The sequence below is a fragment of the Haliotis rufescens genome, unplaced genomic scaffold (genome assembly GCF_023055435.1).
Source record: "Haliotis rufescens isolate VD_foot unplaced genomic scaffold, xgHalRufe1.0.p SCAF_23, whole genome shotgun sequence".
NCBI lineage: Eukaryota > Metazoa > Mollusca > Gastropoda > Lepetellida > Haliotidae > Haliotis > Haliotis rufescens.
The window spans coordinates 8616186-8723304 of NW_025963924.1; the positions used below are offsets into that span (position 1 = coordinate 8616186).

The 107119-nt window shown below is 40.4% G+C and overlaps 6 protein-coding genes across 6 annotated transcripts; 4 read left to right on the forward strand and 2 right to left on the reverse strand.

Moving 5' to 3' along the window:
• Positions 1–24537: 24537 nt before the first annotated feature.
• Positions 24538–44869, reverse strand: LOC124151815 (universal stress protein Sll1388-like). The gene is made up of 4 exons (XM_046524455.2): positions 44637–44869; positions 38494–38574; positions 26812–26921; positions 24538–25527 (listed from the first exon to the last, which is right to left on the reverse strand). The coding sequence occupies exons 1-4, from the start codon at positions 44785–44787 to the stop codon at positions 25297–25299; spliced, it is 573 nt and encodes a 190-aa protein (XP_046380411.2). The 5' UTR covers positions 44788–44869; the 3' UTR covers positions 24538–25296.
• Positions 44870–55546: 10677 nt separating this feature from the next.
• Positions 55547–61866, reverse strand: LOC124151816 (universal stress protein Sll1388-like). The gene is made up of 4 exons (XM_046524456.2): positions 61710–61866; positions 60680–60760; positions 58588–58694; positions 55547–57380 (listed from the first exon to the last, which is right to left on the reverse strand). Exons 1-4 carry the CDS (start codon positions 61777–61779, stop codon positions 57183–57185), a joined length of 456 nt encoding a protein of 151 aa, XP_046380412.2. The 5' UTR covers positions 61780–61866; the 3' UTR covers positions 55547–57182.
• Positions 61867–65275: 3409 nt separating this feature from the next.
• On the forward strand, positions 65276–69557 carry LOC124151811 (toll-like receptor 4). The gene is made up of 2 exons (XM_046524451.2): positions 65276–65311; positions 66627–69557. The coding sequence occupies exon 2, from the start codon at positions 66699–66701 to the stop codon at positions 69180–69182; it is 2484 nt and encodes an 827-aa protein (XP_046380407.1). The 5' UTR covers positions 65276–65311; positions 66627–66698; the 3' UTR covers positions 69183–69557.
• A 4095-nt stretch (positions 69558–73652) lies between these two features.
• Positions 73653–77868, forward strand: LOC124151809 (toll-like receptor 4). The gene is made up of 2 exons (XM_046524449.2): positions 73653–73709; positions 74900–77868. The coding sequence occupies exon 2, from the start codon at positions 74986–74988 to the stop codon at positions 77467–77469; it is 2484 nt and encodes an 827-aa protein (XP_046380405.1). The 5' UTR covers positions 73653–73709; positions 74900–74985; the 3' UTR covers positions 77470–77868.
• Positions 77869–84945: 7077 nt separating this feature from the next.
• Positions 84946–89089, forward strand: LOC124151813 (toll-like receptor 4). Its single transcript, XM_046524454.2, has 2 exons — positions 84946–84986; positions 86164–89089. Exon 2 carries the CDS (start codon positions 86250–86252, stop codon positions 88701–88703), a length of 2454 nt encoding a protein of 817 aa, XP_046380410.2. The 5' UTR covers positions 84946–84986; positions 86164–86249; the 3' UTR covers positions 88704–89089.
• A 6389-nt stretch (positions 89090–95478) lies between these two features.
• Positions 95479–99418, forward strand: LOC124151812 (toll-like receptor 4). The gene is made up of 2 exons (XM_046524452.2): positions 95479–95508; positions 96477–99418. Exon 2 carries the CDS (start codon positions 96563–96565, stop codon positions 99044–99046), a length of 2484 nt encoding a protein of 827 aa, XP_046380408.1. The 5' UTR covers positions 95479–95508; positions 96477–96562; the 3' UTR covers positions 99047–99418.
• The last annotated feature ends 7701 nt before the right edge of the window (positions 99419–107119 follow it).

Genomic DNA, 107119 nt, shown 5'->3' on the forward strand with positions numbered 1-107119 from the left:
CCGATATATGCATACAGTTGTCGTTTGAGAGGCCCATCATCTTTATGTTTAGCCATTCGAAATATTTGGAATTAACTCCACTGTTAATTTCACTGTCTGTAGTACATTTGTCGAGAAATAAACACTCTTCAAAAAAAGAAACGCACAGATCGTAAGTAGTTTATTGAACCTGACTACACATAAAATCCTGTATATAAATTGGATATATGTTATTTAAAATGTTGGTGGCCCGATATTCGACAAACGGTGCGTAAAAACGCAGCCATTGTCGATTTGCAACGTCTTAAACGGCATTGTTTTCACACATGTTAAAAATGGCATGGAGGAAAACAGTAAAGCAAAATGCACGTGCAAGTTATGGCATTCGTAACTCTGGTAGTGGCTATAGAAAGGCAAGCAAAAGCCAATAATCTGTCATTCAATTGTCAACATTTATAAGTTAATGCCGAGACTCAGCGCTGCCTATCGGAACATCACCATAGGACGTATCCAAATAGGAGATTCGCAGTCTTCTGTTGCACGCCACCTCAACGTCCACCACAGCACAATTTGCCGCCTTTTGGGCCAATACACACAGTTCAATTCCACTGCAGACCGTCCGAGAACCGGCCGACCAAGAGTAACCACCCCTGCATAGGATCTCCACATTCGACTGTTTCACCTACGTCATTGCAATGCCACAGCTACGGAGACTGCAGGGCCCATCCCTGGTTTGAGGAGGATATCGGACCAGACTGTCAGGAACCATCTTCGCGAGGCTGGAATCCGACCCAGAAGACCAGTTATCGTCCCTGTTTTGCAACAGATCCATTGACAGCGACGCTTGCGTTGGTGCCATACCTCACAGCTTTGGATTTTGAGAAACTGGAGACGAGTGTGGTTTAACGATGAATCACGATTTCTTTTTCCCCAGCGAGATGGAGGACAACGTGTTTATCGTCGTCGAAATTAGCATTTTTCCCCACATTGTGTACATGAATTCGACTATTTCGGTGGCGGTAGTTGCATGGTGAGCGGGGCCATATCCTACACCACGAGATCTGATTTGTTTGTGGTTTAGGGAAATTTGACAGCAAATCGCTACATGAATCAAATTCTTAACTCTCACCTTCTTCCAATCATTGACCGCCAGGGGGAGCTGTTTCGACAGGACAACGTTCCACCGCACATAGCTCGTGTCACGGTATACTACCTTCATAATGCCAACATCCACGCCTTGCCCTGGCCATCGAGAACTCCTGATCTCAACCCAATCGAACACCTCTGGGATGAACTCGATCGACGTCTATGTCAACGTCAGAACACGCCGCAGACACTCCCACAACTGGCAAACGCGTTACAAGCAGAATGGCACAGAATTCCGCAGGACAGAATTCGTACACTTATCCAGTCAGTGCCGAGGAGATGCAAAGCCGTGATTGCAGCCCGGGGTGGTCACACGAGATACTGATCACGAGTTCAGCGCAACCTTGTGGCCTGATGTGACATGACAATAAACAGTTTTCAATGCCTTTGTACAACGACAACATTTGACTATCGAGCTCCAAAATTTCATATTTGTATCTATGATATTAAATTAAATATATCGACTTTATTACTAGGTACAATACATTTACTAAAAATCTACCTGTGTGTTTCTTTTTTTTAAAGTATAACGGACGTAATGGAGCAAGAATCTCTCACTGGACAAAAGGCTTAAACTTCTCCAGAACAAGGTCTAAGCGAAACCCTCTCGTTAGCATTTTCAAAACTCCTTAAGAGGCGTGTTTTATTCTCTTCATGAATCTGTGCTTTTGTAACCCCGCCTGTCTTACAACGTCCAACGACCAAGAACATCATGATCACTATCATCAGCACAGTGGATGTTCTTCTGTTGACCAGGACTGTTCTGTTGAACGGAAGCTCTACTGTAAGGCCTTCCTATCAGTTACTTGGTTTAAGGCTTTTTGATAAGAACAACGGTGATCGAAATGGAAAAATCTACAATACAATTCTGAAAAGATTTTGCGGAATTTTTAATGATCGCTAAAAATATTGTTTGTTAACAAGCAAAGAAAAGTTAAAACGAAAGATAAAGGGGTTTTAGGATTAGCAAATCAACGGGTTTCGAAAAACATAGTTTTTTTAATCGATCCCTTATGATTAAATAGAAGAAATAAAGGAAAAGTAAACTGAATGATAAAATGTTTTCCAGAATAACACATCAAAGGGTCACCTCCTGTGTGTGTGAAGTTCACGTTTGGTGTCCTCCGCCGTGATACTGCTGGAATAATTAAGATATGCATTATTAGTGGTTAATTCCATCCACCAAACCCTTTCACTATGATGACAAGAGCTTAAATTTATTGTTTTGGCCGATTTTCGTCACCTTTGGATACATACACACCATGAGCCATTTCGAGAAAACGCTGCACCTCACAAGAGTCTATCATATCAAAGTGTCTCACTGGTAGTCTAAGCTACGTGAAATATATGAGGGCTGGTCAAAAAGTTCTAAGCCTGAGTAACTTTCAACTATCGGCCATAACAAAGTACTATCGGCCATAACAAAGTATGCTTGTCGTAAAAGGCGACTAATGGGATCGGGTGGTCAGGATCGCTGACTTGGTTGATGCATTTCATCGATCCCAATTGCGTGGATCGATGCTCATGATGTCAATCACTGGATTGTCTGGTCCAGACCCGATTATTTACAGACCGCCGTCATATAGCTGGAATATTGCTGAGTGTGGCGTTAAACAACAAACCAAACCAAACCATAACAAAGTGAACTAATCAATGTAGTACATTGTTTGAGTAGTTCATTGCAAGTGTATTTGGTCTATTCAGGCCGTTTGTATATACGTTGCAGCCAGTTGAACGTAATAGGGGCCCAAATGGACTCAGAATTGGAAAAGAACGAGTACCGAGCAGTCATCCTGTATTTGACTTCAGAGAAAAGTACGCCACAAGAAATTCATGACCGCATGTTACAAGTGTTTTGGGATAAGTGCCCCAGCTATTTCACTGTTAAATGTTTGGCAGCTACGTTTAAGGCTCGGAGAACAAGCTTTGATGATGACCCTAGGTTGGGACGTTCCTCAACTTCCATCAATGAAGATTTGAACTTATACTGTCAGATAGATGTATTACCATTGCCTAATTTGAGGCAGAAACAGGTCCAAGCCATGGATCCATTGAAACTATTATTCATGAACATTAACAGATGAATAAGATGTCTGCTTGTAGGATGCCAAAGTTTAAAAATTCTTATCTTAAGTAAAAAAGAACTGATAAACTTTAGAGCTAATTGAGGAGGATTTCGTCAAATTCAAAGCGAGATTAGAAACAGTTGATGAAACATGGGTCTACCACTATGATGCCGAGTCACAACGTCAATCCATGGAATGGCACCATTCCTTTTGTCCGGCACCAAAGACATTCAAGTCTTCAAAATAAGTGAAGAATGTTTAGGGCCACTGTATTCTGGGATGCAAAGGCTGTGATCCTTGTAGATTACTTTGAAAGTCAGAAGACGATTACCGGTGCCTACTATGCTGATTTGCTTAATCGCCTGAGAGATTCGAGCAAAGAAATGCTGACTGCTGGAGTTCTACTTTTTCATGACAATGCCTCTTCTCACACCTCTCGACTTGCAAAGGCTGATGTGCGACAATGTGTGTTCGAAGAGCTTCCTCACCCTTCAAACTCCCCATACCTTGCTACCAGTGATTTCCCCCTATTTTTTAACTGAAAGAACACCTTCGGTGAAAGCGCTATGTCGACAATGACGACTTCAAAGCTGCCGTAAATTGGTTTTTCAGGGTGGCTTCAGAAAACTTCTTCCTGACTGGAATTGAAAAAGCTTCACTACCGATATGAGAAGTGTATTGAAAAGCAGGGAGATTATGTTAAAAAATAAAATTAAAAACACTTTCACAATTGTTGGTTTTGTTTGTTAGGCTCAGAACTTTTTAAAAGCCAACTTGTACTACTGACCCTCAGTGGCCTTCAGACTAAAAGTTGTGTAAAATCCACCCACTCCATCTAATGTCCACCACAACCGCACGTGCATCGTGTTATTTGTGTGTGTGTGTGTGTGTGTGTGTGTGTGTGTGTGTGTGTGTGTGCGTGTGTGTGTGTGTGTGTGTGTGTGTGTGTGTGTGTGTGTCTGTTCGTGTGTCTGTTCGTGTGTCTGTTCGTGTGTGTGCGTGTGATTATGTCGTTTAACGCCGCACTCAGCAATATTCCCGCTATATGACGGTCGTTATTTATGACAATTTGGAACTTCAATCCATTCTCGATTATCCAGTGACCAAATACTCTGTACCAATTCACTACTATAGCTTTGTTTTGAACCCTATTCGAATGACACGACGCTAAAAGTAGCCGTCCGATCAAATATCACCGATGAGCGAGATGTTTTTGTGCTAAGTAAGTGATAAGAGGAATTGAGAGAGTGACGTCACTTCCGCAACGAACAGGTCCAGGGTATTTATCATGACACAAAGGAGATATAACGTACACTGGATAATTAAGGGTGGATGCAGACGGACCCCACAATGCTGCTGATGGTTTCCGAGATAAAAAGACGCAGACTTTATTATGGATTCTGTATTGATCGGACGTGAATGTTGGATGCTTTTTCCGCCATTGTCTCGTGGCTGACAGTGATTGGTTCACAGACAGGCAGTTATCTGTCTGCGATCAAGCTTGGGTATTGACGACGATCGTTGTAGTAAAGTAAATCACTTTGAATGAAGTGTCATGAAATATATTATATTCTGTATATTGTTTTTAAGAACTATACACTTTCTTCTTACATTGTACTTTGTACGTTCAATTCTTTGGTTTTCTCGTCATCAAAACAGCCAGCCTTTACACCACAACATTACCCTGACATGCTCTTAACTTCCAGGAGTATTGTTCAAATCGACGTTATAACCTGCTCACTCAATCATTTCCCGATTTTGCTTCAGAGCTTCATCATAATAACTACTAAATAGCATCCTTATCGTCGTCATCATCATCATCATCATCATCATCATCATTATCAGATTGATTTTCAACATTTTCGTTATCATCCCCACCATCATCACAATCAACAAAGTAATCTTCGCCATCGTCCTATATTTGGACCTAGGGGCGGTCGGGTAGCCTAGTGGTCAAAGCGTTCGCTTGTCACGCCGAAAACCCGGGTTCGATTCCCGACATTGGTACAATGTGTGAAGTCCAATTCTGGTGTCCCCCGTCGTGATATTGCTGGAATATTGCTAAAAGCGGCGTAAAACCATATTCACTCACGCACTCACGCATGTGGACCTACCATCAGCAGGTGTACAGCAAAACCACGACCACCTGTACAAAACTCGAACCTGGACCAGACATGCAGTAAAACGATCCATGCAATCAGAGTCCGGTGACGCTTAAACCTCGTCACCATCACTTGCATCTGATAACTCGTAACAACCCTTGTGGCGATTCCGTGACAGATAAGTATCGAGTACCACAGTGGCCTAATAATGGGGATCGGATGGACAGTCTCTGTGGCTTTGAGTTAGACGTTGCTCATGCTATCAACCACGGGTTTTCCTGACTAAGGTTATCGCGATATTGCTGCAACATTGTTGACCAAAAAACACAAAACAACGAGAAGAATGTCAACAACAATCTCTTTCTATACTTTACAGGTATTTTAAAATATATTTGTAATTAACAATTTAAAAAATCTACTTTACTCAAAAAATAGACGATGACATCAACATAATTTGTAATGGCCTGTATATCCTTTGATGTCAAATCGATGTTTTGAGTCAGTATACTGTATTTGAGTGGGGTATTCATGTTAAACTGCGGCATGGTATCTCAGTGGGCTAGCTCTATAAATCGGCATCAGTCCGGACTAGTACAAGCAGCCACATACACACACACACACACACACACACACACACACACACACACACACACACACACACACACACACACACACACACACACACACACACGTACATGCATGTCGGTATATAAGACTTAGTGTATTAATCTTGGACGCGACGTTAAACCCCAATTCACCTCACCTCAGCTCCATCAGTTGACGTGTAAATACACGGAGTCACAAATGGATGTTTACATATCGTGATGGAGAGGCTAATCGTGTATCTTTGTCGTTCAGGAGTCAATGTTTTCAGTTTGTGTTTTAGTCTGTTATGTGGAATAGTTCCATTCATTGTTTGCCGCACTCAAAACTGTCTTCACTGACCATGTGGACCAACCCATACATAACTTCCATCAGACTCGCGTGACCCGAATAACGTGTAAATGCGTTTCGCTGTCATCAAAGGCTTCAGAAGCATCAAATCTGTAATGACATCTTTCATGCTATGGACATTCACCTGTGCTTTTAAAACCTCCGTCCCATCGTATGTTTGCACTCAAACAATGACCCGATATGAACAACGATGGGTCGATGTCTGTAATTGTCCATTGTCGTGACTTCAGACTGCATTCGTGACCAACTCGTGTTATTCCGGGACAAGCCGAATAGCGACTCGTGCCCCTCTCGTGGCCATTTTTGCGACCGGGTTCCGTCTTAGCGCAAACGGGCATACCTAAAACAATTGTCTACTCGTTGTGTAATGGTTCACATATATTTCCCCATATATTATATATACTTCAGATGCAATTTAAAGCACATCGGTATATGCGGAATTATACAGTATGACTGAACACATTTAACTGTGTCTTGGGTATATTTTTACATGTAGATGCAAGACATATGTAAAATTAAAAAATATTTCTGAGGGATTCTTTGACGAAGAACTTGAAATCATACGCGCATTCTGATTGGTTTGTCGTATTTTCGCACATCACATTCATCGATAGGGGGACGAGTCTTCTTGCAGGTTACGGAAAGGGGCGAGTGGTGACGAATGTTCAGACTGAAGATAGGATTTCTGACATTACTGGGGTAATGGGTCTGTTTGTCGTAAGAACCGACTAATGAGGATCGGTTGTTTTCCGTGTGTGTTGAGGGGCACTGTCTGACTGTGTGTCATTTTCCCCCGACGGCACTGATGGTTGCTCATGCTCTCAACCACGGTTTGCCTGACCTAGGCTTGATTATTTTCAGACTGTCGTGGTGTAACTGGAATATTGTACAGTTCAAACAAATATATTAAATTATTTCAACTTTCTGAACATGGAGTCACATGGCTCAGTGAAGCCCAAGATGAAAACCGGCATGTATAGCACGTTTATCCTGGCAGCACAGTATTCTTTCATCGTGACATCTTGGTATCCAGCATCATGCTAAGGTTACTATTGCCGTCAGTGCTGCAAAACCTTTGATCGGGACGAACCGACTCTGGGGGAGGATCTAATCTGACTGCTAAAAGAAACTTTACCATAGTTTTAAATCACTCTAGTTTAAAAAGCATAAAAGATAGATGCGTAAAGTAAAATGCATTGAAACGATCAAAATCTCAACGAAATCAACATTTAAAATGACGGCCATACAGCATCCGATATTGGCATCGCAGTTACCCGAAATGAGGTGGGGACGCAAAATCAAGCTATGAACGTAAGGGACAAAGGGCAATTACATCGACAATCGCTCAAGTTCAATGACACGTCACATTGATAGCGTGTATGATCACCCCCTGCTACAACACACACAAACTCTCCGGCGCACAGAAAAAGTCAGTCGTCTGATGACGTCACGTAGGAGGGCATGGATTGGTTCTTGTCGGTAAGCTGGAGGATGTGGTCGCTGTCGAACACGACGATCTGTGACATATCAGAGATGTTTATGGGAGACATGTCTGGGGATCGTGCAGGCAACACTTTGACGTTGTTAGCGGCAAGGAAGTTCTGTATGATGCGGGCTGTTTGACGTCTGGCGTTGTCATGCTGATAAAGGACGTGGAAGCTGTTGTAGAAATGGTGGGACAATCGGACGAAGAATGTCATCCATGTCACGCTGAGCTGTCAAATTTTCGTTAACGATCGATGGCCAGTGGTGTTCTCTCCTGGCCACAAATTGCTCCCAGCACTATAACACCCCTCCACCATACAGCACGATCGAACGTGCCACCGTTCGTTCTCCCCTTCGGCGGTAAGCACCCTTTCTTTCATCAGCTCTGAACTGACATAAACCGGCTTTAATCAGAGAAGACGGCCCTCCGCCAGTCATGCCGTTGCCAACGACATGCATTCCGGGCCCATGTCAATCTCTGACGATGATGTCGCGCTGTCAATAACTGTCCTCTGTAAGATCTGTAAGCCGTAACTCCTTGAGCCCTGAGTCGCCTGGCCACTGTCTGTCGACAAACAATATGCCCTAAGACATTCGTCGCTGATGACGTCACTGTAAGGAATCCAATCCGGAGGTGCCAAGTACGCAAGTACCGGTCTTATTGGGTGTAGTTACCCTGGGTCTGCTTGTTCTTGGCCTGCCTGGTGTCAGGTTAGTGACAGCAACCAAACGTTCTGTGTGTATCATACCCAGAGCCCGCTCGCCTTGTTCGGGTGTCAGTCGTGGCATTTTTGTGGTGTGTGGTTTTATTTATCAATGTGAGTGTCTGACATGCCGTCCATACCATTTATATACCCGTATTGCACGAGTAGTTTCGGCTGCCCAAACAGCACTTGTTTTTCACTGTTTCCGTTTCTACAAACAATACGTGCCGTGGACGTTTTTCACTTTCTACATATAGCTTTGTTGTGTTTGGACGATGTATTTTGTATTGATTTAGTTTGTGTTTCTTGTGTTTTTAACTTTTGCAATATCATTTTTTAATAATTTGGGCAGGGTTTATGCCCTCGCGTTGAACAATATTCCCACTAAATCACGGCGTGTCAGCATAATGTGGGAATAATGCCCGAAGTAATGCAGGTCACAGGCATTAACCACTTCGGTGAAAGCCACGAGCACGGGTATGGACTTTTTTAAAGACAAAATTAACAAATTCAATGTACACAAAAGTTGATGGACATAGAGCATCGGTATCAACCATCTCATTATCCTTATTAAAAGATGAACAGAAAGTGTTTGCAGTAAAACAACTGCGCCTGTAACGTTCATACGCGGAACTAGAGAGAGGTGCAAGAGTGCGCATCGACCCATCCCCACCTCCCTCCCCCACCACCCACACATACATCGCTTTATCTCTGAAGCATACTAAAATGTCAACGCATACAAAACATGAACTAAATTATTTTGGTGATAGGTTTTCCACAACAATACTCATATCAACGAAACACAAATTGTTTCGTATTTTCTCTTTCTAGTATACTTGCATGTTTTATATACGTGCACCACCCAACGCCCCTTTCCAAAAAAGCTATTTCCTGCTTACCTTCTCCTTCCAACAACGTAAAGGTGCCTATCTCATTCAGCCTGATGGCAAAGCCAGATTCGTCCACCATCGTATGCTCAGAAGATTGCTAGGGAAGTAAACCATGCTAGCTCTGGTAAAAGGCTGGCAAGATGTAATGAACCAGCACTGACTAAATTCCGAAATCTCCAACAAGACTTGTTTTGAATAAATAGAAATGGCAAACTATTTACTTGAAATAGTGATTCTCCCCACCTTGTCATCTCATACATATTCCAAATCGATAGTCGAGCGTTGTATCGGTGTAAACTGAAGACCAACTCCATTTGAACGCACCTCCGCTTTTTGGGCGATAATTGTTGGTAAGTATGTCATTTAATATGCCTTGTACATGTAGGTACTGCTGTTTCTTAAGTGTGGAAAAGTTGATTTTGCTTAAAAAGGCCCGTCCGGTTTAACGAATAACAAAAAGAATATTATTGACAGATCGTTCAATCTTGACATCCCTCCTCCAGTGTAATTTGGTACTGGTGACTGGCTGTCTCTCAGGGAGCTAAAGCAGTGTGTGCTCTATAGCACAGATTTCGAAATCACTCCTGACCAGTTGAGACAGTAATGAGACCAGGTGTTCGTGAAATGGCTGAGGGTCATTACCACTGACCAGTGCCACATTGACCGAGGGTCACTCTACAACGCTCCCACCCCCCGGGACCTCCCTAAAGGTTGTACATCCTCTGGGATCATGCTTCCGTGACTTGCCAATGTTGAGTCAAATATCAATCCTTCAACTTCCATCTTCATTATGGAAATATAACTTAAAGGTAGTACAATGCAAATGTGGATTATCCATCATTTCTGTAATAGTGTGTGAAAAGAGAATTTGGGCTTAGCGCCGCTTTGAACATATATCACAGCGACCAATGATCGGCTTAATGTGTGAGGAGAGCCATTGGCGACTCCAATTTAGGAATAACACTCCAGGTATCATAATCAATGCAAACTGAGAATCGTACTAATCACCAGAGGATCCTGGCATCTAAGGGACGCAACTCTGCATATTTAATTACATCTTTGAACATTTGGCCACCAGTTCCCACGTATAACAGTAACTGGGGTAAAAAAATACACGTATGTCATGTTCAAGTTACCAAGGTGTAGAGATGCCTTAATGTTTTTTTCTACTATAACCCTGGTATGTATGTTATTATTTCAACTAAAGTTTATTGATGAGGAGGATATCCTCAGGCTTCGCAAACTGTTTTTTTTATAATCGTCATCGAATGTTTACCTGATCAATAACAGAAATACTCGTAGTAGGAAGTGAGGCGTGGTAATGGGGAATACTTAAGAGTACCCATTAATGATTTTCTCACTTTGAAAGTGTGCAGTGTGAATGTTTGTTTGATATCGATCTCAACAAAACTAGGAATTAAATAACGAGGTACGAATCATTAAAACACTCTTCTGTTCTCTTCATTTTGATTTATCGTGTCCTTGGTTACATGAAGTGAGGGGACACAGACGGGATGGGTGACACATTTGGTGTGAATTTATAATTGTCATTAATAATTTTATTTAACCTGTAAACACCGAGGGGAAGAAAAGGTCTTCAGCAACCCATGATTGCCGTAAAAGGCGACTATGCTTGTCGTTAAAGGCGACTGACGGGATTGGGTGGTCAGGCTCGCTGACTTGGTTGATACATGTCATCGATCCCAATTGCGTGGATCGATGTTCATGATGTAAATCACTGGATAGCTGGTCCAGACTCGATTATTTACAGACTACCGTAATATAGCTGGGATATTGCTGAGTGCGGCTAAAACAACAAACCAAACCAAACAATGAGGGAGTATACTCCCCTCCAAAAAGGAAACTATTAGTCGAAAACATGTGAATGATGGGCTGGAGTGGTAACAGCACATCACACTCCTGCTTTAAACAGAATATCGGACAACAAAATGTAAACAAGATTTGTTTGTTTTTAATTATTAGAAAGTAATACCGTGACCACGCCGTTAAAGGAACAGCCAACTTAACTGTTGAGGTAACATCCTTGTGCAAGGTACAATGCACATATTTTTAAGCCGCAGTCCTTATGACATGTAGATCTTATAGCATGTAGTCATTATGGCATAAATTCCTTTATGGTATTAAATTCTTAAAGCGTATAGTCCTTATGGCCTGAGCCCTTATGGCATGTAGCCCTTGTGTCATAAAGCCCTTATGACAGGTAGTCTTTGTGGCATTACATTCTTATGGCATGTAGCCCTTATGGCATAGAGGCTTTATGGCATGTAGTCCTAATGGCATGTAGTCCTTATGAGATGTAGTCCTAATGGCATGTAGTCCTTATGGCATGTCGCCCTTATGACATGTAGCCCTTATGGCATGTAGTCCTTATGGCATGTAGTCCTTATGAGATGTCGTCCTTATGGCATGTAGTCCTAATGGCATGTAGCCCTTATGAAATGTAGTCCTTATGACATGTAGTCATTATGACATGTAGTCCTTATGACATGTAGTCCTTTTGACATGTAGTCCTTATGGCATGTAGTCATTATGGCATGTAGTCCTAATGGCATGTAGCCCTTATGACATGTAGTCCTTTTGACATGTAGTCCTTATGGCATGTAGCCCTTATGAGATGTGGTCCTTATGACATGTAGTCCTTATGGCATGTAGTCCTAATGGCATGTAGCCCTTATGGAATGTAGTCCTTATGGAATGTAGTCCATATGGCATGTAGTCCTAATGGCATGTAGTCCTTATGGAATATAGTCCTTATATCATGTAGTCCTTGTGACATGTAGTCCTTATGGCATAAAGTCCTTATGACATGTTTTTATGGCATTAAGTCCTTATGACATGTATTCCTTATGGTATGAGGTATTTATGGCATGTAGCTCTTGTGGTTCTCTCCTTCTGCTCCACTGGGTGAGCACGTGCGGTTTATCTTAAAAGACATACTCAACAACATACCAATGTGAGTCAGCAATCCTAATAACCGGTCATAATTTGCACCGATGTCCATAGTGCTGCCACAGTGTGTTTACGACATCCAGTGTTCCCGACATTGTTGCCTACAGCCCGCGTCCTACCAAAAACCGTTAAAAGATCGTACTCGTTGTTACCATGTCTGCGTCCGTTTGTCGTGTTTAACGCCGCACTCAGCAATATTCCAGCTATATGACGATGGTCTGTAAACAATCGAGTCTGGACCAGACAATCCAGTGATTGACATTATGAGCATCGATCAACCCAAATGGGATACATTGACATTCATCAACCAAGTTCCCTAGCCTGACCACCAGTCCCGTTAGTCACCTCTTACCACAAGCATGGATTGCTGACTACCAATTCTTACTCGGATATTCACGGCTCTATAGTGTGTCTGATTAGGGTATCAGGGTTAAACAGTGGTATTTCAGTGAGCCTGCACTATAAGATTATTTTACACGACGTTAAACCTCACCTCACCTCACCTCACCTCACCTCACCTCACCTCACCTCACCTTGTATAAGCGACACCCGTTTGAGTTTACAGTGTCCTGCCAAGTTTATCTTCATTGAGTATGCAACATTCGAGGTTGCTACCAATATTGTGTATACGATATCCAAGGTTACCTGTGTATACTATATCCAAGGTTACGTACATTCTACGATACTTTGTGTGGGTGTTTCTGTATATACAAGAAGACATTCGTCCATTTCAGTAGGTCATCAAACAAAGTACTTCTGAGTGTACAGTGTACACAGCATGTCATCATTAGGGATACCTTTAGATTGCAGTGTAAACATGCGTGTTTTTATATGAATAGTCGTAATGGGTAATTGGTCTTCCATCGATATGTGGAACTCAAGTTTCACTGAACGTGCCACTATCAAGGTAAAGCAGCTGTCCGTTATGAAACTAGATAAAGCGCAAAACAAATATTATTATTTAAAAACCAAGCTGCTTCAAAAACTCTCAATCTCACCAAAAATATAAAACGTACCAATAAAATAATTTCAGGACAGAACATGATATTAGCTTGTGTTTGTTAAAATATCTTCAATACCTCGGGGCCCAGTCGCCTGAAGGTTGCATACAACCAAATGTTTTCCCATAGACTTCTATAGTAACGTTATATTTTTGTAATAATTGAGCATTCAACAGCTATAACCTGTACGTGTGTGCACAGTTTGGCCTCAGAGCAGCAATAAAAACAAAAAAATGGCTAGCTTAGCCATCTCCTCACACCACCCACTGTCACCCACACCCAAATGTCACCTACTTGAAAATATATGTAGTCACATTCAGCATAAGTCATCATGTTAAAAAAGACAGTTCTAAATATAGAAAAACATGGTTAGCTTTAATTACTGGATGGGTGTACATTTAAAAGACATTAAATTCTTACACAATATCATCCAATCACAGCCTGCAGATATTTCTCGATCTGCACTGAAGACCGTACGAAAACGGCACAGTCACAACTGGTTCTGATTCAGTGTAGTAGAATATAAAGCGCCGCAATTTACTCTGCAGAGTTGTGTCCTTGAGCACGCCAGAAACCCTTGATCCACTCGTGACAAACTCGTGTTAATCCGGGACAATCCGAATAGCGACTTGTGCCCCTCTAGTGGCCAATTTTGCGACTGGGTTCCGTCCAAGCGCAAACGGGCATAGCTAAAAGAACTGTTAACTTGTTGCGTAATGATTTGCGTATATATCCCCCATGTCATATATATTCCAGATGCTATTTAAAATACATCGGGACTTGCGGTATTTATACAGTATGATTGAACATATTTAACTGTATCCAGGGAAATACTTTTGCATACAAGACATATCTCAAATCAAAATTTATTCCTGAGGGATTCTTTGAAGTACTTGAAGTCTGATTGGTTTGTCGTATTTGCGGAAATGACATTCATCTTTAAGGAGGACGAGTCTTCTTGCTGGCTGCGGAAAGGGGCGAGTTGTGACGAATGAGCCTTGGTCTAGGGAATCCCGGTTCGCCCCGATTAGGTTTCTATTTTTGTCTATACAAAGACGGACTAATCCTCCCTTTATCTACAATATGTAGTCAGGGAGACCCCCTGGTAACATATTCGAAAGTCTGTGGCGTCACAATAGGCAAGAGACCCTTTATTAGAAGGAGAGTTATGGTTAGTTTCACCACATGCTGGTATGTCAGCATTATGTGAGAGGAAGGTCCAAAGTGACCTGGATGTAGGTCTTAGACGTTTATAAATTTGTCGAAGCTCACAACTACATCTATGCTGCTGAAGAGGACGTTATCAGGACGAATCTAGAAGTCGGTGAAAGCCAAATCCAAATGTTCAAAATTTTGATACCACCTATTGATATTCTGGACAGAGTGTCCGTTGATCCCACAATGAGTGAGTGAGTTAAGTCTTACGCCGCTTTCAATGCGTGTCAGGTTAATAGGGGAGGACTGTCCAATGTGATTCATGCCTTTGCCGATTTCTACTCAGACGAAATCCCCATGATGTCAATCACTGGATTGTCGGGTCCAGACTCGATTATTTACAGATCGCCGTCATTTAGCTGGAATATTGCTGAGTGCGGCGTTAAACAACAACAAACAAACAGACGAAACCCACCAAAACCGGAATAATGGAACAATGACAACCATAGTTTTTTATTAATCAGAGCGAATCCACGATTATCGGACCCTTGCACGCCAAAGGGACGCAACTGCACAGCGAATTTGGCGTCTTATATGATTTGGTCCTCCGTGCATGCCATTGAGTTCAGAATTCTGTGAATAATCCCAAGGAGGGCTATATTCATTCTTTGAGTTATAAATATAACAGAGACAAAGCTAAATGGAGACAGGCAAAAGCATACCTTCAGGCATATTCTAGGATATCACCTACCGACGGCTTTCATCACCCAGAATAGCATGTGTCTCAGATCTGTCACAAGTCCGTATCTGGTGAATAGTCAGGAAATTTAGGTGACTGTCCCATTAACCAGCCATTATTATCATATTATTATTGTTGTTGGTATTATTATTATTATTTTTATTATTATTATTATTATTATTATTGTGGTGGTGGTGTAATACAAAACAATATCATAGCCATATTGATATAGTGCTTTAAATAAACTCAACGGCTTCAAACAAATTTCACTATAAAAATATATATCGCACACAAACCCAGCAACGCATTCTCAATATTATCGTCAACTGTCCAATGGATTACGACAACTATGTGTCTATCATAATAAAATGGAGATTTGATACACTGGAATTCTTTCCTGAAGCAACCGTAGTAAAATACGTTAAAACAATGTACCCATGAAAAGCCTGCAATACATATTCTTTCTTTTGGACATTTTCCTCCTAAACATTGACAGGCACATACAATTGTATATACCCTTAGTGTGCTTGCGAATCTGTCTCACTATGGACTATAGACCCGTGAAGATCCGGGATCGATGCTCATGATATTAATCACTGGATTGTCTGGTCCAGACTCGATTATTTACAGGTCGCCCTCATGTAGCTGGAATATTGCTGAGTGCGGCGTTAAACAAAAAAAACAAAACTACTATGGACTATATGTTTTCAGTACATTTTGTTGAGCAGGTTTTGCATATTTAGGATTTGTCACCTTCACATATGAAGTATGTTATGGCAGTTGAGACATCTGGGCAGTTTAAATCCCATGTCACAAACAGTACAACAGCTTTCTGCCTTGCTCAAACATTTGACAACGTTCAATGAAGTACTGTTTGCAAATGTGATCTAATTTGCGTGATGCCACAATCCCACTTTTAAGAAATACATGTATTGAAGAATGGCGATGCTTAATCGACTCGACTACTGTTATTTATGTTGAAAAATGCATGTACTTATATAATGTTGTTATCATCATACGATGTCATGATTATACAGTAACATGAATAAATTTATATTGATGCGCAAGTGTAGATATTACAAATGATTCGCTTTTATTTCTTATATAAATTAATGTCATTACTGAACATGCACGATTATTTTCTGTTGTCTGGGGGATGAGTCAGATGGTAAAAATGGCGGACTGGATGTGTCGAACTCTGGATAAGTCGAACTATTTCTCTTATCCCAGAAGTTAGCGATAATGAGGTTCGACTGTATTTAACAGCTTGATATCACACCGAAACCCAACTTTGTAAAATACATCATGCAAGTAGGTCCTTATCGTCGTGAAGCCTTTTATTGTGAAGAAAACACCTTCTTCTTTTAAGACTGGTGCTCATAATAAAGTTCGTGAAATGTAATAACGCAGAACTGAACAATGATCTGGCGTGGTCAGTTTATTATCTTAACGCCGCTTTGAACAACATTTGTTATATCACAGCGTTTCAGCTTGATATGGGTGGAAAGTCCAAAGTAATGCAGGTCTCAGAGTCTTACCTCTTTGTGAAACCAATAACCATGGGTATGGTGCTGACAAACCTAGAAACACAATCATTGCGAACCGGGATTCGAACTAACGATCCTGGTACGACTGAGAGACGGAGTATAGGGAAATAGTATTTTCTGTTCACAAATGTATCGAGATTTTACCCTTCCAAAGGTACCTTTCTAAAATGGTTGCAAGCTTACTGGTAAAAATAAGGATGTACCTACAGTGCATACATAACACCGAATGACCACATAGCATTGTGCCAATTTGTGTGGGTATTTACTACCAATGATGATATATCTGCGATAAGTGGAAATCGTATGGACGTCCTCATAACAGAAAAGAAGATTAATTTAAGGGTAATTGTCTTTGATGACAAAGATACAGATTAACCATCGCTGATTGGCAACACTCGTCTGAACAACGCCACCATTTGTGTTTCATCAGCCGCTGTAAACACCCTGTCTGCTGTGGTCGATAAGACAAGCCAAGATAATTAGCGCAAGGACTCGCCTCAAGTGTTAGGTATGATCTTCAACAGCCTGAAAGAACGCCTGTAGCTGAGATCCTTCGATCAGTCTGTGATTGATTTTTACCAGCATCCGTAATTACGTTTTCTACAGGTGGAAATAGGATGAGATTCCAGCGTATGGTTACGAAGTCCCTCTGATGGTGTACCCACAAGGGTATTGATTTTTTGTTTTATAACTATCGCAGATAACCTACCAATGTCTATATTATGTGTTTCTGAAATGTGAGGCAACGAATCGGCGTGCTTTCAATATCTGAAAGATAATGTATTACAATTTAACTTTAATTTGCAGTGGTATGAAGTGTGTAATCTCTGATATATACACATGGAAACACGTTAGGCATCACTGTATGTTCCTTCTTATGGTAACAAGGACTGGGCCATACCATATTATGCTAAGAATTGCAATTGACAGGTTAATCAAATGTAATGTAATAGTTATAAAGTATAACCTTACGTAATCGATTTCTGTATTTCAATAGAATCCGGGTCTTCAAATTGTCGGCCCAAGGCTACCCAAGACCAAACAATTTTCTTTATTTTGTTAATATATCCGTTACTTCCGTGTATCGTAGAGAAATATCTACATTGTCATTGATCTCATATCGATGAATGTCCAAGATACCACCGATATATGCTGAAACGTTTGTACAAGAACGTTGTATATTTCCCTGCAAGTTTTGTTTGTTTGTTTTTGTTTAACGCCACACTCAGCAATATTCCAACTATATGACGGCTGTATGTAAATAATCAAGTTTGGATCAGACAATCCAGTGACTGACATCATGAGCATCGATCCACGCAATTGGGATACGATGACATGCATTAACCAAGGCAGCGAGTCTGACCACCTGATCCCGTTTGTCGCCTCTAACGACAAGCATCGTTGCTTTTTACGGCAAGCATGGGTTGCTGAAGACCTTTTCTACCCCGGATCTTCACGGGTCCCCTGCAAGTACTAAGGCTTGTCATGTGATGTAAAGAAACAGTGGAAGTCAATGAAAGGGTAGTACGTAACTACTGCCAAGGAACTGTCACAAAATGTGTCATTACTTACTCGGTTTCGGTTTGTGTATTTCAATATGAGTATGTTCCTTTGTAAACAAAAACAAATGAGCTTCATCAGCGAAAAAATACAGGATACGATTTTAAAGAATGGCTAGTGTATATATTATTAGAGTATGGCTAAAATATTGCACCTCTGTTGGAGTGTTTGTGTTGTGATTGTACCACTGATTCATTGGTGAATTCTTACAGCGTTATTGCAGTATTATAGCCAAGCCATTGGAGTGTAATGGTCAGCATTTCAACATGGTTATGGAAGTAAAGATTTTAGGCAGCAGCGTTGCACCGTTGCGTTGCACTCTTGCGTCATTTTTGCATCTTTATTGCAACGTTGTAACAGTGTTTCATCTTTTATGTATCATTGCAACTATGTTGCAGTACTATTGCAACTTTTTGCAGCCTTACGACGACGCTGTTGCAGCGTTATGGCAGCTTTCTTGCACCATTGTTGTAGCGTCATTTAAGTATGCTTTTACGTTATGGTAGCAGTATTTTCGGGCATTAAGATTGTAGATTTGCTCTGTTATAACTACAGCATTGTTTCAGCGTATTTCCCTCAACGTTGCATGTGTCAGATTTGATTATGAACGATCAGTTTAATGTTTATTGTTTGATAGGGATTCCTAAGAAGGAAACGAATTACAATGAAGACACAATTTATGGCTGAAAACTTCTTTAGAATACTATAATAGCTTCCTCATCATGTGTTCTCTGTCCATCGTGTTACAACAGTATCCTTCTGATGCTATTTTCCAACCCACTCATGTTAATCTGTCTCATGTATGCAGATTGACGTTACTGTTAATCCATCATCTCCCATATATAGTCCTGTACCATGTTCACATTATTCAGTCTTGTTTGACAACCGTATAAGGATGTATACCGAAACGTCGCTATTATAGTGTGTTGAAGAAGTTGTTATCCATATAATATGTCTACATTGTCAGTCGAATGTTCACCATAAGCTGAAGATCAATCTGACTAGGTGTATGGTTATCTTGTACTTATCAATGTCATTTATGAATTGAAAAATATAAGACACATTGTCTCCAACCAAAACACCTGGTCGTGGACCCTCTCGTACAAATTTTATGCTTGGGTATACTATTCTTGTCACTTGGGTTTTGTTGAGCTACAATGTTTTGTTTGTTTGTTTGATTTTAGCGCCGCCCTAAGCTATATTACAGTTATATGACGGCGGTCTGTAAATAATCGGGTCTGGACCAGACAATCCAGTGATTGATATCATGATCATCGATCCACGCAACTGGGATTTTAATCAACCAAGTCACATTCAACCAAATCAACCAAATCACATTCATCACAAAAATTATTTTGTCTTTGTGCCTAGTATTTTAAGACAAATACGACTTAATTCAGATATTGTTCCTTTTCTTTCCACAAAGATGATATCCAAATTTGTTGAATGCATTTGTCGTCTTTGTTCTGAAGTACAACTTTTGTCATGACTCTGGAAGAACTTAGCATGAAATCCTAAAAAAAACTAAACCTTTCCATTGAAACAAATCCAGAGATACATTTAGCAACTTTGATGATTTAACAAAGCGAGTGAGTGGGTTTTGGTTAATGTGGGAGGAAAACCCGATGTGATGAAGGTCTCAGACGTTTACCACTTTGTTGAAACCCACGAGCACGGGTATGACGCGGACAAACCTAGAAACATATTCTGGCGTGCCTAAGGGACGCAACTCTGCACAGCGAATTGCGGCGCCTCAGACGACTGGGCCACCTTTGTTCCCTTTTCAACATAGGAATACTTCAACACATCCAAATGTGATAAGATGGAACGTGTAAACGATATGATTAATGTGAGTGAGTGAAGAAAGGAAGGAAGGAAGGAAGGAAGAAGGAAGGAATCAGGGTACAGTACGCCACGCAATCTGTCCAGCTTCAGAACCTCACTCCGGCTATACCCGATCCAATGAGCTCAGGCATGAGAAACTCGGGACATATTCTTTCCGGGGATGAACATTGAAAATGTTTCAAAGATGAATGTAGTAATGGCATGTGCACATATGTTGAAGTGCTGTCTAAAAAACATCCTGTGAAATAGCAAGGAGGTGTTATTAGGACGAACACATAATCGATGAGCATGAATGTAGCTGCCCCTAGGACACACATGGAACATCATTTATAAATCTCTTTTCTTTATAACGAATTCCTCTGCTGGTATGCACATTGCTATCACTCAGGCCACAGTTGTGAAGTCATCTATTTTCGAGAGGACCTAGAGCTATTTCATCTCTCTAGTCTGAGATATTTCATGTAATCAGCTGATGAAGAGTGTTGTACGTAGTGATGTTCTTGACGCAAGAAGCAGGTAACATATTCTAGATCCCGTGTTGGATACTAATGTCGTAGCATTAAACAGTACACAGGTTCATAAACACTATGTTCCCCATTACCCCTTTGAATACATACTAACTAGTCCGATGTTAATACACACGGCATTGTGGTCCGTGAATATATGCGGCCAAGCCTGCCGTTAATACATGCGGCATGGTGGTCCGTGAATACATGCGGCCTAGCCTGCCGTTAATACATGCGGCATGGTGGTCCGTGAATACATGCGGCCTAGCCTGCCGTTAATACATGCGGCATGGTGGTCCGTGAATACATGCGGCCTGGTGATCCGTGAATACATGCGGCATGGTGGTCCGTGAATACATGCAGCATGTTGGTCCGTGAATACATGCGGCCTGGTGGTCCGTGAATACATGCGGCCTGATGATCCATGAAGACATGCGGCCTGGTGGTCCGTGATTACATGCGGCCTGGTGGTCCGTGAATATATGCGGCCTGGTGGTCCGTGATTACATGCGGCCTGGTGGTCCGTGAATACATGCGGCCTGGTGGTCCGTGATTACATGCGGCATGGTGGTCCGTGAATACATGCGGCCTGGTGGTCCGTGATTACATGCTGCCTGGTGGTCCATGAATACATGCAGCCTGGTCGTCCGTGAATACATGCGGCCTGGTGATCCATGAATACGTGCGGCCTGGTGGTCCGTGATTACATGCGGCCTGGTGGTCCATGAATACATACGGCCTGGTGGTCCGTGAATACAAGCGGCCTGGTTGTCTGTGAATACATGCGGCCTGGTGGTCCGTGAATACATGCGGCCTGGTGGTCCGTGATTACATGCGGCCTGGTGGTCCGTGAATATATGCGGCCTGGTGGTCCGTGATTACATGCGGCCTGGTGGTCCGTGAATACATGCGGCCTGGTGGTCCGTGATTACATGCGGCCTGGTGGTCCGTGATTACATGCGGCCTGGTGGTCCGTGAATACATGCGGCCTGGTGGTCCGTGATTACATGCGGCCTGGTGGTCCATGAATACATGCAGCCTGGTCGTCCGTGAATACATGCGGCCTGGTGGTCCATGATTACGTGCGGCCTGGTGGTCCGTGATTACATGCGGCCTGGTGGTCCATGAATACATACGGCCTGGTGGTCCGTGAATACAAGCGGCCTGGTTGTCTGTGAATACATGCGGCCTGGTGGTCCGTGAATACAAGCGGCCTGGTTGTCCGTGAATACATGCGGTCTGGTGGTCCGTGAATACATGAGGCCTTCTAGTCCGTGAATACATGCGGCATGGTGGTCTTTGAATACAAGCGACCTGGTGGTCCGTGAATACATGCGGCCTGGTGGTCCGTGAATACATGCGGCCTGGTGGTCCGTGAATACATGAGGCCTTCTAGTCCGTGAATACCTGCGGCATGGTGGTCTTTGAATACAAGCGACCTGGTGGTCCGTGAATACATGCGGCCTGGTGGTCCGTGAATACATGCGGCCTGGTGGTCCGTGAATACATGCGGCCTGGTGGTCCGTGAATACATGCGGCCTGGTCGTCCGTGAATACATGCGGCCTGATGATCCATGAAGACATGCGGCCTGGTGGTCCGTGAATACATGCGGCCTGGTTACACGGGAATACATACTGCATTTCGGATATAAGGAGCACATTTTGCACACTCCTTGGTATACGAAGGACCTGGCTATAAATAACATTAGATTCACGAGGATATGATGGTTATGTGGGGATTCCGGTTTAAAAATTATCCCTAACAACCCATATGCTGCCGTAAAAAGCGACTTACTGGTTGAGGGGGTCTGACTCGGTGCCTTGGCTGATTGTGTGTCATCGAACTCTAATGGCGTTGATCGATGTTCATGATATCACTCAATGGTTTGTCTCGTACAGACTCGATTATTTACACTCAGCCGTAAATACATGCGGCCTAGCCTGCCGTTAATACATGCGGCATGGTGGTACACGGACCACCATGCCGCATACAATAACGGCAGGCTAGGCCGCATGTATTGACGGACCACCATGCCGCATGTATTAACGGCAGGCTAGGTCGCATGTATTCACGGACCACCATGCCGCATGTTTTAACGGCAGGCTAGGTCGCATGTATTCACGGACCACCATGCCGCATGTATTAACGGCAGGCTAGGCCGCATGTATTCACGGACCACCATGCCGCATGTATTAACGGCAGGCTAGGCCGCATGTATTCACGGACCACCATGCCGCATGTATTAACGGCAGGCTTGGCCGCATATATTCACGGATCACCAGGCCGCATGTATTCACGGACCACCATGCCGCATGTATTAACGGCAGGCTAGGCCGCATGTATTCACGGACAACCAGGCCGCATGTATTAACGGCAGGCTTGGCCGCATATATTTACGGACCACAATGCCGTGTGTATTAACGGCAGGCTAGGCCGCATATATTCACGGATCACCAGGCCGCATGTATTCACGGACCACCATGCCGCATGTATTAACGGCAGGCTAGGCCGCATGTATTCACGGACCACCATGCCGCATGTATTAACGGCAGGCTAGGCCGCATGTATTCACGGACCACCATGCCGTGTGTATTAACGGCAGGCTAGGCCGCATGTATTTACGGACCACCATGCCGCATGTATTAACGGCAGGCTAGGCCGCATGTATTCACGGACCACCATGCCGCATGTATTAACGGCAGGCTTGGCCGCATATATTCACGGACCACAATGCCGTGTGTATTAAAGGCAGGCTAGGCCGCATATATTTACGGATCACCAGGCCGCATGTATTCACGGACCACCATGCCGCATGTATTAACGGCAGGCTAGGCCGCATGTATTCACGGACCACCATGCCGCATGTATTAACGGCAGGCTAGGCCGCATGTATTCACGGACCACCATGCCGCATGTATTAACGGCAGGCTAGGCCGCATGTATTCACGGACCACCATGCCGCATGTATGCGGCGTTAAACAACAAACAAACAACACAAGAGCGGCTCCGGTGTATTTATGGACTGTACCGTCACTTATCATCAACATCAGTCCATCTTAATCCAATAACAAAGCTTTTACAAATGTGATACCTCAGAAAAAGGGTCTATATTTAAAGTGTGGTCGGTCGGTTGTGTAAGGGATGATACACATGTGTGTACTTAATCGACTTAAGTCAGCTAAAGACGATGGAACATCCGTTTTGAGAAAAACTATATTTATTTTGACGTTTTTGCACAAAGCAGTGGCTCTACTTTGCTAATCAAAGTAACAGTTTCAATCCAAAAGCACAACATTCCGGCATCGTTTAAGTTAATCTTTTCATTGATTTGCCCCTAAAGAAAGGCGTGAATGATTATACTGGAACTACATTTTTCCCCAATGGCGTTGTTCAGAGACATTACTGCATGATAATTACACAGCAATAATTCTTCTTGAAATCACGAATGCACACTCATTGATATTGGGGAAGCAAGCTCCTTTCGGGGAGTTAAAAATATGTTTTAAAGCACATCCTGAAGAAATATTGTCTCAAACAAAAATCCGAGCACTCTTTTTTTCTGTCCAAGTTCGGACAGATAGGGCGTGACTACCATTTTATGAATAGGGGAAGCAGATTGGCGACAAGGAACTATTGGTAGGAGAGTGATTTCAATCAGGAACACATTATGACCTGACTGGGCTCTCCCTGATCACATTGAAATTAGAATCGTGTATACAGGTCATTCGTGACCAACTGGTGTTATTCCGGGACAAGCTGAATAGCGACTCGTGCCCCTCCCATGGCCATTTTTGCGACCGGGTTCCGTCTTAGCGCAAACGGGCATCCCTAAAACAGTTGTTAACTCGTTGCGTAATGGTTCACATATATTTCCCCATATATTATATATATTTCAGATGCAGTTAAGCACAAAGGGACATGCGGAATTATACAGTATGATTGAACACATTTAACTGTGTCTTGGGTATATTTTTAGATGCAAGACATACGTAAAATCAAAAATTATTTCTTAGGGATTCTTTGAAGAACTTGAAATCGTACGCGCGTTCTGATTGGTTTGTCGTATTTTTGCACATAACATTCATCGATATGGGGACGAGTCTTCTTGCAGGTTACGGAAAGGGGCGAGTGGTGACGAATGGTATACAGGTATGACCTGACTGATCTAGAGTTATCTCCCCTGATGGTTTAGTGTGGGGATACGAACTAAGTATTAGGTAACTACCTGTAAAGTGTCTATATTCTGAATCAAACCTCGGTTATCCAGTGAAATACATCTCCATTTTTATTTAGATAACTATCCTTGACCCATTCACCAACATACCACCACTTAAGCTATGTTTAACGCCACTTTGAACAGAATGTCAGTTATATCACGGCGTGTCAGCTTAAAGTATGAGGAAAACCCGAAGTGATGCAGGTCTCGGACGCCAGCTTCTCCATCTTTTCCTGCATCTCTCGCTCGTGAGGGTAATTCGATCAGAAGGCTACTTTAAACTTTAGCGTCATGTAATTGGAATCAGGGGCAAAACGAAAATGCGGTTATGAACGGAGCTAGGACATTTATCGTAGAATGACTGAGATATAGTACCCTAGATAATCGAGGATGTGTAAGCGTAAGCGCTGGGTATTTGGTCCTCTACGTGTTACTGTCCGCTATGTGAGCCGTGGTGTTTGTGGTGGTCCTTGTGACGACAGACGATGACGGGGACGTGACTGTGGTGCAGGACGTAGTCGCTGATGCTGCCGACAAATGTCCTCCTCACTTTGCCGAGGCCCCGTGTGCCGGTGATGATCATGCAAGCCTTCTCTTCATCGGCCACTTTGCAAATTACCTCCCCTGGTTTCCCTCCGATGCTCCGGACTTTGCCCCGAAGCTGTAATAAGAAAAGTATTTTGTCCTCAAACAGTGACAAGAAATGTGTGTACGTGTATGATCGATATATCCTTCATGTTCGTATAAGTCTAAATATATCCTACATGTGCGCGGAGGTATAAGGCTATCCTACATGTTCGTATAAGTCTAAGTATATCCTACATGTGCGCGGAGGTATAAGGCTATCCTACATGTTCGTGTTTGTCTAAGTATATCCTACATGTTCGTATAAGTCTAAATATATCCTACATGTGCGCGGAGGTATAAGGCTATCCTACATGTTCGTGTTTGTCTAAGTATATCCTACATGTTCGTGTATGTCTAAGTATATCCTACATGTGCGCGGATATAGGCTATCCTACATGTTCGTGTTTGTCTAAGTATATCTTACATGTTCGTGTATGTCTAAGTATATCCTACATGTGCGCGGAGGTATAAGGCTATCCTACATGTACGTGTATGATCGATATATCCTTCATGTTCGTATAAGTCTAAATATATCATACATATGCGTGGAGGTATAAGTATATCCTGCATGTGGGTGTGGATGTCTAAGTATATGCTACAAGAGTGTGTATGTCAAAGGCTATCCTCCATGTTCGTGAATGTCTGAGTATATCCTACATGTGACTATGCATGTCTAAGCATATCCTACATATGGCTGTGTATGTTAAGTACATCTTACAAGAGCCTGTATGTCTAAGTACATCCTACATGTGTGCATGTCTAAGTATATCCTGCATGTGGGTGTGGATGTCTAAGTATATGCTACAAGAGTGTGTATGTCAAAGGCTATCCTCCATGCTCGTGTATGTCTGAGTATATCCTACATGTGACTGTGCATGTCTAAGCATATCCTACATATGGCTGTGTATGTTCAGTACATCTTACAAGAGCGTGTATGTCTAAGTACATCCTACATGTGTGCATGTCTAAGTATATGCTACATGTGGGTGTCTATGTCTAGGTATATCCTACATATGGCTGTGTATGTCTAAGTACATCTTACAAGAGCGTGTATATCTAATTATATCCTACATGTGTCTGTGCATGTCTACGTATATCCTACATATGTGTGTATGTCCAGGTATATCCTTCATGTGGGGGTGCATGTCTAAGTCTATTCTACATGGGGCTGTGTATGTCTAAGTATATGCTTCATGTGGTTGTGCATGTGTAAGTTTATCCTTCATGTGGGTGAGTCTCCGAGAAAGCCCACGCGAAACTTTGTCCCCAGGTAGATAACATGGACACTGGCCCCGCCTTGGGAGATAATTAAACTTACCCCATTGTCTTTCAACTTCTGTCCGAAAGTGTCCACCATCTCCCTGGCCCGCCCCTCTTCCTCGTGGATCATCTGCGTGATGAGGCTCACGTCACTCATGACAGGAGCCTCTGGAATAGAGAGTGGCTGATCTGAGTGGGTTGGTGTGTTTGAGAAGATTTAGGGTTCTGTGGCGCTTTCAGAATTTGGTCACCCGATGTACACTATGTTTGTTTGTTGTTTAACGCCGCACTCAGCAATGTTTCAGCTATATGACAGCGGTCTGTAAATAATCGAGTATGGATCAGACAATCCAGTGATTGACACTATGAGCATCGATCCACGCCACTGGGATCGACGACATGCATCAACCAAGTCTCCGAGCCTGACCACCCGATCCCGTTAGTCGCCTCTTATGACGACAAGCATGGGTTGCTGAAGACCTATTCTATCCCGGATCTTCACGGTGTGGATTCACTGTCATGAACATGAATACATGAAACAATATTGTACCCTGACTGCATAAATAAAATATCAACCACTGGTTTGTCTGGTACTGACTCGATCACTTACAGGCTGTCTTTTTCTGGACGTCATACTTATACTCACAATGAGGAAGAAAAACGCCAAGTTATCTGAATCTAATTCAATGTATATTTGCACACATAGTCCACACTTTCTAACGATCAGCGAAAGAAGCAGAACTCGGGTAGTAGGTCAGAATAGAATTATAGAACTGATTTTCCAATGAGAAATGTGTCCACAATATAAAGTCACACTCTACTACCGCGGTATCGCGTGCCAACACACCTCCACGAACCTCATCATTGCGTGCGTCGCCAACTCCTAGGCGTGATCATACAGTTAGCGTTATAATAAGCGTATCATTACCATATTTCAAACATCGTAGGTTGCAGTCAACACTGCTAAGTAGGCCATAACGTGAACATCATTACCATTGTACAATCCAAAGCGGCCACAATCTTCAGCCTCTGCGTCCTGACCCACTGACCACTGATTCACCACATTGTGTTGGCATCTACCATAACGTTATTCTCCAACTATTTCTCCAAGGTCAAATAATAATTCGTCCGGGAACGAAAACAGTAAATTATGCCAGATAGCATCATCTTGGCTGCTGACTCGGAAGAAATAGCCATCTTGGTGTGGCCATCGTTTAAGTCCCTAGTCCCAGTGGTACTGCTACTCCAAGCTGAATCGGATGTGGAAGATAAGATCGACTGTTTACTGAACTTTGGGAGACGGGAAGTCTACTGGTGAAAGCATAAAAAGATGTGACTGCGTATTCCCACATTGGAACAGACCCGTGACGATCCGGGGTAGAATAGGTGACCCATGCTTGCCGTAAAAGGCGACTATGCTTGTCGTAAGAGGCGACTAACGGGATCGGGTGGTCAGGCTCGCTGACTTGGTTGATGAATGTCATCGATCCCAATTGCGTAGATCGATGCTCATGATGTCAATCACTGGATTGTCTTGTCCAGACTGGATTATTTACAGACCGCCGTCATATAGCTGAGATATTGCTGTGCGGCGTTAAACAACAAACCAAACCAAAACATAGGAACATTTTGTCCATTTCTGTCCCCAATGTAACAATGATCCAATGCAACCTGAACACTCGGTCACATAATCTGTCATTGGATCCTGGATGTAACAATGCAAGTTTCATGAAACATCAAAGAAATTGTGAACACACAATACCATTTAGAAAGTGGCCATATGTAACAAATGTTATATTTGGGATAACACTGTCTTAGTAAAGTACAGATTCTGGTCCTTTTTTTGGGTTGAGTCCTGTCCAAAAATCTGTACTTTACTAAGAAAGTGTTATCCCAAATATAACATTTGTTACATCAAAGAAACTATTGCTCATACCGTATTGTCTGACATAATCGCCATTAAAACTTTTAATCCCTAAGGTCAATTTGATATTGTCTATTTTAGGGTTTAAAACCATTTCAAAATATAATCAATCAAATGACGGTTGCCCTAATTACTACGTATCCTTATGCCAACACTACGGAATACACTTACATATTGGGGGCGGTCGGGTAGCCTAGTGGTTAAAGCGTTCGCTCGTCACGCCGAAAACCCGGGTTCGATTCTCGTCATGGGTACAATGTGTGAAGCCAATTCTGGTGTCCCCCGCCGTGATATTGCTGGAATATTGCTAAAAGCGGCGTTAAACCATACTCACTCACTCACTCCTTCTCGTGCAAGTGTTACGCATTGTTTCCTCTTTCTAACAGATTCTGTTCCTGAAGAGTACAGTGACATATGTAACTGTCAACAATGCTGCTTTAACCAAAGTGGAAACGTCTGAGGTCTGAATCACTTCCGGCTTTCCTCCAACATTAAGCTGACTCGTACTTACATGTATATACCTGGAATACTTTTCAAAGCCGCGTTAAACCCAAGTCACTCACTCATTCGGTCAATAAGGTTGCCTAGTTACCTAACTGCCTCTTCTTTCTACGTATCACCCATATGACTACAAGTCCAAGTATGTGGCTCAACACTGAAGTAAGCAATGATGCTGTTATGTTTTGTTGTTTTTAGGAAAGCACTGTTTATTGTTTTTACGGAAATGCTCTACTCAGCGCTAAAACGTAGTGCCAGTTGGTGTTTGCTTGGATGAAGGTAAAGATATGTATCATTCCACTGGGAATGGGGGTGGGGGGTGGGGGGTGGGGGTGGGGGGTCGCATTGATATTGAGTAGCATTTATGGCTCATTTGGAGGCAGCAGTCGTATTAATTTGGAGACGCATTAATTTCAAGATTTACAGTATTTATCCTTTATTTGCAATGGTTGTACGGTTCCATTTGCAGTCATCGAAACCCTACAGATAGCTACCGAAGCGGTCATTTTGATGTGTAAAGATATATTGTCATTCTCCACAGTTTCATTTGTAGTAGCATATCTTTATAATTTTGCAAAACAATACGTAAATCGCACTGTATGTCTTCCACTAGGCCGAACTGTTCTGACACCAGACTAACCACGTTTGTTAACAAACAATGGAGTAAGTGAGTATGGTTTTACGCCGCTTTTAGCAATATTCCAGCAATCTCATGCGGGGGACACCCGAAATGGGCATCACACATTGTACCCATATCGGGAATCGAACCCGGGTATTCGGCGTGACGAGCGAACGCTTTAACCATTAGGCTACCCTTTTAACAAACAAGAAAAAAGCTCCTGGCACTTGATATGCAAATTAGTCTGAGTAATATATGTCATCACAGCGCCGGAGTGTGAATTTGAATGTTAAGGTGATGTCAGCGATATCATTCCTATGAACCTGATTCTAATTTCAAGGTCACTAGGGGGAGATAATTCAGAATCATACTGAAAAGTTCAGAGTGTGGTCACCTGATACTCATGTCAGACTTCTGCGAGAACAGTTTGGTCCAAACTGACGGCCAAAAGAGAAGTAAACACTTAAAAAATGAATTTGACCAACACATTAAAACGTTATTAAAATGTTACTAGCTTGAAACAAATCGCTGGAACACTGCAAACATAAGGTTCAAAACTAAAAAATGATACCCGTATCATCCACATCAACATCGAATGACCAAAGCGGACACATTTTATGGAAAACAACAACTTCTTTAATATTTTAAAGGCGACGTTTCGGTATAGATTGCTTGACAACGGTATAAGGATCTATACCGAAACGTCGCCTTTACAATATTAAAGAAGTTGTTATCCTTAAATTGTGTCTACTTTGTCATCCGTCAACTTCTAAGTAATGCCTATCAAACAATTCATCGAATAACCATCCGTTCTTGGTTTTATTACTAGCCACTATCAAACATAGATGTACACTTTCTTTTACCCGGCAGTATACTATAGCTATGATCAAGGACAAGCCATAACAGATCGATAATGTATGAATTGATATAGCAAAATTAATCTCCTCCCGATATGACTACTTGTGTTTTTGTTGCGACACATTGTCTAAAGATAATAACTCGAGGTGGTCTGTCTAGTATCAGTTGTTTCGTTTTTTTGTTAGTAGTAAACTCTGCAAAAACTGTCTCATAAATGATTGAGTCCGGGCCAGGCAGACCGTGACCAACCTCCCACGATAAAATCAGCCGAGTCACAGATCGCGATCCGGTGATCCCCATTTTATTTAGCTTTTACGACAAGCATGAATCCCCACGAGACAAAAAACACTTCACTGACAGATCCTACGCAACGTTTCGTTATTTCAGTTGCTTTTTATTGGTGACACGTCTAACTGCACATAGCTACTCGTGCTTTTCCCCGCGCTCTGGCCCTTTCGGAAGTTTACGCAAGTTGAAGAGTGTTTACAAACAAAACCTAAAAACGGTAAATGTCGTAAAATAACACACCAAGTGATATTTTGAGCCAACTAAGCATGTTATGTTAACAGGAAGAATGTGTTGACAGTATAAGGGCGAAATTAACTATTTATTATGTTTGAAAATATCGTACAAAAACAACGGAAGTTGTCAATGAGATGTCGTAATTGCAGGGGAAATAGAATTACGATGCGCAGATACATGAAGCTGCATAGATTCGGTCATTAAAATACCCCGAAAGGTAGAAGATATGTCCTATCCATTCTATGGATATATCTCAGATATGTATTTTGGAGCGAATAGGTAAGTGATTGTTGTTTACAGGTGCAGTGTATTATTCAAGCTATATAACGACCGCCTGTTGATAATAAAGTCTGAACCAGGGATTGATATTATGAACAACATTGTCGGGGCGCAACAACAAATTCTAAAATTAAAACCATGTAGAAGTATTCTTTGAGTGCTGAGTAAGCTCCAGTAGAGTTCATTTTTATATGATAGCGCTAACATTACTTAAAAATCAAACATATGATAAAAACAACGAAGAGGTATAATTTCTTTTGCCCACTGGTTTCTCTTCTCAATGTAAAATGTTCAGTACGCTGCAAGACTAGCTGGGGGCACGGGTGGCCCAGTCGTCTAAGGCGCCGCAATTCGCTGTGCAGAATTGCGTCCCTTAGGCACGCCAGAAACCTATGATTGTGGGTTCGAATCCCGGTTCGCCCCGATTATGTTCCTAGGTTTGTCAGCACCACACCCGTGCTCGTGGGTGTCACCGAAGTGGTAAACGTCTGAGACCTGCATCACTTCGGGCTTTCCTCCCACATTAAGCTGACACGCCGCGATATAACTGGAATACTGTTAAAAGCGGCGTTAAACCCAACTCACTCACTCACTCACTCACTATAAGATTGGCTAGGAGTCGGCGGCTCTGAACTCACCGTCTGGATTCGCGTATACAGGTCACACATCGCAACAGCCCTGACTTAATTCAATGTAGTTGGTTCTTACGTCAAGCATTAAGAACATGTGGTCTAAACCGCCCCGAACTTCCAAAGTGAAGACACGCATTCTACCCAGTGTCATCGGGAAGTGCAATGATAAAGGGCCCATGTCCCATTTGAGCATTAGGACATGATGATCTATTGTCAACATGGTCGCTGACAGGCTTAATAAAGTACAGCTTAATTCCTCTTGGTAAACACTATGATCGACTAGAACATCTTCTCTGTCACAATACGGCTCGTGGAAACATTCAGGCTTCATTAATCTGAAAGTCAGTATTGAATTGATGACAAAATTAATCACATCGATTGCGCATCGCCTGCTGCAGTCCTTAGCATACACTGGCGCCTGGAACTAAATTGAGGGATCGCCCAGTGTCATTAAAAGAACCAACAAGCTACCACGAATTCATTTTTGTTAATTCCCTCAAGGCCACATAAAAATGTTTTGTTTCTCATATATTCTTTTTTAATTGGAATCTTAATTTCATCGGGGTTTTTTTCCTGTTTTTTATTACCCACCCCCGTGGCCTAGTGGACAGATCGTGTGCCAGGAGAGCGGAAGGTCTGTGGTTCGATCCCCTGGCCGCGTCATTCCACAAGAAGGTATTTAATACCCTGCCAGGCGCACGACATTAAATTTGCACACAACCAAATGTTATCACGTATACTTCTATGTTGACGTTATGTTTTATTTTTTAAATTATCAGGCATTCAACAGCTATCACATGTGCATGTTTGCACAGTCTGGCGTTAAAGCTGCAATAAAATCAGAAATTTTGACTAGCTTAGCCTGCTCCATTTCCGAGTACAGGAAGTTAAACACACCAACCCCAGTTCTGCACCAAACGTCAGCTGATTGGAAAATCTGTGGTCACATTTAGTATAACTCATCATGCTAAAAAGGACAGCGCTGAATATTGCAAAAGATTCTAAGTTTCAATTATATTCTGGATGGATGTAGATTCAAAAAACAAAGCTTACGGAATATCATCCATCTGGAGCTGCCCGTTCTTTCTCAGGACGCTCTATCTTAACTAGGAAAGTGATACTAATTTTGTGTAGTAGAGCCGAAGCCAAGGACTGGTTGGCTCGGAAAGAGTATAATGTGTCTGAGTTGGGTATCTATGTTAAAACTGCGTCATGATATGGTTTCTCAGTCTTTACTTGTACAAGCAGCAACGCACGCACATGCACGTCGCAATATACGGAAACAATCTTGAACTCGACTTTAAACGACATTTCACCCCAACTTATTTGGATTCCCAAACACTAAAGCCTAAACATAGCATTGTACTAACTGTCATCAAACAGTTCCTGATGTGCATCTAACGATGTGCAGTGATGCTCTCAGGGCGGACTACATCAGAAAGAGATGAGGTGAGGTGAAATGAGGGTTAACGTCGCTTCCAAGATTATTGCACTTATATAGCGACGTGCATGCACGTGTGTGTAGGACTGCTTGTTCTGGTCGTACTAATGCCGATTTTACAGTGCAAGCACACTGAGATACCAGCCGCAATTTAACGTGAATACCCCACTCAGACACAATGCTGAGTACATGTTTTAGCCCCTTAATGCCGAGCGCCAAACAGGGTAACAACATGTACCATTAACGTCTTTTGGTATGACGCAGACGGGGATCGAACCTGCGACCTTCCGCTCTCCGGGCAGACGCTCTCCCACTAGATCACGGAGGCGGTCGCATCAGAAGGGGCAACTTCGGAATGGATATTAACTCACCAGAACCGAATTTAAGACGTAAAACAATTAAAACTTAAGGCTCGTTCGGTGACGAAAAACAAGATTATTAAAGTGGCCTGACCGTGCGCCCAACACACAGTCAACTGGACCCTTCCCCTGTGTAAGAACACTGTTTCCGGACACCTTAGCAGCAGGCAGTTTTGGTTTTCTTGGAATGACAATGAATAGCGCTCAGTCGCAACGATCCCCCCGGAAGAAGTGATGCAGTCCTTGACGGACGCTACTGCAGATGTTGCAATGCCCATACGTGGTATCTCAGAAGCTTGTCCCAGTCGAGCAGACAAGACAGACAACAGTGTTGATTAACGACTGCAAACAGTGAATAACCATTCCAATGAGGTTCCATGACTTGAATAACTTTACCTTCATTATCAGAATGCCGCGTTGATCGCATTAGCTGTGACTGGGTCAGTGAGTTGGTGTGTTTGTGGGTGGGTGGGTGGGTAGATGGGTGTGTATGTGGATGGGTGGGTGTGTACGTGCGTGGAATGTGTGGGTGGGTGTGATTTGGGTGGGTTTGTATGTGGGTGGGTGGGTGTGTATGTGGTTGGTGGGTGTGTTTGTGGGTGGGTGGGTAGATGGGTGTGTGTAGGTGTACGGGTGTGTGGGTGGGTGTCTCAATCGCTTGGGGTATTGGATTTGAATCATTTTAACAAATTTAAATGTTTCTTCAACGTACAACATGGTCTTTCGTGTCGATTAGTTTTGTTACAATTTAATTAATAAGATTCCATAAACTGACGGGTTTCTAGGTTCCAAATGGGAGGTAATTGAATCATTGATTGGTATAGAGAGAGAAAGGATACTTTAAAGTGAGGCAGGGTTCCTGTAATTATTCACCAATGTCTGTATAGGTGCCTTGGGCCTCCTTACACAAAGTGTAGTCTCAGCGCTACGATTATTCTGGTTTTCTTAGCGTATAGACGCTGATATGATCTTTGAGCTTAGAATACTTTGTGCATAGACTTAGTGCCTTCTCACACCATCGAAACCCGATGTGTATATCATAGTCCAAGCTAAAGGCAAACCAGTGGTTGATAGCATGAGTAAGGATCCACGCCGTCGGGTACGACATACCACCAGCCATCTCCCCGAGGCAAGGGAGTTAACTGACTATAAAACTAACTAGGCTGGAATTATGGAGTTATTTGTAGGCTGGACTAATGCGTCGATGCATAGTCCAATCAAAACCTCGTAACGAAATCAACCCCTGGTTCGTAAACTCCCGTGTGGATTTCAGTCGATTGTAGGATTTGTAAAGCATGTGTACCGTCAGCTTAGCGCCAACAGATATTTTCCAAAGCATTTCATGTTTTTAATGAATGTCCTCACGTGATTTGATGCACTTCGCGAAGTAAGACCCGTTTTATTACACTATCGATCATATCGTTTTGACTGGGCGCCGCCATTTTGTTTGAAGCAAATGCATGTGATATGCGAGGTGGAATCTGATTGGAATTCCAGTCTGGTTCGGCAAGGTTGGATAATGGGCTTTGACGGTACGTTTACACCCTTGCCTCGGGGAAATGACCACCAGCCAACCTCGACATTTTAAGTGAGTGAGGGTGAGTTGAGATAAACGCCGCTTTAAACATTACTCCAGTTATATCGCGGCGTGTCAGCTTAATGTGGGAGGAAAGCCCGAAGTGATGCTGGTCTCGGACGTTTACCACTTCGGTGAAACCCACGAGCACGGCTATGGTGCTGACAAACCTAGAAACATAATCGGGGCGAACCGGGATTCGAACCCACAATCATAGGTTTTTGGCGTGCCTAAGGGACGCAACTCTGCACAGCGAATCGCGTCGCCTTAGGCGACTGGGCCACCCGTGCCACCCGTGCCACCCGTGCCACCCGACATTGTAAGAGGCGTCTTTTGGGGACGGGTCGTCCGGGCATCGTTATCTTACGGCGTTGATCGTTACTTGTAATTATAATCATATAATCACTGGATTGTCTGGTCCATACTCGATTATATACAGGCCGTCGTAATATAGCTGGAAGCTTTCTGTGTGTGGCTTTATCAACAAACGCAATCAGCCAGATCAAAAACTGTAACCCCGACCCACATTGTATTCGACTGTTATGTACTTAAGTGTTTCTTGCCTACACTATGGTGGCGAGAATGCGATAAATCGATAACACGAGACGAGAAAGCGATAGCACAAGACGAGAAAGCGATAGCACGAGAGGAGCAAGTGATATTGTTGCGCGAGAAACTATTCTGTTCTAACTCGAATTATCGCATTTTTTCGTCTCGTTCCATGGCTTTATCGCTATCTCGATGCCGTACGTGAAGTGGATAAAGTGATGTACCCTCTCGGCCACCATATTACACTGCCCCGGAATCTCAACATGGCCGATCACAGAGAAGCACAGAGGTACTGTCAGTCCGGCATAATGTGACAGCGCTCGAGGAGAATCATGAAGTGGTGACCAGGACCCCTTTTTTCCTGACAATATAGCTACGTTATATGCAAACGTTGCGTCCCTTGGGCACGCCAGAAACCTATGATTGTGGGTACGAATCCCGGTTCACCCCGATTATGTTTCTTGGGTTTGTCAGCACCATACCCGTGCTCGATGGTTTCACCAAAGTGGTAAACGCCTGAGACCTGCATCACTCATGGCTTTACTCCCACATTAAGCTGACACGCCGCGATATAACTGGTGTACTGTTTACATCAACGTTATGCTCACTCACTTTGGCGTGACGAATGAAGGCTTTATCCACTAGGCTACCCTAATGATGTTACAAGTGATTGAATAAATGTTCGCCCACTTCGGAAGTAAAACATTGCACTGAGGGAGGTCCATCACAGTCACTTTGTGGAAGTGTGGATGGAGCAACGGATGATGTACGCCGGTGTTCCATGTGGAAGGTCATTAATCACGCGACCGAGGCTTTTTTTTCCACATAAAGAACATGTCAATTTGTCTGTTGTTTCGCGCCGCACTAAACCATAACAGATCTAAGGCGGCGTTTTTTCGACAAAAACAGTCTGGATCAGATATACAAGTCATGTTTGTTTATTTGTTTGTTTGTTGTTTAACGCCGCACTCAGCAATATTCCAGCTATATGACGGCGATCTGTTAATAATCGAGTATGGACTAGACAATCCAGTGAGTGACATCATGAGCATCGATCCCCGCAATTGGGATACGATGACATGCATCAACCAAGTCAGCGAGCCTGACCACCCCATCCCGTTAGTCGCCTCTTACGACAAGCATAGTCGCCTGTTACGGCAAGCATGGGTTGCTGAAGACATTTTCTAAGTCACCCAGACTTACCACTCGATCCATTAAGTCGAATCTTACGAGGTTGCTGGCAGCCTATGTTCTCACCCTGAATTCCCACGCTTTTAATTTGCCATGTACATGCGTAGATCACACAATCAACACTGACAGGAAATATACTCACTTCCAGTCTCGCTGGCTTTGTTAGCTGTACATGTATTGGGTGATGCATGTGTACGCCGTTCCTTTTCACTTACGAATGTAGGTTATAGTTCATGAGTGAGTGAGTTGGGTTTTACACCGCTTTCTGCAATATTCCAGCAATATCACGGCGGACGACACCAGAAATGGGTTTCACACTTTGTACCCAGGTGGGGAATCGAACCCCGGCCTTCGGTGTGACGAACAAACGCTTTAACCACTAGGCTACCCCAACACTTACCGTGGGGATTCCGGCCTAGGATACATCGTCAGCAAACCTCGTATATGCTTGGTCGATGTGGCGACTAAGTCAATCAGGTCGTCAGGCTCAGTGACTTGGTTGATTGCATGTCTTCGTACACTACGGCATCGAACGTGAATCGTTTTTATTTAACAATCACCGGTTTGTTTGGTTTACATCCCAACATCATGGCGCTGGAAGGTTGCTGAGTGTGGTCAACAACAAATTAAGTCGCTTCTTACGCATCCTCTATAACTCAGGGAAAGCATTTCCGTCAATCTACACTAACTCCGTGATCCATTTGACCGCCTCCGTGGTCTAGTGGTAGAGAGTCCGCCCGGAGAGCGGAAGGTCCGGGGTTCGATCCTCGGCCGCGTCATTCAACGTTAAAAGATGGTACTTGTTGTTACCCTGTCTGGCGCTCAACATTAAGGGGGTAAAACAAGGACTGGTCGGCTCGGAGTCAGTATACTGTGTCTGAGTGGGGTATTCATGTGCGACATGGTATCTCAGTGATTTAGCACTACAAATCGGCATCAGTCCGGACAAGTACAAGCAGTCACAGACACACACACGTGCATGCACGTCGCTATATAAGTGCAATAATCTTGGACGCGCTGTTAAACCCCATTTCACCTCACCTCACCGTGATACGTTCACGTGGTTCTCGCAATGTCAACTTACCCGCTCTTGATTTCCATCTGCAAATTTGATTGGCTACGCAACTTGGTTAACGTACCAATCAGAATGCGAGTTACAAACAAGTCTGAATGTTGGGTTTGAGAGAAATTCAACGATAATCGATTTGTGGAACGGGGCCCAATTCCACCCCTGAGCGCCAAGTGTTCGACACATAGTACAACCAGGCGAGCAACATACAGTAGAGACTTACGTGCGTAGGCAATGTTGTGGTACTCGGGACAGTGGACTATCACAATGTGATCGACGGGGCGACGCATGTTGTTCAAGTACCCTGCAACACAGAACAGTGCATGTAAGAATGGCAGTGATTGCTTCAGGCTGCGGTCAGACATGTTTAGCCTTCATAACTCTTCAGAGGCGGTGGGGTAGTCTTGTGGTTAAAGCGTTCGCTCGTCACGCCGAAGACCCGGGTTCGATTCCCCACATGGGTACTACGTGTGAAGCCCAATTCTGGTGTCCCCGGCCGTGATATTGCTGGAATATTTATAAAAGCGGCGTAAAACCATACTCACTCACTCACTCATTACTCTTCATAATCGGGCAGACCGCCTCCGTGATCTAGTGGTAGAGCGTTCGTCCGGAGAGCGAAAGGTCCTTGACTTGATCCCCCGTCCGCATCATACCCAAAGACGTTAAGACAGTATCTGTTGTTACCCTGCCTTTCGCTCGGCATAAAGGGACTAAAACAAGGACTTGTCGGCTCGGAGTCAGTATACTGTGTGTGAGTGGGGTATTCATGTTAACACTGTGGCATGGTATCTCAGTGGGCTAGCACTATAATCCCTACACCAATAATCTTGGACGCGACGTTAAACCTCATTTTACCTCACCACATATCGATGGCTGCCAGAGAAGCAATAAGCAAGGTCACATATAAATTCATTCTCCGGAAAGTATGACATATTTGTGCTCTGACATTATTCGGGTTGGATATGCCTCGCTATGATATGGCTGGAACGTTGCGAAAAGCGACATTTTATTCAACTATCGTCACTCACTCCAAGATTATTTGAGATAGAGGCATTTTACTAACGCTTCCTTTAATGGCAAAGCCGGCGGAGATTTTATCATGTGTGTTCTTGTGGAGAGCGGAAGGTCGGGGGTTTGATCACCGGGCGCGCCATACCAAGAGACGTTGAAGGATAGTACTTCTTGATACCCTGTCTGGCGTTAAACCCCATTTCACCCCATCTCACCATACACGGATTCTTATATCTGCTTCTGTATATAAATATAACAACAGTCTCATGTCTTTGCTCACCAAATTGATGTGATTGTACTAATGTGATCAGAAACAAGTGTGTCTGCTGTTTTAATGCTTCTGGCAATCATGTTGGTGACTGGGTTTACCAGTAGAGGCAATGACAATCAACACCTTCTTCTTATTTTAAAATGTAGACGGTATTTCTACAAGTCCTATCTTCTTTGATTTTTTTCATTTCGGCACTAATTGCCACTACCCCTGCAGGTGCACGTTCGATGTTTAGTCGTACCTTGAGAAGTTTAAATGTATTTTGCGAAGTTGAAAAGTATCTTCCGATTTAAAGGTATCTTGAAAAGTTTAAAGATATCCTGCGTAGTTTAAAGGTATCTTGAGAAGTTTGAAGATATCTTAAGAAGTTTAAAGGTATCTTGCGACGTTTAAAAGTATCTTGAGAAATGTAAAGGTATCTTGCGAAGTTTGAAGGTATCCGCACGAAAGACGGTCCACTGTATAAGGAACATCAAATACGTAAGTTAAATCAAATAATATATGTCTGAGTGTGTGAGTAACTTAAAACGCAAACGGCAGTGCTTCATATTATGAACAGAAGATATTGTGATTCAATATTCCTATAGGTCTTTTAAATATCATATTTAACATATTTATCAACAGAAAAACCTACAGGTTTATCCTAACTAACGGTATTCTTAAACTGTGCATCCTCGAGTATCCAGGGTAATATATAACATTCTATTACAATAAATACCCTGGACCCATGTACACAGTAGTGCGACCAGACAATGCCCAGGCTTCAATTTCTATTTCGGGGGTCACGGGTGGCCCAGTCGCCTAAGGCGACGCGATTCGCTGTGCAGGGTTGCGTCCCTTGGGCACGCCAGAAACCTATGGTTGTTGGTTCGAATCCTGGTTCGCCCCGATTATGTTTCTAGGTTTGTCAGCACCATACCCGTGCTCGCTGGTTTCACCGAAGTGGTAAACGTCTGAGACCTGCATCACTTCGGGCTTTCCTCCCACATTAAGCTGACACGCCGCGATATAACTAGAATACTGTTAAAAGCGGCGTTAAACCAAACTCACTCACTCACCCGATTTCCATTTCAAATCACTTTCACGAAACAGCTTAAGTCACAAACTACCTTGGTTTGTTCAGCATAGATGTAAAATGACTTATTTGACATTATTTTAATAAGGGGCTATGAATTCCTCTTTGAACTTATCTTGTCCCCGTTGACAAACCGTGGCTTTCTTATCAACAAGTGGATGTTTCAGACAGCTCAGCGGACAGACTCTATAAGTCAAGTTCACAGACAGATAAAGGACCGTCTCTGCTTATGTTGGTTATCTTATGTAAGTTTCTCCCAATCACATGCAAGTAGCACGTGCAACATTAATGTACAGAAGGCAGAATATTCATTGTTTGATTACTTCTTGTTTAACGCTGCACTCAGAATTATTCCTGCTATTTGAATGCGGCATGCAAATAATCGATTCTGGACCAGATAATCCAGTGATTTAAAGGGGCACGGATTATCTAGCTGTGTTAAGCCCCGTGCGTCGCTTTGCTTAGATATGTAAGTTGCTTAGGCGTGTCACAAACCTGGTAAAAATAGTTCGTATCCCAGATTTATATGATTGACTATATTTTAGTATATATGGGTATATTTGAAAATATTTGAGATTGTCTGAGTATATTTGAAATTATCTAGGTATGTTTAACTATATGTCAGTATGTTTCAGTGTATGTGAGTACATCTGAGTATTTTGAGTATATTTTAGTATATTATAGGATATATGAGCATGTTTCAGTAAAGAGGGATATATTTGAGCATATATGTGTATGTTTGATTGTATTTGAGTATGTTTGAGTATGCGTATGCTTCAGTTATATGAGTATGTCTGAGTATGTTTGAGTATATATGTGTATGCTTGAGTTAATTATATGAGTATGTTTTAGTGTATATGTGTATACTTGTGTTATATGAGTATGTTTGAGTTTATATGTGTATGCTTGAGTTATGTGAATATGTTTCAGTATGTTTAAGTATATCTGAGTATGTTTGAATATATCTGAGTATGTTTGATTATGGTTGAATTCCTCAATCTGTGAGTATTGCTGAGTATACATGAGTATATTTGAGTAGGTATTAGTATATTTGGGTATATCAGAGTATGAGTATGTTTGAGTATAAATGTGTATGTATGAGTGTAGTTAAGGTTGTTAACGTATTTCTGAGTATGTTTGAGTATATTTGAGTATGCACGAATTGAAGTTTGTTCGAGTTTATATGAGTATATTTGAGTATATATGAGTATATTTGAGTATAATTAAGTATGTTTTAGTATTTTTTAGTATGTTGTAGTGTCTTATGATATGTGTAAGTATGTTTGGGTATATATATGAGTATATAAGAGTATGTTTGAGTATATTTGAGTATATCTGAGAATGTTTGAGTATATTTGAGTGTATCTGAGTATATCTGAGGATTTCTTCGCATATTTCAGTATATATAAGTATATTTGGGTTCATATAGGTATGTTTGAGTATGTATGAATATATTTGATTATATCTGAGTATCTTTGAGTATATTTCAGTATATATAAGTATGCTTGATTATTTCGAGTACACATGAGTATGTTTGGGTATATTTGAATATGTTTGGGTACATTTGAGTATATGTATGTGAATTTGCTTGAGTATATATGAGTATGTTTGAGTATATGTGAGTATGTTTGGGTATAATTGAGTACGTTTGAGTAAATTTGAGTTAATGTATCTGAAAATGTTTGAGTATATATGAGAATGTTTGAGTCTTTTGATGACGCCGAGAATCCGGGTCAGGTGCCTTGAATGTTTGACACGGAGACTTTTCGGACATTGCTTTAGGCATGCAAATTTCTTTCTCAGAAAGGAGGATAATTTTTGTTCACAGTTTCTTGTTTCGGGACATCAAACATGTTCAGTCATGTTTATCAAACCTGAAGCAAACCTAAACAAAGGATGTTTTCGAAACAATAGAAATCAGATTACCATATTCTAGTCAGTGTTGACATATCGCGAGTCAGGCGGTGTAATACTATCATGTAATGTTCGCATAACAATGTCATGTGTGACGTAAGGTTAATAGGTCGGGGGAATCACTTGCCACAATTGTATTTAATCGGTTTAAGCACAGTGTGAAAACTGATGAATAGGCACGTCACTACCGAACTTTATCTCACGTGATTCTTTGTCTGTGACTATCGTGGATAAAAAGCAAATGCTGATATATATTTTTTTTAAATGAGATAGATTAATTTTGTAAAATCAAACCTTTGAATAAATAACTCTCAAAGTGCTCTAAGAAAGAAATATTTATGTTGGTATGTTTCTGTATATGTTTTATATTTGAGTATGCTTGAGTGTATGTGAATATTTGTTAGTATATATGAGTAAATTTGAGTATGTTTGATCATGAGTATATTTAAATATATTTGAGTATGTTTGAATCTTTTCATGATCACACAGAGGACATTTAATATTCTGAGCGAGTGGGTGAGTGAGTTGGGTTTATCCCCGATTTGAACAGTACTCCAGTTATATCACGGCGTGTCAGCTTTACGTGGGAGGAAAACCCGAAGTGATGTTTAATATTCAGAAGATGCATGGGAAGGTTGTTAATGAATGAATGATATTTATGTTTTTCGGACACTGCTTCAAGACATGCAATTTTCTTCTTTGAAAGATGGGGCGAACAGTTGAACATCCCAGGTCCACTAGAATATTACATGATAGGTCCCTAAAATAGTGTTAAATATACGAACCTGAAAAGTATGTAAAAGTATATAACTGTATATATGAATACAGGTGGATTTGAATTTTTTTTATTTTTGTTGACTTTGATTACAACTTCAAACTAGTACAGTTAAGATATTCAAAAAATGATAGGACGTGCCTGTAAAAAGATCAGACTGTTGCAGATAAACAGAAGTGCACAGTTATGTATAGCTAGTACACACAGAAACTATGACAAAATAGGCCTCTGGAACAACACGCTTGTACCTATGCTGAGGCAGTAATGAATAGCTGGTCTTTCTGAAAGTGATGGTCACAGCAAGCACTAGTTAACTCGAAGTGTTTGGGACCATCAGACACATGTCGAGTTACCCGATACTCGAGAGAAGCAATGTGATGACAAAATACCACAATGTTGACAAGCTGTCTACTTTGTTTATGAATAGCTATTAAATTACATCATCTCAAACGATGTGTCGAATTAATGTAGTTTGAGTTGACGTAATGTGAAATAGGGGAACGCCGCTTTTATAACGACGTACACTCACCCGAATGTCTAGCGGCTATGCACTGATCAGTACATGCTACAGTTAAACATGAATACTCCACTCAGACACAGTTTACTGACTCCGAGCCAACCAGTCCTTGTTTAGCCTCTAATGCCGAGCGCCAGACAGGGTAACAACAACTGCCGTCTTTTAACGTCTGTTTTTATGACGTTACCATGGGGTCGAAACACCGACCTTCCGCTCTGGGAGCATGGGATTCCGACATGGGATTTAAACTGCCCAGATGTCTCAACTGCCATAACATCCTTCATATGTGAAGGTGACAAATCCTAAATATGCAAAACATGCTTAAAAAAATGTACTGAAAACATATAGTCCACAGTGGTTTGGTTCGTTTGTTGTTCAACACCACACTCAGCAATATTCCAGCTATATGACGGCGGTCTGTAAATAATCGAGTCTGAACCAAACAATCCAGTGATTGACATCATGAGCATCGATCCGCGCAATTGGGATCGATGACATGCATCAACCAAGTTAGCGAGCCTGACCACCCGATCCGTTAGTCGCCTCTTATGAAAGCATAGTTGCCTTTTACAGCAAGCATGGGTTGCTGAAGTTATATTCTACCCTTGATCTTCACGGGTGAAGAAGTTATTACTGTAGTAGTACGATCTTGCAAGGTCAATGACACGTGTACAGCAGGTGTCTTTATCGGTTTGATAAGCCCCGCCAGGGCAGCTGGCGACAGCTGTATGGTGTAACCTGTCTTCCCATGATACTTTACTTTACACTATAACATTGCAAATAGTAACAATGGAACTTACATTGAAATGCATATTCTGAATACTCGCTGCCGTCCATGGCAAGAACAATTATTCGATCCTCTTCAGACATCGTTGTTCCAAATGATGGCCACGTTACAGGTGTTGTATTTGGTGGTATCGCTTGTCCCTTCTGCCTGGAAAGCGTTGACATATCAGTCACGTGACTTTATAGTGCATAACGCTGCTAGGAGCTTCGATAACGCAACGCTCCGTTGAAATTGGTGGAACATTATTCGAGGTGTGCGTCAACGACCTGCCGAGCGTTGGGAAATGAATGACATGTTGTCATTTTCTTTGACGATGGACTGTGCTGAACGGTCCTGTGACCATTTTCGTTACATAGAGATTACTAACGAGTTTCTGTAAGGTACATATTATCGTATCTGAAGAGCGAAAGCAGGTCAGATAAAATTATAAACAAGTGCAGTTATATGTTTCTTCCACACCCTAAAATCGCAGCATTTGCCATGCATATTTTGTTTGTTCTCATGATCGCAGTAGCGCATTAATACACAATTCAACGGCCAGAAGTGATGCAATCCGACTTTCTGCTCACTATTCATACGTATCAATACACTAAACACACTCAGCAGTATTCCAGCTACATGGCAGCGGTCTGTAATTAATCAAGTCTGGACCAGACAATCCACTGATTGATATCATGAGCATCGATCCACACAATTGAGATACAATAACATGAATCAACCAAGTCATCTAGCCTAACCACTCGATCGCGTTAGTCGCGTCTTACGACAAGCATAGTCGCCTTTTAAAGCAAGAATCGGTTGCTGAAGACCTATTCTACCCCGGATCTTCACGGTTGAAATAATATCACAGAACATTTATTAACGCTCTGAAACCATAAGGCTGGACACAGATGTTGGTGGATCGACTGAAGCACGAGTATCTTATCAATGAGTTACAATCAACTAATTAAATTAGTCCGTCATAATCTGACCTTTGGTCATCACCATGGAGCAGCCAATCACGGACCTTGAATTCGACCTCACGTGTATGTTTGATATTAGTTTTCTCAAATGGGTTTCTTGTCACTGGTTTGTAAGAAACATGAATGCCTACATGTTGTACTCACTGCCTTGAATATTTTCTTGGTGTAGATAGATTGCCATAACATTTTAGTTGGTAGACAAAGTGGTGTTTTACACTTAAATCAATCTTGTTTGATCATCGAACCTATTAGCTTTTTTTCGACACAGGACAAAATATGAATGTCTGTAAATTGTCGCAAGCTTCTCCGAGAGGTAAAGTACGTATCTACTATCCATATATATATATATATATATATATATATATATATATATATATATATATATATATATATATATATATATATATAAAAAGAAACTTGACATAGATGTAAAACCACTTTTTGCAAAATATCTAAAATAATTACATTAAATGAGAACCAAATAAGTCAAACAGAAAGATGATGTGTCTATAATTCGAGAAAACACATGCAAAGCACATAAACGTAGCGTTTAGGGATCAATTTTACAGCTTCATCCAAACGCAACCGCCTGTAAAAAAACGTGCAGCACAGGATCCTGCATTTAGGCATGCAGGCCCCCCTGCTCAACGGCTGTTCATACAGTCCTTATAACGGCAGTAGAGGCGGTGACAGAATGCCAAGACTGAATGCAGCTCAACGGAACAACGCCATTGGGAGATTACAAGCTGGAGCAACTCAGCAAGAAGTGGCCAGGCACTTTGGCGTATCCAGACAGACAATCTCCGCACTGTGGACCCGATACAACAACACCAACAGAGTTGACGACAGACCAAGGTCAGGAAGACCAAGGGTGTCAACCCAAGCACAAGAACGATACATCCGGCTGCGACACCTCCGAGACCGCACTACCACAGCCCCGTCTACAACCACACAGATCCCTGGGGTACGCAGAATACCAGATCAAACGGTACGCAACAGACTGAGGGAGGCTGGACTTTTTGCACGAAGACCTGTTCGACGTCATCTGCCAGACCGTCTGCTTTGGTGCCAACAGAGTGTTAGATGAGCACGTGCAAGGTGGAGAAATGTACTGTTGACTGACGAGTCCCGTTTCCTACTCACACGTGCTGATGGGCGCGCACGTGTCTACAGACGTCGGGGTGAATGTTACGCCCCCAACTGTGTGCAGCAGGATGTCCCATTTGGCGGCGGGAGTGTCATGGTATGGGTCGGAATTCATCACGGTGGTAGGACGCCTCTCGTGCATGTGGCAGGTGCATTGACAGGTGTGTGTTACAGAGACTTGATCCTACAGCCTTACGTTCTTCCTCACGTCAACGTTCATGGCGGACAGTTCCAGCAGGACAACGCTCGACCGCATATTGCACGTGTTTGTCAGGACTTCTTACAGCACAACAACATCCAGACATTACCTTGGCAAGCTCGGTCACCAGATTTGGTCCCGATTGAGCATCTGTAGGACGAGTTCGATCGACGCGTTCGCAGAAGGAATCCACCGCCTCAAACACTTCCGGCGCTTCTTGATGCACTTCAGCATGAATGGCAGCACATCCAACAGCGTGTTATTGACAACTTGATTGCATCTATGGGTCGTCGGTGTCAAGCGGTGATTGATGCACGTCGTGGGCACAACCGATACTGACATTTTCTGTACCCCTGGGACATTAACTGTATCGTGTACGTGTGTCTGTCTAGGTGACACGATTAATGTTTTGAACATTGTGTACATTGATCTTCAAACAGTGTTTCAATTATGGTTTCTGTGTCCTATTCTGAAACAATCTCATTAGATTACATTTTGAAAGTCAGTGTAAAGGTTCTTCTTTTGAAGAGTATATATATATATATATATATATATATATATATATATATATATATATATATATATATATACAGCTGAGCCTTGTTAACTCTAACTTGATAGACTGTGTGTGTGTGTGCGTGCGTGCGTGTGTGTGTGGCTGCTACTACTAGTCCGGATGAATGCCGATATTATTGTGCTCGCCAACTGACACACATGTAGCATGCCGCAGTTTAACATGAATACTCCACACACTATACTGACTCCGGGCCAGGTTCATAATGGTTAGAATAGGAACAGTGCCTGACTCAGGGGCAGCAAATAACGCCGCGCAGATTATCTGGTCCTCAGTGCCCCTGTTTGTCAAAATAAGTTTAGGTGATCTGTACCCCTTGCGCTAGGGGCGGTCAGGTAGCCTGGTGGTTAAAGCGTTCGCTCATCACGCCGAAGACCCGGGTTCGATTCCCGACATGGGTGTAATGTGTGAAGCCCATTTCTGGTGTCCCCCACCGTGATATTGCTGGAATATTGCTAAAAGCGGCGAAAAACCATACTCACTGATCACTCAATTTGATTGCGCTAACAAAAAGGCCTTTCTGAGGCTTAGTCACATATGAGTACATGGTAGAATTACCAATACGGCATGAATCTCAAGTGGAGATGTGCCTTATCTTTAGTTAACAACGAACTTCTATAAACCTAAATAGACCCATTGCCCTGATCTGACACATAATAGAATACCATCCTAAACGACGAAGTCCACTCGACAACCACTTACTTCACAAGGAGTGCTCAGGGTTCAGTAAATTTGCTATAATGTCACTTGATTGTCTTGTCCATCACTTGATTGTCTGGTCAAGACTCGCTTCTCTACAGACCGGCATCGTATGGCAGGAGTTCTATGAGTCATAATAGTTCGTATTCACTGGACACTCACAGTGTATATACATAGCAACAATATGGACAAAATCGGACCACTGGTTCTTGACTCAAGTTGGTTAGAGCTCTATTTTAGCCGCCTAAATCACTGTTTGAAAACCCATATCTCTAATGCAGATGTGATTTGCAGCTAAACCCGTGAAGATCCGGGGTAGAGTAGGTCTTCAGCAACCCATGCTTGCCGTAAAAGGGGACTATGTTTGTCGTAAAAGGCGATTAACGGGATCGGGTGGTCAGGCTCGCTGACTTGGTTGATGCATGTCATTGATCCCAATTGCGTGGATCGATGCTCATGATATTTATCACTGGATTGTCTGGTCCAGATTCTATTATTTACAGACCGTCGCCATATAGCTGGAATACTGCTGAGTGCGGCGTTAAACAACAAACCTACCAACCAACGAAATTTCGCAGCTACTTTGTTCATTGCTGTAGCGTCGCTGGAACGGCAGTGAATGCGTGTATGTTCGCTATGTTCAGTATCTTTACGCGGCGTCTGAAGAGAAACTGACATATCGCCGCCGAATAAATTTAATTGTTTCCCCTTAACCTTGACGTATGTGTATGGAACCAGCGATCATATTCTACAGTCACTGTTAAACGGTGTACAAAGTCAGTTCAATGTTTTTTTGAGTCCGGTAGTTCTCTCTTTCAATGGATGTAGTTTCGTTATCCTTGCCTCTATGGTTGATGTTTTAGCTTTGCCCGTATCCGAGGTATCCCACGTCAAAGTTTGTCAAGTTTAGATCAGTTTCATCGGTTAGTTTCAGAGCTTTTGGAAGATGAGTACCCTAAAAGGGTTTTGGGAACATTAAATTCAATATGGCTGCCGACCGAACCGCCAACACACCCATTCGTCACCACTCGCCCCTTACCGTAAACCTGCAAGAAGACTCGTCCCCCTATCGATGAATGTTATGTGCGAAAATACGACAAACCAATCAGAATGCGCGTATGATTTCAAGTTCTTCGTCAACGAATCCCTCAGAACTAATTTTTGATTTTACATATGTCTTGCATCTAAAACAATACCCAAGACACAGTTAAATGTGTTCAATCATACTGTATAATTCCGCACGTCCCGATGTGCTTTAAACTGCATCTGATTTTTTTATATAATATATGGGGATATATATGTGAACCATTACGCAAAGAGCTGACAATTGTTTTGGGTATGCCCGTTTGCGCTTAGACGGAACCCGGTCGCAAACATGGCCACGAGAGGGGCACGAGTCGCTATTCGGCTTGTCACGGAATAACACGAGTTGGTCACGAATGCCCACACACCCACACACCCACTCACTCATATATTCATCCGCACTGAAGTTTGATAATCAATGAACATGTTGTAGTGTTGCGGTACTTTGAAGCATACATAAAATATCAAAGATCCAGTAGGCGAGTTGTAAATTGTGCAGTTGTTGGGAAAAGAACATCGTTGAAAGCTAACCGTAAAGACGAGTATATAGACATGTAGAAAGATAGTTGTGTTTTTCTCCAGCAACATCATGACTAAATGAAATGGGCTTCACACATTGCAGCAACCGGACATCCGGCTTGACGAAGCCTTAACCACCAGACTACCCCACCGCCCCAAGACGAATACAGGCGTGCATATATACTTAAGAACACATATCGAAAATACGCATATCTATCATGCTAGAACATTAAGTTGATGAAATGATCAAAATACCAATTATAACAGCCGAATATGTAACATGCATCATACAGAAAATCAGAAAAAAGCGTGAGCATTGTTATAAAACAAATATCGTTCTTCGGATGTACAACATTCCCATAAAGATAATCCTCGCGCGCCTGCTACGTGTAAGACAAGCAAAACAATTATTCAAACCCGGATAAAACGAAGTTGGATATGCCGAACTACCGGCTATTACGAACTCGTATCCACCGCATGTGATAGCTATCGTTGTTTTTTATGTCAGTAACGTTTTCGAGAATTGAAAACTGACATTTGACTACTTAAAGTAGGTGTTATCCCGCTTGCGTGAATTTACATGCAGTGTTTTGAAATTAATATGTAATATACTACAAAGAAATAGAAACGGGAAAGGCGTTACTTGTGTACCGACATTAACGCAGCCGCGAGCAGATAACTGGGTTGAATGGAAAAGTTTCAACAAGAAGTGCCAGTGTAGCCTTCACAAGCTGCAGCACTTCATTTGTTCCGCTTAGTATCGTTACACAACATCAGCTTGGTACGTCACCAGAGCCCAGGGCTACACTATCAGCGCTGCGGTTATTGTTACTCGATTACTCTGTGTGATATAAAGATCAGACACATTGTACTGTGTGATACACAACCCAGACACATTGCACTGTGTGATACACAGACCAGACACATTGCACTGTGTGATACACAGACCAGACACATTGCACTGTGTGATACACAAACCTGACACATTGCACTGTGTGATACACAAACCAGAAACATTGCACTGTGTAATACACAAACCAGAAACATTGTACTGTGTGATGCACAAACCAGACACATTGCACTGTGTGATACACAACCCAGACACATTGCACTGTGGGATACACAAACCAGACACATTGCACTGTGTGATACACAGACCAGACACATTGTACTGTGTGATACACAACCCAGACATATTGTACTGTGTGATACAGAAACCAGACACATTGCACTGTGTGATACACAGACCAGAGACATTGCACTTTGTGATACACAAACCTGACACATTGCACTGTGTGATACACAAACCAGAAACATTGTACTGTGTGATACACAAACCAGAAACATTGTACTGTGTGATACACAAACCAGAAACATTGTACTGTGTGATACACAACCCAGACACATTGCACTGTGTGATACACAGACCAGACACTTTGTACTGTGTGATACACAAACCAGACACATATCGCTGTGTCATACACAAACCAGAAACATTGTACTGTGTGATTCACAAACCAGACACATTGTACTGTGTGATACACAAACCAGAAACATTGTACTGTGTGATACACAACCCAAACACATTGCACTGTGTGATACACAAACCAGACACATTGCACTGTGTGATACACAGACCAGACACTTTGTACTGTGTGATACACAACCCAGACACATTGCACTGTGTGATACACAAACCAGAAACATTGCACTGTGTGATACACAAACCAGACACATTGTACTGTGTGATACACAAACCAGAAACATTGTACTGTGTGATACACAACCCAAACACATTGCACTGTGTGATACACAAACCAGACACATTGCACTGTGTGATACACAGACCAGACACATTGTACTGTGTGATACACAACCCAGACACATTGTACTGTGTGATACACAACCCAGAAACATTGCACTGTGTGATACACAAACCAGACACATCTCGCTGTGTGATACACAACCCAGACACATCTCGCTGTGTGATACACAACCCAGACACATCTCGCTGTGTGATACACAAACCAGACACATATCGCTGTCTGATACACAAACCAAACACATCTCGCTGTGTGATCATAGGGTCCTGTCTAATTGCACTAAATGGTCCAAGTTCCAGGACAATTGCACCGTGTGATACACAGACCAGAAATATATCGCTGTGTGATACACAAACCAGAAACATTGTACTGTGTGATACACAAACCAGACACTTTGCACTGTGTCGTACACAAACCAGAAACATTGCACTGTGTGATACACAACCCAGACACATCTCGCTGTGTGATACACAACCCAGACACATCTCGCTGTGTGATACACAAACCAGACACATATCGCTGTGTGATCATAGGGTCCTGTCTAATTGCACTTAATGGTCCAAGTTCCAGGACAATTGCACTGTGTGATACACAGACCAGAAACAGATCGCTGTGTGATACACAAACCAGAAACATTGTACTGTGTGATACACAAACCAGACACATTGCACTGTGTGATACACAAACCAGAAACATTGCACTGTGTGATACACAAACCAGACACATTGCACTGTGTGATACACAAACCAGAAACATTGCACTGTGTGATACACAACCCAGACCAGACACAAACCAGACACATATCGCTGTGTGATACACAAACCAGACACATTTCGCTGCGTGATCATAGGGTCCTGTCTAATTGCACTAAGAGGTCCAAGTTCCAGGACAATTGGACTGTGTGATACACAGACCTGAAACATTGCGCTGTACTATCAAAGGTCCAGATTCGTTGCACGATGTGATAAACAGTCCTCACTATTTGCACTGTGTGATACACACTCCTCATTATTTGCACTGTGTGATTCAAAATTGGACTTGACCAAAAGATAACAAACGTTATCAAAACGTTGCCAGGCTGAAAACAGTCGCCGAAACACGGAAAACGTAAGATCCAAAACACAACTATGATAGCCGTATAAAATACATCAACTAATAACCATTTCTTTATTTATTTCATGTTTATCCACCATCAAACATGGGTGTATACGTTCTTCGTTCCTGCAGTTAAGACTTGTATTTCAAGCTTTAGGTACTACAGAGAGTTTGAAGTTTCGCGATTTAGTACATCCAACTTTAGTATCGACAATCCACTCAAATGATTGGACACTAAAGAGTTCGCGTTTTAATCTGTCATTGCAGAATTGAGACAAACAGATCGTGTGCTCAATGTAGAGCAAGGTTACCTGTAGATTTCATTTAACCCCGCTAATACATTTGAAACCTCACGCTGTTCGTTTGATTTGACGTAATCCGACTTGCCTTTGCATGTGTTTGTGACAGGTGCCACGAGTGGGGCAGGATATGCTCATCTTTTCGTGAACACCTGGTATCATCACTATTTGATAATGATTCATAAACACATGCTCATGACATAGTCGGAATCCTACAATCGACTCTGCTTTATGCAGAGATTTCTATTGGATGTGAAAAAGGTTTTGTCGCTTTATGTACATTGAACACACCGACTGTGCCAGCTGGAATTGTCACACGAGTCTGTATAATATATGACCGGCTGGATCGACAGCGTCTATCAAATTAGTGTATCAAATATGTCCACAATGTTCCTTTCACTGCATTAATCTGATATAGATATCAAACTGACAGGGTGAATCATCCACTGACCCCACTTGCAACCACTTGTACCATCCAGAGATTCACAAGTCGGCCTAAGTACAATCTAGGACCAGACAGAACGTCACCTGTACTGTGCTCAATGTCTTTTTTCACTATTTGACTCGTTATAGCACATTGTGAAGGTCAATTGTTCACCGTGAGTATTCACGTGGTGAATGGAATTTGGAGCATTAAAAATGGCCTCTATACTCGTACAATGGCCTCTACATTTGGCAGAGATGTCATGATTATGGAAAGGTTTCTTAGGGTTTTTAGTTTTATCATCATAATATCATTGTCATTGTTATTCTATTTTTATTATCATAAACCACAGTCAGCAATCTATCATTGTCATATCGTATCATATCATATCATATCATATCATATCATATCATATCTCATTATTATTAATAATATTATTATGTTTGTTCTTTTTCTTTATTAAGCTCAGTCAGCGTTCCGCCTGCTCCATCACAGCTGCCTGAAAAATAATGGAACCTGAGCCAGAACCGGAGACGGTGGACCCAGGCCATCGTTGGACGATGAAACACGATGAAGCAAGTCACCGAGTTCACCCGGTCCAACCAGGAGGTCCATATAGAGATCAAATGTTCACACACAAGCGATGAGTGCATGCACATAATGAGTGAGTGAGTATGGTTTTACGCCGCTTTTAGCAATATTCCAGCAATATCACGGCGGGGGACACCTGAAATGGCCTTCACACATTGTACCCATGTCGGGAAACGAACCCGGGTCTTCGGCGTGACGAGCGAACGCTTTAACCACTAGGCTACCCCACCGCTCTGCATGCAAATAATCCTTGAAGCTATTTGCGTTTGGTTATCAAAAAGAATGATCAAAAGGGTTAATTATCATCTCGTGACACCTGTGTATTTAGTAAATCCCATCTTGTATACAAATCCAATAAATTTTATACACCCTGAGAGGCTACTACATGGATCTGGTGGTTTGATTTATTGAGAGTCATTGTGTCAAACAAATGAAAGCGACAATCCCCTTTCCATATTCATAAGAAATATCTGCTAAAAGCTAAACACGCCACTCGAGTTCGATTTTCATGACGAGCATTGTGACGCGTAAATTGATTTTAATACACTTTGATGTTTTGAATAGTTATTTCTTGTTTCCCTGTTTTATTCCATGTTGTGTTTTGTCGCCATGTTTCTATGCTCAATAAGAAATCTCTGTCAAAAGCAGAGTCGATTGTACGATTTCGACTATGATATCGAGAGCATGTGTTTATGAATCACTATCAAATAGATATGATACCAGGTGTTCGCGAAAAGGTCATCGGTGGCAAGTCATCTGTTCACCTGAAAAAAACACGGGAACATATGGGTCAAGTCAAAATGGGGAATTGCCATCATCTTTGTCACTGATGGGTCAAACTATGAAATGGCGTCCACATGTCTCCTATAAATCCTTCGAGTTATGGGGAATCCATATGGTATAAATTCCTCTTGTCTCAAATACTGTCCGTATATAAAGAGAAGGTCCTTCGTTGATTGCATCAAGGATATATGGTTTATCGTTGATTGTTGAGACAGAGTTTTGGTTGAACATTTGCTGCACCAAGCAATAGTTCTCTTTTTGTATGGATTTTTAATTATGGAGCTTTGGAATCCAGAACAAAAGAGAAATAAGCATATCTTCAGGTTTTGAAGTTAGCCAGTTTTCTTCCTCAGATAACATGCGTGCCTTATATGTGGCATCATTTGATATGTCACTTATATCAAGTTTTTTTATGTGATGTGAAACCGTATTCACTCAATGACGGTATCGTGACAGGGTCAGTGACTCAATCAAACATCAGCAAATTGTCTGGGTGCCGTTGTACAAAGCGATCTTAGCGCTAAGGTGATCGTTACACCCATACCTTAACATAGACTTGCGACAGTCGTCATACTAAAGTTGTTTTGTACAACAGGGCCCTGGAGTTGATATGTCAATACATGATCGGTATAACTGTGATCTTTAAAATATATTTTGTTTTTAGAAATAAAATTCTTTATCTTTCTATCCTTCAGCTTTGTCGATAATCACGAAGTAACGCATGCATTTATTTTAAACATTTATTCAAATGTTCGTATTCCGACAAAATCATGTGGGTAGATAACATCATTATGATTAATAACAATATGCATAAGAGTAAAAATAATTAAAAATGCAATATTATGACAACATATACCAATGTACCACTCATGATGGGGGAAATATATCTCACATCATTTACATACATTTACATATTATCATTAATCAGTTTAGTGTATGGAATCATCCTGTCCTGAATATCTAAAGTTGAGTACTGGGATATTAACGTTCACGAAGAATGCAATGAAACATTTGGTGGATCATGGAATAATAAGAAAAACCCTTATAAAAAGTTGAGCTGTATACGGGAAAGCCCACTCACCGGATAGTCATTTGAATACATTAGCATACAACATATATATACACCATATACCTATATATCCCATCCGGGATTCGAACCCACACTCTCAGAGTGAGGCAACCCCTCTGACAAGTGTTAATTGGCACGTTTCCCTTGGCCGAAAGCTATAAATACATAATGCCATTTTGGAAGTGGTCAAATGTCATATATGTTATATTTGGGATAACACTGTCGGTGGCTGTATGGGCTAGCTTTACTAAGAAAGTGTTATCCCAAATATAACATTTGTTAAATGTATCAATTCGTTCAAATGCTCATTGAAACGGAATGTCAAACAGAACTGCATACTGTAATATGTCTGCAGACATAATGTTTCCAAACCCCCCAAAATGGTCAGTTATTTTTATGTAAAATGATACTCAGCAACTGCTGTTCTGTCCACAGTATACCATGTATGATTGTACAACTGTACAATAACATTGTATCACTAATGCATTGTATAGAAGTAGGGTTGCTACAATTCTCACTTGGCTGTTACTCGGGATCCATATCAAGCTTGAATTTGCACACATAATTACCTGTTTGGCTCACACAAAAGGTATTTGTAGCAAGCTGAAAATAACCATTGTGTTACAACATTGCGTGGCAATTGTAGTTAGCTATAATATGAATATGCGCATACTAAACTCAACTGTAACCAGACATAGACATATGAAAACCGAATTATTTTGTCCTTTCGGTTCAAAATAGACCGAAGAGTTGCATAGTTGATAAATATATCATTTATTATTCCGAAGCACATTTTACTACTTTTATAGTAAGAACAGCTTTATCGTGCCGAAGCACATTTTACTATTTTAGTAAGGACCGCTGAACTATGCCGAAGCACATTTTACTATTTTAATAAGAAACGCTTTACTATGCCAAAGCACATTTTGCTATTTTAGTAAGAACCGCTTTACTATGCCGAAGCACATTTTACTATTTTAGTAAGAGCCGCTTTACTATGCAGAAATACATTTTACTATAAAGAAAGGCATTGCTATGCCGAAGCACATTACACTATTGAGAACAGTTTTACTATGCTGAAGGTTGTATTAAATGTCCTTGATCACACCATATGTGAATCACCGCACCACATAGAGTATAAGGACAGGCGCCCTAACACAATATAAGTATTAACCACCATCACACTACGACATTTGATCTAGCGTCACAGCCTTCATCTGTGTAGATACCGCATCTCACAATTGTCATATAAACCATACTCTGACAGACACATCATCATCCCTCGTACTGTGTTTACTGCCCATGTTTGATGATGACGACGGGAACGTTGGAATGGTGAAGGACGTAGTCACTGACGCTGCCTAAAAACGTCCTCCGGATTTTGCCCAGTCCACGTGTACCTGTCACAATCAATTTGGCGTTTTCCATCTCGGCAATCTTCACGATTACCTCCCCTGGTGCCCCGCCCATACTCCGAACCTTGCCGCCAATCTGAAGCAAAGCGTGTTAGCAATTCATTAATTATCTGTTACATTATTCTGCCGAACAATTGCACGATTCCGACTGTGTAATAAGCATGTGTTTATTAATAACTATCACACAGTGATGACACCAGGTGTTCGCGGAAAGGTGAGCCTATCCTGCCTCCACATATCCTACATGTTTGCGCCAAGTGAGGTGTTGATCAAGGATCATTCTAGAATTACGGGTTTGTACGATAACGATAACATTTTTTCGAATTTGCTTGGTTTGCATTTTATGGCTTTGCGGCTGAAACAAACCCTGTATACCCAGGTAACATACTTAAAAATAAGATTAAAACTGGAGTTCAGACTCTAGTAAAATATAATAAATACATTAAAGATTAATTCACCAAAGATATCTTAATGTTTCATATTTATTGTTGTAAGACACATTAACCATACATTCAAAACAGATTGGTTGCCTTTCAGTCATATCATAACATTCCTCAATATGTTTCTCGCAGTTTGATTGTGCCTAAAAATGTGAAATGTTGAAAAAAAACTCTTCAAATATGAACCTGTCTCACTGGTCTCCTTTATTTCTAGTTCAGGCTGGTAAATCAGTGGAAGGGAATAGAGGCTATTAGATTGTTATAAAACGACACCAAATCATCATCACCTGAAGCTTAAGTTAAACTTCTTGGCCAAATTATTTGTTTTGACTTTGCCAAAAGAATTCCGATTCAGATGCATAAAGTAACAGATCAGCAAGAAGGGGAGAATACTGATGCTCGTTGGGGATGCCTTCATTTTGCCTAAATGTCTTACATCCAAATTGTACGTGGACGTTACCAACTAGGAAGTCCGTCATTTCACATTATTCTTTCCTCAGTAAACTTCCTACGTACATATATTAATGTTTAGAAACTAACGTCTGAGTAATCTCTCTGTCTCTCTCTGTCTCTCTCTGTCTCTCTCTCTCTCTCTCTCTCTCTCTCTCTCTCTCTCTCTCTCTCAAATACACACACATTATTCTTACCTCAGTAAACTTCCTACGCACATATATATAATATTAATGTTTAGAAACTAACGTCTGAGTAATCTCTCTCTCTCTCTCTCTCTCTCTCTCTCTCTCTCTCTCTCTCTCTCTCTCTCTCTCTCTCTCTCTCTCTCTCTCTCTCTCTCTCTCTCCCATACACACACACACACACACGCCTCTCTTTGAAAGCACGTACCCCTGCCTTTTTTAGCCTCTCTCCCAGCTGTTCAATGAATTCTTTGATCCTCTGTTGTTCCACCTCCAGTTGGTCTGCCACAATGGCGATGTCAGTCATCACCATGCCTGCATCACACAACACATAGTACATGTAGCACGTTGCATATACGTTATGCACACACATTGTAGAATGTATGCAGCGACTATAAAGGCCATAATATATTGTATATTTCCCCGGGATTCTAGCTAGAAGAGGTAAGCTACCTATGTAGGACGTAAGAGTTGACTGAAGGGATAACGTGACCAGGCCCTGTTACTTGGTTGATTGCTTGTCATAATATCAATCGTTGCTCATAATACCAATCACTGGCTTGTCGGGTCCAGACTTGATTATTTACAAGCCGCACAAGGGTATTTACCATAATATTGAATAGAGATGTAACACCCTGGATAAACGAGGAAGAACCGCGTTACAGCCTGCATTCCGTGTGACCTTACGTTGACCTTGACCTGTGATGTAACAATGAATACTTATGAGTCCAGCGACAGAAACACCTGACACCGATCCTTCACACACAGATATGTGAGGTCGGCTGGTGTAGCTGTGCTCAACGAGAACTGATAACAACAGTAACTATAGAGAACTCCTGTCATCAACGTGTTGATTTGACCTTCGAAATAAGTAGTATGGTATGTTGCCTGTCATTTTGTCATTTGCATTTTAAAATAGCTGGAAGACGTCAACTAATTAGATATTGCCTGATGCGACGATGAGCAAAGAGCAACAACACTTCACCGCCTCCGTGGTCTAGTGGATAGAACGTCTGTCTTGAGAGTGGAAGGTCGGGGGTTCAATGCCATGCCGCGTCATACATTAAGACGTTAAAAGATGCTATTTGTTCATATCCTGCCTGGTACACGGTATTAAGGGGACAAGACAAGGACTGGTCGGCGCGGGGTCAGCATACTGTGTCTGGGTGGGGTATTTGTGTTAAACTGCGGCATGGTATCTCAGTGGGCTGGAACTATAAAATCAGAATTTTAGTACAAGTACAGACTATTACTTGTCCCTGCTGCATATGGCACTCAAGCATGACAACGACGACATATTGCTATGTTTTCTCCCACTTTCGAACTGCACTTCTTTTTTTCATAGACCAAAATAGCGCCATTACAAAAGTCACGCTGTCGAGAGGCTCGGACGCCATTGTAACCACTGTAACGCTTTATAAGGTGAGTTGTCACAGTAACAAATAAGAGTGGGTACAAGAAATATTTTTCACTGAGAGTAAATGTACCAGAAAGATTTTTTTTATTTGATTCTTAATCAAATCTCAAAGAAACACATTTGTTTACGCATTTTCGCAATATACCGACCCATTTAGATCGCATCCCAATGCATATTGTTATAGGTTTGTATCTCCGGTTTACAAGCGCATTTGTACCAATAATACCGCGCAGTCTTCGTTATTTGCATTCGGGAAAGGTCGTTTAAGCTCGTTTTCAAGATATAGAAATCAGATATACTAGTCTAGACGCTTCTCTTTTTCGTACCGAGAATTTAGAAGCCTCGACTCTGATTGACTGACCTTCTATGGAGATGTCCTCGGAGGTATCGCATCAAAGAAAAATGTCTGATTTCAACGAAATTGACATACACGCCAAATTGCAACGCCCGGGGTAGAATAAGTCTTCAGCAATCCATGCTTGCCGTAAAAGGCGACTATGCTTGGCGTAAGAGGCGACTAACGGGATCGGGTGGTCAGGCTCGCTGACTCGGCTGATCCATGTCATCGTATCCCAAATGCCTGGATCGATGCTCATGATGTCAATCACTGGATTGTCTTGTCCAGACTCGATTATTTACGAACCGCCGCCATATAGCTTGAATATTGCTGAGTGCGGCGTTAAACAAAAACCTCACTCACTCACTCATACATCAAGTGGACATGCCAGGATATAACTGAAATACTGTTCAGAGTGGCATTAAACTCACTCCCTAAATCATTCAACCTAAGTGGCAACTCGTTCCCTAATTCGGACCAGGATGCCGGACACAGCAGGCCAGATTAACGGGGAAAGTGCATGTACATGGTGGCCATATATCTTACTTGAGTGGACAACTGCCTGGTATTCTGGACAGTGCACAAAGATGACGTGGTCTTTTGGTTTGTGGATATTGTCCATATACCCTGCAACAAAGCAATAAAGATATATTTGCATGACTAAACAGGAAATGAACGAGTATCGCATCCTCTGAATGCATAGTGAGCTTGACGGGGAAAATATCATATTTCAGACTTCAAATTAATATTTTGGAGGTTAAATCTATATTTTGAGACAGTTGATGAAAACCTGATACAGCGTTGTTTTATAACATATATATCAATAAGACAATATGTCAGCAATATATCACAAATTCATTCACAAACACTTAATAGAACAGCGTTCATGAATAGAAGTATTAATCCTTTTTTGTCGTCTTTCCCTGACGTCGCGGGGCGATGCTCATAATTTCAACCACTGGTTTGTTTAGCCATTCTCGATTATTCACCATGAAAAAGGGGAAATGTTTTCTTAAATGTGGCGTCAAACAACAAACAATGCATTGTCATTTTCATTTTTAGTTTGTTGGTTTGTTTGTTGTTTAACGCCGCACCTAGCAATATTCCAGCTATATGACGGCGGTCTAAAAATAATCTAGTCTGGACCAGACAATCCAGTGATTAACATCATGAGCATCGATCCACGCAATTGAGATCGATGACATGCATCAACCAAGTCAGCGAGCCTGACCACCCGATCCCGTTAGTCGCCTTTTACGACAAGCATAGTCACCTTTTACGGCAAGCATGGGTGGCTGAAGACCTATTCTACCCCTCAGTTTTAGTATGTTGAGTACAAATTGATATCCAGTATTAAGAATTAGCTTCCTTGCTGTGTTACTGTCATACTGTAAATGTTGTTCACTTAGGATAAACATGTTGAGGGCTGATTCCAGAAATACGAGTCGTTATGCCCATAACGATGTTTACATTACACTACATTTATCACCTATCTGTGATATTCGAGGACTCCAAATATCTACTCCCTTTCTGAGAGCAAACAACACTTCCTGTTTACAAATCAACCTACACTTACATTGAAAGGCATAGTCCGAGTGTTCACTTCCATCCATCGCTATGGCCACAACTCTTTGGGTGGTCGCCATCTTGAACAGGTTCTTGTCAATGGATTCCTCTGTTCACGACACGCCTGTGTCAGAAGTGCGCATATCTCCAGGCCACGTGACACTATGAACGGGTTTACCTGATAACTGAAGCTTTGACAGATAGCACAAGCAAGCATACTTAATACAACGTTGGTGACGATGTGTGACACGTGTTAGGAAACAGTGTTACGCTGGTGTTCAAAAGTGGACCTCCTCGCGCAGCTTGTGTATTTTCTCGGAAGTCTTTTACAGATTGATTTTTTACATTGCTTTAACAAAATTAATTAGTGAGTGAATTTAGCTGGGTTTTATGCATTATTTTGGCATTGTCGAATTGTTGCAAGGCGTTTTCTTTTCACTACTTGGTTCAGGATCCACCGACCCTTTAAATCAGGAATGTGGGAAAAAATTGTGGTAAAAAGCATTTTTTTATTACCACTGATCCCTGAGATCACAGGTTGCTTCCTTGATTGACAGAGGCTCAAGCAGCCACAATGAGTTGAGGTGAAATTGGGTTTAACGTCGCGTCCAAGATTATTGCACTTATATAGCGACGTGCATGCACGTGTGTGTGTGTGTGTGTGTGTGTGTGTGTGTGTGTGTGTGTGCTTGTTCTAGTCCGGACTGTTGCTGATCTATAGAGCTAGCCCACTGAGATACCATACCACTGTTTAACATGAATACCCCACTCTGACACAGTATACTGACTCCGAGCCGACCAGTCCTTGTTTTTGCCCTTTAATGCCGAGTGCCAGACAGGGTTACAACAAGTACCATCTTTTAACGTATTTTGGTATGACGCGGCTGGGGATCGAACCCCGGACCTCCCGCTCTCCGGGTGGAATAGGCCATGGAGGCGGTCGGAGCCACAATGAATACTGTTCATAGACGCACCGGTACTCCAAGCAATAGGTAGTTTTGTTCCATGTTAACACAAGCATAACGTAACCTTTCATAAAAATCCTATTTTTGACTCCGATACGATAACCCTCTTTGTCATTACCCGAGGACACATAGACAGGTGGACAATCAGCAAATCAGCGTCGAGGCATCAACATGTTTGGTAGGACTTAACGAAGCATTCAGACAAGCATTTTTTTATTTTATAAACAAATATAATCGGGTATATCGACATTCGAAAAAATAAAGCCGCGCCATTTTATTGTTGTGGAGATGTTATCCATCCAGTCGTTTGGGGGTGGCATGGCATTCGCATCCGCAAGGAAGTATTATCAAAGGCACTTTTGTGTTCTGTGTGGATTTTCCTTTGTACAAACCGACATTTCCGAATCGAGGAGGTACAAAAATGAAGCTCACAGCTGATTTGCGCAAGAACCCACCTATCCTTATTTCTATTGGGCCGTCAAAGTTCACCCAGGGCTCATCGGACGCGCCCTTTAGTGGAGGTGTCCTTTGATCCTGTGCACAGCGCGCTGATCACTAATCAGGTGAAGTTAAGCAACGTCCGTCTCGGAGAGTAGATGGATGGGTGACCCCGTCCAGCAGCTTGACCCCTGAGAGTTTATAGGGCTTCGGTCCTGCCCCACACTGAAGCACATGTACCACACGTGGTGTCTCCTTTGGCAAGTAACTTTGTACGAAATATGCTTCTGTTTCACCAATCACTGAGTGGGTACCCGGTAGGATGAGATGGTAACGAGGCTATTACCCTTCTAGCGCCTCACAGGCAGCTTGGGTTGTATACTCCCCAGGGAGCTGAGAATGCAAATCGAGTGCTCGCTGATCCATTGGCTGTGGCTGTGGGTAAAAATGTAAGCGCCATGAGCACACGAGCTGGTATGGAGTTTGGCGCCATACAAATGGACACAAATCATCTCCGAGTAAAATCTCTGATTTTCATGAGATTGGTATTTTCGCATCATCCCAACCCTATAATTGTACAAATGTATAAAAGTGACAAAACATGCATAAGAAATCTCATTTTCAATAAGGAAGGGTTTAATTTCATAAACTCTGGGGCGCAAAATACAGTAGTTTGTTTTTAAGTAACTGAAAATTGAAATAACTGTTGCTAAATTTGAATATTTAACCATCACTCATTCCTGCAACAGTTTGTAAAAAGTAATCCGGCGTTGGGTAGCTTTGTGTAAATATAACTTGGTTCAATAGAGACTGGGGTAAGAAATGACTTAATAATCACACGCCCCCCACCATGTTTAAAATGTTGTATATTTGTGCAAATATAAAAGCAGACTTATTGGTTTTAAAAGATATGGTGTCTAAGGTACCCATCAGCAATTCTGTAATATACGGATGTTGTTGTTTTTAATTTAAAAGTTTAAATTAAATCAATTTTTAAAAATATAACCATGTAGACATATTCTTTGAGTGCTGACTAAGCGCAAGTAGAGTTCATTTCTTCGGTATAATATAACTAATTTGTTTTGCTCCTCATTTTATTTATTTGCATATTTTTCCCTTTTTATAATTGCTTTTTAAAAAAATGAGTTGAAGCGCGGTGAGGTGGAATGGGGCTTATCGCGGCGTTTAAGATTATTTCACATTAAAATGACGTGCTTGCGCGTGTGTGTGTCCGGATTCATGCCAGCCTTACAGTGCTAGCCCAAGGAAATACCCCTTTCCAGGCATCGTTTGCCATTAAACTCCTTTTTCAGCTCTACTTGTATGTCTTGGGGGAGGGGTTGGGGGTGGGGGGATTTTGTATCAAGATAAGATATTTTTCCAGTTTTACCTGCAAAACCAGATACTTTTTTCTTTAAACTGTGAGCCTGATTTTGTGTGACAGGCAATTTTTTTTTTAAAAGGTCTGAAGCATAATTATCTTTCAAAATGATAAGAAATATCTGCTGAACGCAAAGTCCATTGCACAATTCCGACCGTATTATAATTATGTGTTTATGAATCACTACAAAACAGGGATGATACCAAGTTCCTGCCCAACCTGTACCGCCCATCACAAACACTTGCAAAGGTAAGTCAAAATGGGTAAATCGCATTGTACATCATTTTGGCCACTGATGCGTCTAATTTGGAAATGTTTCCCCGCATGTCTTCCATAAAACACGAGGGCAGGGAGCACGAAGGTACAAAGGCGGAGCATGAACCGATATTTGGCAGTAACATCTTATTAATATTAAATATTTTTCAGGTCAGTTTTGCAAATATCCTTGTGTTTAGGTGTAAGGTACAGCATGCTGTGAGAGAAAGAAATCCAATTATATTTCTGAACATACTCAGTTATATATCTCACACTCTACAAACACATCCATACATATTACACAACAATGTTACAGTTTTTCATTTATACCAGGAAATATCAGCGCTACCTGCCCGGGAACATTTAACTTTCTTTAAAAACACTCATGTTGTTGATGGGAGATTTGACAGCAGTCACCTGCAGTCAATCACAACGCTTGCTTGCGACATTTCTGTTTAAAACTACAAGGGTTAAATAGGTTGAGATCGGACTACGCCGTGCGAGCGACAAGGATGTTAAATTTGATTCAAATAATCAAGGAACCTCAGTTGCATGGTTTGGGCGTCATTTGTGGTAAGTACAAATTAGTCTCTCATACAATCCTGAAACAAGAAATATTAGAAAACTCACAAGCAAGGAGGGAAATCATAAAACGACATAACGAACATTTTTCTTCAGTAAAACATTGTAGCTTGGCTGTCGGACAAAATGCATGGAAAACATTATCCACGATTTACCAGGATCATTCCCGGTCGTAGATAAGCTGATTACATGCGCAAAAGAAACAAAAGTATCATTGTATTATACATTGAGTAATTAATACTTATAATTAGTGAAATGTAACGATTGTACCATTTTCATGCATGAATGCCAATACTGTAAGAAGACTTTTATTTTAACACAATTGTAACCCATGGGGTTCCAGGTTAGACTAGCGCCCTAAGCAGGCACCGTGTGTAGTATTAAGCTACTCAATTGGTCGGCTGGTCAGTCTCCGTACCCCGACGGTATATATTGTTGCTCATGATACCAATTACTGAATTGTCTGGTCCAGATTCGATAATTTACAGTCCACCGTCATATTACTGGAATATTGCTTCGTTCCACGATAAACAACAAACAAATGAGCAAAATTGTTACCAAAGTTATTTGGGTACTCAATGCCTTGATTAAGTGTATGTTTATTTTTTAGATTTCAAGTATGTCGATCCATGATTGAGTTCAACTTAATTCAAATGATTTTAAAAACAGATCAGAACTACTTATTTATACAAACTTCATTTTGTGCACCAACAAGGTCTTTTAAAGTTAACCTTTCATAAGTACCTGGGGGAAAATGAAAGGAGCGTGCTAAATGCTTCATCTCCATTAAAATTATCCAATGGAAAACATACATAGAACTGTATTAATGACATTATAAATTTCACAATCATATGGGTTAAGCAAGGGAGTATTCTATTCCATGTATTCAATTGAGATATATAATATTTCCGTCTCAAAAATCTATTTTAGGCTAAGCTTATCGGAACATGATATATTTCATATATTATGTTTGACCTTGCGGACCCTTCACGTAAGGCGATGTAATTTACCTTCCTTAACTTGGCTAGGATCCGCTTATATTTGGACCAAATACCAGATCAGCCACAATTTTGAATCTTTGGGCTGTCACAACCTTATCAAAGTGTTTTGAAAACAACTACAACAAAGGGACGTTAAATCCATTCACTCACTCACTCATTCCTCAAGTACTCATTGGTAAATGACCATTGTAGTGAGGGATATTCAGCTGTACGTTTAAATAGCAATTATGTGTTTCTGTATTCTTACAGGAACCACAGGAACACTTTAACAGGGGTTAAAACATTCAATCATAATATCTTTTCAGAAAATATAAAACATCAACGCCAGAGAATAACTAGTCTCGATTATCTGCGAAAGCAAATCTACAGTGTCAACAATGGCAAGTCTACAACCGTCACGGCTCATATTCAAATGTGTATGCTACATCCTACTGATAGCAATGGTTTATGGTCAGGGTTGTCCCCCTTGCAATTGTACCTACGACCATCATCAAGTATATGTGAACTGCTCCAACCAGAATCTTACAAGCGTTCCCAAGGGTTTACCAACATCAACCACAATGCTTTTTCTCAATGGAAACAACATAAAGACAATAGGACCAAAAACATTTTCAACAATGAGAAATCTTCAATATCTATATATTGAGAGAAACTCTCTTGTTAGCCTACATGAACTGGCCTTTCATGGTCTTGACAACCTTGTCAATCTGAGCTTAAAACTCAACGATCTAAAACTAAATTCAAAAACCTACAAAACCAATCTCTTCAAGCCACTACATAAACTTCAGGTTCTTAACATACAGTTCAATCAGATGACAACATGGCCTGGAGATGACAGTCAACGTATAGCCTACCCTGATGTTTCGTTTCAACATCTGTCTCGACTTACTCACCTTTACATCGATGGTCGTCCAACAGACTTTGGACCAGGATTTGCCAAACTTTTCAAACTGTCTCTTCTCGCCTTCACGCCATACACTAACTATTGCAAACTGACTTTACAAAACTCAACCTTTATAAACGTACCCCATGTGGAATATCTCTACATGACCTACTGCCAAATCAGAGATGCAGAACAATTAACATTTTCTCCCTTTTATCGTATCCATACACTTGACGTGTCACAAAATTGGGAATTGGGATTTCCTGAATTTGCTAAAGCAACGTATGGGCTCCGTGATTCCACCATACAAATCCTGAAAATGAACCATATTTCTCCATTATCTGGATCTTGTTATCAACTGCGGAGAAACGATTTTGTTCATTTAAAGAATACCTCACTGCGGGAACTTCACCTTTCTGGAAATGGATTCATTGACTTCGAAAAAGGAACCATTTTAAATTTTCCTGAAACTCTCAAGGTGTTGGTGGCCAGATGGAACCGGTTTTACGAAGGTCCATACATAGAGGAACTGACTCAGGTAAAGTCACTCCAATATCTGGATGTCTCACACCTAAAACTATTAAGACCGACATTTAGCTTTCATAGATATGATCCTGTAAGTCATGTGTCGAACGGTGGATTTCCCTTTCCACCAAACCTTCAAGTCTTGAAACTTTCATTCTGTTGCATGGGTTTATACTTCCCCAACACTGAAAAGGTGTTGAAAAACGATTTGAGAAGCATCTCTATAAATGGAAACTTGATATCTTTTGTTGGGGGTCCTGTTCGTGGTTTTGAAAAGGTCGAACATTTTGATTTCTCTGACAATAAAATGGAGAGGCTCGATTCAAGTTTCTTTACTTTTAGCAATCGTGTGAAATATCTCAACCTTTCAAACAACTTTCTTGGAAATATGATAGATAAAGATGACAAGGGTGATACTTTCAGTCAGCTGATTAAATTGACAGATTTGGATATGTCTCGAAACAGAATCAAATACTTACCAAAAGCTGTTTTTAAAAATCTTACAAATATACATTATCTCAGAATAAATAGCAACAGTATAAGAACAATTGATGCTCAAATCAAACACTTGTCGCATCTTAAATTATTCGATGTAAGCCATAACAGCCTCCTCAAAATACCTGTAAACATTCTTCAAGAACTGGACACATTATCACATGTTTCTGTCCGTCTGAGAGGAAACCCACTTACTTGCATATGCTCTTCCCTCGAATCCCTTCACTGGATGAACAGACTTGCCGATAACATTGAAGACATGGAATCAATTACGTGTCTTATGAAAAATGGGAAGATCAATTTTAGAAACCTAGATTCCATAATTACAAGTTTGGAAAAAGAATGCCATTCAAGTGTTCTTACCACTGTCATGACAATGTCTATTACCTTGATAATAATGGTCGGAATAGGACTAGGAGCAGGATATCGGCATAGGTGGAAATTGAAATATCTGTACTATGTCGGGAGAAGAAAGTATCGGGAACTGGAGAATACTGACCAAGATGACCAGGAGTACCAATATGATGCCTTTGTGTCATATGCAGACACAGACAGATGCTTAGTTATAGAGGGAATGATATCGGAACTGGAAGACAAAGCAGGACTTCGATTGTGCATTCATCATCGGGACTTTCTTCCAGGGGAGGTTATTGCTTCAAACATTGTCAACGCAATACAGAACAGCCGCAAGACCTTGATTGTTTTATCTCCAGCTTTCCTGAAGAGTCACTGGTGTGATTTTGAGTACAACATGGCGCGGATGGAGGGCGTCTCCAGGAGACAGAACATCGTGCTGGTGGTGCTGTATGAGCCTGTCGACATGAAGGATCTACCTAAGGACATGGCAGTCATGTTGTCCACCAACTGTTACTTGGAGTACAACACAGATGTCTATGGCAGTGTTGTATTCTGGAACAGTTTACGTGAATCTATTACCACTGTAAATAAAATCGACTGAAACACAGCAGATATCACTCCTTGATTGAATATAGAATTAGCCATATATTTATGGTGTGCCAAGGCAGTTTATATAGTGTTCAAATACATCACGATCTATACTGTGACACCTTCTTAAATTAACGAGCTTTTTTACCACAGCTGACAGTGTTGTCGATCCCTGTCTATGTATTAACTTGCAGCTTCGAATTCGGTGCATGTGTTTCCTTGTAGATTTGGTCCGCCACTATGCTTTTAGTGTTCGATACTGCACCCAAATGTAATACAGGTTACTTGCAATGTGAAAACACAGCTAATTATACTTTTTTTTATTATTATATGAGTTATGTTATGCATATTTGTGATATGATAACTATGAGTCTTAATACTGTTTTAAATAAACTATGTGTACAACAATTATTAAACAGATATTATTCTTCCATACAATGTATGCTGAGTTTTTTTATTTGGCCCTGGCGAAGGATGCAAAACAACCATTGTAGTTCACACACATTGCAGATGATATCGTTTATTGTTGTTAGAAAATAAATTGTAATTCTTCATGGCAGCGGCTCTCATCCATTCAACACAAAAGAACCATTCACTGCAACCTATAGCTACGCCTTTGTGTGCGTTCGAGTTATTCTGTAAACATAACACAATAGTTCAAAAACTAACCTGGAACTTTTGTACTAAACAGAAGTATTTCTGTGTGTGCTTCAATACATACACCCATTTTCACTGAAAGAAAGAACTAAACAATTATATTTTTTTACATTCTTTTGTAAAATCCGAGGCATAACTAATTTGTTTTAATTAAAATGAACCTTGACACACCCTTGTACAATGTACCTTGGAGGTGTAGTTAAAGGTCAAAGGTCAAAGAGCAGCATATGCTTCCGAATGTGAAATCGGTTTGTCGCTTGGATTTTGATGAAAGGATCTGGAGTTCTCTTATTGCATAAATAATTCTCAAAGTCTGTGACTCATACAAGTGTACTATTACGGTAGATTCGCAGGACTACATCCTGGTCTAGAAACTGCGAGATAGATTTTCAAAATATAAGAATAAGTATTTTAACCCGTTTGATGCTTCCTGCGATATGTTGTGGAGGGTGTCAACTAACATTCCGAAAACATTCGCCATCATGCTTCGAATATGAGGCAATATATGAAAAAACAATTCTGGTTTGTGGAAGGATATAACATTTATTAAAACGTTTTCAAAATCACACAAAAATAAGATCTCTTCTTGTGGAAATCCACGTGAAAATGATATACACGTCTTTCTTGAATGTCCCAAATACACTCATCCCAGAAATATCATGTTCACTAACATTATAACAGCTGGAAGTACATGTACAATGCAAAATATTCTCTATGGTAAAGAATCTCTAGCTGAAAGTCACAATTATCACATTTTCAACAACATTCAAAAATATATACTGTCGACTAAAAGATTGATCATAAATATATGATATTGCTCTGCGACCACTTACTATTAGTTACGACATAAGTGTAAAAACCTTATCTCTAAAAGTATTAATGACAGTGTATATTACGTTATATGGGCCGAGTGCAGGGGCTCCGGTACTCCAAGTATCCAATGCACGATGTTGATTACCGCCTCATGACGTCATTGTGGTCTGACGGATCTTGCCCTGACCTGTGTTCTGTCAGTCTATGACGTTCAAACAGTCTGGCGATGGTTGCACGTGTACAGTTGAAGTTCTTGCAATCTGTAGTAGTTTGGTGAATGGTATCTGGCGCATTATAAATGGACTTATTACTTACATACCCATGTCACAACGATTGGATGTTTTAAGAAACTGTAAAACTTTGACGTACAAGTCAAGCCTTGCAGTGTTTGTGGAGCAGTGTTAAGACATGGCTTATATCGATAACAACAAGGCTGATTGAATATGTAATGGTGACATATATTAAATTCGGCTTACAACACAAATTCTTCTTCAGATTAACATTCAGTATTATGTCATAACTCAATATGCAATGACGTCACTCCTGTATGCAATAAGGTAAACAGGCAATAACGATGACATATAAACTTTCTTTATAGCCCCAAGAAACAGTCCATGTTGGTGAAATTAAGATACACTCTACAACAGAAATTTCAAAATTAGCCATAAGGTTAGAGACAATTGTAAACTAACTAGCCGACAATTGTATTTGTGCATTATTCTAAATAATGATTCGTCAGTTACAGCGATATATCAACACAAAATACGATATGACGTCATCGGCAACAATAAAATGACTGTCGATTCTTAACTAATGGGTGGCAGTTTCTATTAATACAACATCAAATACTACTTCGTAAATGCCGAATTGTCGGCTGAACTTAAGTGGATTCTCAACCAATAGGTGCTGTTGAATGATATGCTTTAGAAATTAAAAAATACACGCATAAACCGATGTACCTGTCTCACATAACAGAAAGCGGTTTCACAGATACTACAGAAAAGACGAGACGGGAAGTTGGTCACCGCCTGCACATTGTTACAGGAACGTGAACATGGTGCAAGATGAAGTCGCTGACACTGCCGAGAAACGTCCTCCGTATCTTATGGAATACTAGAACGAGCATTGTCGCATCGTTGCCCTTACCAAAAACAAGCAAACAGTGTCAAAATTAACCAAAGCCCCGACATTGTGACAATGCGACATTTTGGCCATTTGCCGCAATGTGGCGCTATAAATAATCGTTTATACTTTACGAAAGTGAAAACTTGTAATAATTACTGCATATTTTAACAAAGAAATATTTTCATCAAAATGACGCGTTGTCGCATTGTCCCATTGTCGAGCTTCTAGTAGTTACTGCTTATTTTGAATATTTAAACAAAACATGATCTATATGGTTACAGATGAATGCACCCAGTGAACCAACTCAGTCCCAACAATTACAAATGTGCATACATACGTCCATGAAGGAGCTATGTATGTGAGTTAAAGGTCGTCGGTAAACTGAATTTTAAAGTATTAAGTCCAATTAAGTGTACAGTAAACTTCGGATATAACGAACTCAAAGGGTTCATTAGTTTTAGTTAGTTATAAGCATATACACAGCATAACTAAAGCAAATATTCGGAACAAAAAAGTAAGTTCGTTATATCCGTCACTTCGTTATAAAAGCGTGTTCGTTTTAAACGTAGTTTACTGTATATGATTCAAATATAGACATCGCAAAAACAGTTTTGTAAAATTCCAGAGTATTGTTTAACGCCCCCCTTTACAGTATTTCAGTTATGGTATGTCAGCTAGATAAGGGAGGAAAGTCGAAAGTCATGTTGGTCCTTTACACAAAAAACATAATCAGGATAAATTGGGAATTCGAACACACGCTCATAGGGTTCTGGCACGTCGAATTTGAGAGAGTGGGTGAGTTTATTTATAATAAAAATAATAATAATCCATTTGTGTGTTACTTTCTCCATCCTGAATATCATGCTCAAAGCACATTATTACCCCGGCTATTCTCATCTCCAAGGGAAGTATATATACGACCTAAGTTGCCTGTGATGTGCTGAAAGGTTAACGGCCACATTGTCATATTAGAGGCTACCCTTTCACTGCTGGCTGAACATAGGCATATTTCAAACAAAGTCATTTGCCCAAAGTCACACACCACATGCCCATGTGTTACGTGTGCTTCGGTGTTGGGCAGGACCGAGGCCCTTGAAAAACTCAGGAGCCAGGCAACCGAACACGGTCACCTATCCACTTTACGATTCCGACTTTATTATAAACATGTGTTTATGATGTACTATAAAATAGTGATGATGTCGTATCCTCGCGAAAAGGTGAGTCTATCCTGCCCCTTCACAAGCACACGCAACAGTAAGTCAATTGTTCACCTGAACAAACGCTGGAACATGTCACAAGTCAACAAACGTCAATTCCATCGGACATCATTTTGGCCACTGATGCGTCAAACTTGGAAATATCTCCCACATGTCTGCCATAAAACATGAGGGCAGAGGGCACGAAGTCCGCACAAGAGCCGATATTTGGCAGTTATATCTTAATTATCTCAAATATATTTCAAGTCAGTTTTCAGTTCAGTTTTGCAAATGTCCTTGTGTTTAGGTGTAAGGTACAGTATACAATGAGAGTCAAAAATCAAACTATACTTCTGAACATACTCAGTGATATATCTCACACTCTACAGACATATGTATAAAAATTACACAACAATGTCAGTGTGAACTGATGGCTGTAACAACACACTGAACGTTAACCCATCGGGGCTCAACACAAATTTCTCATTCATATCAGGAATTATCAGCGCTACCTGGGAACATTTAACTATCTTAAAGAAAAACACAAATCCCATCTTGTTGGTGGGAGATTTGACAATAGTCCCCTGCAGGCAACCACAGCTGTTGCTACATGGAAGCGATTTTAATTTTTGCTTCAAACTACAAGGGTTAAGTAGTTCGAGATCGGACTACACTGCCAGCAACAAGGATGTGTAATTTGTTTCCAATAGTCAAGTGAACGCGTCTGCATCTTTTGGACGTCATTTGTGGTAAGTACAAATTAGTCTCTCATACAAACGCTAAAACAAGAAATATCCCAAAACACACAAGCAAACAATACTTTAGAAATCATAAAACGACACCCCAAACATTATTCTTCAGTAAAACATGTTTATGTGTAATCGTAGCTAAGTTGCCAGACAAATTATCAGTGATTTAGCAGGATCATTCCTGTTTGTAAATAAGTTGATTATGTACGCAATAGCAAAAGGCTTATCATTGTATTACCAGCTCATTAATTTATAATTATTGTTACTGTAATATTAAGGTTTTACCATTTTCATTTGTGAATGCCAATACTGTAAGAAGACGAGGGGTACGAGGTTAGAATAGATCCCCAAGCAGCTTATGTCAGTCAGATGATACTCAGATGAATCGGCCGGTTAGTCTCCATACCCCGACCGTATATATTGTTGCTCATGATATCAATTACTGACTTATCTGGTCCAGTTTCGATTATTTACAGTCCACCGTCATATAGCTGGAATATTGCTGAGTGCGGCGTTAAACAAAACATTGTTACTAAACTTATTTGTATAGTAAATTGTGGTAAACAGGATACTCCATGCCTTGATTGAGTCTTTTATATGATTTCAAATATGCCATCCATAATAGAGATGAACCTGTTAGTTTGTGTTATAAACAGGTCAGATCTATTTATTTATGCTAAGTTCATTATGTGCACCAACCACGTTGTCTTTTAAAGTCTACGTTTGTTTACTCTTGCAAAAGTACCCGGGAAAATCTGTAACTGATCACGCTAAATGCTCCAGTTTTATCATGCAAAATGCTCCAACTCTATTTAGAAAGGCCAATGGAAACAAATTCATATAACTTTATTAATGACAGAATATATTTCCCAGTTATATGGTTCAAGCACAGGGGTATTGTATCTATACTCCACGTACTCAAAACTACAAACTTCTCTTTAAAGGACTTCTGTTCTGACAAACTTTATCTGGGCATTTTCTTTAATCCAAGTTTATGCAAACATGATGTATTTCATTCCTTATGTTGGACCATTGGGACCCATCAATGTAATTCGATGTAATTAACCTTCCTTAACTTGGCCATAATCCACAAGTAGATATTACCAGATAAGCAACGATTATAAATCTAGTTCAACAAACTGACAGTGGTTACATCTGAATTAAAACATACAATCAACATATCTTTTCAGAACATATAAAACATCAACGTTAGAGAACGAACAGTCTCCAATTTCTGCCGAATCAGATTCCATAGGGCGCCAAAGCTACTACAACAATGGCAAGTCTACAACCGTCACGGCTCATATTCAAATTTGTATGCTACATCCTACTGATTGAAATGGTTTATGGTCAGGGTTGTCCCCCTTGTGATTGTACCTACGACCTTCATCAAGTATATGTGAACTGCTCCAACCGGAATCTTACAAGCGTTCCCAAGGGTTTACCAACATCAACCACAATGCTTTTTCTCAATGAAAACAACTTAAAGACAATAGGACCAAAAGCATTTTCAACAATGAGAAATCTTCAATATCTATATCTTGAGAGAAACTCTCTTGTTAGCCTACATGAACTGGCCTTTCATGGTCTTGACAACCTCGTCAATCTGAGCTTAAAACTCAACGATCTAAAACTAAATTCAAAAACCTACAAAACCAATCTCTTCAAGCCACTACATAAACTTCAGGTTCTTAACATACAGTTCAATCAGATGACAACATGGCCTGGAGATGACAGTCAACGTATAGCCTACCCTGATGTTTCGTTTCAACATCTGTCTCAACTTACTCACCTTTACATCGATGGTCGTCCAACAGACTTTGGACCAGGATTTGCCAAACTTATCAAACTTTCTCTTCTCGCCTTCACGCCATACACTAACTATTGCAAATTGACTTTACAAAACTCAACCTTTATAAACGTACCCCATGTGGAATATCTCTACATGACCGCCTGCCAAATCCGTGAGGTGGAATCCTTAACATTTTCTTCTTTTTATCGTATCCATACAATTGACGTGTCACAAAATTGGGAATTGGGATTTCATGAATTTGGCAAGGCAACGTATGGACTCCGTGATTCCTCCATACAAATTCTGAAAATGAACCATATTTCTCCATTATCTGGATCATGTTATCAACTGCGGAGAAACGATTTTGTTCATTTAAAGAATACCTCACTGCGGGAACTTCACATTTCTGACAATGGACTCATTGACTTCGAAAAAGGAACCATGCTGAACTTACCTGAAACTCTAGAGATGCTGGTGGCCAGAAGGAATAGGTTTTACCTTGGTCCATACTTGTTAGAAATGTCTCAAGCAAAGTCACTCCGAATTCTGGATATCTCACACATGGAAATATTGGAGAGTACAGACGTCAGACAAGATAACCCTTCCAGTCGTGTGTCAGCACCCAGTAATTACCCTTTTCCACCAAACCTTCAAGTCTTGAAATTATCATTCTGTTGCCTGAAATATAGAATCTTTGGCGGTGATGTGATGAAAAACGATTTGAGAAGCATTTCCCTGAACGGTAATTTGTTTACTTCTGTAAGGGGACAGGTCTATGGTTTTGAAAACGTTGAACATTTTGATTTCTCTGACAATATCTTGGAGTGGCTCGATTCAAGTTTCTTTGCTATTGACAATCGTGTGAAACATCTCAACCTTTCAAACAACTTTCTTGGAAATATGATAGATGAAGATGACAAGGGTGATACTTTTAGTCAACTGGTTAACTTGACAGATTTGGATATATCTCAAAACAGAATCAATTACTTACCAAAGGCTGTTTTTAGAAATCTTACAAATATACAATATCTCAGAATTAATAACAACAGTATAAGAACAATTGATGCTCAAATCAAACACTTGTCGCATCTTAAATTATTTGACGTAAGCCATAATGGCCTCCTCAAAATGCCTGTAAACATTCTTCAAGAACTGGACACATTATCACATGTTTCTGTCCGCCTGAGAGGAAACCCACTTACCTGCATATGCTCTTCCCTCGAATCCCTTCGCTGGATGAACAGACTTGCTGATAACATCGAAGACATGGAATCAATGACGTGTCTTATGAAAAATGGGAAGATGAACAATTTGAGAAACCTAGATTCCATAATTATCAATTTGGATAAAGAATGCCGTTCAAGTGGTCTTACTACTGTCATGACAATGTCTATTCTCTTGATAATAATGGTCGGAATAGGATTAGGTGCAGGATATCGTCATAGGTGGAAATTGAAATATCTGTACTATGTCGGGAGAAGAAAGTATCGGGAACTGGAGAATACTGACCAAGATGACCAGGAGTACCAATATGATGCCTTTGTGTCATATGCAGACACAGACAGATGCTTGGTTATAGAGGGAATGATATCGGAACTGGAAGACAAAGCTGGACTTCGATTGTGCATTCATCATCGGGACTTTCTTCCAGGGGAGGTTATTGCTTCAAACATTGTCAACGCAATACAGAACAGCCGCAAGACCTTGATTGTTCTGTCTCCAGCTTTCCTGAAGAGTCACTGGTGTGATTTTGAGTACAACATGGCGCGGATGGAGGGCGTCTCCAGGAGACAGAACATCGTGCTGGTGGTGCTGTATGAGCCTGTTGACATGAAGGATCTACCTAAGGACATGGCAGTCATGTTGTCCACCAACTGTTACTTGGAGTACAACACAGATGTCTATGGCAGTGTTGTATTCTGGAACAGTTTACGTGAATCTATTACCACTGTTAACAAAGTCGACTAAAACACAGCAGATGTCACTCCTTGATTGAATATAGATTTAGCCATATATTTATGGTGTGCCAAGGCAGTTTATATAGTGTTCAAATACATCACGATCTATACTGTGACACCTTCTTAAATTAAAAAGCTTTTTTACCACAGCCGACAGTGTTGTCGATCCCTGTCTATGTATTAACTTGCAGCTTCGAATTCGGTGCATGTGTTTCCTTGTAGATTTGGTCCGCCACTATGCTTTTAGTGTTCGATACTGCACCCAACTGTAATACAGGTTACTTGCATCGAGAAAACACAGCTAACTATACCTTTTTTTATTATTTTTATGAATTATGTTATGCATATTTGTGATATGATACCTATGAGTCTTAATACTGTTTTATATAAACTATGTGTACAACAATTATTAAACAGATATTATTCTTTCATACAATGTATGCTGATTTTTTTATTTGGCCCTGGCGAAGCATGCAAAACAATCATTGTAGTTCACACACATTGGAGATGATATCGTTTATTGTTGTTAGAAAATAAATACAAACAAAATCTATAGTTCTTCATGGCAGCAGCTCTCATCCATTCAACACCATTAACTGCAATCTACGCCTTTGTTTACAGTTATTCTGTAAACATAATACAACAGTTCAAAAACTAACTTTAGAATCTTAAGAACTGACCTTGAGGAAACCAGGAACTTTTGTACTAAACAGAAGCATTTCTGTCTGTGCTTCAATACATACACCCATTTTCACTGAAAGAAAGAACTAAACAATTATATTTTTCTGACAATCTTTTGTCAAATCCGAGGCATAAGTAATTTGTTTCAATTGAAATGAACCATGACACAGCCTTGTACCTTGGAGGTGTAGTTAAAGGTCAAAGGTCAAAGAGCAGCACCTGCTTCCGAGTGTGAAATCGGTTCCTCCGGAAGGTTTTCTTAAATCACCATCATCCTCATCATCATCATCATCATCATCATCATCATCATCATCATCAACAATACCTGCATTGGAAGATAGCAGTGTCCTTTATGTGTGTCGTAGTAAATTACTACAGGTTTCCTTCATTGTCTTTTGGCCAATTTCTAACAACATTTCCTTGAACACGTTTCCCATTATTTATCCAAGCTGCACTTTCTTAAAGTTTAACTCATTTGTTTAATAGACCAATGTTAAATGTAAATACATCAGGAAACTGACCTTACATTAACTATCATTTTCTATTGAATATAGGATTATTTGCATAAACTTTGCATTATTCTTTTTTTTAACAATCAATACAAAGTTGCAGGTAGACGAGTGAACTGTAAGGGTAATTCAGTTCGTTGTTCTATGAAATGTTTAACTGCTTAATTGCTTCTCTCAATAGTATTTTATTATATGTAGTACTACCACATTCTTAGTTATACAAGTTCCTGTGTTCCGAAATCTGTCGAAACTATGCATTTGTGCTATCAGCTTTTCACTTGACTTTAAAACCCAAATACATGTTCATTCCTCTTTTGTACTGTCCGCAGAGAGAGGGTCAAGCAAATGTTTGTTTGTTTGTTGTTTAACGCCGAACTCAGCAATGTTCCAGGTATATGACGGCGGTCTGTAAATAATCGAGTCTGGACCAAAATATCCAGTGATTGATATCAGGAGCATCGATCTACGCAGTTTGCAAATGATGACATGCAACAACTAAGTCAGCCAGCCTGACCACCCGACCCCGTGAGTCGCCTCTTACGACAAGCATAGTCGACTCTTACGGCACGCAATGGGTTGGTGAAGACCTATTCTTCCCCGGATCTTCACAGATCCAAGCAAATGTACTTCCAAATCCCTGTTACAAAGATGAACTATATTCCTCGATATAATTAAAGAAGGACTATATCGTTATATTCACATAACGTGTTTGAGACAAGTGGAATTAATACCGTGTGGATTCTCAAAAACCTCATTCCGAGATTGATAAGAATTATGTGAAATGTGGGGATTGGATGTATAGGCATCCCCATGGGCACCAATTGTGCTCCCCTCCCTGATCTGTTTCTTTATGCGTGTGAATCGGAATTTCTGCTCGGATTAGCATACTCCAAACAAGGGAATTTGGCCAAGGTGTTTAACTTAACCTCCAGATATATACTAGTACATGATCTGATAAGCAGAAGTGACAAAACCCTTTACATATTCACAATAAATCTCTGCTAAAAGTTGAGTCGATTATGCGATTCCGACTTTACAATGAGCATGTGTTTATGAATCACTATCATATAGTGATGATACCACGTGTTTGTGAAAAGGTGTTCTTTCAGTAATGGTCAAATAGCCAATTACCTTCCACTAATTTAGCCACCGGAACTAAACATAAAAGAGACGAGTGAAACTGTCTCCTCTGTTTCCTAATTAGATTAATGCATTGAGATTCGAACAGCCAAAAATATCCACAGGACTGTATGACAAGAGGGATAATTTCCACTTTCCACCTGTCAACTTTCCCTTTATGTCGAGCAATATTCCAGTATCTCCAGCCTTTGGTGTCTACATTTCACATTCTACGGTGCAATCGAGCATGCTCTTTCTACCAAGATTTTAAAGATTGTCACACGACTCTTGCTCAAAAGTTCTTTGATCAGGGTACAACATTCAAAGCTTTCAAAATTCAAAAGGTTTTACGTTAGACACGCGGAGTACATTTAAAAAATTGATGCAGTAGTGACCTAGTGATTGCTTTTGCATGTCTTTGTGATGGGTGCCACAGGTGGGGAAGGAACAAGTGAGGTCACGTGAGATTGCGCGTGAGGAATTGGCTCAGTCTTTAAAGAGTTTACTCATACGACTCTTGTTCAAAACTTGTTTGGTCAGGGTTACAACATTCAAGGCCTCAGTAAAGCTTTCACAATTCAAAAAGGTTTACGGTATGACAAAATGATTGCTTTTGCATGTCTTTGTGATGGGTGCCACCGGTGGGGCAGGATACGCTCACCATTTCGCGAACGCATGGTATCATCACTATTTAATAGTAATTCATAAACACATGCTTATGATATCGTCGGAAACGTACAATTGTCTCTTTCTTATGAGGGGCGGTCGGGTAGCTCAGTGGTTAAAGCGTTCGCTCGTCCCGACCCGAGTTCGATTCCCGACATGGGTACAATGTGTGAAGCCCATTTCTGGTGAAACCCACCGTGATATTGCTGGAATATTGTTAAAAGCGGCGTTAAAGGATACTCACTCACTCACTCACTCACTCACTCACTCACTCACTCACTCACTCACTCACTCACTCACCCACTCACCCACTCACTCACTCACTCACTCTTTCTTATGAATATGGTTTTGTCGCTTATATTTTGATGAAAGGACCAGTAGTTCTCTTATTGCATAAATAATAGTCAGAGTCTGTGACTCATGCATGTGTACTGTTACGGCATGACTACATCCTGGTCTAGAAACTGCGAGATTTGGTTTGTGGAAAGGATATGACATTTATTAAAACGCCTTCAAAATCACACACAAATATTACCTTCTCTTGTGGAAATCCATGTGAAAACAATATACACGTCTTTCTTGAATGTCCCAAACACACTAGTCCCAGAAATGTCATGTTCACTAACATTATAACAGCTGGAAGTACATGTACAATGCAAAATATTCTCTATGGTGATGAATCTCTAGCTGATAGTCACAATAATCACATTTTCAACAGCATTCACAAATATGTACTGTTGACTTATAGACTTTTCGTAAATATATAATATCGCTCTGCCACCACTTACTACGTTGTTCGTGCATATTTTGCTTCACTTTTAACAGTTAAAAAACTAGGTACAGGCAATATGATTAATAACGAGATGACATACTCAGCGTCATTATTGAAGAGTCACCTAGGTATATCGTGTGTCAAACATGAACATATGCCAACAAGAGTTGGTCTGAGTATGGTGACAATGTGATATACAATTGAAAAACATGTTGTTTATGCCTATGACACACGGATAAAACACAACTGCACTCATTGTTACTGGAACTTCAAAATGGACACCAATGACTCCTTCTCTGATGTCGCTGCATTGGGTGCCTCTCAAAGCTAGAATTTATTTTAAACTACTGAATGAATCAGCCCCACTGTATCTGATGGAACTTTTGCCTATATAATAAGCCATTTAGATCTCTCCGTTCTGAAAGTGAACACCTGCTGCAAGTTCAAGAATCCCACTTGAAAGCTTTGGGTCATAGATCATTCGAATACTGTGCTTCAACACTTAGGAACAATCTACCAACAGTGCCAAAGCTCTCACCATCACTCCTATCATTCAAGGCACATCTAAAGACCTATATTTTCAAGCAGTATTATTCAGTCTAAATGCATTTGTGCATTATTCTAAAGAATGATTGGTCAATTAAAGCGATATATCAACACAAAATACGATATGACGTCATCGGCAACAATGAAATGACTGTCGATTCTTAACTAATGGGTGGAGGTTTCTGTTAATACAACATCAAATACTACTTCGTAAATGCCGAATTGTCGGCTGAACTTAAGTGGATTCTAATGAATACTGTGCTTTCTCTTTGTATTCATAAGATTAAGAGCCAGTTCACATTCAGCCAATCAAATTAAATCACACATTCGGTACAAAAGAGCACTAGCTTCGTTTTGGAAAAGCACGACAATGCGACAACGTGACAGTGCGACAACATTTCATCAAAATGTCGCGCCTGTAATGATTACTGCATATTTAAATATTTTAACAAAGCGCGACAACGCGACAATGCGACAATACGACAATTCATCACATGCGTTGTTGCATTGTCGCGCCTGTAATGATTACTGTATATTTTCACAAAGCACGACAACGCGACAATGCGCCATTTCATTAAAATATGCGTTGTCGCATTGTCGCACTTGTAACAATTACTGCATATTTTAACAAAGCACGACATGCGACAATGCACCATTTCATCAAAATATATGTTGTCACAGTGTCGCACTTGTAATAATTACTGCATATTCTAACAAAGAACGCCAATGAGACAATGTGCCATTTCATCAAAATGACGCGTTGTCGCATTGTCCCATTGTCGAGCTTCTAGTAGTTACTGCTTATTTTGTATATTTAAACAAAAAATTATCTATGGTTAACGATGAATGCACCCAGTGAACCAACTTAGTCACAACAATTACAAATGTGCATACATACCTCCATGAAGGAGCAATGTCTGTGAGTTAAAGGTCGTCGGTAAACTGATTTTTAAAGTATTAAGTCCAATTAAGTGTACAGTTAACGAACTCAAAGGGTTCATTAGTTTTCGTTCGTCATAAGCATATACACAGTATAACTAAAACAAATAGTCGGAAGAAAAAAGTAAGTTCGTTATATCCGTCAGTTCGTTATAAGCGTGTTCGTTATAAACGTACTAGTTTACTGTATATGATATGAGCGAGTTTATTTATAATAATAATAATCCATTTGTATGTCACTTTCTCCATCCTGAATATCATGCCCAAAGCACATTGGAACGGGTTGGGGGTGGGGAAAACGTGGTTGTCAGGATGTTTTCAGTCCCATCCCAACCGTCAGTTTCAAAGAGATATTGTTAAAACGGATGTAAAAGAAAACTATAAAAAATAATAAAAGTCAACTGAAATCTTTACTTGTTGTTGTTGTTGTTGTTGTTGTTGTTGTTGTTGTTGTTATTGATAATGACAGTTACAATTTCAATATGTACATGAACTAACTGCAAGTCGTGCTCTATTTTTAACGCTTGTCAGTTTTGACAGTTAGATTCTAGATAATTAATTTCTACAAATTTTATTTAATCTTCTCGAAAAAGAATAATTACTATGCGCAAAGGCAGAGCCAATAATGCTGCACGGTAATTGTTATTAAAAAACTGTAAAATAGTCTATGGAATCATTATAAAATTTCTAAAAACTCGCTGGGCCAAAAACTACAACTTACGTTGAGTCTGTTATTTCTGCAACTGATTTGGAACGAGATTATATTTGTTATGACGTCACTTCCGGAAATGCATGTAGCAGAAGACGCCAAAAGTTAGAGCGAGAAGAATGCGATTAAACACTAAATATACGACGTGACATTAACTAGGATGGATGTAATCTACCCAATAACATGTCAAGGAAAGTATTTTGGAATAAATATATTTACTTTAGTATATTTAGAGCATGAAACAATTTCGGAATGAACTACCCAACTTTTGATGACGTAAGCACCAGTAGATCGCGGGACTATTTGAGACGATCACTGGAGCTAACTATAACTGTTAAATATTACTATGAAACATTTAATTGATCTTATACGTACAATAAACATAGTTTTTACATACAAGACGTGTATGTAATAATAAAAAATCATATATTTAATAACTATTAAAACTTCAAACGATCTCGGGAACGTGGACGAAAACCGAAGGTCTTTGTCGTTTTCGACCAAGCCTGACTATTAAACACATTATTACCCCGGCCATTCTCATCTCCAAGGGAAGTATATATACGACCTAAGTTGCCTGTGATGTGCTGAAAGGTTAACGGCCACATTGTCATATTAGAGGCTACCCTTTCACTGCTGGCTGAACAGTGGCATATTTCAAACAAAGTCATTTGCCCAAAGTCACACACCACATGTGTTACGTGTTTCGGTGTTGGGCAGGACCGAGGCTCTTGAAAAACTCAGGAACGAAGCAGCCGATCACGGTCACCCATCCACTTTACGATTCCGACTTTATTATAAGCATGTGTTTATGATGTACTATAAAATAGTGATGATGTCGTATCCTCGCGAAAAGGTGAGTCTATCCTGCCCCTTCACAAGCACACGCAACAGTAAGTCAATTGTTCACCTGAACAAACGCTGGAACATGTCACAAGTCAACAAACGTCAATTCCATCGGACATCATTTTGGCCACTGATGCGTCAAACTTGGAAATATCTCCCACATGTCTGCCATAAAACATGAGGGCAGAGGGCACGAAGTCGGCACAAGAGCCGATATTTGGCAGTTATATCTTAATTATCTCAAATATATTTCAAGTCAGTTTTCAGTTCAGTTTTGCAAATGTCCTTGTGTTTAGGTGTAAGGTACATCATACTACGAGAGTCAAAAATCAAACTATACTTCTGAACATACTCAGTGATATATCTCACACTCTACAGACATATGTATAAAAATTACACAACAATGTCAGTGTGAACTGATGGCTGTAACAACACACTGAACGTTAACCCATCGGGGCTCAACACAACTTTCTCATTCATATCAGGAATTATCAGCGCTACCTGGGAACATTTAACTATCTTAAAGAAAAACACAAATCCCATCTTGTTGGTGGGAGATTTGACAATAGTCCCCTGCAGGCAACCACAGCTGTTGCCAATTGGAAGCGATTTTCTTATTTTTGCTTCAAACTACAAGGGTTAAGTAGTTCGAGATCGGACTACACTGCCAGCAACAAGGATGTTTAATTTGATTCCAATAGTCAAGTGAACGCGTCTGCATCATTTGGACGTCATTTGTGGTAAGTACAAATTAGTCTCTCATACAAACGCTGAAACAAGAAATATCCCAAAGCAAACACTACTTTAGAAATCATAAAATGACACCCCAAACATTATTCTTCAGTAAAACATGTTTATGTGTAATCGTAGATGAGTTGCCAGACAAATTATCAGTGATATAGCAGGATCATTCCTGTTTGTAAATAAGTTGATTATGTACGCAATAGCAAAAGGCTTTATCATTGTATTACCAGCTAATTATTTTATTATTATTGTTACTGTAATATTAAGGATGTACCATTTTCATTTGTGAATGCCAATACTGTAAGAAGACGAAGGGTACGAGGTTAGAATAGATCCCCAAGCAGCTTTTATGTCAGTCGTAAGATGATACTCAGATGAATCGGCTGGTCAGTCTCCATACCCCGACCGTATATATTGTTGCTCATGATATCAATTACTGAATTGTCTGGTCCAGTTTCAATTATTTACAGTCCACCGTCATAAAGCTAGAATATTACTGAGTGCGGCGTTAAACAAAACAAACGAGCACAATTGTTACTAAACTTATTTGTATACTTAATTGTGGTAAACATGATGCTCCATGCCTTGATTGAGTCTTTTATATGATTTCAAATATGCCGATCCATAATAGAGTTGAACCTGTTAGTTTTTGTTATAAACATGTCAGATCTATTTATTTAAGCTAAGTTTATTATGTACACCAACCACGTTGTCTTTTAAAGTCTACGTGTGTTTACTCTTGCAAAAGTACCCGGGAAAATCTGTAACTGATCATGCAAAATGCTCCAACTCTATTGAGAAAGGCCAATGGAAACATATTCATTTAACTTTATTAATGACAGAATATATTTCCCAGTTATATGGTTCAAGCACAGGGGTGTTGTATCTATATTCCACGTACTCAAAATTACAAACTTCTCTTCAAAGGACTTCTGTTCTGACATACTATATCTGGGCATTTTCTTTAATCCAAGTTTATGCAAACACGATGTTTTTCATTCCTTATGTTGGACCATGGCGACCCATCAATGTAATTCGATGTAATTCACCTTCCTTAACTTGGCCATAATCCACAAGTAGATATTACCAGATAAGCAACGATTATGAATCTAGTTCAACAAACTGACAGTGGTTACATCTGAATTAAAACATACAATCAACATATCTTTTCAGAACATATAAAACATCAACGTTAGAGAACGAACAGTCTCCAATTTCTGCCAAATCAGATTCCATAGGGCGTCAAAGCTACTACAACAATGGCAAGTCTACAACCGTCACGGCTCATATTCAAATGTGTATGCTACATCCTACTGATAGCAATGGTTTATGGTCAGGGTTGTCCCCCTTGCAATTGTACCTACGACCATCATCAAGTATATGTGAACTGCTCCAACCAGAATCTTACAAGCGTTCCCAAGGGTTTACCAACATCAACCACAATGCTTTTTCTCAATGGAAACAACATAAAGACAATAGGACCAAAAGCATTTTCAACAATGAGAAATCTTCAATATCTATATATTGAGAGAAACTCTCTTGTTAGCCTACATGAACTGGCCTTTCATGGTCTTGACAACCTCGTCAATCTGAGCTTAAAACTCAACGATCTAAAACTAAATTCAAAAACCTACAAAACCAATCTCTTCAAGCCACTACATAAACTTCAGGTTCTTAACATACAGTTCAATCAGATGACAACATGGCCTGGAGATGACAGTCAACGTATAGCCTACCCTGATGTTTCGTTTCAATATCTGTCTCAACTTACTCACCTTTACATCGATGGTCATCCAACAGACTTTGGACCAGGATTTGCCAAACTTATCAAACTTTCTCTTCTCGCCTTCACGCCATACACTAACTATTGCAAACTGACTTTACAAAACTCAACCTTTATAAACGTACCGAATGTGGAATATCTCTACATGACCTTCTGCCAAATCCGTGAGGTGGAATCCTTAACATTTTCTTCTTTTTATCGTATCCATACAATTGACGTGTCACAAAATTGGGAATTGGGATTTCATGAATTTGGCAAGGCAACGTATGGACTCCGTGATTCCTCCATACAAATCCTGAAAATGAACCATATTTCTCCATTATCTGGATCATGTTATCAACTGCGGAGAAACGATTTTGTTCACTTAAAGAATACCTCACTGCGGGAACTTCACATTTCTGACAATGGACTCATTGACTTCGAAAAAGGAACCATGCTGAACTTACCTGAAACTCTAGAGATGCTGGTGGCCAGAAGGAATAGGTTTTACCTTGGTCCATACTTGTCAGAAATGTCTCAAGCAAAGTCACTCCGAATTCTGGATATCTCACACATGGAAATATTGGAGAACCCTTCCAGTCGTGTGACAGGGCCGAGTAAATACTTTTTTCCACCAAACCCTCAAGTCTTGAAATTATCATTCTGTTGCCTGAAATATAGAATCTTTGGCGGTGATGTGATGAAAAACGATTTGAGAAGCATTTCCCTGAACGGTAATTTGTTTACTTCTGTAAGGGGACAGGTCCATGGTTTTGAAAACGTTGAACATTTTGATTTCTCTGACAATATCTTGGAGTGGCTCGATTCAAGTTTCTTTGCTTTTGTGAAACATCTCAACCTTTCCAGAAACTTTCTTGGAAATATGATAGATGAAGATGACAAGGGTGATACTTTTAGTCAACTGGTTAACTTGACAGATTTGGATATATCTCAAAACAGAATCAAATACTTACCAAAGGCTGTTTTTAGAAATCTTACAAATATACAGTATCTCAGAATAAATAGCAACAGTATAAGAACAATTGATGCTCAAATCAAACACTTGTCGCATCTTAAATTATTTGACGTAAGCCATAATGGCCTCCTCAAAATGCCTGTAAACATTCTTCAAGAACTGGACACATTATCACATGTTTCTGTCCGTCTGAGAGGAAACCCACTTACCTGCATATGCTCTTCCCTCGAATCCCTTCTCTGGATGAACAGACTTGCTGATAACATCGAAGACATGGAATCAATGACGTGTCTTATGAAAAATGGGGAGATGAACAATTTGAGAAACCTAGATTCCATAATTATCAATTTGGATAAAGAATGCCGTTCAAGTGGTCTTACTACTGTCATGACAATGTCTATTCTCTTGACAATAATGGTCGGAATAGGATTAGGTGCAGGGTATCGACATAGGTGGAAACTGAAATACCTGTACTATGTCGGGAGAAGAAAGTATCGGGAACTGGAGAATACTGACCAAGATGACCAGGAGTACCAATATGATGCCTTTGTGTCATATGCAGACACAGACAGATGCTTAGTTATAGAGGGAATGATATCGGAACTGGAAGACAAAGCTGGACTTCGATTGTGCATTCATCATCGGGACTTTCTTCCAGGGGAGGTTATTGCTTCAAACATTGTCAACGCAATACAGAACAGCCGCAAGACCTTGATTGTTCTGTCTCCAGCTTTCCTGAAGAGTCACTGGTGTGATTTTGAGTACAACATGGCGCGGATGGAGGGCGTCTCCAGGAGACAGAACATCGTGCTGGTGGTGCTGTATGAGCCTGTTGACATGAAGGATCTACCCAAGGACATGGCAGTCATGTTGTCCACCAACTGTTACTTGGAGTACAACACAGATGTGTATGGCAGTGTTGTATTCTGGAACAGTTTACGTGAATCTATTACCACTGTTAACAAAGTCGACTGAGACACAGCAGATGTCACTCCTTGATTGAATATAGATTTAGCCATATATTTATGGTGTGCCAAGGCAGTTTATATAGTGTTTAAATACATCACGATCCATACTGTGACACCTTCTTAAATTAAAGAGCTTTTTTACCACAGCCGACAGTGTTGTCGATCCCTGTCTAAAATTTAACTTGCAGCTTCGAATTTGGTGCATGTGTTTCCTTGTAGATTTGGTCCGCCACTATGCTTTTAGATTTCGATACTGCACCCAACTGTAATACAGGTTACTTGCAATGAGAAAATACAGCTAATTATACTCTCTTTTTTATTATATGAATTATGTTATGCATATTTGTGATATGATAATTATGAGTCTTAATACTGTTTCAAATAAACTATGTGTACAACAATTATTAAACAGATATTATTCTTTCATACAATGTGTGCTGAGTTTTTTATTTGGCCCTGGCGAAGCATGCAAAACAATCATTGTAGTTCACACACATTGCAGATGATATCGTTTATCGTTGTTAGAAAATAAATACAAACAAAATCTGTAATTCTTCATGGCAGCAGCATTCATCCATTCAACACCATTAACTGTAATCTACGCCTTTGTTTACGATCGAGTTATTCTGTAAACATAACACAACAGTTCAAAAACTAACTTTAGAATCTTAAGAACTGACCTTGAGGAAACCAGGAACTTTTGTACTAAACAGAAGCATTTCTGTCTGTGCTTCAATACATACACCCATTTTCACTGAAAGAAAGAACTAAACAATTATATTTTTCGGACATTCTTTTGTCAAATCCGAGGAATATCTAATTTGTTTTAATTTAATTGAACCTTGACACAGCCTTGTACCTTGGAGGTGTAGTTAAAGGTCAAAGGTCAAAGAGCAGCACCTGCTTCCGAGTGTGAAATCGGTTCCTCCGGAAGGTTTAATTAAATCTCCATCATCCTCATCCTCATCCTCATCCTCATCTTCATTCTCATCATCATCATCATCATCATCATCATCAACACCTGCATTGGAAGATAGCAGTGTCCTTTGTGTTTGTCTTAGTAAATTACTACAAGTTTCCTTCATTGTCTTTTGGCCAATTTCTGACAGATTTTCCTCGAACACGTTTCCCATTATTTATCCAAGCTGCACTTTCTTAAAGTTTAACTCATTGTTTCAATAGACCAATGTTAAATGTAAATACATCAGGAAACTGACCTTACATTAACTATCATTTTCTACTGAATATAGAATTATTTGCATAAACTTTGCATTATTCTTTTTTTAACAATCAATACAAAGTTGCAGGTAGACGAGTGAACAGTAAGGGTAATTCAGTTCGTTGTTCTGTGAAATGTTTAACTGCTTAATTGCTTCTCTCAAGAGTATCTTATCATATGTAGTACTACCACATTCTTAGTTATACAAGTTCCTGTGTTCCGATATCTGTCGAAACTACGCATTTGTGCTATCAGCGTTTCACTTGACTTTAAAACCCAAATACATGTTCATTCCTCTTTTGTACTGCCCGCAGAAAGAGAGTCAAGCAAATGTTTGTTTGTTGTTTAACGCCGAACTCAGCAATGTTCCAGGTATATGACGGCGGTCTGTAAATAATCGAGTCTTGACCAGATAATCCACTGACTGATATCAGGAGCATCGATCTACGCGGTTGGGATACGATGACATGCATCAACCAAGTCAGCCAGTCTTACCACCCGATCCCGTGAGTCACCTCTTACGGACATGCATAGTTGACTCTTACGGCACGCAATGGGTTGGTGAAGATCCCAGCAAATGTACTTCCAAATCCCTGTTACAAAGATGAACTATATTCCTCGATATAATTAAGGAAGGGCTATCGTTATATTCACATAACGTATTTGAGACAAGCGGAATTAATACCGTGTGGGTTCTCAAAAACCTCATTATTCCGAGATTAATAAGAATTATGTGAAATGTGGGGATTGGATGTATAGGCATCCCCATGGGCACCAATTGTGCTCCCCTCCCTGATCTGTTTCTTTATGCGTGTGAATCGGAATTAGTGCTCGGATTAGCATACTCCAAACAAGGGAATTTGGCCAAGGTGTTTAACTTAACCTCCAGATATATACTAGTACATGATCTGATAAGCAGAAGTGACAAAACCCTATCCATATTCACAATAAATCTCTGCTAAAAGTTGAGTCGATTATGCGATTCCGACTATACAATGAGCATGTGTTTATGAATCACTATCATATAGTGATGATACCACGTGTTTGTGAAAAGGTGTTCCTTCAGTAATGGTCAAATAGCCAATTACCTTCCACTAATTTAGCCACCGGAACTAAACATAAAAGAGACGAGTGAAACCGTCTCCTCTGTTTCCTAATTAGATTAATGCATTGAGGTTCGAACAGACAAAAATATCCACAGGACTGTATGACAAAAAGGATAATTTCCACTTTCCACCTGTCAACTTTCCCTTTATGTCGAGCAATATTCCAGTATCTCCAGCCTTTGGTGTCTACATTTCACATTCTACGGTGCAATCGAGCATGCTCTTTCTACCAAGATTTTAAAGATTGTCACACGACTCTTGCTCAAAAGTTCTTTGATCAGGGTACAACATTCAAAGCTTTCAAAATTCGAAAGGTTTTACGTTAGACACGCGGAGTACATTTAAAAAAATGATGCAGTAGTGACCTAATGATTGCTTTTGCATGTCTTTGTGATGGGTGCCACAGGTGGGGAAGGAACAAGTGAGGTCAAGTGAGATTGCGCGTGAGGAATTGGCTCAGTCTTTAAAGAGTTTACTCATACGACTCTTGTTCAAAACTTGTTTGGTCAGGGTTACAACATTCAAGGCCTCAGTAAAGCTTTCACAATTCAAAAAGGTTTACGGTATGACAAAATGATTGCTTTTGCATGTCTTTGTGATGGGTGCCACCGGTGGGGCAGGATACGCTCACCATTTCGCGAACGCTTGGTATCATCACTATTTGATAGTCATTCATAAACACATGCTTATGATATCGTCGGAAACGTACACTGGTCTCTTTCTTATGAGGGGCGGTCGGGTAGCTCAGTGGTTAAAGCGTTCGCTCGTCCCGACCCGACATTTGAAGAACATGTTGCTTATGCCCATGTCACAACGATTGGTTGTTTTATGAAACTGTAAAACGTTCCCATACAGGTCGAGCTTTGCAGTGTTTGTGGAGCAGTGTTAAGACATGGCTTAAATCGATAACAACAAGGCTGATTGAATATGTAATGGTGACATTTATTAAATAAGGCTTACAACACAAACTCTTCTTCAGGTTAACATTTCAGTATTATGTCATAACTCAATATGCAATGACGTCACTCCTGTATGCAATAAGGTAAACAGGCAATAATAACGACATATAAACTTTCTTTATAGCCCCAAGAAACAGTCCATGTTGGTGAAATTAAGAGACACTCTACAACAGAAACTTCAAAATTAGCCATTAAGTTAGAGACAATTGTAAACTATCTAGCCGACAATTGCATTTGTGCATTATTCTAAAGAATGATTGGTCAATTAAAGCGATATATCAACACAAAATACGATATGACGTCATCGGCAACAATTAAAATTACTGTCGATTCTTAACTAATTGGTGGTAGTTTCTATTAATACAACATCAAATACTACTTCGTAAATGCCGAATTGTCGGCTGAACTTAAGTGGATTCTCAACCAATGGGTGCTATTTAATGATATGCTTTAGAAATAAAAAAACAAAACGCGCATAAACCGATGTACCTGTCTCACATAACAGAAAGCGGTTTCACAGATACTACAGAAATGACGAGACAGGAAGTTGGTCACCGCCTGCACATTGTTACAGGAACGTGAACATGGTGCAAGATGAAGTCGCTGACACTGCCGAGAAACGTCCTCCGTATCTTATGGAATACCAGAATGGGCATTGTCGCCCTTACCAAAAACAAGCAAACCCCGACATTGTGACAATGCGACATTTTGGCCATTTGCCGCAATGTCGCGCTATAAATAATCGTTTATACTTTACGAAAGCGTGACAATGCGCGTTGCATTGTCGCCTCATCAAACAATTCAAATATTCAAATACCAGTGGTCTTTTGTTAGTTCCAATGGATTCTAAAACCATGAATCCCATGTTGTGAGTGGCGACCCTGTGCGTATCATGCGTAACGGTATGTAAAGTATGGTTTGGTGACAAGAACGTATCAGAATTGTCGTATTCATCTTCAAAACTGCATGTTTTACAGGCAGGACATGCTTACACCTGATTTTCAGTGATCTATTCCCATAGGTTCCATAGCTATTTTGCAACTTAGGCACAATGTCTTGTCGGATAATCGAGACTGGGTTTTCTCTAGCGTTGACATTTTTATTTACATTATCTATGTATGATAGATAAACAAGTAGGGATCAAAAAATTCGTCAGAAAAAAAGATGAGCTTTGGAAATGATTGCAAGGGATAGCAAACACACACACACACACACACACACACACACACACACACACACACACACACACACACACACACACACACACACACACACGCAGACACACAAACACACACATACACACACGTTAATCAAATTCAAAAACTTTTTAATCAAAACTTTTTAACCCTAAGGTCAATTTCATATTGTCTATTTCAGGGTTTAAAACCATTTCAAAATATAACCAATCAAAAGACAGTTGACCTAATTACTACGCATCCTTATTCAAATACTACGGAATACACTTACATATTAAAAATAATAATGGCCAAATTTGGTCTAATTCCGTTTCTATTCATAAGATTAAGAGCCAGTTCACATTCAGCCAATCAAATTATATCATACATTCGATACAAAAGAGCCCTTGCTTCCTTTTTCGAAAAGCACGACAATGCGACAACGTGACAATGCGACTGTAATGATTACTGCATCTTTAAATATTTTAACGAAGCGCGACAACGCGACAATGCGACAATACGTTTCATCACAATGTGCATTGTTGCATTGTCGCGCCTGTAATGATTACTGCATATTTTAACAAAGCACGACAACGCGACAATGCGCCATTTCATCAAAAATGCGTTGTCACAGTGTCGCACTTGTAATAATTACTGCATATTTTAACAAAGAACGCCAATGCGACAATGCACCATTTCATCAAAATGACGCGTTGTCGCATTGTACCATTGTCGAGCTTCTAGTAGTTACTGCTTATTTTGAATATTTAAACAAAACATGATCTATGGTTAAAGATGAATGCACCCAGTGAACCAACTCAGTCCCAACAATTACAAATGCGCATACATACGTCCATGAAGGAGCTATGTCTGTGAGTTAAAGGTCGTCGGTAAACTGATTTTTTAAAGTATTAAGTCCAATTAAGTGTACAGTAAACGAACTCAAAGGGTTCATTAGTTTTAGTTCGTTATAAGCATATACACAGCATAACTAAAGCAAATAGTCGGAACAAAAAGTAAGTTCGTTATATCCGTCATTTCGTTAAAAGCGTATACTCTTAACAGTATTTCAGTTATGGCATGTCAGCTAGATGAGGGAGGAAAGTCGAAAGTCATGTTGGTCCTAAACAAAAAACATAATCAGGACGAATCGGGAATTCGAACACACGCTCATAGGGTTCTGGCACGTCGAATTCATCGATTTGAGAGAGTGAGCGAGTTTATTTATAATAAAAATAATCCATTTCTATGTCACTTTCTCCATCCTGAATATCATGCTCGAAGCACATTATTACCCCGGCCATTCTCATCTCCAAGGGAAGTATATATACGACCAAAGCTGCCTGTGATGTGCTGAAAGGTTAACAGCCACATTGTCATATTAGAGGCTACCCTTTCACTGCTGGCTGAACAGTGGCATATTTCAAACAAAGTCACTTGCCCAAAGTCACACACCACATGCCCATGTGTTACGTGTGCTTCGCTGTTGGACAGGACCGAGGCCCTTGAAAAACTCAGGAACGAAGCAGCCGAACACGGTCACCCATCCACTTTACGATTCCGACTTTATTATAAACATGTGTTTATGATGTACTATAAAATAGTGATGATGTCGTATCCTCGCGAAAAGGTGAGTCTATCCTGCCCCTTCACAAGCACACGCAACAGTAAGTCAATTGTTCACCTGAACAAACGCTGGAACATGTCACAAGTCAACAAACGTCAATTCCATCGGACATAATCTTGGCCACTGATGCGTCAAACTTGGAAATATCTCCCACATGTCTGCCATAAAACATGAGGGCAGAGGGCACGAAGTCGGCACAAGAGCCGATATTTGGCAGTTATATCTTAATTATCTCAAATATATTTCAAGTCAGTTTTCAGTTCAGTTTTGCAAATGTCCTTGTGTTAAGGTGTAAGGTACAGTATACAATGAGAGTCAAAAATCAAACTATACTTCTGAACATACTCAGTGATATATCTCACACTCTACAGACATATGTATGAAAATAACACCACAATGTCAGTGTGAACTGATGGCTGTAACAACACACTGAACGTTAACCCATCGGGGCTCAACACAACTTTCTCATTCATATCAGGAATTATCAGCGCTACCTGGGAAAATTTAACTATCTTATAATAAAACACAAAACCCATCTTGTTGGTGGCAGATTTGACAATAGTCCCCTGCAGGCAACCACAGCTGTTGCTACATGGAAGCGATTTTTTTACTTTAGCTACAAGGGTTAAGTAGTTCGAGATCGGACTACACTGCCAGCAACAAGGATGTTTAATTTGATTCCAATAGTCAAGTGAACGCGTCTGCATCATTTGGACGTCATTTGTGGTAAGTACAAATTAGTCTCTCATACAAACGCTGAAACAAGAAATATCCCAAATCACACAAGCAAACAATACTTTAGAAATCATAAAACGACACCCCAAACATTATTCTTCAGTAAAACATGTTTATGTGTAATCGTAGCTAAGTCGCCAGACAAATTATCAGTGATTTAGCGGGATCATTCCTGTTTGTAAATAAGTTGATTATGTACGCAATAGCAAAAGGCTTTATCATTGTATTACCAGCTCATTAATTTATAATTATAGTTACTGTAATATTAAGGTTGTACCATTTTCATTTGTGAATGCCAATACTGTAAGAAGACGAGGGGTGCAAGGTTAGAATGGATCCCCAAGCAGCTTATGTCTGTCGTTAGATGATACTCAGATGAATCGGCTGGTCAGTCTCCGTACCACGACAGTATATATTGTTATGCTGAGTGCGGCGTAAAACAAAACAAACGAGCACAATAGTTCATTATGTGCACCAACCACGTTGTCTACGTTTGTTTACTCTTGCATAAGTACCCGATAAAATCTGTAACTGATCACGCTAAATGCTCCAGTTTTGTCATGCAAAATGCTCCAACTCTATTGAGAAAGGCCAATGAAAAAAATTCATATAACTTTATTAATGACAGAATATATTTCCCAGTTATATGGTTCAAGCACAGGGGTATTGTATCTATATTCCACGTACTCAAAACTACAAACTTCTCTTTAAAGGACTTCTGTTCCGACATACTATATCTGGGCATTTTCTTTAATCCAAGTTTATGCAAACATGATGTATTTCATTCCTTATGTTGGACCATGGCGACCCATCAATGTAATTCGATGTAATTCACCTCCCTTAACTTGGCCATAATCCACAAGCAGATATTACCAGATAAGCAACGATTATGAATCTAGTTCAACAAACTGACAGTGGTTACATCTGAATTAAAACATCCCATCAACATATCTTTTCAGAACATATAAAACATCAACGTTAGAGAATGAACAGTTTCGAATTTCTGCCAAATCAGATTCCATAGGGCGTCACAGCTACTACAACAATGGCAAGTCTACAACCGTCACGGCTCATATTCAAATGTGTATGCTACATCCTACTGATAGCAATGGTTTATGGTCAGGGTTGTCCCCCTTGCAATTGTACCTACGACCATCATCAAGTATATGTGAACTGCTCCAACCAGAATCTTACAAGCGTTCCCAAGGGTTTACCAACATCAACCACAATGCTATTTCTCAATGGAAACAACATAAAGACAATAGGACCAAAAGCATTTTCAACAATGAAAAATCTTCAATATCTATATATTGAGAGAAACTCTCTTGTTAGCCTACATGAACTGGCCTTTCATGGTCTTAACAACCTCGTCAATCTGAGCTTAAAACTCAACGACCTCAAACTAAATTCAAAAACCTACAAAACCAATCTCTTCAAGCCACTACATAAACTTCAGGTTCTTAACATACAGTTCAATCAGATGACAACATGGCCTGGAGATGACAGTCAACGTATAGCCTACCCTGATGCCTCGTTTCAACATCTGTCTCGACTTACTCACCTTTACATCGATGGTCGTCCAACAGACTTTGGACCAGGATTTGCCAAACTTTTCAAGCTTTCTCTTCTCGCCTTCACGCCATACACTAACTATTGCAAACTGACTTTACAAAACTCAACCTTTATAAACGTACCCAATGTGGAATATCTCTACATGACCTACTGCCAAATCAGAGAAGCAGAACCATTAACATTTTCTCCTTTTTATCGTATCCATACACTTGACGTGTCACAAAATTGGGAATTGGGATTTCCTGAATTTGCTAAAGCAACGTATGGGCTCCGTGATTCCTCCATACAAATCCTGAAAATGAACGGTATTTCTCCATTATCTGGATCTTGTTATCAACTGCGGACAAACGATTTTGTTCACTTAAAGGATACCTCACTGCGAGAACTTCACATTTCTGGCAATGGACTCATTGACTTCGAAAAAGGAACCATTTTGAACTTACCTGAAACTCTAGAGATGCTGGTGGCCAGATGGAATAGGTTTTACCTTGGTCAATACTTGTTGGAAATGTCTCAAACAAAGTCACTCCGAATTCTGGATATCTCACACATGAAAGCATTGAGGAGTACAGACGTCAGACAATATAACCCTTCCACTCATGTGTCAGTACCCAGTATTTTCCCTTTTCCACCAAACCTTCAAGTCTTGAAATTATCATTCTGTTGCCTGAAATTAAGCTTCATTGGTGGTGATCTGATGAAAAACGATTTGAGAAGCATTTCTCTGAATGGTAATTTGATTACTTCTGTAAGGGGACAGTCCCATGGTTTTGAAAACGTTGAATATTTTGATTTCTCGAACAATATCTTGGAGTGGCTCGATTCAAATTTCTATGGTATTGACAATCGTGTGAAATATCTCAACCTTTCCAAAAACTTTCTTGGAAATATGATAGATGAGGATGACAAGGGTAATTCTTTCAGTCAACTGGTTAACTTGACAGATTTGGATATATCTCAAAACAGAATCAAATACTTACCAAAGGCTATTTTTAGAAATCTTACAAATATACAATATCTCAGAATTAATAACAACAGTATAAGAACTATTGATGCTCAAATCAAACACTTGTCGCATCTTAAATTATTTGACGTAAGCCATAATGGCCTCCTCAAAATGCCTGTAAACATTCTTCAAGAACTGGACACATTATCACAGGTTTCTGTCCGTCTGAGGGGAAACCCACTTACCTGCATATGCTCTTCCCTCGAATCCCTTCGCTGGATGAACAGACTTGCTGATAACATCGAAGATATGGAATCAATTACGTGTCTTATGAAAAATGGGAAGATGAACAATTTGAGAAACCTAGATTCCATTATTATCAATTTGGATAAAGGATGCCGTTCAAGTGGTCTTACTACTGTCATGACAATGTCTATTCTCTTGATAATAATGGTCGGAATAGGATTAGGAGCAGGGTATCGTCATAGGTGGAAACTGAAATACCTGTACTATGTCGGGAGAAGAAAGTATCGGGAACTGGAGAATACTGACCAAGATGACCAGGAGTACCAATATGATGCCTTTGTGTCATATGCAGACACAGACAGATGCTTGGTTATAGAGGGAATGATATCGGAACTGGAAGACAAAGCTGGACTTCGATTGTGCATTCATCATCGGGACTTTCTTCCAGGGGAGGTTATTGCTTCAAACATTGTCAACGCAATACAGAACAGCCGCAAGACCTTGATTGTTCTGTCTCCAGCTTTCCTGAAGAGTCACTGGTGTGATTTTGAGTACAACATGGCGCGGATGGAGGGCGTCTCCAGGAGACAGAACATTGTGCTGGTGGTGCTGTATGAGCCTGTTGACATGAAGGATCTACCCAAGGACATGGCAGTCATGTTGTCCACCAACTGTTACTTGGAGTACAACACAGATGTGTATGGCAGTGTTGTATTCTGGGACAGTTTATGTGAATCTATTACCACTGTTAATAAAATCGACTGAAACACAGCAGATATAACTCCTTGATTGAATATAGATATAGCCATATATTTATGGTGTGCCAAGGCAGTTTATATAGTGTTCAAATACATCACGATCTATACTGTGACACCTTCTTAAAATAAAGAGCTTTTTTACCACAGATGAAAGTGTTGTCGATCCCTGTCTATGTATTAACTTGCAGCTTCTAATTCGGTGCATGTGTTTCCTTGTAGATTTGGTCCGCCACTATGCTTTTAGTGTTCGATACTGCACCAAACTGTAATACAGGTTACTTGCAATGAGAAAACACAGCTATTTATATATTATTTTTTTTATGAATTATGTTATGCATATTTGCGATATTATAACTATGAGTATTAATAATGTTTTAAATAAACTTTGTGTACAACTATTATTAAACAGATATTATTCTTCCATACAATGTATGCTGAGTTTATTATTTGTCCCTGGCGAAGGATGCAAAACAATCATTGTAGTTCACACACATTGCAGATGATATCGTTCATTGTTGTTAGAAAATAAATACAAACAAAATCTGTAATTCTTCATGACAGCGGCTCTCATCCATTCAACACAAAAGAACCATTCACTGCATCCTACGCCTTTGTGTACGATCGAGTTATTCTGTAAACATAACACAACAGTTCAAAAACTAACTTTAAAATCTTAAGAACTGACCTTGAGGGAACCTGGAACTTTTGTACTAAACAGAAGTATTTCTGTGTGTGCTTCAATACATACACCCATTTTCACTGAAAGAAAGAACTAAACAATTATATTTTTTGTCATTCTTTTGTAAAATCCGAGGCATAACTAATTTGTTTTAATTGAAATGAACTTTGACACACCCTTGTACCTTGGAGGTGTAGTTAAAGGTCAAAGGTCAAAGAGCAGCACCTGCTTCCGAGTGTGAAATCGGTTTGTCGCTTGGATTTTGATGAAAGAACCTGGAGTTCTCTTATTGCATAAATAATAGTCAAAGTCTGTGACTCATACAAGTGTATTTTACGGTAGTTTCGCATGACTACATCCTGATCTAGAAACTGCGAAATAGATTTACAAAATATAAGAATAAGTATTTTAACCCGTTTGATGCTTCCTGCGACATGTTGTGGAGGGTGTCAACTAACATTCCCAAAACATTCGCCATCATGCTTCGAATATGAGGCAATATCCAAAAAAAATTCTGATTTGTGGAAAGGATATAACATTTATTAAAACGTTTTCAAAATCACACAAAAATAAGATCTCTTCTTGTGGAAATCCATGTGAAAATAATATACACGTCTTTCTTGAATGTCCCAAATACACTCGTCCCAGAAATATCATGTTCACTAACATTATAACAGCTGGAAGTACATGTACAATGCAAAATATTCTCTATGGTAATGAATCTCTAGCTGATAGTCACAATAATCACATTTTCAACAACATTCAAAAATATATACTGTCGACTTAAAGAATTATCATAAATATATGATATTGCTCTGCGACCACTTACTATTTGTTACGACATAAGTGTAAAAACCTTATCTCTAAAAGTATTAATGACAGTGTATATTACGTTATGTGGGCCGAGTGCAGGGGCTCCGGTACTCCAAGTATCCAATGCACGATGTTGATTACCGCCTGATGACGTCATTGTAGTCTGCCGGATCTTGCCCTGACCTGTGTTCTGTCAGCCTATGACGTTCAAACAGTCTGGCGATGGTTGCACGTGTACAGTTGAAGTTCTTGCAATCTGGGTGTAGTTGGTCCCCCCCCCCCCCCCTCTCTCTCTCTCTCTCTCTCTCTCTCTCTCTCTCTCTCTCTCTCTCTCTCGCTCTCTCGCTCTCTCTCTCTCTCTCTCTCTATCTCTCTCTCTCGCTCTCTCTCTCTCTTAACCTACTTCAACGTCTGTAGCGCCATGAGCATTAACTTGGTGAATGGTATCTGGCGCATTATAAATTGACTTATTATTACATGCACATGTCACAACGATTGGATGTTTTATGAAACTGTAAAACTTTGACGTACAAGTCAAGCCTTGCAGTGTTTGTGGAGCAGTGTTAAGACATGTCTTAAATCGATAACAACAAGGCTGATTGAATATGTAATGGTGACATACACTTTTCGTGAACACCTGATTTTCAGTGATCCATTCCCATAAGTTCCATAGCTATTTTGCAACTTAGGCCCAATGTTTCGTCGGATAATCGAGACAGGTTTTTCTCTAGCGTTAACATTTGTATTTACATTATCTATGTGTGATAGATAAACAAGTAGGGATCAGAAAATTCGTCAGAAAAAAAGATGAGCTCTGGAAATGATTGCAAGGGATAGAACACAGACACACACAGACACACGCAAAAACACACACGCGCGCGCACACACACACACACACACATTTTCAGGGTTTAAAACCATTTCAAAGTATAACCAATCAAATGACAGTTAACCTAATTACTGCGCATCTTTATGCAAATACTACGGAACACAATGACGCGTTGTCGCATTGTACCATTGTCGAGCTTCTAGTAGTTACTGCTTATTTTGAATATTTAAACAAAACATGATCTATGGTTAAAGATGAATGCATCCAGTGAACCAACTTAGTCACAACAATTGCAAATGTGCATACATACGTCCATGAAGGAGCTATTTTTGTGAGTTAAAGGTCGTCGGTAAACTGATTTTTAAAGTATTAAGTCCAATTAAGTGTACAGTAAACGAACTCTAAGGATTCATTAGTTTTAGTTTGTTATAAGCATATACACAGCATAACTAAAGCAAATAGTCGGAACAAAAAAGTAAGTTCGTTATATCCGTCAGTTCGTTATAAGCGTCTTCGTTATAAACGTAGTTTACTGTATATGATTCAAATATAGACATCGCAACAGTTTTGTAAAACTCCAGAGTGAGTATGGTTTAACGCTCCTCTTAACAGTATTTCAGTTATGGCATGTCAGCTAGATGAGGGAGGAAAGTCGAAAGTCATGTTGGTCCTAAACAAAAAACATAATCAGGACGAATCGGGAACACACGCTCATAGGGTTCTGGCATGTCGAATTCATCGATTTGAGAGAATGAGCGAGTTATAATTATTTATAATAATAATAATCCGTTTGTATGTTACTTTCTCCATCCTGAATATCATGCTCGAAGCACATTATTACCCCGGCCATTCTCATCTCCAAGGGAAGTATATATACGACCAAAGCTGCCTGTGATGTGCTGAAAGGTAATCAGCCACATTGTCATATTAGAGGCTACCCGTTTACTGCTGGCTGAACAGTGGCATATTTCAAACAAAGTCACTTGCCCAAAGCCACACACCACATGCCCATGTGTTACGTGTGCTTCGGTTTTGGACAGGACCGAGGCCCTTGACAGACAGACAGACAGACAGTTTATTCAGTAAGAAGGCCATAGGCCCATAATACAGACAATGTTTGATTGCATGAACTACGCATGCCAAGGAAGTAGTCGATTTAAGTTTCTCTTAGCCGTTGGACTTTATATAGATATAAACATGTGTTATATACAACATCAAAGTTTTCTGATGAAATAATTTCAGTAAAAGATGTTACAGTTTGAAACTTGATATACTGTTTAAGATACATATTTCTTAGGGCTGAATAACGCTCACATACAAGTAAAACATGAAATTCATCTTCAATAAAAGGTATACCATTGTCTATACAATATTTACATAAGCGTTCAGTGTATGGGACATTTGTGTATCTCCCCAAGTCAATTGCAAGTTTAAACTTGCTACATCTGAAACGAGTCATACATATTCTCAGATGTACTGGTATGGGGAGTGTAAGATATTTTTCTACATTCAACAGGGATTTAAAATGTTTATAATAAAAAGTATCAGATATACTATTGATAGAACTACACCATGATTGTTGAAGGTTATCAAATAATCTTTGCTTAAAAAGATGAATAAATACCTTCACATTGCCAACATCTTGTGTTAACCATACATATCCAAAACCTAATTTAAACAAAATATTCTTAATGTGAGTAGCCCATGTGGTGCGACCAGAATGGTCCAGTGATTTGAGCATTAAATAACATTGGCGAGGCAGTCTGCGCTCGTCCAAACGCAGTAGCCTGCACCAATACTTGATGGCCCTTGTGGTATACACAAGTTGGAGAGGGGCTCTTCCGCACTCTCCTAAAACCATTGCATTGTTTGTTGTTTTACCTGTATTTAGAAACCATTTACACATTTTGTTCTGTACATCTTCAATAATTTTACAATATGAGATGCCCCATATTTCTGCGCCGTAACAGACAATAGGCACAATCATAGCATCAAATATCTTAAATAAATCTTGACAGGGTATATTACCAACTTTCTTTTGATATCTATATAATGTCATAATGGCCTTGTTACTCTGTGCAGCAAGAGTATTTAGTGCCTTAGTCCAAACAAGTTTGGGCGTGAACACAATACCCAAATATCTATAAAACGACACGGTTTCAATATATACACTATTAAATTTCCATTTTTCATAATGTCTAAGGGGTCCACCATTTCTGAATACCATAACTTTGGTTTTCTTCAAGTTTACCTTCATGCCTGTGGTATTGCAAAAATGTTCCAAGGCATTGATCTTCTTTTGTAAATTTAATGGTTCATCAGCAATAGATGACACGTCATCAGCAAACATAAGTGCATATATTGCTGGGCAGTCTTTAGTAATAAAGACAGTTTGTCCTCCATAATTTTCCATAAAATTTACAAGTTTATTTATGAATATTAAAAACATCTGAGGGCTGAGGATGCATCCTTGACGGGTACCTATATTACACTTAAAGTATTTGGATAACCCAGTAGGTGTTCTAACACAGGCACACAGTTTATTGTACATTGATGTAATAATAGACAGAAACTTTCCGCAGACACCAATATCAGCCAAACTCTGTAACAACATATTGTGATCAACATTATCAAAAGCTTTTGAGAAATCTACAAATAAGCAGTAGAACCTTCCTTTCTTTTTACATGCATACTTTTGGATAATGGCCTGTAGTGAAAATATATGATCTGTCGTGGAATAGTTGGGTCTAAATCCAGCTTGAGATTCGTCAATGATATTGTTATCATCACACCACCTCTGTAGTCTAGCATTAAGAATAGATGTAAATACTTTGCATATGGTATCAATGAGTGATATACCTCTATAATTGTTGGCATCATTCATATCACCAGACTTGAACAGAGGACAGATGATACTTTTCCCCCACACATCTGGAAAGTTACCACTCTCAAAGATTTTGTTAAATGTAACAACTAAAATTGGTGTAATTTGTTTCTCTGAAGACTTTAAAAATTCAGCAGCAATACCATCAGGCCCAGGGGATTTATTATTCCCAAGCTGTTTTATTTGACTTGATATTTCTTCTGCTAGAATAGGAATGTTAATTGTTAGATCATTATTGTCAGGGATATGGTACATACTGCTATCAAGTGCAAGATCCTGTCTAAAAAGAAGAGACATAAAATGGTTAGTCCATTGCTCAGTATTAATTGATTGAGTGACTGCATTAAATGGTTTACTATCCTTGAGCAGTTTCCAGAACAACTTTGGGTTGTCTCTTGCAGCTATCAGTTTTTCTCTCTGTGCTTCAAGAAATGAGTTTTTCTTTCTACTAAAAGCATTTTTAAACACTGATCTTAAGTGTCTAAAAAGTGAAAAATCTTCCCCATGATCTCTGTGAGCTCTCAGGGCTTTGTATTTGTCATGTTTAATTAATTCAAGTTCATCATCCCACCAGGGAGGCTGCTGATTTCTCCTGAAGTTAGAATTTAAACCATATACTTTTTTGGTGTGTTCTGCAGCTTCTTGATAATAACTGACTAAACAAGATACTGCTGTATTACAATTATTATTAGCTAGTTGTAAAATATAATCATAATGCTCTACTAATATACCCTCAAGCTTGTGCAAGAAGGTTTCTTTAGCACCTTCATTCCACACATATTTCTCCCAACTGCCTCCACCTTCCTTTTCCAGATTACAGTTGGAGTTACTCCTTGTATTACCTGGGGCTGGGGGTTGACTATATTTACCAGATGAGGTACCCTGAATATTGAGTGAGCAATATAAGGGGAAGTGATTGGAGTGATCCTGTGTACCAACCCCAAAGTTAGAGAAATATGGAAAGAGAGAAGAGGAGGCAATCATGTAATCCACAGCACTTGATCCATTATGAGTGAAACATGTGAATTCACCATTTGTATCATTAAACAATCTCCCATTCAATGTGTGAATACCAAAGGTCCTACACAATTCAACAAGTCTTTTGCCAAAATTATTATGTGTCACTGAGTCTCTGTTTTTTCTTGGCATATCAAATGTATCAGAGGGATAATCATCAACATCTCTCTGAATAAAGTCAATATTGTCATCCGGGATATAGTCAAGGAAGTCCTTTGTCCTTGCATTAAGATCACCAGCAAGAAATATATGCTTGTGTGGGTGTTCCCCAACAATAATGTTCAAGTAGTTTTCAAGATGAGTAAATCCATCACTATCTATATTCTCATTAACTGGTGAATTTTCGGGTGAGATATAAGTAAATATCAAAACACAGTCAGAGTCCCATGATAAACTTGATGTTTTGAATAAAAGTACAACAGTATTTTCAAAATTATCATAAAGCCTACATAACAGTCCACTATCTAGCCAATGAGAGCGTATCAAAACAGTGATACCACCACTATATAGCCCGAACGTGTGTGTCTTGGGACGGACACAGTTTAGCGCACGAAAACCTGACAAGAAGTCCGAGAATTCATCGGACCGTCTCACAAATGACTCACAAAACGCGATCAAGTCAAAATGTTCACAAAGACTTTTTACCTGAGATGTCGAGTTTTCATATTTTCGCAGTCCTTCTATATTCCACGAGAGAATATCAAATGTTGGGCCGTGGCCGTCACATCACTTACCAAAATTGTCAACATTGGGAGTTAACTCCCCTGAAGGAGGTGTGTCTCGGTTTGTGTTGCTTCCGGGTCCAAACAAATCACTCCATGAACGATCGCGAAAAGAGGGCCTTGCATCACGATGCGTACCCCCACCTGTAGACACCTTCTTCACACACTTGTCTTGTCGGTCGTACATATATACCTGCCCTTCCACAATAAGCTTGTTAACACGTATCTTAGGTCGTTTCCCGCTGTCTCTGGCTTCTTGAAAGTAGGTAGACAGTGCGCGTCTATCCTCTCGTATTTTCTGTGGGAAATCCTCTGTTACACGTGATCGGTGATTTCTATCTTGTTGTTCCCGTCCTCTCTTGAAAATATCACTCTTGTCTTTTGTCAGTAGGAATTTAGCTATGATAGGAGAATCACTTTTGCCAGGGTTGAGGCGGTGAGCACGAATAATAACAATATCATTTGCCTTCTCCATGTGTAACTCGTCGCGCAGAAACTCTCTCACGTTTGACTCGGACTGATCCCATGTTTCGCCCCTCTCTCCAGATATTCCATGGAATATTAAGTTGTTTCGCCGCTCACGACACTCTTGATCCTCGAGTTTTTCTTCCAAACTAGACAGAGAAAGTCTCAGTTGTGTATTTTCCTTGAAACTCTCAGGAACGAAGCAGCCGAACACAGTCACCCATCCACTTTACGATTCCGACTTTATTATAAACATGTGTTTATGATGTACTATAAAATAGTGATGATGTCGTATCCTGATAGGTGAGTCTATCCTGCCCCTTCACAAGCACACGCAACAGTAAGTCAATTGTTCACCTGAACAAACGCTGGAACATGTCACAAGTCAAAAAACGTCAATTCCAGCGGACATCTTGGCCACTGATGCGTCAAACTTGGAAATATCTCCCACATGTCTGCCATAAAACATGAGGGCAGAAGGCACGAAGTCGGCACAAGAGCCGATATTTGGCAGTTATATCTAATTATCTCAAATATATTTCAAGTCAGTTTTCAGTTCAGTTTTGCAAATGTCCTTGTGTTAAGGTGTAAGGTACAGTATACAATGAGAGTCAAAAATCAAACTATACTTCTGAACATACTCAGTGATATATCTCACACTCTACAGACAT

What these genes read in the sequence shown, in the direction of transcription:
- LOC124151815 (XM_046524455.2), bottom strand. Translation starts at nt 44,787, where the DNA reads ATGTCAACGCTTTCCAGGCAGAAGGGACAAGCGATACCACCAAATACA. An exon ending in TTCAGAATATGCATTTCAAT is followed by an intron (nt 38,575 to 44,636) that starts GTAAGTTCCATT and finishes TCTGTGTTGCAG; the next exon opens with GGTACTTGAACAACATGCGT. An exon ending in AGAAGTTGAAAGACAATGGG is followed by an intron (nt 25,528 to 26,811) that starts GTAAGTTTAATT and finishes TTCTTATTACAG; the next exon opens with CTTCGGGGCAAAGTCCGGAG.
- LOC124151816 (XM_046524456.2), bottom strand. Translation starts at nt 61,779, where the DNA reads ATGGCGACCACCCAAAGAGTTGTGGCCATAGCGATGGATGGAAGTGAA. An exon ending in CTCGGACTATGCCTTTCAAT is followed by an intron (nt 60,761 to 61,709) that starts GTAAGTGTAGGT and finishes GCTTTGTTGCAG; the next exon opens with GGTATATGGACAATATCCAC. An exon ending in CCAGGCAGTTGTCCACTCAA is followed by an intron (nt 58,695 to 60,679) that starts GTAAGATATATG and finishes TGTGTGATGCAG; the next exon opens with GCATGGTGATGACTGACATC.
- LOC124151811 (XM_046524451.2), top strand. Translation starts at nt 66,699, where the DNA reads ATGGCAAGTCTACAACCGTCACGGCTCATATTCAAATGTGTATGCTAC.
- LOC124151809 (XM_046524449.2), top strand. Translation starts at nt 74,986, where the DNA reads ATGGCAAGTCTACAACCGTCACGGCTCATATTCAAATTTGTATGCTAC.
- LOC124151813 (XM_046524454.2), top strand. Translation starts at nt 86,250, where the DNA reads ATGGCAAGTCTACAACCGTCACGGCTCATATTCAAATGTGTATGCTAC.
- LOC124151812 (XM_046524452.2), top strand. Translation starts at nt 96,563, where the DNA reads ATGGCAAGTCTACAACCGTCACGGCTCATATTCAAATGTGTATGCTAC.